Source organism: Salmo salar, chromosome ssa14 (assembly GCF_905237065.1).
Source record: "Salmo salar chromosome ssa14, Ssal_v3.1, whole genome shotgun sequence".
NCBI lineage: Eukaryota > Metazoa > Chordata > Actinopteri > Salmoniformes > Salmonidae > Salmo > Salmo salar.
The window spans coordinates 12,258,024-12,382,664 of NC_059455.1; the positions used below are offsets into that span (position 1 = coordinate 12,258,024).

At 41.7% G+C, this 124,641-nt stretch overlaps 1 protein-coding gene across 16 annotated transcripts; it reads right to left on the minus strand.

Moving 5' to 3' along the window:
- Positions 1 to 8,066: 8,066 nt before the first annotated feature.
- Positions 8,067 to 112,434, minus strand: LOC106568968 (CMP-N-acetylneuraminate-beta-1,4-galactoside alpha-2,3-sialyltransferase). 16 transcript variants are annotated; one of them, XM_045693899.1, is made up of 13 exons: positions 112,013 to 112,428; positions 111,155 to 111,319; positions 94,358 to 94,498; positions 80,842 to 80,889; positions 77,288 to 77,333; positions 75,973 to 76,065; positions 69,321 to 69,427; positions 64,696 to 64,759; positions 64,523 to 64,618; positions 64,120 to 64,306; positions 36,834 to 36,980; positions 29,680 to 29,826; positions 8,068 to 9,655 (listed from the first exon to the last, which is right to left on the minus strand). In XM_045693899.1, the coding sequence occupies exons 3-13, from the start codon at positions 94,464 to 94,466 to the stop codon at positions 9,515 to 9,517; spliced, it is 1,185 nt and encodes a 394-aa protein (XP_045549855.1). In that variant the 5' UTR covers positions 94,467 to 94,498; positions 111,155 to 111,319; positions 112,013 to 112,428; the 3' UTR covers positions 8,068 to 9,514. The 16 variants fall into 16 exon arrangements, with proteins under 16 accessions (XP_045549859.1, XP_045549855.1, XP_045549853.1 ...); XM_045693897.1 differs by lacking the exons at positions 111,155 to 111,319; positions 112,013 to 112,428 and adding an exon at positions 111,568 to 111,591; XM_045693900.1 differs by lacking the exons at positions 111,155 to 111,319; positions 112,013 to 112,428 and adding an exon at positions 111,373 to 111,521.
- Between the last annotated feature and the right edge of the window lie 12,207 nt (positions 112,435 to 124,641).

Below are 124,641 nucleotides of genomic sequence, written 5' to 3' on the forward strand. Positions count from 1 at the left end.
TATTTGGTTTGATGTTACTTAAAGGTGATTTTGTCATTTAAAAGAAAATAACATGCTCACATGCCTCTATCACTTCCATTGAAGTTTTCATTTGATTTAGTCTTATTCTTCAACTAACTTGATTTTTGGTAACATGGAGACATGAAACTATCCAAGGAGAAGATACATTTCCATAAAATGTGGATATTTGGTTCATATCATTACATTTTAAATCCACCAGAGCTTGAAACCTTAGGCCGATTGTATTGTCTATTTATAGCTGAATTCTGGGGTTAATTGAAACAATAGTTGTTGATACACATTTTGAATGGCTTTTACATATTGGAGGTTTTACAAGAAAAATGACTTTTATTCATGGTTGTTTCTATTGTTTTTAAATGAGAAATATGTACTTTTTAACAAATTTAAAAGTAATATTCAAATGCTGTTTTTATGCTTTTATGCCATTTTTATGTGTATAAATGTTGTACAAATTTAAACTAGCTGTTTGTAAAGGAAATGTAACAATAAAACTTTTCCAAAATAAAAAAATAGGCCTGGATAGCATCGTTGATGATAGCATCAAAGCTTTTATTTAACTAGGCAAGTCAGTCAGGAACAAAATCTTATTTACAATGAAAGCCTAGGTACAGTGGGGTAACTGCCTTGTTCAGGGGCAGAATGACAGATTTTTACCTTGTCAGCTCAGGGATTTGATCTAGCAACCTTGTGGTTACTGGCCCAGCACTCTAAGCGCTAGGCTACCTGCTGCCCAACAAAAACAATAACAAAGAATATCTATATACAGTACCAGTCAAAAGTTTGGACACACACTCATTCCACAGCTTTTCTTTATTTTTACTATTTTCTACATTGTAGAATAATAGTGAAGACATCAAAACTATGAAATAACACATATGGAATCATGTCGTAACCAAAAAAGTATAAAAATGTGTTTTATATTTGAGATTCTTCAAGGTAGCCACCCTTTGCCTTGATGACAGCTTTACAGACTCTTGGCATTCTCTAAACCAGATTCATGAGGATTGCTTTTCCAACATTCTTGAAGGAGTTCCCACATATGCTGGCTGATTTTCCTTCACTCTGTGGTCCAACTCATCCCAAACCATCTCAATTGGGTAAACACTGGGTGATTGTGGAGGCCAGGTCATCTGATGCAGCACCCCATCACTCTCCTTCTTTGTCAAATAGACCTTACACAGCCTGGAGGTGTGTTTTGGGTCATTGTCCTGTTGAAAAACAAATGATAGTCCCACTAAGCGCAAACCAGACGGGATGGTGTATAGCTGCAGAATGCTGTGATAGCCATGCTGGTTAAGTGTGCTTTGAATTCTAAAGAAATCACAGACAGTGTCACCAGAAAAGCACCCCCACATGGTGGGAACCATACATGCGGAGATCATCCATTCACCTACTCTGCGTCTCACAAAGACATGGCGGTTGGAACCAAAAATCTCAAATTTGGACTCATCAGACCAAAGGACAAATTTCCACCGATCCAATGTCCATTGCTTGTCTTTCTTGGCCCAAGCAAGTCTCTTCTTCTTATTGGTGTCCTTTAGTAGTGGTTTCTTTACAGCAATTCGACCATGAAGGCCTGATTTACGCAGTCTCCTCTGAACAGTTGATGTTGAGATGTGTCTGTTACTTGAATTCTCTGAAGCAATTATTTTGGCTGCAATCTGAGGTGCAGTTAACTTATCCTCTGCAGCAGAGGTTTTTGGGACTGCACTTGAAGAAACTTTCAAAGTTCTTGACATTTTACATATTGACTGACCTTCATGTCTTAAAGTAATGATGGACTGTCGATTCTCTTTGCTTATTTGAGTTGTTCTTGCCATAATATGGACTTGGTCTTTTACCAAATAGGGCTATCTTCTGTATACCACCCCTACCTCGTCATAACACAACTGATTGGTCCAAATGCATTAAGAAGGAAAGAAATTCCAGAAATTCACAAGGCACACCTGTTAATTGAATCTGGTTGAGAGAATGCCAAGAGTGTGCAAATCTGTCATCAAGGCAAAGGGTGGCTACTTTGAGGAATCGGTGCCTTTTTAAGATTACTCTGATTTCTTTCGTATGATGTACCCAATGATTAATGAAAACTTGCTATGTCCTCATTGAGGTTTTATGGACGTGTTAAATGCGTCTTATTTATACACTTTTGTAGTGTTTGTGAAATGCATATTGTTATGTTTGGTAGCACTTATTTATTTTTCCTTTGCCTCCAACCCCTTTCCATGCTTGGAACGGATGTGGGTGGGGCTAGGTCTACATAGAGGTGCTGTTTTCAGAAAATTCACAAAAGCTCTGACGAAGGCCGTGAGGCCGATACGTAAGCTTGTTAAATATCAGTGATACTATCAAGAGCAGTGTGCAGTTTCCTTTTTTCCTTCATCCTGTTTCAACTGTTGCCATGCACCTGCAAAAAAGATTGCTCAGATGTGCGAGGGCCTTTTGAACTTTGAGGAATCTAAAATCTAAAATATATTTAGATTTGTTTAACACTTTTTTGGTTACTACATGATTCCATATGTGTTATTTCATAGTTGTGATGTCTTCACTATTGTTCTACAATGTAGAAAATAGTCTACGATGTAGAAAATAGTAAAAATAAAGAAAAACCCTGGAATGAGTAGGTTTGTCCAAACTTTTGACTGGTACTGATTGTATACTGTAGCTAAGAAAGTAATACTAAGTGGATGTTTTCTAGTAATGTCACGTCCTGACCAGTAAAGGGGTTATTTGTTCTTATAGTTTGGTCAGGACATGGCAGGGGGTATTTGATTTATGTGGTTCTGGGTGTGTTTGTGTATGTGTTCATGTAGAGGGGGTATTTGGTTTATATGGTTCGGGGTGGTTGTGTATGTAGAGGGGTATTTGATTTATTAGTCCAGGGTTTGGTTATTGTTCTATGTTAGTTTATTTCTATGTTCAGTATAGTCATTTGTATTTCTATGTTTAGCTAATTGGTGTTGGGGCCTTCAGTTGGAGGCAGCTGTTTATCGTTGCCTCTGATTGAAGGTCCTATAAATAGGAATGTGTTTGTCATGGGATTTTGTGGGAGATTGTTTCTTGTTTTGCTGTATGTCTGACGAGACTGTCTAGTTCTTTTTTTTTTTTGGTTGGTATACGTTGTTTGTGTTTTTCCTTCTTCACTAATAAAAAGAAGATGAGTATACATTTTCCCACTGCGTTTTGGTCTACACCCTACGACACCCGTGACAAGTAAGCTGTTAGTAGCCCATGTGCCTCACCCTAATAATGTGGTTCCTTTCCCCCTCATAACTTAGCATACTGTTCTGACTTGGTGGTGCACATGTATCATATGTAGCCTGTTTTAGAGAAATGTAATCATTGAATATTGTAAGAGCTTTCATTGTCTGCTAATATGCCCCCTTTATTTATCCTAAGGTTCTGACTTGGTGTACAGGGAGAATACTGGAAGAATGGCCCATGTTCTGAATTCTGTTGCTGTACATTTCAAAAGTGCTGAACAAATAGTTATATTGACTACATCCGTCCTAACTCGCTCATGAATGTCTCAATCGAAATTACCGATTGCCTCTTTTCGGCTCGTCGTCCCCTTATGCCATAGTTTGTACATCTCAATTGTCAGTAGAAAACACATTTGTTTAAGCAAGTCAGCCATATCAGCTACAGTTAAAGTCAGAAGTTTACATATACACTGCTCCAAAAAATAAAGGTAACACTAAAATAACACATCCTAGATCTGAATGAATGAAATAATCTTATTAAATACTTTTTCTTTACATAGTTGAATGTGCTGACAACAATCACACAAATAAATTGGATTTCCATTGATTATCAACCCATGGAGGTCTGGATTTGGAGTCACACTCAAAATTAAAGTGGAAAACCACACTACAGGCTGATCAAACTTTGATGTAATGTCCTTAAAACAAGTCAAAATGAGGCTCAGCAGTGTGTGTGTGGCCTCCACGTGCCTGTATGACCCCCCAACAACGCCTGGGCATGCTCCTGATGAGGTGGCGGATGGTCTCCTGAGGGATCTCCTCCCAGACCTGGACTAAAGCATCCGCCAACTCCTGGACAGTCTGTGGTGCAACGTGGTGTTGGTGGAGATCCCAGGTGTGCTCAATTGGATTCAGGTCTGGGGAACGGGCGGGCCAGTCCATAGCATCAATGCCTTTCTCTTGCAGGAACTGCTGACACACTCCAGCCACATGAGGTCTAGCATTGTCTTGCATTAGGAGGAACCCAGGGCCAACCGCACCAGCATATGGTCTCACAAGGGGTCTGAGGATCTCATCTCGGTACCTAATGGCAGTCAGGCTACGTCTGGCGAGCACATGGAGGGCTGTGCGGCCCCCCAAAGAAATGCCACCCCACACCATGACTGACCCACCGCCAAACCGGTCATGCTGGAGGATGTTGCAGGCAGCAGAACGTTCTCCACGGCGTCTCCAGACTGTCACGTCTGTCACATGTGCTCAGTGTGAACCCTCTTTCATCTGTGAAGAGCACAGGGCGCCAGTGGCCAATTTGCCAATCTTGGTGTTCTCTGGCAAATGCCAAACGTCCTGCACGGTGTTGGGTTGTAAGCACAACCCCACCTGTGTACGTCGGGCCCTCATACCACCCTCATGGAGTCTGTTTCTGACCGTTTGAGCAGACACATGCACATTTGTGGCCTGCTGGAGGTCATTTTGCAGGGCTCTGGCAGTGCTCCTCCTGCTCCTCCTTGCACAAAGGCAGAGGTAGCGGTCCTGCTGCTGGGTTGTTGCCCTCCTACGGCCTCCTCCATGTCTCCTGATGTACTGGCCTGTCTCCTGGTAGCGCCTCCATGCTCTGGACACTACGCTGACAGACACAGCAAACCTTCTTGCCACAGCTCGCATTGATGTGCCATCCTGGATGAGCTGCACTACCTGAGCCACTTGTGTGGGTTGTAGACTCCGTCTCATGCTACCACTAGAGTGAAAGCACCGCCAGCATTCAAAAGTGACCAAAACATCAGCCAGGAAGCATAGGAACTGAGAAGTGGTCTGTGGTTACCACCTGCAGAACCACTCCTTTATTGGGGGTGTCTTGCTAATTGCCTATAATTTCCACCTGTTGTCTATTCCATTTGTACAAAAGTATCTATATCGACAGTAAAATGAGTCCTATATCGACATTACCTGAAAGGCCGCTCAGCAAGGAAGAAGCCACTGCTCCAAAACCGCCATAAAAAAGCCAGACTACGGTTTGCAACTGCACATGGGGACAAAGATGATACTTTTTGGAGAAATATCCTCTGGTCTGACGAAACAAAAATAGAACTGTTTGGCCATAATGACCATCATTATGTTTGGAGAAAAAAGGGAGAGGCTTGCACGCCAAAGATTACCATCCCAACCGCAAAGCACGGGGTGGCAGCATCATGTTGTGGGGGTGCTTTGCTGCAGGAGGGACTGGTGCACTTCACAAAATAGATGGCATCATGAGGAAAGAAAATTAAGTGGATATATTGAAGCAACATCTCAAGACATCAGTAAGGAAGTTAAAGTTTGGTCGCAAATGGGTCTTCCAAATGGACAATGACCCCAAGCATACTTCCAAAGTTGTGGCAAAATGGCTTAAGGACAACAAAGTCAAGGTATAGGGTGGCCATCACAAAGCCATGACCTCAATCCTATAGAACATTTGTGGGCAGAACTGAAAAAGTGTGTGTGAGCAAGGAGGCCTACAAACCTGACTCAGTTACACCAGCTCTGTCAGGAGGAATGGGACAAAATTCACCAAACGTATTGTGGGTAGCTTGTGGAAGGCTACCTGAAACGTTTGACCCAAGTTAAACAATTTAAAAGCAATGCTACCAAATACTAATTGAGTGTATGTAAACTTCTGACCCACTGGGAATTTGATGAAAGAAATAAAAGCTGAAATAAATCATTCTATTATTCTGACATTTCACATTCTTAAAATGAAGTGGTGATCCTAACTGACCTAAGACCTGAAATGTTTACTAGGATTAAATGTCAGGAATTGTGAAAGACTAAGTTTAAATGTATTTGGCTAAGGTGTATGTGAACTTCCGACTTCATGCAGTAAATGAGGCTGAATGAACTGTTTTGCTGCCAGACAAGGCTCCTCTGATAGCCAGGTGTAGCAGTGGTAAGGATTCACTCCATGGTGCTGAAAAGAAAGCCTGCTATTGGGACAGCATGATGTAGGTTCTAACAGTTTGTGGGCACAATTTGTCACTGTTATAGTGCAATTAATGTATTGTTTAGTGTTGTGTTGTGTAGTGGCTTTGCTGGGATGCATCCCAATTTTTTTGTTTTTGTTTGCCCCACCAAGATGTACATGCTAAAATCACCACTGGCAACAGTGAATCTATTTATTTTTTAAGTGAAGACAGCTCAACAATTATTCTCATGATATCACATTGGTAGTGTCAGTGACAAATGTCATAGCTAAGCAGGGCTGGGTTTGGTTAAAATCCTGGATGGGAGACCAAAAGTTAGCTGAAGCTAAATAAATTCTCCATTAGGTTTTGCCCGGCGTATTGTTTTTTTTCTGATAGTGGATATAACATTGAAGAGCTGACATTGTTTTAAAGGTACAAGTTCAATATATTTGATACAAGGTTTGTGTTTGTGGAAATTTGGTGTCCATGATGATATAATCCTGTGGTTGAAATTTCACCCTCAAAACAATAGTTTGTTGATTACTTTTTTCAAATGCAACGTATTTTCCACATAGATACCACCTCACAATACGGTGATAAATTACTGTGAAACAACGTTGATTCAACCAGTTTGTGCGGTGTAGGATGGTTCTATTGCACTTGCGATTGTCTCCAGGACTTCAATTGAGTTGAATGCACCTTTTCATTTGTTCAAACCTTCACGTGGCCCTCTCCCTGTCAGCTATTACATTATATTCGGCTATTGGATATGCAGTGTGGTGGTCCCATCAAAATCCCTTCATTGTCCCCCTCGTCCTTTCAAAGTTTTGTCTAACTCAATAGTTCACGACGTTCAACAATAGAGATTGTTTTATTGTCGCCTACACTATGTAAATTCTTGCATACAGTTATAAGAAGAGTGACTTCTGTGGTGGGCTGTACACTCTCGGTAGAAGCCACAATGTAGGCTATTTGCCCAAATGTTGCTGTTGGCATAGATTGTTGGAGCTCAGCAGGTCTAGACCCTCACCTGCTCAGAATGCACTTATTTCGCTTGTCCTCCGATCAGCCAAGTCATGTACGTGACATTCATAGGCCCCATCCTATATTGGGATCAGGGCTAGGATGAAAAAGGCATCAATTCTGCAGCCAGCATATGTGGGAACTCCTTCAAGACTGTTGGAAAAGCATTCCTCATGAATCTGGTTGATCTACTCATATTGAATCAACCAGGAAACACAATCCGGAAAGCCACTGTTTTCCAGTGTTCCTTGTACTTTTGCCTGTGGACAATAAGGAAATTGAGGCTGCCATCCTCAATGTGTCATTGGAATTTCATCACACTCAAACTGAAACTCAAATTATTTTGTAACTGCGCTGAGAAAATACACTTTTGGAATAACTTTTGTTTTGTTCATTTCATCCAATTAACATTGATTTACTTGAATTGTAAATCCTTGTTAAAATATTATAAACATACTTTCCCTCAGTACAGGGCCCTAAAACAGGTTTAATTGAATTTCAGCTAAAGCATCCATAGTCCACCAACCTGAAATGAGACAAATTGAGTTACTCAGAGGCTAAAAGCCACACCGGTTGTGCTGACCTTAAATTCACCTGAGCACCAGAAGGATAATCACACCATAACTGTAACGTGCGTCGTATAGAGGGGACCAAGGTGCGGCGTGTTGAGTGCTCATGATTATTCTTTAATGAAAACGAAACACTTTTACAAAGACACAAAACGACAGCAAACAGTTCCGTCAGGCAGCAGACAACAAAACAGAAAACAACTACCCACAAACACAATAGGGAAAAAAAAAAAATTAAATATGATCTCCAATTAGAGACAACGCGAACCAGCTGCCTCTAATTGGAGATCGTCCCAAAACTCCAACCTAGAAATAGAAAAACAAGAACTAAACATAGAAATAGAAAACATAGACAAACCACTCAAAAACACCCCCTGTCACGCCCTGACCAACTCTACCATATAAAATGACATCTTACTAGGGTCAGGACGTGACAATAACACTGGTCCACTAAGCCCTCACACCCAATCATCCCATTAGCTGATCAACAGTGGTTGCTATGACAGCAGTCTAAATGTGCATGAGCAAAAGCACAAGGTAGATTTTATCAAGAGATGGATGACTGGTGTAGATTTGATTTTCATGTTGCATAAAGACGTTTCAGTACAAAAGTCCTCCCCAGGTAATTTTGTGCAAAATGGTAATGGTTAAACTGCAGGAGTTATGGCCAATATTCAGTGCCAAAGTGAGACAGTTGAGAAATTGAGATCATAAGGGAGTGTACAGTGGGCAGTCACTAATCAGGATGTGACCAAGCCATGTAGTAGTAAGTTCCTCCTAATAAGATAACCACTGCTAACTCACTTAGAAATCATTAACAATACACAGTTATAATTGGGAAGTTCTTTGAGTTTGCAAATTCTAACCAAAACTGAGTCAAATCATGAAAGCAAAAAACAAAACAAAAACCTAAACCACTCCAGGTTTTAATTTGTAGTTTCTCCTAATTCTATTGTTCTTCAACTCCATTTTTTTCAAACTTTGAGGAGACATTGTTACCAGTGATCTGACCAATTCACCACGCCTCCTGTGGTTGCAGCAGATATGCTGTAATAAACACCATATCTGCTTGAGCCACGTTGTCTTGGGTCTGTAATCTATAGTGGACAGCAATACTGTATGGATTGCCTCATGGATGGAGAAACCCACCTTACCTTCAGTCAGTCCCCTTGCTCTAATGCCAAAGAACGAGACACAGAAAACAGGCTTAGAGTGTGAGGCTGTAGACTCATACTTATCACCATGCCTGGTTACTTAAAACCTTTAGCCATTGTTCCATGGCTGCTTTTGTTGTGTAGCTGAATATGGTTAAATGTAGGTTCGGGCTGATCCTAAATCAGTTGTTAAAAGGCATGAGGTAACCTGAGCTCTACCACCTGACCACCATGTGATTGGCACAAGGCCCCCCAAGCAACTAATACCCCTCTGAGATAAAGGAGAGCTCTGGGAACAAGAGAGAGAGAGTGAGAGAGAGTGAGAGAGATCGAGAGAGAGAAAGAGGCAAAAAGAGCGAGAGGGTAAGTGGAAGGATAGAAAATGGGGCGTAAGGAGAAAAAAAGAGGGATTAAGGATCATATTACTAACATATACAGTAGCAGACAAAAGTTTTGGACACAGTTGGATACAAAAATGTCCAAGGGACATGGGAGAGTTTGTTCGTACTGGTACCCAGGGTTGGAGCCACTTGTCAAGCCTGTGGGTGCCCAGATATACCCCACTCTCTGGGAGTGTGGTGAGTTTATTAGGAAGTAGAGAAAGAGGGTTATTCCATGATAGCTCTGTAGATGAGAGGCTCGATATAGTTCTCTCTGTAACGGGAGTTGATGACTCGCTGTCTTTTGGAGCCCTGCTTCACCTCCTTCTCCGTGAAGATCCCGTCAAAGCCCATGTCTGACGCCTTGGACTGAAGAAGTGAGAGACACAGGCCATGAGAACGTTAGTGACCGCTTAGCAATGAGTTAAGGTGGTGCCATTAAAAAGGTAGTATCACATATCATAAATAGAATTGAAGAAATACATTTACAACAATACCAGTCAAACGTTTGGACACACCTACTCATTCCAGGGGTTTTCTTTATTTTTACTATTTTCTACATTGTAGACATCACAACTATGAAATAACACGTATGGAATCATGTAGTAACCAAAAAAAGTGTTAAACAAATCAGAATAGATTATATATTTCAGATTCTTCAAAGTAGCCACCCTTTGCCTTGATGACAGCTTTGAACACTCTTGGCATTCTCTCAACCAGCTTCATGAGGTAGTCACCTGGAATGCATTTCAATTAACAGGTGTGCCTTGTTAAAAGTTCAATTCCACAAATTATTTCCTTCTTAATGCATTTGAGCCAATCAATTGTGTTGTGACATGGTAGGGGTGGTATACAGAAGATAGCCCTATTTGGTAAAAGACCAAGTCCATATTATGGCAAGAACAGCTCAAATAAGTCCATCATTACTTTAAGACATGAAGGCAACAACACGCCATCCCATCTGGTTTGCGCTTAATGCGACTATAATTTGAGATTTTTGTTTTTTGGTCTTTGTGAAACGCAGAGTATGTGAACGGATGATCTCTGTATGTGGAGTTCCCACCGTGAAGCATGGAGGAGGTGTGATGGTGCTTTGCTGGTGACACGTTCTGATTTATTTAGAATTCAAGGCACACTTAACCATCATGGCTACACAGCATTCTGCAGTGATACGCCATCCCATCTGGTTTGCGCTTAGTGGGACTATCATTTGTTTTTTAATAGGACAATGATCCAACACACCTCCAGGCTGTGTAAGGGCTATTTGACCAAGAAGGAGAGTGATGGAGTGCTGTATCAGATGACCTTGCCTCAACAATCACCTGACCTCAACTCAATTGGGATGATTTGGGATGAGTTGGACCGCAGAGTGAAGGAAAAGCAGCCAACAAGTGCTCAGCACATGTGGGAACTCCTTCAAGACTGTTAGAAAAGCATTCCAGGTGAAGCTGGTTGAGAGAATGCCAAGAGTGTGCAAAGCTGTCATCAAGGCAAAGGGTGGCTACTTTGAAGAATCTAAAATCTAAAATATATTTTGATTTGTTTAACAATATTTTGGTTACTACATGATTTCATGTGTGTTATTTCATAGTTCTGATGTCTTGACTATTATTCTACAATGTAGAAAATAGTAAAAATAAAGAAAAACCCTGGAAGGAGGTAGGTGTGTCCAAACTTTTGACTGGTACTGTATACTCAAATATCCAAAGGTGAAGTGTATTATTAATATCATATATTTGACATCCTATTTATAGGGCTAATGGTAACTACTTCTAAACTTCCAAAGATCCAATCAACCATAGAAGAATGATAGTATATATCTCTACACATTGAAATGAAGGTGTCCTTTGTTGGGCAAATCAGATGTCAATGTAGCCAACATAAACCCAACCTCACTCTGCATTTACTTTCACATACAGCTTGTGCAAGAAAAGTAGAATAGTTGTTTAGGTAGTCTACACAAATGAGTACGGAAGCTGATCAATATTTTAATGTGTTGCCATGTTAGCTTAGCTGAAAAGAACACAGCTTCTATGCCAAAGCTAAGCAGGGTACATAGAGCTAGGTATCTGGATGTTAGACTTATTCTCACTGAAGTGCATTACCTCTCTTAAACCAGTAGAAGTCACTGTTTAGGCAGAAATTGTTGGACAGTGGTTTCACATTATATTTAAACACACAAACACGTTTGTTTTACTATCCTTGTGGGGACCAATGAATTATGAATTGATTATCATTCAAAATCATATTTTCCCTAACCCTAACCCTTAACCTAACCTAACCCTGCCCCTAACCCTAAATCTAACCCGAAACCTAACCCTTAACCTCAAAACCCTAATCCTAATTGTAACCCCACACCTAAACCTAGGGTCCAGCGAAATGTCCCTAATTATCCGAATTGTCCTTGTTTACTATCCTTGTGAGGTCTCCCCCCCCAACCCTACCCCACCAAACCTCCTCTCCCCTTTCCCTCAACATCCCATGTCTCATTTTGTCTAATTAAGTTGAGTGTGGTCCAGACCCAAGGAAAGCTGGCCATTAATGCGTCACTGCATCTGGATGAACAAACGCCCTGCAGAGCGTTTCCGTGTCGCCCGCTTGTCTTGAACCCCAGACGGGCTCTGGTAATGACCTGCTGGCCCGGTAGTTCAAAGGAGCCCATGACACCATGATGAATGAAGCTGACCCGGCAAAGAAGACAGCTTATTGTATCAAAAAAGTGCTCGCAGCCACAAACACTGCAGTGCAAACCCTGCTAGTTAACATTCTTCCGAATTCAAGAGCAAATTTGTAAGAGTGAGATCTTGCGATTAAAAACAGGAGTTTTGCTACGTGTTTCATCAGTGTTTTGAACTGTGGTAACTATCGCTCCAGGTTGCATAACCAATCTCTCTCATTACTTACACACTCTCACAGACAAGGCAAGCCAGACAAACCTTCCCTGTGTAGACTTCTACATAGAACTCTATTACAGTGGATTTAGTATAGACCTTACAGAATTTCTGAATTCAAAATGAATTAAATGGATTATTTTTCTCACAGATTTACACATAATACTGCATAATGACGAAGTGAAAACATGTTTTTAGAAATGTTAGCAAATTTATTGAAAATGAACTATATGCACTATATATACAAAAGTATGTGGACACCCCTTCAAATTAGTGGATTTGGCTATCTCAGCCACACCTATTGCTGACAGGTCCAAAACAATCGCGCAATCTCCATAGACCAAAGATTGGCAGTAGAATGGCCTTACTGAAGAGCTCAGTGACTTTCAACATGGCACCGTCATAGGATGCCACCTTTCCAACAAGTCAGTTTGTCAAATTTCTGGCCTGCTAGAGCTGCCCCGGTCAACTGTAAGTGCTGTCAAAACGTCTAGGAGCAACAACGGCTCAGCCGCAAAGTGGTAGGCCACATAAGCTCACAAAACGGGTCCGCTGAGTGCTGAAGCGGGTAAAAATAATCTGTCTTCGGTTGCAACACTCACTACCGAGTTCCAAACTATTCATCGGGCGCTTCATGAAATGGGTTTCCATGGCCAAGCAGCCACACACAAGTCTCAGATCACCATGCACAATGCCAAGCGTCAGCTGGAGTGGTTCCAATTCATCCCAAAGGTGATCGATGGGGTTGAGGTCAGGGCTCTGTGCAAGCCAGGCAAGTTCTTCCACACCTATCTTGACCAAACCATTTCTGTAGGGACCTTGCTTTGTGCACGGGGGCATTGTCGCTTTGTGCACCAAGCGTCAGCTGGAGTGATGTAAAGCTTGACGCCGTTGGACTCTGGAGCAGTGGAAACGCGTTCCCTGGAGAAATGAATCACGCTTCACCATCTGGCACTCTGACAGACTGAGTTTGGCGGATGCCAGGAGAACGCTACTTGCCCCAATGCATAGTGACAACTGTAACGTTTGGTGGAGGAGGAATAATGGTCTGGGGCTGTTTTTCATGGTTCAGTCTAGGCCCCTTACTTCCAGTGAAGAGAAATCTTAACGCTACAGCATACAATGAGATTCTACACGATTCTGTGCTTCCAACTTAGTGGCAACAGTTTGGGGAAGGCCCTGTTCTGTTTCAGCATGACAATGCCCCCGTGCACAAAACGAGGTCCCTACAGAAATGGTTTGGTTGAGATCGGTGTGGAAGAACTTGACTGGCTTCCACAAAGCCCTGACCTCAACCCCATCGATCACCTTTGGGATGAATTGGAATGCCAACTGAGAGCCTGGCCTAATCGCCCAACGTCATTGCCCAACCTCACTAATGCTCTTGTGACTGAATGGAAGTCTTCTTGGTAAGCAACTGCAGTATAGATTTGGCCATGTGTTTTAGGTTATTGTCATGCTGAAAGGTGAATTCATTTCCCTGTGTCTGGTGAAAAGCAGACTGAACCAAGTTTTCCTCTAGGATTTTGCCTGTGCTTAGCTCCATTCAGTTTCTTTTTTATCCTGAAAAACTCCCCAGTCCTTAACGATTACAAGCATACCCATAGTATGACACAGCCACCACTATGCTTGAAAATATGGAGAGTGGTACTCAGTAATGTGTTCATTGGATTAGTATTGTGGAGTAACTACGATGTTGTTGATCAATCCTCCGTTTTCTCCAATCACAGCCATTAAACTCTGTAATTGTTTTAAAGTCACCATTGGCCTCATGGTGAAATCCCTGAGCGGTTTCCTTCCTATCCGGCAATTGAGGAAGGACGCCTGTATCTTTGTAGTGACTGGGTTTAATTAATAACTTCACCATGCTCAAAGGGATATTCAATGTCAGTTTTTTTTCTACCCATCTACCCGCCTTCTTTGCGAGGCATTGGAAAACCTCCCTGGTCTTTGTGGTTGAATCTGTGTTTGAAATTCACTGCTTGACTGACGGACCTCACAGATAATAGTATGAGTGGAGTACAGAGATGAGGAAGTCATTCAAAAATCATGTTACACACTATTATTGCACACAGATTGAGTCCATGCAACTTATTATGGGACTTGTTAAGGACATTTTTACTACTGAACTTACTGAACTTGGCTTGCCATAACAAAAGGGTTGAATACTCAAGATATTTCAGCTTTTAATTGTTAATTAATTTGTTAAAAAATGAAAAACATAATTCCACTTTGACATTATGGGATATTGTGTGTAGGCCAGTGACCCCCAAAAATATAAATGTAATACATTTTAAATACAGGCTGTAACACAAGAAAATGTGGGAAAAGCCAATGGGTGTGAATACTTTCTGAAGGCACTATACATTTTCAAGTGATCTAATATTTGCTTACCACTAGGGGGAGGGAGTAGAACTTTAATAACACTTGAGCTTAGCTACTTGCAGGTAATAATAAATATACAACACGTTGATGCATTTAACGTTGATATGGAACCAACTGCCTCCCAGAAGCGATACAGATGTATGTTAAGATGCAACAATGAAAGAGACGTGAAGAAGAAATGAGAGCATGTAGTGAAATACACATCCAGACCAAAGAGCACCCTCTCATTCCCATAAAGTACAAGCTTGTTTAAACAGACCATGCAGGCCACACAGAGGGAGGTTGTAGGAAAAGGGTAAAAGAGTGTCCAGTTGATCTGATCCCTAACCGGGCTGCAGACCTCCATGACCTTTGACCTGGGAAAGTGGAAACCAGTGGAAGGATCACAGGAGAATGTGAGATACCTCAGGTACCACAGATTTCATGCTCACACACACACACACACACACACACACACACACACACACACACACACACACACACACAATACTACCTGGAAGTGAAATAGCAAAGTAAATGGACAGTCCTAAATCAACTCAAGGGAGCTATTTAGTGCCTCACTTCACACATGCACGCACAAACATTGTTTGCGTATAAAAGCAGAGCCCTTATTATCGAAGGTTGGACAATATCATCTTTCTGCTCTTTTGCTGATTCCTGGTTGGCTTTCTGCAACCCGTACCAATGCTGGTGGATTGACATCTGTGGGGACTTGATTTCCCTACAGACTACAGAGTAGCTAACAGTGTGAGCCACCTTGAGTTTGAAATTCGTCTTCAAACTTATACAATTTGGCCCAGTTCCCTGACCTCCCCAATCTACACTGTGCTACTGGGATACTAGATGTCCAGTAAGTGCCTGACGAAACACTGAGACAAAAGCCGCCACTGCATCAGCCTTCCCATTAGAGGTGAGTATAAAGTCAACTAAGAAAGCAGACTAATATTGTAGGTAGCCTAGCGGTTAGAGCGTTGGGTCAGTAACTGAAAGGTCACTGGATCGAATCCCTGAGCTGACAATGTGAAAAATCGGGCGATGTGGCCTTGAGCAAGGCACTTAATCCTAATTGCTTCTGTAAGTCGCTCTGGATAAGAGTCTCTGCTAAATGACCAAAAATGTCTCCAAGCACCTGGGAGGCAATGGAAATCAGGGGAAATGGATACGCCTGTATGAGTGAGGTTGTATGCATGCTTTGAGGGGGGTACACGCTGAACATTAGCACGTGTGTGAACAATGCTTTGATATTCAGATTGCAGCCAACCCTTGGAGAGGGTCACACACTAAGACTTCCTAGCTGCCGCTGTTTCCTCAGAGTTAGAGACTACCAGGGAATTGGCACAAGAACAGGTCAAGGATAACCTATATTGTAGCCAGTCTACATTGGGCAGGTTCAGTTTACACACAGAATATGCTTTCTAGGACTGATTTGAATCAGAAAAGTTAGAAAGGCTGTATTATTAATATAACGATAGTGTTCAATCAGTTTACAGAGGAACAATCAGTTTGTGGCATAACAGATAAACATTTATGACAAAAACACTCCCAATAGGTCTGCATAAAAAAATCTGGTGACTCAACAAGTCAGGCCAGAACAGGTGGCAGGTGTGATCAAGAGAGTTTAACATGACAAAAGCAGCTGATGTGAATAGAAAGCCTTTGACATCAAACCAGCCATTTAATTGTTGGCATAGCAAACACTAAGAGAAGGGTAATGACTAATGACAGGTAAGAAATGTGGCTTTCATAGCAGCAATGTACCATAACGCGCAAGTAAACGAATAGGAATTGAATCCATTTATCAAAAATAACAGTTTTAAATGAATTAAATACCTCATGTAGTCTAAATTCATTATTTCCTACTCAAACAAATATATATTATTTTGTAGAATTCAAATGAAAAGTATGCGTTACCGACTATCCCATGCGTACTAGTCCAGTTTGAGCGCACGCCGGAGAGGTCAGACCCTTTTCCCCAGCGTGCTCCTGTTCGGCTGTGGAGCATGTCTTGGCGGTGAAAATCCACACAATGATGTCCTTTAAATGCACATCATTCTCAAGCGTCCAATTTTTCAGGTTATCTCCTCTATGCCCGAAGTGAACAAAAAAAAAAAAATTCAAAGGCTTTGGTTTCAGGACAGCGCGAAAGGCGCCTCCCTCTATGCGGCCAAGCCTTTCTCTTCTCCTCTCCACCAAATCCTTTCAGTTTCACCCTGCATAGGAACAGAATGTGTATAAATAGAATTTTAATTTCATAAAAAGTTGAATAGTACACATAAATACGCGCATTACCAAAATATGTATGCTGCACGCTGTCCCCACAAAAGGGACATTTGAAATGAAAGGCACTGCAAGTACATTTTGGCTAACTTAACAAATCTCGTGGGAACATTCCGTTAATTATTTAATGTTGGGCACATCTGTAGAAATGTCAAACAAGGCGTTATCAATTCAAACAAACGTTATTATATGAACAAACTTTATTTGCTGTTTGTGCGTGTGAGAGAGAGAGAGGGTTCATGTATGATAAGTTACAGACTCAGCGTCTTATGTATCATGCATCTATAAACCATTTTTAAACATACAAAGCAATATAACGTGTATATTAAGTTCACCCTTACCTTTAGGACTTGCTCAGTCTTGCCTCCAAACATTGATTTGAGAAATGCGTAAACAACGCGCCAGGAACGCTCATAACCTTTAGGCTATTCCTGGGTTATTCCACAATAAAATTTTAAAACATAACACTTCCAAGATACACGTTCGATTTTTGGGATAGAACTTCATGTCCTTGTTACAGAAACGTTGTCTGTAGTGTCTCATTCAGACCTTGGAACTCGATGCCGTTCTTGTCTTTGGTACCTGTTATTTTTCACACGTAATCCTCAGGTTCAAAGACTATTGATGAGACCCTGCGCGCGTCAAAATCTACTTCTCAGCAACTGAGGATAAACGCATTTGCAACATTTCAACTCCATGCTCCGTGTCATTACGTGGTGACTTTGCAACTATTACCGAAGCTCCACATTTTGTAGGCTATCCCATCGATCTTTGTTGAGTAGAGATCAGACACACTTAGGACAAAAAATGTATCCAATGTTCAGCCTTTGCCGCTCTTGTGTCTATTCTCCCGCACACGACAGAAATACAATACAATACACAAGCACTGGAGGCTATATATTCACCACGCTGCTCTGCCTTTCAAAAGCCTTGTGAAGCCAGAGAGAACTGACGCTGTGAGAGTGCAGTGATTTTTCCTGCCCCTCCACATAGCTAAAATATAGTTTTGTTCATGGACAGAGGGCGCACAGGAATTGTCATATTTCAATTGGTTTTGTGTCTGGATCTGGAGACCTGTCGGTGTCTCAGTATTGACAACAAGGTTCTTACGAAAGATAAGAACAGGAGTCTTACATATATTTTGAGGAGATGCATGTTCTTCTATAATTGGCATATCGCCCACAGACTGACTCCCAAATTGTTTATGCTCTGAGTCCCATAAACCTAAGAATTTTTACTGCATTTCTTACATTCTTCATCAACTAACAAGGGACACACACACACACACACACACACACACACACACACACACACACACACACACTCATTAATGTTTGCCAACCTCCACTCCATGTTTGCATAGTCACACAGGGCCTACCTTACAGACTGTGTCACCAAGTCTACTGTCACCCATGGTGAGAGGGATAGATTGAAGGCAGAGGCAGTGAGTGGGATTCCTTCAGAAAGGACCTGCCTGACATACTTCAGGCCAGGCTTATGGTTGCACCGTACAGCACGCACCTCAACTCCAGGGCCTCATGCCCCAACCCACCCCACCTTCCACCCCCTTACCAGGCCAGCCCAAACTCCCTCCAGCACCTGCACAATGGGGGAACTCCCTCCAGGGCAAACAGTGGGGCCTGCAGTTCACAAATCCTGAGAAAACAGAGCCTTGCTCGCCCCGCTCCCCCACACACAAGGCAGAGACAAACGCAGGGGAGGATCCGCGGTCCCTATAAATAGAACCTGGGTAACAATACACACAGCTGACTGTGGGAGGCAGGAATGTGTACAGCACCTCATGGCAGGTTCAACAACAAGTGGGACCCGTGGACTGTTCTGTGCCTATGGCAGAGAGGGACCGTCAAGCAAGGGGAAACCTGGGTAAGGGGAGATGGGGAGGATTAAGCAATACATGGTTACTACATTTCTCTGGATGACCCTCACACAGTTAGAGACAGAAATGTGAAACCATAGGCATTAAACCGCATCAATGCTGAAGAGTGATAATGAACCACAAGAACATGGAAACTAATGGATGACAGTTTCAAAGCTTTTTGAAGAGGAGCTTGACAATGTTTTCTTCGAACATGCCTTTGGCAATAGGTGCTGCCTACATATACGTTTTCTCACTTGCAACTTTACTTTACAGCCGTGACATCACTTCCATCGGCATTGCTACTTAAAGGTCCAATGCAACCTTTTTTTTTTTATAACAAATTATATCTGAGTAACAATTAAGTACCTTAGTGTGATTGTTTTCAATTAAAATGGTCAAAAGGAAACAAAATAGCTTCTTTGCGAAGAGCAATTTCTCAAGCTTGAATTTTGCTAGGACTGTCTGGGAGTGGTCTGATTGGGGAGGGGAAAACGGAAAACGAGCTATGATAGGCAGAGGGGTTTGGAACTCTCTTTCTTATTGGTCTATTAACTAATTTACTGCTTTGTGATGTCACCATTTTCGTCATAATCCCAATTTCACAGTATTATTCCAACCTGTGTGGAAATATATACTGCTCAAAAAAATAAAGGGAACACTTAAACAACACATCCTAGATCTGAATGAAAGAAATAATCCTATTAAATACTTCTTTACATAGTTGAATGTGCTGACAACAAAATCACACAAAAATAATCAATGGAAATCCAATTGATCAACCCATGGAGGTCTGGATTTGGAGTCACACTCAAAATTAAAGTGGAAAACCACACTACAGGCTGATCCAACTTTGATGTAATGTCCTTAAAACAAGTCAAAATGAGGCTCAGTAGTGTGTGTGGCCTCCACGTGCCTGTATGACCTCCCTACAACGCCTGGGCATGCTCCTGATGAGGTGGCGGATGGTCTCCTGAGGGATCTCCTCCCAGACCTGGACTAAAGCATCCGCCAACTCCTGGACAGTCTGTGGTGCACCGTGGCGTTGGTGGATGGAGCGAGACATGATGTCCCAGATGTGCTAAATTGGATTCAGGTCTGGGGAACGGGCGGGCCAGTCCATAGCATCAATGCCTTCCTCTTGCAGGAACTGCTGACACACTCCAGCCACATGAGGTCTAGCATTGTCTTGCATTAGGAGGAACCCAGGGCCAACCGCACCAGCATATGGTCTCACAAGGGGTCTGAGGATCTCATCTCGGTACCTAATGGCAGTCAGGCTACCTCTGGCGAGCACATGGAGGGCTGTGCGGCCCCCCAAAGAAATGTCACCCCACACCATGACTGACCCACCGCCAAACCAGTCATGCTGGAGGATGTTGCAGGCAGAAGAATGTTCTCCACGGCGTCTCCAGACTCTGTCACGTCTGTCACGTGCTCAGTGTGAACCTGCTTTCATCTGTGAAGAGCACAGGGCGCCAGTGGCGAATTTGCCAATCTTGGTGTTCTCTGGCAAATGCCAAACGTCCTGCACGGTGTTGGGCTGTAAGCACAACCCCCACCTGTGGACGTCGGGCCCTCATACCACCCTCATGGAGTCTGTTTCTGACCGTTTGAGCAGACACATGCACATTTGTGGCCTGCTGTTGGTCATTTTGCAGGGCTCTGGCAGTGCTTCTCCTGCTCCTCCTTACACAAAGGCGGAGGTAGCGGTCCTGCTGCTGAGTTGTTGCCCTCCTACGGCCTCCTCCACGTCTCCTGATGTACTGGCCTGTCTCCTGGTAGCGCCTCCATGCTCTGGACACTACACTGACAGACACAGCAAAAACATCAGCCAGGAAGCATAGGAACTGAGAAGTGGTCTGTGGTCCCCACCTGCAGAACCACTCCTTTATTGGGGGTGTCTTGCTAATTGCCTATAATTTCCACCTGTTGTCTATTCCATTTGCACAACAGCATGTGAAATGTATTGTCAATCAGTGTTGCTTCCTAAGTGGACAGTTTGATTTCACAGAAGTGTGATTGACTTGGAGTTACATGGTGTTGTTTAAGTGTTCCCTTTATTTTTTTGAGCAGTGTATATAAAACACAGGAACAACATGTTTTTGACTGCACTGGGCTTTTAAATAACCAAAAATGTGCTTTGAAATGCATGGTTTTATGACAAGAGCCAACAGCAGTCCCCTCTCTGTGGTACTGGGTACTAAGCCATCACTTTGACAGATGGTAATGAACTTGTACGGCATTGTGTGCGACTTCACAGCACAGCTTTGTGTATACCCAGAGTTGTGTGCGACTTTGTGTATACCCAGAGTTAAGCCCATGCACACAAAGACAACAAACTCTCAGGCACCAAGAACACACACACACACACACACACACACACACACACTAAAGCACACAGACACATGTACGCATAGACGCACACACATACACACACACTCCGAACACTACTTTGGGCATAATATGCTGCAAGTCACCTCACGTAATATGCTGTGTCACCTTGCTCCTCCCATCCCCACAAGACGGTAACCTCAATAGGTGAAATCTCTACCAGTAACTCTGAGCCCTGCGTCCTCCAGTATTCCCAAGAATAGCCAAGTCAGAGAAATGTAGTCAACTAAGGTTTTGGATAAATGACAAGTTACATGACTGCCAACCTTTTACCTGCAACTGAATTGGCTGTGGAACAATACAAACTGTAATACAAACAGACATTACTTCTTACCTCTTATGAATATGACATACTGACTCAACCTGCAATGACAAATCCGTACTTTGTACTACACTTAATCTGATAGGCTACTTCACATGCCTTTTCTATAGCCTACTTATAGTTTCAAACTCATTTCCGTGTGAGTGAGATCCGTCGAATAAACCTGGGTCACTGGAAACCTGACTAATGATTCCCAACCAAATTTACTGAGTTTGTGCAATTTTGACCAAAAACGTTTTTTCTTCTTTTGGCTCAATACTACAAAAATTTGGATTTGAAATCAAACAATGACTATGAGGTTAAAGTGTAGATGGTCAGCTTTAATTTGAGGGTATTTTCATCCATATTGGTTTAACCGTTTAGAAATGACATTTTTGTACATAGTCTCTCTCTTCCCACCCTCAAATTAAAGCTGACAGTCTGGACTTCAGTCATTGTTTGATTTGAAATCCCAAAACTTTTGGAGTATAGTGCCAAAAGAAGAAGAAAAAGTATTCACAGTCCCAATAATTACAAAGGGCACTGTATGTTGCCCTAAGAGTTGTGCAAAGTTTGTATAATCTTATTCAAAATGATTCACAGCTGTAAGGCGCTTCCACCAAGTGTAAACTCTGGGGTGTGAAGACACGCAATCAAGACCATTTTTCACTCTGTAAATGTGGAGTTGGTTGGTAAGATCGGATTTAATCCCTTTTTAGATTGAATTGAAAGGCAGCAAAATGTGAAGACTGTCCAAGAGGTGTGTCGACTTTCACTAGGCAAATGTATGTGTGCCAGATAATTTGTGTGTGTGCGCATCTTAAGAGTATCCTTACAACAGTCTGTGTCCTGGTTTGGATGGGTCACTACGGGCCACTACAGATCTGGACAAAAGTTTTGAGAATGACACAAATATTAATTTCCACAAAGTTTGCTGCTTCAGTGTCTTTAGATATTTTGTCAGATGTTACTATGGAATACTGAAGTATAATTACAAGCATTTCATAAGTGTCAAAGGCTTTTATTGTCAATTACATGAAGTTGATGCAAAGAGTCAATATTTGCAGTGTTGACCCTTCTTTTTCAAGACCTCTGCAATCTGCCCTGGCATGCTGTCAATTAACTTCTGGGCCACATCCTGACTAATGGCAGCCCATTTTTGCATATTCAATGCTTTGAGTTTGTCAGAATTTGTGGGTTTTTGTTTGTCCCACCCGCCTCTTGAGGATTGACCTGAATCAACTTTAGGAGACGGTCCTGGCGCTTGCTGGACTTTCTTGGGTGCCCTGAAGCCTTCTTCACAACAATTGAACCGCTCTCCTTGAAGTTCTTGATGATCCGATAAATGGTTGATTTAGGTGCAATCTTACTGGCAGCAATATCCTTGCCTGTGAAGCCCTTTTTGTGCAAAGCAATGATGACGGCACATATTTCCTTGCAGGTAACCATGGCTGACAGAGGAAGAACAATGATTCCAAGCACCACCCTCCTTTTGAAGCTTCCAGTCTGTTATTTGAACTCAATCAGCATGACAGAGTGATCTCCAGCCTTATCCTCGTTAACACTCACACCTGTGTTAACGAGAGAATCACTGACATGATGTCAGCTGGTCCTTTTGTGGCAGGGCTAAAATGCAGTGGAAATGTTTTTGGGGGATTCAGTTCATTTGCATGGCAAAGAGGGACTTTGCAATTAATTGCAATTCATCTGATCACTCTTCATAACATTCTGGGGTATATGCAAATTGCCAGGCAGCAGACTTTGTGAAAATTAATATTTGTGTCATTCTCAAAACTTTTGGCCACAACTGTACAATGAAACTAGATCTTCATAAGGGTTTGGCAGGTGAAGAAGAGAGAGAAAGTGTGCAAGAGGAAGTAGTGGATAGGGCTTTAAAAATTATTTCCTGTCTCTCAGCAGGTAGCAGGAATCAGGAAATCCTGCTCCAGGCTTAGACCAATGCTTTTTTAACTTAACAGTATGTTTCTTGTGGAGTCTATAATCTCTATAAAAGAATAATGGACACAGCTATAGTATGGGGGCTGCACAACAGGAAAGAACACCAGAGCCTTTGTAACCTAACTAAGGCCTGCACAGATAGTTACCTGCACACTAGACCACCCATTGACAGTCCTTTATGTTTTAACAAAAAACATACAAAACAAATAAATACACACCATCCATCAGTCACCTTACCAAGCGACCAAAGGGTCAACATATTTATTAATAAGTCGCAGATAGGACAAAGTCTATATATACACACACAGACGTTTATACAATGCCTTCAGAAAGTATCCACAACCCTTTACTCTTTCAAAATGTTGTTACAGCCTGAATTTAAAATTGATTCAATTGAGATTGTGTCCCTGATCTACACACAATAGGGCACCACAGTGGAGGTGTCATAATACCCATAAAACTTAGCGGTCAAAACAGGTTCCAATAATTTTTCCACCACTCACTTTAGGAACACTTAAAATAAGAGCTTTGTTTCGTGTAAGCTTGCCCTGGCATAACGTTTTGATAACCATGTAAATCTCTCGGACAAGGTGACTTTCATCAATATATCCGGCTCTACTTACTCTCAGATTCAAAAATGCTAATAGGCATAAAAGTAGACATCATGCAAAACTCTTGCGCGTCATTTCTAGCTGATACTTTTGCTGACAGGTATTGTGTCAATTTATTGTCCATTTAAAGAAATGTAGCCTATATATTCATTACTATACTTAGCTAGCATTAGATGGTTAATCAAGAGATTTTTTACCTTTGCCTCGATTTTGCAGTCTCAATCCAGATCATCATGGCATTTGTAGTCCTTTATGATAGCTACATTAGCAGCTAATTATTTCAATTTGGGGGGCAAATACAGGTAAATATATATTTATAAAAAGTCACTTTGTCCGAGAGAGATTTACATGGTTAATAAAATGTCACGCCAGGGTAAGCCTACACGAAACACGGCCCCTTTATTTGAAGTGTTTCCAAAATCCCCTATGGGGAAAATGAATGGTGGAGAAACGATTGGAACCATTTCCCTGTTTGACCACTAGGTTTTATTGGTATTTTGACACATACTGTGGTACTCCATATCCCATAATGTCAACGTGGAATTTTGTTTGTAGAAAATATTTGAAATTATTGCAAAACTAAAAGCCGAAATGTCTTGAATCAATAAATATTTAAGCCTTTTGTTATGGCAAGCCTAAATACGTTAAGGAATAAAAATGTGCTTAACAAATCGCATAATAAGTTGCAGACTCATTCCATGTTCAATAATAGTGGTTGACATGATTATGGAGTAACTACCCCATCTCTGTACCCCACACATACAGATAATTCTAAGGGCCCTCAATCAAGTAGTGAGTTACAAGCACAGATTCAAGGGAGGTTTTTCAATGCCTCGCAAAAAAAAAAAGCAGACGCTGAATATCCCTTTGAGCATGGGGTTAAGTTATTAATTAGGCTCTGGATGGTGCATCATTACACCCAGTCAGTTACTCCACAATACTAACCTAACTGACAGAGTGAATAGAAGGAAGCCTGGACAGAATAAAAATATTACAAAACATGCATCCTGTTTGCAATAAAGTAATACTGCAAAAAATGTAGCAAAGAAATTAACTTTTTGTCCTAAATACAAAGCATTACATTAGGGGAAAATCCAATTACCACTTTGTATTTTCAAGCATGGTGGTGGCTGCATCACGTTATGGGTATGCTTGTCATTGGCAAGGACTGTGGAGTTTTTGGGGGATAAAAATAAGAGGAATACAGCTATAAGCAAAGGGAAAATTCTAGAGGAAAACTTCGTTCAGTCTGCTTTCCAATAGACACTGGGAGACAAATTCACCTTTTAACAGGACAATACCTCAAACACAAGGCCAAATCTATACTAGAGTTGCTTACCAAGACATCATTGAATGCTTCTGTGGCCTAGTTACAGTTTTGACTTAAATCGTCTTGAAAATCTATGGCAAGACTTTAAAATGGTTGTCTAGCAATGATCAACTATACACTTGACAGAGATTGAAGAATTTGAAAAAGATGGGCAAATATTGTACAATCCAGATGTGCAAAGCTCTTAGAAACTTACCCAAAAAGCAGATGTAGAAGCAACTTTGGCTGTGATTACAAAGTATTGACTCCGGGGTGTGAATACTTATGTAAATGAGATATTTATGTATTTTATTTGAAATAAATGTGATACATTTTTTCAAAACATTTTTTCACTTTGTCATTATGGGGTATTGTGTGTAGATGGGTGGGAAAATCCATTTTGAGTTCAGGCTGTAACCGAATGTGGAATAAGTCAAGGGGAATGAATACTTTCTGAAGGCACTGTATATATAATATAAAATGAAACAGCAACACATGTGATTTGAAGTGTAACGACCTTGCCAGTGATTGATTGCTCAGGGCAAGGTGATAACTGCTATAGACCTCTCCCAATGGGTGATATGGTGAGGTTTCCTGTATGATGTCATTGTTGTCTCCAGTTTTAATAGTTATATTCTGCTTGGAAAAACTGGGTTGGGGTCAATTCTGTTTAAATTCCTGTCCAGTCCAGGAAGCACAAAACAAATAAATTATATTAATTAAAAAAGCCTCATAGAAAATGACTGACTTTCAAAAAAACAACTCAAATGTCACCCAAAAAAAGGTACAAACAAAACAAAACGTATCATGTCGGAATAAAATTCATCATATAAAGCTGATTATTACATTCGGTACATTTTTAAATATTCAAATCTTAAAATTGACATTCTTAAGTTTTGTTGATGATGTTGAGGGAAGCAGCGAGGGAGGCAGAAAATGCAACCACAGCGTGGTCTTATCTGGTCACTACTGAACCACTGCTATGCACGGAGCAACACTTAAATACTGAACAGTAACTAACATAAAAAAATGGGCGTTTTTGCTGAGAAACTTGGGACCAGTAAGCTTTCACATTGTAATACCAGTCTGGGTTTAATAATGCAAGTAAAAAGGATATTATAATACAACTCCTGTGGATAATTTACTGCATTCTAGAGTGTTGCAAGGGTCAGGCACATCAATTCCGAGCCCCAACCGATATTTGACATCAGGACAGATTTTTCTCCACTACCCGAACCAACCACATAGAATTGTTCTGAGAGCCGATCCATGACCCGCCAAAAAAAGTATATATATTTAAATTGTTTTTATGACTCCAGAGTAGGAGGGTAATAGGTGTTCCCCTTCCCTGTATTAATTTGTCTGCATGTCTATTCAAGATTTGGATAGAAGAATGCCATGAATTAAGAACGATAATAAGCCTCTCTTATAATTCACAATACAGCACGTTGACAACTCAAATCGCTTTTAAAAAGAGCCTTCCAATTAGCCTTCTTAACTAATGAAAGCCTATAGCCGACATAAAACAATACCTTTACATTCAATATTGTTTAATTGAAACAAACAATTCCCAGAATCGAATAGGCTATAAGGCTGCAGAAATTGGCTACTCAAACTTTTACCAGCCACACAAGTTTAAACTTTATATAGCCTGTGCAAGGTTAATTAATATAATAATGAACTGATAATAAACAGAATTATCGTAAACAAACACCTGCTTGCACTTTTGCTGTGTATCCATCTACCGGGTTGTTGTCTCTAAAACGGGGATTTCACTGTTTCCACGATGGTGTATATTCAACCATCATAACAGGAGAAATAAAAATAAAGGTTAAGTTAACAATTTTCGCATGTGCTACGAGTCAGGGAAAATAAACTTGGCAACATATAATCTCATGGCGGAAGGGAACATAAGCTCTGCACATGGACAAATTAAGAATGTTTCTCAGCACCACACAAATAATGGAGAGTTCCCATCTCCACTCTCTCGCTGCGTGGCTGGTAACCTAGGCCTAGGCTGTCTGCCTCACCGTAGTGTTTGTACAAAAAAATTAAGTGGTATCTTCATTTAGAACGTTTTCGACTGGAAATATAATTGTTCTGATTTTGTGAAGAGCCATAATAGAAATACTAGGATTTGAGGGACATCCACTCAACAACTTATTGAGGAAGCAAGTTATGGCGAACTGTTAGAAGGAAAAGATAGTTAGTGCTCTACAAGCCTTAAATTATAAATAAATTCAACCAAAATAAAATAATCCAGGCCTAAACTTCCTGTTAAAATCTGAAATGCTAATCTCAAAACGCACGGTGGCCTCAAAAACGCCTGCTGATATGGAAGTGAGAAGGGGGAGAGAGGTTTGAAAAAGGTTTCTCCCCGCCAGGCCTGGATGGACGCTCGCCGGAATAGACAGTACTGAGAGAACTGGGGATGGGGTGGAGGTCGCTGGAGCTTGTTAAAAAGCATAGTAAAAATCTTTGACAGTTACACTGTTAAAGTAAACACATTCAGGCAGTAGAGGGAGGTATTCTCCTCCCCCCTTTGGAACGAGGTACATTTGGCACTGCTGTAACTATCTGTCCCTCTGTCTCTCCTGCTGTCTGTCAGTCTCTACATCTGTCTGTCAGACCTTCCGTCCTCCTCTTCCATACCACTCATGCGTTCATTCGATGCTCGCTGGTTTCAAAACGGTAAACGCAGTTGTCAGATTGTCCGCTCACTGGCGTTCGATCCATGCCCGTCCCTCCTGGCTGTGTCAGACAGGAGCCTCTGGGTCAGAAGGCACATATGTGTGCATTTCCACCGAGTCATCCGCTTAAATCTCCTCTACATAAAAACTCAGGCAGTGTGCAGACCACCAGGGTTCGGGTTCTAAGGGTCCTCTCCCCCCACCACCCAGGTTCATTCCCAGAATCCTCAGTTTTGTAGTTCTTTTGTGAAAAGGCAAACCCCTTGGATGGTCAGACTCAGATCCCGTTAGTCAGGTCCGTGATGACGTTGGCCTTCACCAGCTTGCGGAGGAACTCCTTCTCCTTGGATATGTTGTGTGTCCAGGACTGTGGGGGTGCAAGGGAACACAATCAGAAACAAGAAGATTGTCAGATGAATGCAGGTCAGGTTCAACGACCCTGTTCTCATCAGCCTAAACTTGAAGGACGTTCCTTGCATTCTATTCTGTTTGCATCATCTCTCTCTGCATCAAAACATTTCACTTGACCTGGTTAAGAGCCTTGTCATAGGCACTTTAGTAAAAGCATACATTGTTTTTCTGATAAATGTGTGATAGATTATAGTGTGTGTGTGTGTGCACGCGCGCCTTTGTTTGTGTGTGTGTGTGTATGGAGCCACACCGCGTTTCCCTCACCATCGTCCAAACCCAGACACTGACGGATCTCACTCACACGGAACCAGGGCTAGGGTTTCAATGCTCTACAGGGAGCATGGCCGGGAAAACCCATTTGAGCGGTAACACCGGTGTGTGTATTCAGGCCTTGCTATCTGATTCAGGCTGAAAGTCCAGGGATGAAGAGATAGTTCAGAAAGTAGATATGGAAGCAACCTCCCTCTTGCTTTAACATCTTTGCATCCACATAACACACACACATACAAATGGTGTGTACAGCCATGCTGCACAGTGTGGTATTCTACATTCACTCCTGTACGACCCCTTTACACTAAGCTAGAGAAAGTTGAAAAACACCCCAAAGTGCACCTTGATCCATCTCGCGTCTACGGTGGGTAACGCTGTTTGAAGGAGGGGACTAGTTCACGTCAGACAGTGAGTAAGGATACTACTGCATCTCATCACCCCCTCAGAGGTGACCTCAGCACATTACCACCAGCGGAAGGACATGAGGGAGCGGTAGTCTTTTAGTGTTCCAATGACGATAGACCTACTAGATGTTTCCATTGATTGCATTGCTCAACATGGCAAATGTCAGGAGTTCACTGGGAGTTTAGAGAAAGGTTATCATTCTGAGCTCATAGTTCCTATGTCAGCTCCCCCTGTGACATCTGTAATAACAGAACACTGATGCAGTCTGTAGTGGAGGATTAAAACGCTCCGTCTTGGGGTAATTTATTTGGTCATAGTTCATAGGGAGGAGGAGGGATGCGAGAGCCAATCAAAAGACACAGATAATGGAATAATACTCTCGTCAGTCTAACAGGTCTAGTGGGGAGCCAATGTAGTCTCCGCTCTCTCATCTGCACTCTCCTGAAAACACAGGATCGGGGAAAGCAATACAGTGGATTTGTGCACTGACAATGCGTTTTCGCCCTTCCAGTTCTTTCACATTGACTTAGCGTAGACAAGGAGAGGACACGCCACTCGAAGACTGCTGAGATGCACCCATTTTCAGTTGATATGAATGCAACAAAAACACGCACCTCTTTGATGGCAGACATCTTGACCGTTTCGTAGTAGTGCAAGGGTGCGTGAGGCATGTTCATGTCATAACCGAAGCCGGCCACCGCCACCTCATCACAGTTATGCAGCGCCATTGTTATGGCGACGGTCCCCAGGGTTGGAATGTTCTGGAGAAGGAAAAGCACAGAGGTGGCCATTAGTGGTGCACGGGTCAGCTGTTTGTTCACCTGCACCCGCCTGCAATCGTTAATAATCCATCTGCAAACGCCTGAATATGTGATGAAGTGAAAATCTAAATATAGTAAATATAGTCAGAAAAGGAGGAATGATTTTGTGACAGGGGATGCAGGATTTTCTTTGCCTTATTTAGATATGTTTCTGCTTAGAATTTCTGTCATTTGTTAGTCAAATTGTCTATAATTAAATACATGCAGCTTCTCTTCTGTCAGCATACATTGACCTAGAAAACTAAATAAACCCTTGCTCATCAGAATGTCATAAATTATAGAATGAACGCTTCAATCTAGTTCACATCAGTAAAGTAATGTCATCCCTGATTCTGTCGCGGACCAAAGACATTTAGGGACCGGGGAAAAAGAAAAATGGGAAACATTTTGAGTGCCAAATTTCCAAATGACATCAGTTTGACCAGTTGTAAGGAAATACAAAAGCTGTGAAAACGACCCAACATGTTTCTGATAGGATTTCAGTTCTGCTTGGTTGCATATTTGATGTATTTGTATTTATTATGGATCCCCATAAGCTGCTGCCAAGGCAGCAGGTACTCTTCCTGGGGTCCGGCAAAATTAAGGCAGTTATACAATTTTAAAAACATTCATTACAGAATTCACAACACACTAAGTGAGTGCCCTCAGGCCCATACTCCACTACCAAATATCTACAACACAAAATCCATGTGTACATGTGTTTAGTGCCTATGTTTGTGTTGCTTCACAGTCCTCGCTGTTTAATAAGGCGTACTTTTATCTGTTTTTTAAATCTGATTCTACTGCTTGCATCAGTTACCTGATTATGTGGAATGGAGTTCCATGTAGTCATGGCTCTATGTAGTACTGTGCGCCTCCCATAGTCTGGTCTGGACTTGGGGACTGTGAAGAGACCTCCGGTGGCATGTCTTGTGGGGTATGCATGGGTGTCTGTGTGCTGTGTGTTAGTCGTGTGTGCTAGCTGTGTGCTAGTCGTTTAAAAACAGACAGCTCTGTGATTTCAACATGTCAATAGCACTTACAGTAGTGATGAAGTCAATCTCTCCTCTACTTTGAGCCAGGAGAGATTGACATGCATATTATTAATGGTTTGCTCTCTGTGTACATCCAAGGGCTAGCTGTGCTGCCCTGTTCTGAGCCAATTGTAATTTTTGTAGCACCAGACCACACGACTGAACAGTAGTCCAGGTTCGACAAATCTAGAGCCTGTAGGACCTGCCTTGTTGATAGTGCTGTTAAGAAGGTAGAGAAGCACTTTATTAAGGACAGACTTCTCCCCATCTTAGCTACTGTTGTATGTTTAGACCATGACAGTTTACAATCCAGGGTTACTCCAAGCAGTTTAGTCACCTCAACTTGCTCAATTTCCACATTATTTATTAAAAGATTTAGTTGAGGTTTAGGGTTTAGTGAATCATTTGTCCCAAATACAATGCTTTTAGTTTTTAAAATATTTAGGACTAACTTATTCCTTGCCACCCATTCTGAAACTAACTGCAGCTCTTTGTTAAACGTTGCAGTCATTTCAGTTGCTGTAGTAGTTGACGTGTAGTGTTGAGTCATCCACATACATAGAAACACTGGCTTTACTCAAATGTCGTTAGTAAAGATTGAAAAAAGTAAGGAGCCTAGACAACTGCCCTGGGGAATTCCTGATTCTACCTGGATTATGTTGGAGAGGCTTCCATTAAAGAACACCCTCTGTGTTCTGTTAGACAGGTAACTCGTCATCCACAATATAGCACTGAAGTCTAACAGCCCCCCCAATCTTTTTTCTATTATCAATTTATTTCAGTGCTGTGCTTGTTGAATGTCCTTCCCCTATAAGCGTGCTGAAAGTCTGTTGTAAATTTGTTTACTGTAAAATAGCACTGTATCTGGTCAAACATAATTTTTTCCAAACTTTACCAGGGGTTGTTAACAGGCTGATAGGTCGCTATTTGAGCCAGTAAAGGGGGTTTACTATTCTTAGGTAGCATAATTACTTTTTCTTCCCTCCAGGCCTAAGGGCACACACTTTCCAGTAGGCTTAAATTGAAGATATGGCAAATAGGAGTGGCAATATTGTCCGCTATTATCCTCAGTAATTTTCCATCCAAGTTGTCAGACCTTCGTGGCTTGTCATTGTTGATAGACAATAATGTTATTTCATCTCTTCCACACTCACTTTACGGAATTCAAAATTACAATTGTCTTTCACAATTTAGTCAGACATACTTGGATGTGTAGTGTCAGCGTTTGTTGCTGGCATGTCATGCCCAAATTTGCTAATCTTGCCAATTAAAAAATTATTAAAGTAGTTGGCAATATCAGTCGGTTTTGTAATGAATGAGCCATCTGATTCAATGAATGATGGAGCTGAGTTCACCTTTTTCCCAAAATGTAATTGAAGGCGCTCCAAAGCTTTTTACCATCATTCTTTGTCATTTATCTTTGGTTCATAGTATAGTTTCTAATTTTAATTCAGTTGTGCAGCCAGATTTATTTACCATTCCTTTTGCCTCATCCCTCTCAACCATAATTTTCAATTCCTCATCCATCCACAGGGATTTAACAGTTGATAGTCATTTTCTGAATGGGTGCATGCTTATTAGTAACTGGGATAAGCAATTTCATAAAATGTGTCAAGTGCAACATCTGTTTTCTCCTCATTACACACCACGGATTATATACAAACACATTCTTTACATCAACAACATAGGAATCACTACAAAACTTATTGTATGACATTTTATACCACTATATTAGGCCCAGCCTTTGGAACTTTGGTTTTCCTAGATATGCCTACTATATTGTGATCACTATATCCGATGGATCTGCAGCATTAGTAAAGATGTGATCAATACATGTTGATGATTTCACTCCTGTGCTGTTTAACTACCCTGGTTGGTTGACTGATAACCTGAACCACTGGTTATAGTTTGAAGCTTTTTCTTGAGTGGGCAGCTTGATGAAAGCCAGAGGTTTTAATACTATCTGGTCCTCCTTTTCTATTTCTATTTTAAAATCTCCATTTCTTATTTAATTAAACTCAGGCATTGTCCTTTTTACCTTAGTGGATCGATGCTAACTTTTCTGCCTGTTCCAAAAATCGTTTGGTGATTGGCGTGTAGGCTATTTGGCTCGTGTAAAGTTAGGCCCTAAAGCTTAAGCACTAATGACCGATCGCCTAAAAAGAAAAACCTCAATGGAGCCTATAGATATAAATTGCACAAGAATTTATACATACAGTTTAAGTCGGGTAGCCTTCGGGTAGCCTTCCACAAGCTTCCCACAATAAGTTGGATGAATTTTGGCACATTCCTCCTGACAGAGCTGGTGTAACTGAGTCAGGTTTGTAGGCCTCCTTGCTCGCACATGCTTTTTCAGTTCTGCCCACACATTTTCTATAGGATTGAGGTCAGGGCTTTGTGATGGCCACGCCAATACTTTGTTGTCCTTAAGCCATTTTGCCACAACTTTGGAAGTATACTTGGGGTTATTGTCCATTTGGAAGACCCATTTGCGACCAAACTTTTACTTCCTGACTGATGTCTTGAGATGTTGCTTCAATATCCACATAATTTCCCTCCTCATGATGCCATCTATTTTGTGAAGTGCACTAGTCCCTCCTGCAGCAAAGCACCCCCACAACATGATGCTGCCACCCCTGTGCTTCACAGTTGGGATGGTATTCTTCAGCTTGCAAGCCTCCCCCTTTTTCCTCCAAACATAATGATCGTCATTATGGCCAAACAGTTCTATTTTTGTTTCATCAGACCAGAGGACATTTCTCCAAAAAGTACCATCTTTGTCCCCATGTGCAATTGCAAACCATAGTCTGTCGGTTTTGGAGCAGTGGCTTCTTCCTTGCTGAGCGGCCTTTCAGGTTATGTCGAAATAGGACTCGTTTTACTGTGGATATAGATACTTCTGTACCCTATTCCTCCAGCATCTTCACAAGGTGCTTTGCTGTTGTTCTGGAATTGATTTGCACTTTTCGCACCAAAGTACGTCCCTTTCTAGGAGACAGAACGCGTCGCCTTCCTGAGCGGTATGACGGCTGCGTGGTCCCATGGTGTTTATACTTGCATACTATTGTTTGTACAGATGAACGTGGTAACTTCAGGCGTTAACAAATTGCTCCCAAGGATGAACCAGACTTGTGGAGGTAAAAAAAAAATTCTGAGGTTCTTTTTATTTTCCTATGATGTCAAGCATAGAGGCACCGAGTTTGAAGGTAGGCCTTGAAATACATCCACAGGTACACCTCCAATTGACTCCAATGATGTAAATTCGCATGTCAGAAACTTCTAAAGCCATGACATGTTCTGGAAATTTCCAAGCTGTTTAAAGGCACAGTCAACTTAGTGTATGTAAACTTCTGACTCACTGGAATTGTGATACAGTGAATTATAAGTGAAATAATCTGTCTGTAAACAATTGTTGGAAAAATTACTTGTGTCATGCACAAAGTAGATGTCCTAACCGACTGTCCAAAACTATAGTTTGTTAACAAGAAATTTGTGGAGTGGTTGAAAAACAAGTTTTAATGACTTCAACTGCATATACAGTGGGGGGAAAAAGTATTTGATCCCCTGCTGATTTTGTATGTTTGCCCACTTACAAAGAAATGATCAGTCTATAATTTTAATGGTAGGTTTATATGAACAGAAGAGACAGAATAACCAAAAAATTATCCAGAAAAACGCATGTCAAAAATGTTATAAAATTATTTGCATTTTAATGAGTGAAATAAATATTTGACCCCTCTGCAAAACATGACTTAGTACTTGGTGGCAAAACCCTTGTTGGCAATCACAGAGGTCAGATGTTTCTTGTAGTTGGCCACCAGGTTTGCACACATCTCAGGAGGGATTTTGTCCCACTCCTCTTTGCAGATCTTCTCCAAGTCATTAAGGATTCGAGGCTGACGTTTGGCAACTCGAACCTTCAGCTCCCTCCACAGATTTTTTATGGAATTAAGTTCTGGAGACCTTTTATATATATTTTTATTTATATTTTTTATTTTTATGTACTGTTTTTTCTTTATTCAACCCGGCCGCCACCCACACGGCCTTTATCCACACAATATTTCATGACCCTAAACCCACCCGCCCAGCGGATATAACTGTGGGGACTGTGGGTTATGAGTCGCCTAACTAGTGGTCATGTCACTTTTTTATAGTGTGTCGTATCTTATGTTGGGGTGCAATATAGGAAAAAAGCGTTATTAGAAGGTGAGATGAGAGTTTGTCGTCAACAAGCCAACACCCTTTCCACTAAGAACAGCAGGTAGTACAAGCAAGCATTGGAAATCAAATCATAACTGAAAATGCCTATATGAACCGTTGTATTCTCCATCTTCCTTTAAATCTGCAATCTTGTTCCTAGTCTGTGACTGGTCTGGCGCCACCCTCCTTTCCCACTCCCCGTTGCTCATAGGAGTTGTTAACTTGTCCTGCTCTGAACATGATCAACAATTTGCTTAAAGAGCCACCCCCCCAATGTCACAGTAGTTTGAGAGGACAGACCTCCACTTCCTCAGACCTCAAACTTCATCAGCTTGATTTGGAGCCCTAGGGCAGGTGTAGCTTAGGGTCCCCCCCTGCTGTGTGAGCCTGCAAACACACACAAGTACTAATCAGGGGCAAGAAAGGTGGGCATTTTAGGGGAATTATGTGTCAGGCTGCACCCTGCCTTGATCAGCATTGTTGTTTGGGACAGCCCCATCCCCCCCACCTACACACACACACACTGAGGGGGTACCAGGGCTCCCCACATGTTCTACACATGTTCCTGTAGACCAGGTGTTCAGGGCAGAAGGCTGTACATTTGTTGTACCCCTTCCCAACTCCCTAACCCCTTTTGCAGCCCACCTCCCTACCCCCGGCCTAACCCATCTCCCTTGCTCTCCTCTGTGGAACTTTAGCCTTTCAAGCTAGTCTGCTGTACAGTTCCTATCCTGGAGGGTGACAGCATCTGCTGGACTTTAACCTATCCCTTTGATCAGCCAGCCACGGTCCCAGTAAACCAGGTAAGTGGCCACGTTAAGACAATCAATTAATTGATTGATTAGTTACGTGCCAAGGAGGGATGAAAACCAGCAGACCTTGCGGCAGTCCAGAATCTACAGCCTCATCTGATGCCCCCCTCAAAAACAAAAATGAGAACAAAATGAATCTATGTGGAGGAGTTAAGGAGGTAATACGTCTGACGCTTCATTTTCCCTCCGTAAACAGTTCCTTTAAAAAAAAAAACATCTAGAGCAGGAGTCTGCCTGGAGCCTTGTCGCTCTTTAACTGCTCCTTTATGGCTCCGTGACAATCTATAATTATTCATTCATACTGCGGGATAATGCTACCGTACCTGTAGACTTGCAGTCATTGAGCTAACGCTAGTTAGCCTCGCAAATCAGCCAATAACTTCCTTCATACTGCACATCTGACTCTGGGTAAATAAAAGGGGTTAAAATGCCAGAATCTCACCGTATCCCCTTAACGGTTTAATTTCCTGTGATTGTATGGCAAGGTGCTGCGTTGCGGTGGTTGTCATAGGAACAGCGAATATACTGTTTGGGGCCTGAAGTGTGTCAAACACACTTTGGTTATGACCGCGCGGTCGGTCAACGGCCCCCGGCTGCCCGTGGAGCCGTTGTACCGTTTCGTCCCATGTGTGAGAGAGTGAAAGCAAGAATGCGACTGTCAGGGTGTGCCTGTGTGTATTCATGAACTTAAAAAAAAAGTGAGTAAGAGTCTATGCACTTTGTACTGCATGTGTGAATGCATGTCTGCATATGTGTTTGCGTGCAGACTGCAAACCGAGATGAATCTTAGACACCTGAATCCAGGTGACTGAAGAAATGTCATTTTCCGCAAACATAGCACCATACGTGTTTTTTCAGGACATTCTTCCCAGTTTAATATTTTCATTAAACAGGAGCGGGTTTCTGTTTGAGTGTCACTCACCCCTTTGCCCATGAGGCCGTTATTGAGCGGCAGGCCAATGAACTGGAAGGCAGCCTCCTGGATGAAGTAGGGGTTGAGGATGCGCATCTCTGTGGGCTCCCTGGGTACGTAGTGTGCCACAGACTTCCAGAAGCCCTCTGTACCCCGCTGAGAGGGGAAGAGAGATGGTGAGTTTCAGGAAAGACATTGAAAGTAAAAATGTTCATCAAATTTGTAATTTTGAGGGGTGTCAAAGGAGCACTTCTTAGTATGAGGTAGCCAGAGTTTCAAACACAAAGGGATTATCTTTTATAACATTGACATAGAACACAAAAGGTCACATCACCCAGAGAGGCCCACCTACAAACTCACTCCCTACACGGACTGAGAAAATGGCCCTGTGCCTCGGGGGTAACATGGAGGATGGCCAATCGACCATAATTACGACCACAGCAGCGCCCCCTCATCAGCTAGGAAGTGTTACAGGAAGTGAGCCAAATCACACCCTGACCTCAGCATGGGTTCCCGGGAGCACTCACACCCCTCTGGTACCTCCTACTCCAATCACCAGAGACCAGACCCGACTGGCTACACCACACCGGAGGTAGAATACTCCCAAATCTAAAGACACGTACTGGCCTGTTGTCTGACTTCATATGCTCCAGAATGCCAAAAACAGACTTTCGCGTATACTTCACTCAAGACAATGAAAGTTGGAGTTACACATGTGAATGTAAAGCCAGAATGTAAGTAAGTAATTTTTCAGAAATATCTGCCAAATCCACAAAAATATTTAATAACATTAGCTAAGTAGCTATGGCTAGCTCTTGTACTCTGAAAACATCCCTCAGGCATCATGCCTGTACTGTGATGCGACACACACACACACACACACACACACACACACACACACACACACTCTAACAGTAGCATTCTGCCACAAACAGCACTGGTTGACTGACTAGCCTGCCTGTTTGCCTGACTGACTACCTTGCACACAATTCAAAGGGGTCGGCAGATGTAAATGGGAAACCTGTTCAAATATTCAGACGCCCGCCCTGCCGCCTTGATATTGGGGAGAATAATGGAAGAGGTGGTTAGATCGCGTGCTTTCAACCAGGGGCCTCCGAGCCCTCCGCAAGCCGTGGCAGGAAAACCTAATCTCTACTGTCAACACGCTGCTTGTGTTAGGGGATCTGTTTGGCAGAGGTGTAGCAGCAGTAAGTAATTTGTTTTACTGTGGAGAGCATGGTGCCGACTCAAATAGACGGTACACGTCACACACACACACACACACACACACACACACACACACACACACACACACACACAGAGACAAGAGTGTCATGTCTGAGTCAGACAAAGAAGTATTAAGAGAGTGCTGGAGAAAGGTACATCCAATTAGCAGGTAACAGTAGTGCTTTTCAATAAACACTGATAATTTCCAATAAAGCTACCTATAGCATCAAATGAGAGATATAGCCTATTTCTACAGGTTTCTGTATGTAATGAAGTTCTATCACTCAGAACCCAAAGAACTGTCTCTGAATGGGCCCCTGGGGGACAGGAAGTGATTTCCCCTGCGCTGTGACATGGGTCGGTGAGTCAGGAGATGGGCCGTTTGAACAGATAAAACAGGAAGCTGCAGAATGATCCTGTCCTACTCGCTCACACGCCATGCTAAACCTGAGTCAACCATACATATGCACATATGGATGTGCGAGCACAAACACACACATACACTATGGGGTGAGCAGACGTGTATGGCTTGTGTAGGGCGGTGACTGTGTTGGGTTGTGGTATAGCCTAAAGGAAATGGCTGTTCCCCCTTCTCTCGTGACAGGTTTATGGTTACATTGGTCTGGATTATTAGACTAAGTAACTGTCAAGTGAAAATATCCCTTTTAAAAGTTCATATTCTGTTAACTCATACCCAAAGAACATTGTTGACTCACCCTATAGTGATATTTCCTGTCTAAGGGGAGAAAGAGAGAATGAACGTGGATCTCAAACAGGCGGTTTAACCTCTCTAGGGTAGGGGGCAGTATTTTCACATCCGGATAAAAAACGTACCCGATTTAATCTGGTTATTACTACTGCCCAGAAACTAGAATAAGCATATAATTGTTTGATTTGGATAGAAAACACCCTAAAGTTTCTAAAACTGTTTGAATGGTGTCTGTGAGTATAACATAACTCATATGGCAGGCCAAAACCTGAGAAGATTCTGTACAGGAAGTGCCCTCTCTGACCATTTCTTGGCCTTCTATACCCTCTTTATCGAATACAGAGGATCTCTGCTGTAACGTGACACTTTCTAAGGCTCCCATAGGCTCTGAGAAGGCGCCAGAACGTTGAATGATGACTTTGCAGTCCCAGGCTGAAAAACAGTAGCGCATTTGGATAGTGGTCGATCTGAGAACAATGAGACGGGTGCGCACGTGCACGTGAAGAGTCCATTTTAGATTTTGTCTTTGAACGAAAAAGACGTCTCCCGGTCGGAATATTATCGCTATTTTACGAGAAAAATCGCATAAAAATTGATTTTAAACAGCGTTTGACATGCTTCGAAGTACGGTAATGGAATATTTTGAAATTTTTTGTCATGACATGCGTTTGCGCATCACCGTTCGGATAGTGTCTTGAACGCAAGAACAAAACAGAGGATAACATAACTATGGATTATTTTTTAACCAAAACAACATTTGTGGATGAAGTAGAAGTCCTGGGAGTGCCTTCTGACGAAGAACAGCAAAGGTAATCCAATTTTTCTTATAGTAATTCTGAGTTTAGTGAACGCCAAACTTAGTGGGTGTCAAATTAGCTAGCCATGATGGCCGGGCTATCTACTCAGAATATTGCAAAATGTGCTTTCACCGAAAAGCTATTTTAAAATCTGACACCGCGATTGCATAAAGGAGTTCTGTATCTATAATTCTTAAAATAATTTATGTTTTTTGTGAACGTTTATCGTGAGTAATTTAGTAAATTCACCGGACGTCTTCGGTATGTTTGCTAGTTCTGAACGTCACATGCTAATGTAAAAAGCTGGTTTTTGATATAAATATGAACTTGATTGAACAAAACATGCATGTATTGTATAACATAATGTCCTAGGAGTGTCATCTGATGAAGATCATCAAAGGTTAGTGCTGCATTTAGCTGTGGTTTTGGTTTTTGTGACATTATATGCTAGCTTGAAAAATGGGTGTGTGATTATTTCTGGCTGGGTACTCTCCTGACATAATCTAATGTTTTGCTTTCGTTGTAAAGTTTTTGCATTTGAGGTATTTGTAATTCGCGCCACTCTATACCATTGGATATTGGTGAGGCGTTCCGCTAGTGGAACATCTGTCCCTAACAGGTTTTAACTGACTTGCCTAGTTAAATAAAAATATGAAAAATGTATAAGGAAAACTATCACTAATTAATTATACAGTGCCTTCAGAAATTATTCACACCTAGAATTTTTCGTTGTGTTACAGCCTTTATTTTAAATTGAATAAATCAAGATTTTGTGTCACTGGCCTACACACACACACTCTCAAAGTGGAAGTAAGGTTTTTACAAATAATTTAAATGAAAAGCTGAAATGTCTTGAGTCAATAAGTATTTAACCCCTTTATGGCAAGCATAAATACGTTCAGGAGTGAAAATGTGCTTAACAAGTCACATAATAAGTTTCATGGACTCTGTGCAATAGTATTTAACATGATTTTTGAATGACTGGCTCTGTGCCCCACACATACAATTATCTGTAAGGTTCGTCGAGCAGAGTATTTCAAACACATATTCAACCACAAAGACCAGGGAGGTTTTCCAATGCCTCGCAAAGGGCACCTATTGGTAGATGGTCAAATACATTAAAAAGCAGGCATTGAATATCCCTTTGAGTATGGTGAAGTTATTCATTACACTTTGGATGGTGTATCAGCTCACCCAGTCACTACAAAGATACAGGTGTCCTTCCTAACTCAGTTGCCGGAGAGGAAGGAAACCGCTCAGGGATTTCACCATGAGGCTAATGTTGACTTTAAAACAATTACGGAGTTTAAATGGCTGTGATTGGAGAAAACTGAGGATGAATCAACAACATTGTAGTTACTCCACAATACTAACTTAATTGACAAAGAAAAGGAAGCCTGTACAGAATAAAAATATTACAAAACATGCAAGGCACTAAAGTAATACTGCAAAAATGTGGCAAGGCAATTCACTTTTTGTCCTGAATACAAAATGTTATGTTTCGGGCAAATCCAATATAACACATTAGGGAGTACCACTCTCCATATGTTCAAGCATAGTGGTGGCTGCATCATGTTATATGCTTGTAGTTGGTAAGGACTGGGGAGTTTTTCAGGATAAAAAAAATGACCAAGAAAGACTTACAGCTGTAACTGCTGCCAAAGGTGATTCTAACATGCATTGACTCAGGGGTTGAATACTTATCTAATAAAGAGTGTTTTATTTTTTATATTTTTTTATACAAATGTTAGAATTTGTCTTCAACTTCGACAGAGTATTTTGCGTAGATCGTTGACAAAAAATGAAATCCATTTTAATCCCACTTTGTAACAACAAAATGTGACTCACCACCTGGATTCGGTCTTATGTAGCAACATTTTAATATTTTTTTTTTTTACATTGGATAAAAGTAGAGACTCAGAGCTACAACATGGTATACAATACACTGCATTTGAGGAAACAATGGGAAAGTAATTCTGCTTTGAAAGTTGATCAACTTAAACTCACTTTTGAGAACAGTCTTTCAATGTTTTGGTACTACTATTGGAGAGCCCTCTTTGTCTACACCCATTCAGCATAGTTCACACACTCTTAAGCCTTAGCCCCACCCATCTCTTTAAGGGTTGATCCGAGCGTTCTGTACTAACTAGCCAGCTACTTCCAGACATTTAAGAGCGAGAGAACAGCTCACTGAACATTACTCGCCCTAGCAGAGCTGGTTAGGCTGTTATGTTATCCAGAATGTTGGTGACCGCAACTGTGCTGTCAGATTGTCCGTTCGTAAATGCAGAGCGTTACGCGTTCAGAGCGCACACTGGACGCTCTGGCCAATAAGTAGGGTTGATCCAAAAGCTCTGACCTCACAGCGACAGCCAAGCACCCAAGCTAACTGGCTAACATTGGCTAGCTAATTCCAGACACAATGAGAGAACACCCCACTCTGACCATTTTACTCACCCTAGTAGAGCTGGTTAGGCTGTTTTCATGTTATCCAGAGCGTTGGTGGCTGTAACTGTGCAGCTGGCAACAACTGAATTACGATTTGTTGCCGACAGTTACTGACACTGGACATATTCAACGGGTGTTGAGCGTTCAAAAATTAATCCGTTATTCATCAGTTCTCTGGCACACTAAGACAAGTATTTTGTTTATAAATGTAGCTAGATAGCTAGCTAGGTAAACAATGAATCCTAAAGCATGACGTAACGTCAGCCAGCCAGCCAGCTAATGTTAGCTAGCTAGCTAGCTAGCCAACAGTACACTTTAACTTGAAATTAAAATACTTTGTCAAAATTAGAAACACGTAACATCTAAAAATGTAGCTAGCTAGACTATCTTACCTGTGGTCTGAAATCGGAGTAGATAGCCAGAGTGAATTTACCAGCTAGTACGTCTTATCAACAGTTGCAGTGACATTCTATTGAAATGGATACTTGCATAGTGGAGTCTTTTGTTAAGACATGTAGCTAGCTAAACAATGGACCATGAATCTGCAGGTAGCTAACCAACCAGGTAATATGGCTATAACTAGTCAAGCAAATGTGTCTGATATATGAAGAATAAGATCATACACATAACTTTAGCTAGTGACCCAGCCAGCTAATGTTAGCTAGCTAACAGTACACTTGAAATGAAACCACTTTGTCAAAATTAGAAATGTGTAATATCTGAAAATGTAACGAGCTAGACTATCTTACCCGTATACATCATGGTTGAACGCCTCTCCTGTCTGATGCCATGCATGGTTGCCCTTTGAAGATAATCCAGACTTTGTAATCCAGACTGGTGTTTTCTCCATCTCCTTAGCTATCGTACTCAAATTCCACTGATTTCAAAATTCGATCATCCAGAAAGTGGAGTACACTTTAACTTGACATTAGGTTTATGCAGTTTCACTATGCGATACATTTTTTTTTTAAAGCCACGTTCAACACGATTACCTAGACATACTGACCAGTTCCAATAGACAGACGCGTGCTATATGGCAGAACAATCCAAATTCATCTCTCGGCATGTCCAGCCCACTCATTATCCCAGTCAATCATGGCTAGCGGGAAGGTTGCTCACTTTTTCTGTGGCTAAACCAACTAGGCTCGTAATTTAACAATTTTATTCGTATTTGCAGATGGCATACAAGTTTGGTATTAAAGGTACATGAAAGTTTACATGTTCGAGAAGGCATTTCTGCCAAAAAAACGCATTTTGATAAAAACATTTTTGACGTTCAAACACTCTCCTGTGAAGTCATGACTTCCGACATACGCCTAGTTTCCTGAATTGGGTCACGTACAAAAAGTCAAGGGGTATGAATACTATCTGAATGCACTGTAGGTCATATTTGATAGAAATCTGGAATCACTGCACAGTTACTTTAAGTGCGTGCACAAGGCTGTGTGCCCTGACGCCAGCACCTGTTATAACCGGCTTTAATTGGAGAGGCAATAGTTCGCATAGCGGGGAAAGAGAATGAGAGTGTGGTCAAAATTTCTCATCCAGACATGGGCTTCAGCTCTGGCCAAACTACCTCAGTTCCACCAGCGTTGACATTGGCTTACAGGGTGACCATATTTCAATGCCTAACAGTGGCTCATCAATGAGAGAACACAGACGTCGCCTCTTGGTCATATATTAAAGGTTGAAAAGGGGGAATGACTCAATAACCAGACATGGGACCTATGGGTGGGTCCCCGGTTAACTCAATAACCAGACATGGGAGCTATGGGTGGGTCCCCGGTTAACTCAATAACCAGACATGGGAGCTATGGGTGGGTCCCCGGTTAACTCAATAACCAGACATGGGACCTATGGGTGGGTCCCCGGTTAACTCAATAACCAGACATGGGAGCTATGGGTGGGTCACCGGTCACACAGTAATGAGACTTATAACAGGCCTGCTAGCCGAACATCCAGTGTTTAATTTCATCATACCGGAAAACGAAAGCAAATATGTTGTCACCCAGGGACCGACCCACAAAACAGAAAGACATGAACATCATTGTATTACATGGCCATCTAAGATGCTACACAGAATTGAATGAGTCCATACTACATGTTGTCATCTCAGTGAGATCAATGCTCACATTCCTATTCTACAGCCACAAATGTCCTCATTGTGGTGTTTGTGCCAGGGTGTGATTTTTCCCATTCAAGCCTCTGGTTATTTCAAAATCTTCCACATTCCCCAGCTGTCTTCTCTGGTTGGCACGAGGCCAGAACTCCCACCAGCATTCCAGTTTGGGAATTTCAACTTTGCGGAGAGAAAGGGGAACCTGATTGATCATTGAGCCCGTAAGCGATACGAGAGAGTCAGGCTAACGACCGCCTGCTTTCTTCCCTCGTGGCGGGATGTGTAACTGAGCCGACACAAAACCCAGCGGGTGAGTAAGGCTTCTTGGCCGAGTCGCCCTCCTCCTGCACCAGTCAATGGATGTCACTCCTGCCGGTGACCCTCTAAACTAGCCCCGCAGTGTGCCAGCCCAATGTTAAATCACTCTATAAACGTCACACAGCAAGAGGGTAGTCATCCTCTCTCGCTCTCTATCACCTATTATTTTTATTTATTTTAGTCATTTAGCAGACACTCTTATCCAGAGCGACTTACAGTAGTGAATGCATACATTTCATTTCATGCATTTTTTTTTTTGTACTGGCCCGCCGTGGGAATCGAACCCACAACACTGGCGTTGCACACACCATGCTGGCATTGCAAACACCATGCTCTACCAACTGAGCCACAGGGAAGACACCTCACTATTTCCTTCACTTACTTTCTTGGCCTCTTCCCTCAGTCTAGCCTCTGACTCAATCTCTAAATCTTCTCTTCAACACTCAACACGGCATAAAAAAAACAAAGGCCGCTTGGTTTAACAAATCTGAGTTACATAACAAATAGATGATATGAAATTACTTTCCAAAAGGCATCTGCTCTAACTGCCTAACAGTTCAACAACAATCAAAAAACAGGTGTAAGACTAGGTAAGGTAAACACTTTTCCCATGATGAGAAACAGGCGTCTGTGGAAAACAGAATGTGTATGGATGGTAAACACCATTGACCCGGAGGAGATCATTTTATAAAATGGGAGCATTTCTGGGAAAGTATGTTGAGTAGACCTAACAAATCATATCAAAATGTCAAGTGGTGTGTTTTTTAACTGGAGACTAACTATTTCTGTTGATCACCATCAAAGGAATGGCTGGATACGGTTTGTGGCTTTCCACAAATAGTCTGATACTTGAAAAACATTCATTGGCAGTCTGGCAAATCAACCTATGTGAGTGCTCTACAACAGAGCCTCTGGTAAGTGGCTCTGTCTAGTCGTTCCCAAGTCATAAGAAAATACAGATCAACCTACACAAGAGTCAAGGGCAGGATTAAAGCAAGACAATGCCAGGCCGGGGAAGAATAGAGCTGTGTACCAAGAAGGGAGGGAAATCGATCTGAATAGGAAAAATTCTTGCAACCAACAGTCTGATGAAAGTGGTGCTCAAGGACAGTCGTATTGAAAAGACTGAATGTCACTTAACACAAAATCCAAAACCCCCAAGAAGATTTTAAATCCCTCGCTGGAAAAAGTTGCGGCGGAACATAGTCTTCCATATACTTCAGGTGTTTAGATGCTTATCTCAAAAGGTTTGTACATTCCTGACCGATGTGTAATCGCAGCGATAACACTTTCAACCTCTACGGCCCACACATCCCTCTACAACGTGGCCAAAAGTATGTGGACATGCCTTTAAACGAGATGATTCTGCTATTTCAGCCACACGTCTAGGAGTAACAACGGCTCAGCTGCGAAGTGGTTGGCCCACACAAGCTTACAGAACGGGGCCGCCGAGTGCGGAAGAGTGTAAAAATACTCGGTCGCAACACTTACCTAGACACACACACACACACAGTTTCCTGCCTGTCTAATGTGCACGTACACATAACACAATGATATAACATACTGTGCATTTCGAGTGGAGGCTGCTGAGGGGAGATCGGCTCATAATGCCCGGAACGGAGCTAATGGAATGGCAGCAAACACCTGGAAACCATGTTTGATGTATTTGATAGCACTCCACTAAAGTCATTACCACGAGCCTGTTCTCCCCAATTAAGGGGCCACCAACCTCCTGTGGTGCATTCACTCCATAGATGTACAATTGAAGTGATGAAGAGAAGCCACTCAAGTTAAGCTCTGCTCCTCAATGGGAAGGAGGCGGCCTCAGTAAAACACCCTGGAGATGTCTAGCCTCTACGGCTTCCTGTTTGCATTTCAGTTCATGTATAGCCGAGGTAGATAAACCTCTGGAACCCACGCTGTTAAAGTAAAATTAGCTATTTTTACACTGTGCATGTTCTAGTTCACAACCATTGCTTGAGGGACCGAACGAGAGGGGGAGATCATGGAGAAAAGGCTAAAGGGCGAGAGAGGGAAAGAAGGGCAAGCAAGCGAGTTGAACAGCTCACACCTGCAGGCCATACACAGATGGTCATAAGGCCCTTCTATGCAAATAAAAACAAAACAAGCTTCACCCTGCGCCCAGCCACAAGCAGCTAGGCGAGACCTTGGACCAAGCTGGAAAGGGTAAGAGCACACCAGAGAGATGGACACTGACTCCCTGTCCAAAAACAACCCCATACCCCCTCCCAGTAGGCTACTCTTTAGATGTTCTGAAGGTCTGGAAGGACCCGATACACTGTAGATGTCCTGTAAGCAATAGGCGCTGGGCTTCCAATGGGCTTAGGAACGTTTCTGCCTTTTTGCTTGCACCATTCAGGTTCCTTCCGATCTGCTATCACTGAAGGGGTAGTCGTCAGGACTTGTTTATGGACCAGGCTAGAGCAGGTCACAGGAATGTACTACTAAGTGTAACTAAAGGTCTAAATAGCAGCACCAAGCTACAAACAAACCCAATTAAGGTTGTCTGGAGGTCATTAGCGCTGTGTACATGTTTAACTCAGAGTTTACGAGGTTCACAGTGTCTCATCACAATGTCCCACGGAGGAGGAACTTGAGAAAGAAATATGAAGGGGGGGAAGAAAGTTTTTGAAGGGCTCTTGCCACGAGAAAACCAGGTTGGCCAGACAGACCAAGGTTCCAGTTACCAAAGATCCAAAACAACCCAAACTCTATGAGGTACATAGATTCTTTCTTCCTTTGTTCAGGAGAAATCTGAAGCATTTGCCAATTTGCTTTTCTTGACACGCACTACGACCTCTGCCCTCTCTGGGGGTCACGTCAGTTTCCCTTCTCCCGGTCGTGCCGGGGTTATCCGGTGTGTGAAACCCATGCCTTCGCACTCCCATGACGGCAAACAGGGAAAACAATGGTAACACTTAACAGCATTCCGAGCCAAAGGAGGACTTGCGTGAACTATGTGGCCTCAGAGCGGTTTAGAGGGTGTCTTTAGACAACCCTTGTTCCACTGGCAGAGTCTGGAGCCGTTTACTTACAGCAAATAGACTACAGCAGACCTACAGCATGGTTCTCATAGCAGTTAAATTAGTACTTTAGCAAATTATCAAAATAATATTCAGTCTTCTCAATAACCCAGTCTTCTGTCAAAACCAGGGAATTAAGAGCTAGCCTACATCTGAAGGTGTATCAAAAGTTAGCAGGCTAAATTACTGATTCTGCTTTGTTTATAATAATCTGGATTTGACTTCTTGCATATACACAGATACTGCTTGGCTAATGTTCTTAATCCTTGTTTACTGGTAGGTAAATGTTTCTGTATAGTGTTTTTTCCACATTTTCTTGTTACAAAGTGGGATTAAAATTGATTTAATTGACAAAATACTCTGACAAAATGGTAGAACTTTTTAAACATGTATTAAAAATATATATATATTTTTAATAACAATAAATCTTGATTAGATAAGTAAGTATTCAACATGTTAGAATCACCTTTGGCAGCTATTACAGATGTGAGACTTTCTGGGTAAATCAGAGCTTTGTACACCTGGATTGTACAATAGTTGCACATTATTATAAAAATAAAAAATCTTCTAGCTATGTCAAATTGGTTGTTGAGCATTGCCAGCCATTTTCAAGTCTTGCCATAGATTTTCAAGCCGATTTAAGTCAAAACTGTAACTAGGCCACTCAGGAACATTCAATGTCATCTTGGTAAGCAACTTCAGTGTATAGGTTATTGCCCCGCTGAAAGGTGAATTTGTCTCCCAGTGTCTCTAGGAAAACATGATGCAGCCATCACTATGCTTAAAAATATGAATTGGTACGCAGTGATGTGTTGGATTTTCCCCAAACATAACTCTTTGTACTGAGGACATAAAGTTCCTATCTTTGCCACATTTTTTGCAGTTTTACATTAGTAACTTATTGCAAACTGGACGCATGTTTTGGAATATGTTTATTCTGTACAGGCTTACTTCTATTCACTCTGTCAATTAAGTTAGTATGGTGGCTACAATGTTATCGCTCAATCCTCAGTGTTCTCCTATCACAGCCATTAAACTCTAAACTGTTGTAAAGTCACCATTGGCCTCTGAAATCCCTCAGCGGTTTCGCTCCTCTCTGGCAACAAAGTTAGGAAGGACGCCTGTACTGTGTTTTTGTCGTGACTGGGTGCAGTGTTGGAAAAGGTACCCAATTGTCTTACTTGTGTTACAGTACAAATATCTTAATAGAAAACTACTCAAGTAAAAGTCATACAGTAAAATTATACTTGAGTAAAAGTTTTTTAAAAAAGGTTTTAAATATACTTAAGCATCAAAAAGTACATTTTTTAATTTCTTATATTAAGCAAAACATTTTGTTTTTAAAATTTTATTTACCAATAGCCAGTTGCACACTCCAACACCAGACATCACTTACAAATGAAGCATGTGTGTTTAGTGAGTCCGCCACATCAGAGGCAGTAGGGATGACCAGGGGTGTTCTCGTGATAAGTTCTTGAATTGGACCATTTTCCTGTCCTGCTAAGCATTCAAAATTAGTACTTATGGGTGTCAGGGAAAATGTATGGAGTAAAAAGTATATTTGCTTATTTAGGAATGTAGAGTTGTAAGAGTTGTCAAAAATATAAAATAGTAAAGTACAGATACCCTAAAAAACAACTTTAGTACATTCAAGTATTCACACTGACTGGGTGTATTGATACACCATCCAAAGAGTAATTAATAACTTCACCATGCTCAAAGAGATATTCAATGTCTACTTTTTTCCCCCACCCATCTACCAATAAGTTTAGATTATATTCGGATCCCCATTAGCCAACGCCAATGGCGACAGCTAGTCTTACTGAGTTCAAACACAGCGAATTATACGTTAGACAAAATACTTTACAATTTACAAACATTTAAAAACATAAATATGCAATGTGCGTGCGTCTATCAGTTACACATACATGTCAGTACATATACAAAACTAGGTGGCCTTTGTGAGGCATTGGAAAACCTCCCTTGTCTTTGTGGTTGAATCTGTGCTTGAAATTAACTGCTCGACTGAGGGACCTTACAGATAATTGTATGTGTGGGGTACAGAGATGAGGTAGTCATTCAAAAATCATGTTTAACAATATTACTGCAAACTGAGTCCATGCAACTGAAAATGTTGACTTCAAAATTAAATTGGGCTTGCCATAAAGGGGTTTGATACTTTTTGATTAAAGATATTTCAGATTTTCATAAGGAATTAAGTAATTTAACAATTTCAAAAAACATAATTCCACAGACACTATGGGTTTTAAATGTAGGTTGTAACAACAGGCTGTAAATGTGGGAAAAGTCAAGGGGTGTGAATACTTGCTGAAGGCACTATGTATGCATGCAAACATCTATACAGATGTCTCACTGATCGTGAGAAAGACTATCTGTCCCAGTTTCAGACTACGCGCATCTCTAGCTGTACTGCACAATCTATAAAGTACGACAGGCTCTCTCTAAACCTGCTAAGAATAAGCCGAGGTAAAACTCCCTAGAATGGAAGAAACCTTTCAAGTAGCGAAACTGTCTTAGAGACCAAACTCTGCCTTTCAACTGGATCTGGGGACGGATTTCCACCCGTGGCTGTCCCCTTTACTGTGTGTTGCTGTTTTTAGAGTATAAACACTATTCATAGTTGTCCATTTTAGCCATTCCTTTAAGATCCACAGTTCATTCTGAGCACTGAAATGGTTATTGGTTGCAAACACATATTTAGCAGATGTTATTGCGAGTGTAGTGAAATGATTGTGTTCCTAGCTCCAACAGTGCAGTAATGTATAACAACACACAACAAAACACATGAATGTAAAAGTAAAAAGAATGGAATTAAGAAATATCTAAATATTAGGATGAGCCATGTCGGAGTATGAATGCATGCATGTATGACCAAAAGTATGTGGACATCCTTTCAAATGAGTGGATTTGGCTATTTCTGCCACACCCATTGCTGACAGGTGTATAAGATTGAGCACACAGCCATGCAATCTCCATAGACAAACACTTGCAGTAGAATGGCCCATACTGACGAGCTCAGTGACTTTCAACGTGGTTCCGTCATAAGATGCCACCTTTCCAACAAGTCAGTCGATTCATATTTATGCCCTGCTAGAGCTACCCCGGTAAACTTGAAGTTCTGTTATTGTGAAGAGGAAACTTCTAGGTGTAACAATGGCTCAGCCGTGAAGTGGTAGGCCACACAAGCTCACAGAACGGGACCGCCAGGTGCTGAAGCACATAAAAATTGTCTGTCCTCGGTTGCAACACTCTACAGAGTTCCAAACTGCCTCTGGAAGCAATTTCAGCACAAGAACTGTTCGTCGAGAGCTTCACGAAATGGGATTCCATGGAGTGATGAATCCCGCTTCACAGTCTGGCAGTCCGACGGGCGAATCTGGGTTTGGCGGATGTCAGGAGAACGCTACCTGCCTGAAAGCATTGGTGCCAACTGTGAAGTTTGGTGGAGGAGGAATAATGGTTCGGGCTAGGGCCCTTACTTCCAGTGAAGGGAAATCTTAACGCTATAGCATACAATGTCATTCAACGATTCTGTGCTTCTTACTTTGTGGCAAGAGTTTGGGGAAGACCCTTTCCTGTTTCAGCATGACAATGCCCCCATGCACAAAGCGAGGTCTATACAGAAATGGTTTGTCGAGATCGGAGTGGAAGAACTTAACTGGCCTGCAGAGCCCTCACCTCAACACCATCAAAAACTTTTGGGATGAATTATAACGCCGATTGTGAGCCAGGCCTAATCGCCCAACATCAGTGCCCGACCTCACTTATGCTGGTGGCTGAATGGAAGGAAGTCGTTACAGCCTTATTCTAAAATGAATTAAATAAAAGTTCCTCATCAATCTAAACACAATACCCCATAATGACAAAGTGAAAACAGGTTTTTAGATTTTTTTGCAAATGTATTATAAATAAAAAACAGAAATACCTTATTTACATAAGTGTTCTAATGAAGGGAAGGATAAAGCTGATATTATATATTTTTTTTTTAACAAGCACTGAATATCTGCTGGTTCCCTTTTTGATAATGGTGGGGCCCAGGGCCTTTAATGTAAGCTCTGTTACAGTAAACTATCATATAGGCCCTCACGTGAACCATTTTAACATTGAGCCTGTTTCTTATGCTGAGGTCTATAAAGCATTAAAGGCAATAGACACTAAAAAGTATGCAGGTCCAGAAAACCTGGATAACTACCTCAAAGATAGCAGCTGGTATTATTACTGAACCTGTGGCTCATATTTTCAACTTGAGTCTCTTGACCAATTCCATACCCAGCATTTAGAAATCAGATTATGTCCTCCCACTGCTAAAGGGTGGCGATCCCTCAGATGCTAATAACTACAATCCTATCCTAGCCAAAGTCTATGAATCCCTAGCTAAAAAACTTAGCAATTGAAAATAACATACTAAGCAGGATTTAGTCTGGCTTTAGTACGGGGCACAGCACCACAACTGCAGCTATGGCAGTGGCAAATTACATCAATGCACTTGATAAAAAGCAACATTGTGCTAATCTGTTTGTTGATTTCTCAAAGGCATTTGATTCAGTTTACCATAAATTGTTGCTCACTAGACTCGGGTAACATTGGTCTCACTGAAGGGGCAGTAAATTGATTTAGGAACTATCTTAATGACAGAACACAATGTGTATATGCTGACAATCACAAGTCTAGCTTTCTTGAGATTAATAGAGGTGTGCCCCAGGGTTCCATTTTAGCTCCTGTGTTGTTCTAAGTTTGTGTTAGTGATTTGGGAAATGGGAAGCAACCAGCAAAGTTGCATCTATATGCAGATGCTACAGTCATGTATTAATGTGATCCTTCGCTGGTTCAGGTTGTTGAAGACCTCCAGACTGCTTTTCAGTCAGTGCAGGCCTCCCTTTACGGTCTTAAACTGGTCTTAACCTCTTCGCTATAGGGGGCAGTATTTTCACGGCAGGATGAAAAACGTACCCAATTTAAACAGGTTACTACTCTGGCTCAGAAACTAGAATATACATATTATTAGTAGATTTTGATAAAAACACTCTGAAGTTTCTAAAACTGTTTGAATGGTGTCTGAGTATAACAGAACTCATATGGCAGGCAAAAACCGGAGAAAATTCCAAGCAGGAAGTGGCCTGTCAGAATGTGTAGTTCTTCTTTTGGTTCTCTATCGAAACTACAGTATCTGTGCTGTTACATAGCACTTTCTAAGGCTTCCATTGGCTCTCTAAAGCCGTTAGATAAAATACGGAACGGTTCCGTATTTCACTGAAAGAATAAACGTTTTGTTTTCAAAATGATCGTTTCCGGATTCGACAATTTTAATGACCAAAGGCTTGTATTTCTGTGTGTTATGTTATAATTAAATCTACGATTTGATAGAGCAGTCTGACTGAGCGATGGTAGGCACCAGCACGCTCGTACGCATTCATTCAAACAGCACTTTCGTGTGTTTGCCAGCAGCTCTTCGCTATTTTAAATTTAAGTCATTTAGCAGACGCTCTTATCCAGAGCGACTTACAAATTGGTGCATTCAAGTATTGTGCCGTTTATGACTTCAAGCCTATCAACTCCCAAGATTAGGCTGGTGTAACCGATGTGAAATGGCTAGCTAGTTAGCGGGGTGTGCGCTAATAGCGTTTCAAACGTCACTCGCTCTGAGACTTGGAGTAGTTTTTCCCCTTGCTCTGCATGGGTAACGCTGCTTCGAGGGTGGCTGTTGTCGACGTGTTCCTGGTTCGAGCCCAGGTAGGAGCGAGGAGAGGGACGGAAGCTATACTGTTACAATGGCAATACTAAAGTGCCTATAAGAACATGCAATAGTCAAAGGTATATGAAATACAAATCGTAGAGAGAGAAATAGTCCTATAATTCCTATAATAACTACAACCTAAAACTTCTTACCTGGGAATATTGAAGACTCACGTTAAAAGGAACCACCAGCTGTCATCTGTTCTCATGTTCTGAATAAGGAACTTAAATGTTAGTTTTTTTACATGGCACATATTACACTTTTACTTTCTCCAACACTTAGTTTTTGCATTACTTAACCTGTTGGGGGTAGGGGGCAGTATTGACACGGCCGGATAAAAAACGTACCCGATTTAATCTGGTTACTACTCCTGCCCAGTAACTAGAATATGCATATAATTATTGGCTTTGGATAGAAAACACCCTAAAGTTTCTAAAACTGTTTGAATGGTGTCTGAGTATAACAGAACTCATATGGCAGGCAAAAACCTGAGAAGATTCCTTACAGGAAGTGGCCTGTCTGACAAGTTGTTGTTCATCTTGGCTCTTTTTATTGAAGACTGAGGATCTTTGCTGTAACGTGACACTTCCTACGGCTCCCATAGGCTCTCAGAGCCCGGGAAAAAGCTTAACGATATCGAGGCAGCCTCTGGCTGAAACACATTTACGCTTTTGGCAAGTGGCCGATCAGAGGACAATGGGATTAGGCGCGTGCACGAGTCGACCCTGTGCTTTATTTTCTTTCCTTTTTTTACCTAAACGCAGATTCCCGGTCGGAATATTACCGCTTTTTTACGAGAAAAATGGCATAAAAATTGATTTTAAACAGCGGTTGACATGCTTCGAAGTACGGTAATGGAATATTTAGACATTTTTTGTCACGAAATGCGCCATGCTCGTCACCCTTCTTTACCCTTTCGGATAGTGTCTTGAACGCACAAACAAAACGCCGCTGTTTGGATATAACAATGGATTATTTGGGACCAAACCAACATTTGTTATTGAAGTAGAAGTCCTGGGAGTGCATTCTGACGAAGAACACCAAAGGTAATAACATTTTTCTTATAGTAAATCTGACTTTGGTGAGTGCTAAACTTGCTGGGTGTCTAAATAGCTAGCCCTGTGATGCCGGGCTATCTACTGAGAATATTGCAAAATGTGCTTTCACCGAAAAGCTATTTTAAAATCGGACATATCGAGTGCATAGAGGAGTTCTGTATCTATAATTCTTAAAATAATTGTTATGCTTTTTGTGAACGTTTATCGTCAGTAATTTAGTAAATTTTTAGTAAATTTACCGGAAGTTTGCGGGGGGTATGCTAGTTCTGAACGTCACATGCTAATGTAAAAAGCTGTTTTTTTTATATAAATATGAACTTGATTGAACAAAACATGCATGTATTGTATAACATAATGTCCTAGGTGTGTCATCTGATGAAGATCATCAAAGGTTAGTGCTGCATTTAGCTGTCTTCTGGGTTTTTGTGACATTATATGCTAGCTTGAAAAATGGGTGTCTGATTATTTCTGGCTGGGTACTCTGCTGACATAATCTAATGTTTTGCTTTCGTTGTAAAGCCTTTTTGAAATCGGACAGTGTGGTTAGATTAACGAGAGTCTTGTCTTTAAAATGCTGTAAAATAGTCATATGTTTGAGAAATTGAAGTAATAGCATTTCTAAGGTATTTGAATAACGCGCCACAGGATTACACTGGCTGTTACGTAGGTGGGACGATTTCGTCCCGCCGGCCCTAGAGAGGTTAAACCAAATTGAACATGTTTCATTATTTATTTGAGGCTAAATTGATTTTACTGATGTATTATATTAAGTTAAAATAAGTGTTCATTCAGTATTGTTGTAATTGTCATTATTACAAATAAATGTGGAGAAAAAAAAAGTTAAAAAAAAAAATTGTGAGGCGTCTGTTTTAGAGGTCGGCCGATTCTGATTTTTCAACGCCGATACTGATTTATTGGAGGACCAAAAAAGGCCGATTATTATTATTTTTAAAATTATATATATAATTAAAATATATATATAATAAAAAATTTATTAAAAAACCTGTTTGCTTTGTCAAGATGGGGTATTGTGTGTAGATTGATGAGGGGGGAAAACAACTTAATACATTTTAGAATAAGGCTGTAACATAACAAAATGTGGAAAAAGTCAAGGGGTCTGAATACTTTCCGAATACACTGTACATACGAAGTGGTTAAAACAGTATGTAAACATTAAAGTGACCGGTGTTGTATGACTATGCACATAGTCTAAGGTGAATGGTAGAGTAACCGGGTGGAGGGCGGCTAGTGATGACTATTTAACAGTCTGATGGCCTTGAGATAGAAACTGAAAAACAGCTTCTCTGTGCCAGCTTTCATGCACCTGTACTGACCTCACCTTCTGGATGATAGAGGAGTGAACAGGCCGTGACTCGCGTGGCTGAGGTCTTTGATGATCTTCTTGACCTTCCTGTGACACCGGGTGCTGTAGATTTCCTGGAGGGCAGGCAGTGATGAGTGATGAGTTGGGCAGACCGCACAACCCTGAGGTTGCAGACGGTGCAGTTGCCGTACCAGGTGATACAGCCTGACAGGATGTCAGCGGTGCATCGGTAAAAGTTTGTGAGGGTCTTAGGGGCCAAGCAACATTTCTTCAGCTTCCTGACGTTGAAGAGGTGCTGTTGCGCCATCTCACCACACCGTCTGTGTGGGTGGACCATTTCATATTGTCAGTAATGTGTATGGCGAGGAACTTTAAGCTTTTCACCTTCTCCACTGTGGATGTGGGCGTGCTCCCTCTGCAGTCTCCTGAAGTCCACGATCAGCTCCTCCGATTTTTTGACGTTGAAGGAGAGGTTATTTTCCTGGCACCACTCTGCCAGGGCCTCACTTCCTCCCTACCCTTACCACCTAGGGGCTAACCATCAAAAAAGTCCAGGATCCAGATGCAGGTGTTCAGTCCCAGGGTCTTTACCTTAGTGATAAGCTTGGAGGGCTCAACGGTGAGCTGTAGCCAATGAACAGCATTATCACGTAGGTGTTCCTTTTGTCCAGGTGGGAAAGGGCAATGTGGAGTGCAATAGAGATTGCGTAATCTGTGGATCTGTTGGTGCGGTATGCAAATTGGAGTGGGGCCAGGGTTTCTGGGATGATGGTGTTGATGTGAGCCATGACCAGCCTTTTCAAAGCATGGTTACAAATGTTGCCACGGGGGCGGTAGTCATTTAGACAGGTTACCTTGGTGTTCTTAGGCACAGGGACAATGGTGGTTCACATGAAACATGTAGGAATTACAGACTGGGTCAGAGAGAGATTGAAAATGTCAGTGAAGATACTTGCCAGCGCATGCTCCGAGTACACATCCTGTTAATCCGTCTGGCCATCCGGCCTTGTGAACGTTAACTTGTTTATAGCTCTTACTCACATCGGCTACGGAGAGCGTGATTATACAGTCGCCCGGAACAGCTGGTGCACTCACGCATGGTTCAGTGTTGCTTGCTTCGAAGCAAGCATAAAAAGGCATTTAGCCCTTCTGGTAGGCTCGCGTCACTTTGTAATCCATGATAGTTTGCAAGCCCTGCCACATCCGACGAGCATCAGAGCCAATGTAGTAGGATTCGATGTTAGTCCTGTATTGAGACTTTGCCTGTTTGATGGTTCCAAGGGCGTAGCGGTATATCTTATAAGCGTCCGGATTAGTGTCCTTCTCCTTGAAAGCGGCAGCTCTAGCCTTTAGCTCAGTGCGGATGTTGCCTGTAATCCATGGCTTCTGGTTGGAATATGTATGCATGTATGGTCACTGCGGGGACAACGTCATCGATACACTTATTAATGAAGCCGGTGACTGATATGTTAAACTCCTCAATGCTGTCAAATGAATGTCAAAAGATATTCCAGTCTGTGCTAGCAAAACAGTACTGTAGCTTAGCCTCCGCTTCATCGGACCACTTGCGAATAGAGCACGTCACTGGTACATCCTGTTTTGAGTTTTTGCTTGTCGGGATGAAAGAGTTAAGGTCCAATTTGCCAAATAAGGGTGGGGGAGAGCTTTGTATGAGTCTCTGGGTGTGGAGTAAATGATATCCAAAGTTTTTATCCCTCTAGATGCACAGGTGACATGCTGGTAGAAATTAGGTAAAAATGGATTTCAGTTTTCTTGCATTAAAATCACCTGCCACTAGGAGCGCCGCCTCTGGATGAGTATTTTCTTGTTTGCTTATGGCCCTATACAGATTGTTGAATGCGGTCTTAGTGCCAGTATTGGCTTGTGGTGGTAAATAGACAGCTACAAAAAAAGAATAATATGAACTCTTGGTAAATAGTATGGTCTACAGCTTATCATGGAGGTATTTTAACACTTCTTTAATATCAGAGATTCCGTACCAGCTGTTGTTAAAGAGACAAGCAACCACCCCTGATCTTACTGGACTTTGCCGTTCTGTCCCGCCGATGCATAGAAAAACCAGATAGCTTTATATTATCCATGTCCTTGTTCAGCCATGACTCCAAGAAGCATAGTCTATGTCCCGTTGATAGGATAGTCTTGAGCGAAGCTCGTCCAACTTATTCTCCAACAATTGCACATTCGCCAATAGAACAGAGGGTAGAGAGGCGATTTATTCATTCGCCGCCATAGTCTCACCAGGGTGTCCGTGCGCCCACCTATATAGCGCAGTCTTCGCCTTCTACGAGTGTCGTGGATCAACGCCACGTCCGGAATAATTAATATGTCTTCCGCCTCCAACTCAGTGAAGTAGAAGTCCTCGTCCAAATCGAGGTTAGTGTTAGCCGTTCTGATGGTCCAGAAGCTCTTTCAGTCATAGAAACGATGGTGGAAACATTATGTACAAAGAAAGTTAAGATCAGCTTTCAAAAAATACCCAAAATAGTACAATTGGTCAGGAGCCCATACAACGGCCGTCATTACACTTTTATTATGTCAATTCCAACTCCCTCTGGGCAAGAAATGTTGGTAAACTCTCCAACCTTTAAAAGACATTACATTCAGAGGTGTCAGTCACTCATCAAAACACTTCTGCCAGGAGAGAGGGGAGAAAAGGGGACGGCTATGACAGCACAGGTGAGAGTCACTTTCAGAAGCACTATTACGAAAGCGCACCTCCCACCCACATAAAAGAAGCAGTGAGAAACCGTCCCTTTCAAACCTGGTGAGAGAGGCATCCTGAAAGGGCCTTGCATTCCTTCCACCTGTGAGCGCCCACGCCACACAAAGGAGCCCCCGCCAGACCAAAGACATCAAAGCTCCCACAGAGCAACTGTTCAAAGTTACATACAAGTCTCCCTGTGGGCCAGACAAAAAAGGAGAGAGTGCACAGGGCTTGGCTATGTGTAGGGATTAGTGTAACAGGAGTCCAAAAACATGAGTTTTCTGAAGCTTGTTTTCTTTGTACAGTTACTCATGGCTTTACCGGTGTACAACCTGCCAACTGGTATTAACAAGGTGAAAATGTGAAGGGTTAAAAACATGACAGCACAAAGGGGCATGCTAGCCGCAGTCGCTAAAGACATACAAAGTGTGTTATGTTTCCACTGCAATAGTTTAGGTCCCTTATGATGCAGTTACTCCGGTAGCAATGAAGTGACGATAATATTCAATCAACAGGATTACTTGTCTTTTGATGAGGGTTCCCAAAATGACTAAACAGAAGATTACAGTTTCCAGTCAACAGTTATCTGACTGACTACCTTGTTACCAGGGTTACAGGTTGTTTACTGAGAGAATTAATCATGTTTTGAGACCGGACCGCATCTCATCATTCATCATTCATTCATGTCTTCTGATCCCTCCCGTCTCAGCCTCCAGTATTTATGCTGCAGTAGTTTATGTGTCGGGGGGCTAGGGTCAGTCTGTTACATCTGGAGTATTTCTCTTGTCTTATCCGGTGTCCTGTGTGAATTTAAATATGCTCTCTCTAATTCTCTCTTTCTCTCGGAGGACCTGAGCCCTAGGACCATGCCTCAGGACTACCTGGCATGATGACTCCTTGCTGTCCCCAGTCCACCTGGCCGTGCTGCTGCTCCAGTTTGAACTGTTCTGCCTGCGGCTATGGAACCCTGACCTGTTCACCGGACGTGCTTGTTGCACCCTCGACAACTACTATGATTATTATTATTTGACCATGCTGGTCATTTATGAACATTTTAACATCTTGACCATGTTCTGTTATAATATCCACCCTGCACAGCCAGAAGAGGACTGGCCACCCCTCATAGCCTGGTTCCTCTCTAGGTTTCTTCCTAGGTTTTTGGCCTTTCTAGGGAGTTTTTCCTAGCCACCGTGCTTCTTTCACATGCATTGCTTGCTGTTTGGGGTTTTAGGCTGGGTTTCTGTACAGCACTTTGAGATATCAGCTGATGTACGAAGGGCTATATAAATACATTTGATTTCCCCCATATCATGCGTAGAGAAATACCTATTCAGGGTAATTGAATGAACGTGAATACCTGATATTAGTTGAATGTCTGGTTGAACATCTAAATGACGTTGCTTTTAATTTACCTGCCAAAGAATAAACACGTCCAAAGAGAAACTGTTTGCCGCAACAGACGGCATGCGTTTGATGCTAATCTAGCTCTAGGAGCGAACAGAGCTTCTTGGATAATCTTTCATCAACAGGAATTCACAACAATGATGGGCCTCATTTGTCAAGCAACCAACACTTAAAAAGACACTAAGCATAATAGCGGCGCAATGACTGGAAGTCTATGGGTAACGCTAGTTAGTACTGGCTCGTTAAAACGACCTGTAACCTCATTGCCAAAATAACCCTTTAACTACTGTAATGACTCACTTTGTGCTCAGTGACCCCAAGCATACTAACTCAATTTTTCACAATTCCTGACATTCACCACTGATTTTAAGAATGTGAAATGTCAGAATAATTACTAGAGTGAATTATTTATTTCAGCTTTTATTTCTTTCCTCACATTCCCAGTGGGCATGAAGATTACATACACTCAATCAGCATTTGGTAGCATTGCCTTTAAAATGTTTAACTTGGGTCAAACGTTTCAGGTAGCCTTCCACAATAAGTTGGGTGAATTTTGGCCCATTTCTCCTGACAGAGCTGGTGTAACTGAGTCAGGTTTGTAGGCCTCCTTGATCGCACACACTTCTTCAGGTCTGCCCACAAATGTTCTATAGGATTGAGGTCAGGGCTTTGTGATGGCCACTCCAATATTTTGACTTTGTTGTCCTTAAGTCATTTTGCCACAACTTTGGAAGTATGCTTGGGGTCATTGTCCATTTGGAAGACCCATTTGTGACCAAGCTTTAACTTCCTGGCTGATGTCTTGAGATGTTGCAATAAATCCACATAATTTTCCTTTCCCATGATGCCATCTATTTTGTGAAGTGCACCAGTCGCTCCTGCAGCAAAGCACACCCACAACATGATGCTGCCACCCCTGTGCTTCACGGTTGGGATGGTATTCTTCAGCTTGCAAGCTTCCCCTTTTTTCCTTCAAACATAACGATGGTCATTATGGCCAAACAGTTCTATTTGTATTTCATCAGACTAGAGGATATTTCTCCAAAAATACGATCTTTGTCCACATGTGCAGTTGCAAACCATAGTGTGGGTTTTTTATGCCGGTTTTGGAGCAGTGGCTTCTTCCTTGCTGAGCAGCCTTTCATGTCAATGTCATGTTATGTCAATATAGGACTCGTTTTACTGTGGATATAGATACTTCTGTACCTGTTTCCTCCAGCATCTTCACAAGGTCCTTTTCTGTTGTTCTGGGATTTTTGCACCAAAGTACGTTCATCTCTAGGAGACAGAACACATCTCCTTCCTGAGCGGTATGACGGCTGTGTGGTCCCATGGTGTTTATACTTGCGTACTATTGTTTGTACAGATGAACGTGGTACCTTTAGGCCTTTGGAAATTGCTCCCAAGGATGATCCAAACTGGAGGTCCACAATTTTTTCTGAGGTCTTGGCTGATTTCTTTTGATTTTCCCATGATGTCAAGCAAAGAGGCACTGAGGTTGAAGGTAGGCAGGCCTTGGCTCAAATGATGTCAATTAGCCTGTCAGAAGCTTCTAAAGCCATGACATAATTTTCTGGAATTTTCCAAGCTGTTTAAAGGCGCTGTCAACTTAGTGTATGTAAACTTCTGACCCACTGGAATTGTGATACAGTGAATTATAAGTGAAATAATCTGTCTGTAAACAATTGTTGGAAAAATTACTTGTGGCATGCACAAAGTAGATGTCCTAACCGACTTGCCAAAACTATAGAAAGGTTAACAAGAAATTTGTGGAGTGGTTGAAAAACAAGTTTTAATGACTCCAACCTAAGTGTATGTAAACTTCCAACTTCACCTGTATATCACAATGTTGAAATATTTTTTATCTAGGGAAGTCCGTTAAGAACAAAATCTTATTTACAATGACGGCCTACCCCGGCAAAACCTGGACGACGCTGGGCCAATTGTGCACCACCCTTTGGACTCCCAATCAAGGCCGGATGTGATACAGCCTGGATTCGAACCAGGGACTGTAGTGACACCTCTTGCTCTGCAATGCAGTGTCTTAGACCACTGCACCCCTCGGGAGCCAAGTGTTGTGGTTGTCAGGAATTTCTGCAGCTTCAATAAAAGGTCAGCTGCTGAATTCACATTTGCATAGGTTAGGCTATATTTTTCCACATTTTGTTGTTACACCCTTAATTTAAAATGTACATTTAGATTTTTGGGGGTATTGGCCTACCTGTAATGTCAAAGTGGAATTAATTATTTTTTATTCAGGCAAAGCAATCAACTTTTTGTTCTGAATACAAAGTGTTATGTTTGGGGCAAATCGAATACAACACATTACTGAGTACTACTCTCCATATTTTCCAGCATAGTGGGGAGGTTTTCAGGATAAAAAAGAAACGGAATGGCGCTAAACACAAGCAAAATCCTAGAGGAAAACCTGGTTCAGTCTGCTTTCCACCAGACACTAGGAGATTAATTCACCTTTCAGCAGGACAATAACCTAAAAAATGCCAAATCTACATTGGAGTTTCTTACCAAGAAGACAGTGAATGTTCTGGAGTGGCAGAGTTTCAGTTTGGACTTGAATCTACAGCAAGACCTGAAAATGGTTGCCTAGCAATGATCAACAACCAATTTGACAGAGCTTGAATTTTGAAAATAATACATGGGTAAATGTTGCACAATCCAGGTGTGGAAAGCTCTTAGAACTCACCCAGAAAGACCCACAGCTGTAATTGCCACCAAATGTGCTTCTACAAAGTATTAACTCAGGGGTGTGAACACTTCTGTATTTAAGTTTCAATACATTTTCAAAAATGTCTAACAACCTATTTTTACTGTAATTATGGGGTAGTGTGTGTATATCAATGAGAAAAAAATGAAGGTAATCAATTTTGAATTCAGGCTGTAAAACAAAAAAGATTGGAAGAAGTCAAGGGATATGAATACTTTCTGAAGGCACTGTACATTAGTAGCAATGTAAAAGTGTTAACCAACACCTATAGTTTGTGAGTTACATTGAGCTGCATGAGGCACGTTCGACCCAAAATAGTGAGTTGGTGTGACTGAGTTAAGCGTGTGTGCGTGCATGCATCCCAACTACAGTGCCGTCATGGAAGACAGAGGACTTCTGACCAGTGATTTATTTAATGAGTGAAAGTATTCCTTTCCCTGCAGATCAAAGGCTGATCTGTGAGGAGCCAGAGATCAGATAAATGTTTTCCATGTCCGCCATTTCCACTGTCCCCGCTACTTACCAGCTGACAGTCCAGACAAATCTGCCCAATTCAAAGGCACCATCGAACAGCCACCTCTTTTACGCTTTCCCTTATTCTTATGGCCCTCTCCCTTACCCTAATTTTACCCCCTCTTTCTCACTCTCCCTCCTATTAACCCCTCTTATCTCTCCAGAGTCTTGTATTTTGACAAATGTCACCTAGTAAAAATTCCTGCTGGTCCCTGAAAGTCACACAGCTGCGCTGGATAGGAAGCGGATCCCCCAGACGCTGGATTGCCAGATTTACCAGAAGAATCCCTTCAGAAATTTAGTAGCCCCCTATAGGGAGAAACTCAACACGGCCAAAATTGAATGCCTGACCGGCAAGTTCAACAGCAGACACAATTTTTTCCTCCACCTGGAGAGACTGCAAATGTCCTTGAATTTAGCTACCCTACTCTGACTGTTGTAGAGTAACTGACGAGAGTGCTTGTGCAAGCTCTTTCAGTGATACAGGATTGTCTGCCGTTCTCCCTGGCAGAGATAAGGAAAAGCTCATTCAGACAGCCAGACCCTCGGATTAAGAGGCCAATTCGCAGGCTGTCACTCAAGCATGGCAGTCAGTGGCTCGTCAAAAGAAAGGACAAAGGTCCTTAAATGGGGAAATCGTGTTTTATTTCTCACCAGGGCAGAATGAAAAGTGGAGAGATCATTTGCTCAGATTGGTTTCTCAATAAAGCACAATTTAAACCCTGTTATTCGTAATCATGAGGAAATGGGAAAGTATTGTGAGAACCCATAACCACATCTACTAAATGACACAAGACGAGCAAATGACTGCAACAGAAGATGCACGTATATCTATGACCATAATGGCATTTCTAAAACACCCCTAGTCACGTAGTGCCGCAGAAAGCACTCAAACTATCCAAAACATCCAGTGGAATTCCGTTTATGTGTTCGCCTTAATGTTATGACAGATGGAGAAGCAATGGAAGAGACCTAGAAAGGAGGTGGGACTGGACATTTTGCAGAAGAATGCATACTCTTTCAGGGCAGCGGAAGTGCACCCAACCACTAACAAACATGACCAACTAACTTTTTCTTAGCGGTCCAAATTAATAAAAAAGGTAACAGTCAGCCTTGAGGTATGCCTCACCAGTTTCTCTTTGAAGACCATTTGTCTGAGCCACTTGAAGTCCAGCGGTTTGAAGGCGGAGAAGACGAATAGCGAGTCCTTTTCGTAGCGCTCAGGCTTCTGAATGGCCCCCTCGGGGTAGGTGATGCGCATCGTGGTCTTGGTGCCCACGTCCTTGCTGAAACCAGTCACAGGAGCCTCGTTCAACCTGCGGTTAGAGAAGAAATGCTATGGGGGCGAATACATTGTGTGTTGATATCATAACATAATCTGCGGCTGGCACCCAGGCTACCAAACTAACCCCAAGTCCATTAAAGTCTAACCAGTGTCAAGAGTTCAAGAGGAGGAACTGACATTCAGCAGAACTATCATCTTTACCCTCTTAACTGGCATCATGTTGCCCTTCCATTGGAAGTAGACTCACCTCACCACAATGTTGTAATCATCTATGCGCGAGCCCAAAGACTTGTTGGCCAGGATACCACCATTGCCCACAATAATGCATCTTTTACAACCAAGACTGGAAGAGAAGAACATCTGAGGGGTTAAAAAGTGTGTCCGCACACGAGTGCGCTACTTAATTCCCATGGCAATTACCTGTCAAGGTCTTCACCCAAGCCATAGTTCTTTGTGGCAGTTAGAATACTGTCTATGATTCTTTCTGCAAAATGAAACGGGAGAGAAAAAGACAGTTTAGATATCAACTACAGTTCAATGTTGTTTGCTAGGTCACAGACAAAATCCCTCATGAAAAGGATTAATAGCTCCTCTTTAATAACAAACTGTCGAGGACTTCAACGCCCAGAAAACAATGTAGCAAGCTAGGTGGTCCTTGGGAGAAGGTCTGGAGGAGAAAACGTTCCTAACAGTTTATTAAAATTACAGATAAGGATAAGCCACAGGCCCAGTGACAGTAAAATTTGAAAACCATCATCCCTTTCAGGACAGATGAATCCGGGTGAAACGGCACTTCAGAAAAGAAAACGCTGCCCATAAAACCCCTCAGTGAGGAATGCCGTTTTCAAACAAGCACATTCTCCCGGTTGAAGTGTGCTGTGCAAGGGCTCTCTCAGTGTGGACGTGGAGCTGGGTCTGGTGGTGTGAGATACGGGGTTGTTTAGCCATAGCGTGCATTCCTGCCATGTTCCAGAGGGTATTCTGGCGGAGTCATGACTCTGGTGTTTAAGACACATTTGTCTTCGACCCCTCCCACCCCCACACAGCCCACTAGCACCTCTTTACTCTTTCCTTCTCATATTAGTCATAGGTCTACCATAGATTGGGAGATTTATATCTAGGTTGTGTGTCCAATTTATCCAACAAGGTAATATCCAAATGAATCACTCGCTTGTATAATCACATTTCAGTTGCGTGCTGGATCCATTTGATAAACAACTGATATGAAATGTCATTAGGCTCAACCACAACCCCATGTAGGCGTCTCCTTTGCTTCTTGCAAGAGTAATGCAGAAGGCTTTATCACGTCTAACGAGCCTCGTGATTAAACAGCACAAAATGAGCAGTGGCCCATTGTTTGGACGCGGCGTCGAAGTCTGGCATCAAGCATCACCCCGGTCAGCATAAACAGAGGACCAGACCACACCCGACTCAATAGGGTGAAATCCCCACCCCCCCACAAAAAAAACTGGGACAGGTTTCTCGAAGAGGAGAGACATGGTGGCTAATTGTTATTAGCACGCAGGATAAACACTTCAGCCAAGTATGTCTAGGCGGCAGCTCAGATAAATTGCCGCTGTCTTGAAGTACACTTTTCTGGTGAGGAAAATCTTCAGCTGAAATGTGGAGGAGGGGTTGGAGATGTCACTGAACATGATCTCAATGTTCTGCTACAGCGTGCTGCTGTAGAGCAGAGTTTACACAAGGTAAAGGGAGACAAGTGAGACTGGACATGAAGAAATACATACAAATTGTCACATCCTGACCAGTAATAGGGGTTATTTGTTATTGTAGTTTGGTCAGGACGTGGCAGAGGGTATTTGTTTTATGTGGTTCGGGGTGGTGGTTTGTTTAGTAGGGTATTTGATTTATGTATTCCGGGGGTTTTTGGGCACTGTTCTATGTTCTGTCTAGTCTTTTGTATTTCTATGTTTTGTTAATTGGGGTTGGACTCTCAATTGGAGGCAGGTGTTTTCTAGTTGCCTCTGATTGAGAGTCCTATATATAGGTATGTGTTTGTTGAGTACTTTGTGGGAGATTGTTCTGTGTATAGCCTTGTGCCTTACAAGCCTGTGATTAGTCATTGTGTTTTCTTTGTGTACGTGTTTGTTTTGGTTCTCCTTCTTGTCCGTTTATAATAAAGAAGATGAGTGCACATTTCCCCGCTGCATTTTGGTCTAAATCCGACGACAACCGTTACACAAATATACCATGCTTATTGAATCATTAGGGATTTCCAAAGAGCATAACTGCACCCAGGCCAGAAATATCTAAACTTTATAATATAGCTATCTATTCTAGGTGTCTTTTAAAGAGAACATAACGGTCTGCTCAGTTCGTCTAGGCCAGTGGTTCCCAAACTTTTATAGTCCCATACCCCTTCAAACATTCTACCTCCAGCTGCGTACCCCCTCTAGCACCAGGGTCAGCGCACTCTCAAAAGTTTTTTTTTGCCATCATTGTAAGCCTGCCACACACACACACACACACACACACACACACACACACACACACACACACACACACACACACACACACACACACACACACGATACACTTATTAAACATAAGAATGAGTGAGAGTTGTCACAACCCGGCTCGTGGGAAGTGACAAAGAGATTTTACAGGACCAGGGCACAAATGATAATAATAATCAATACATTTTGCTCTTTAGTTAACCATCTTACATATAAAACCTTATTTGTTCATCAAAAATTGTGAATAACTCACCACAGGTTAATGAGAAGGGTGTGCTTGAAAAGGATGCACATACAGTGGGGGGAAAAAGTATTTGATCCCCTGCTGATTTGTACGTTTGCCCACTTACAAAGAAATGACCAGTATATAATTTTAATGGTAGGTTTATTTGAACAGTGAGAGAAAAGAATAACAACTAAAAAATCCAGAAAAACACATGTCAAAAATGCTATAAAATGATTTGCATTTTAATGAGGGAAATAAGTATTTGACCCCTCTGCAAAACATGACTTAGTGCTTGGTGGCAAAACCCTTGTTGGCAATCACAGAGGTCAGCCGTTTCTTGTAGTTGGCCACCAGGTTTGCACATATCTCAGGAGGGATTTTGTCTTTGCAGATCTTCTCCAAGTCATTAAGGTTTCGAGGCTGACATTTGGCAACTCGAACCTTCAGCTCCCTCCACAGAGTTTCTATGGGATTAAGGTCTGGAGACTGGCTAGGCCACTCCAGGACCTTAATGTGCTTCTTCTTGAGCCACTCCTTTGTTGCCTTGGCCGTGTGTTTTGGGTCAGTGTCATGCTGGAATACCCATCCACGACCAATTTTCAATGCCCTGGCTGAGGGAAGGATGTTCTCACCCAAGATTTGACGGTACATGTCTATCGTTCCTTTGATGCGGTGAAGTTGTCCTGTCCCCTTAGCAGAAAAACACCCCTAAAGCATAATGTTTCCACCTCCATGGTTGACGGTGGAGATGGTGTTCTTGGGGTCATAGGCAGCATTCCTCCTCCTCCAAACACGGCGAGTTGAGTTGATGCCAAAGAGCTCTATTTTGGTCTCATCTGACCACAACACTTTCACCCAGTTGTCCTCTGAATCGTTCAGATGTTCATTGGCAAACTTCAGACGGGCATGTATATGTATTTTTGAGCAGGGGGACCTTGCGGGCGCTGCAGGATTTCAGTCCTTCACCGCGTAGTGTGTTACCAATTGTTTTCTTGGTGACTATGGTCCCAGCTGTCTTGAGATCATTGACAAGATCCTCCCGTGTAGTTCTGGGCTGATTCCTCACCGTTCTCATGACTTATTGCCAACAAGGGTTTTGTCACCAAGTACTAAGTCATGTTTTGCAGAGGGGTCAAATACTTATTTCCCTCATTAAAATGCAAATCATTTTATAACATTTTTGACAAGCGTTTTTCTGGATTTTTGTTGTTGTTGTTGTTCTGTCTCTCACTGTTCAAATAAACCTACCATTAAAATTACAGACTGAGCATTCCTTTGTAAGTGTGCAAACGTACAAAATCAGAAGGGGATCAAATACTTTCCCCCCCACTGTAGAAGCAAAGCTATGTTGAGTCAACGGGATTCTAATATCCCATAACTCTTTGCAACAACGGGACCGGCTTTTCCAGTTAACAACGGCGCTGGCCTCAGATTTGTGACGACGTTGTCTTAACCTGTATATGTTCGACCTATGAGCAAATTAGAAAGTAAAATATGTGCTATGATTTGTTGATTCAACTCACATTACAAAAAAGTACATTCCATTGCATGAGCCACATCTGTTAACATCATTTGAATGAACATTCTACATTTCCATGGAAATTATTACACCACAATACCAGGCAGACATTGGGATTGTACCCATGAGTATGCCTATGCCAGTCAAATTGCCAGGGTTAGCGGTTCCAAGCCTGTTCTATTCACTCTATTTCTATGTGTGCTGCTCCTGCATTTTGGTCATTCAGTCAGCTGTTCGATATCATTTTATTTTCATGACGGTCTTCATCCATAACAGTTGGTTATTGTGCCAGCCCTACTGCTTCACAATCGAGGAAAGAATGAAGACTTAAGTATTTTGATGCATTTCACCTTTAGGATGGGTGTTGAAGAAAAAGCCATAGAAGTTTGTAGAAGTTCAGAGAAAGTGAAGTGTTGTCTCACTGTCTAGATGTTGCTGTAGCAAGAAACGTCCTGTAATATCCAAGCATCCCATTCTCACCCTCGAACCTTTGCCCCAACCCAGGCAAAAAGGCACAGTCAGTGGCAGTGTGTGTAACCATCAGAAATCATGACAGGAGCAGCGTGAGATCAACCCAAGTAGGCCAGGAGGGATGTTCTGCCAGCTATATATCACCAAGCGTGAAGATGCGCTAACTGGCCCGTGGTGATAAGGATGGTAGAGCTCTGGCACCCTCTTCTCTTTAGCTTACATATCCAGCCCAAATCATCATCTATACACAGTTCCAAAACCACCATGACAAGTTAAAGACATAACCATTGCCATCAATGGGATACATGGAATAATCAAATCTGTCTAACGTTAGACGCACAATTTGTCTTACCTTGTGTTTTGAATCCAAATGGAGGCAAGTAATTGCGGACTTTGGCAAGCCGCTTGAAGTTCCGGTCGAGAAACATGGGAGCTGGCTTCATGAACCTGTGAGAAGAACAGTAGAAAGAAAAACAGGAGAGATTACTGTAAAACTTCAATAAATAGCCTGGCGTTTCAATCGCTGAAGAAAAACGGCACTAATTAGAGACGGGCTCCTATTTGAGCCAAGCGTCTAATTACATAAAATGCACACAGCTTTTGCTCAATAAAATGTTTAAAAGACTACCACACTATTTATTGTGACCCGTATGACCTGTATAAACATTATAACAGCAAATCCATCGCAGATCAGACGTGCAAAGACTAGGCTGCCTACCATACACCTGATTTTGCGCTTCAGCACCATGGAAAAAAAATAATTAGGGACGGAACGGCTAGCAACAATGACAGAATAAAAAATACATGGTTAATGCACATGACCGTGGGAATATCAGAGCTGTGTCCATTGTAACCTCGTCAATAATTATTTTTAACCCAGCGTTTATTTGAAAACGTGTTTATTTGCTGAAATGTGTGCTATTAACCTGTCTGGGCTAGGGGGCAGTATTTTCACGGCCGGATGACAAACGTACCCAATTTAAACAGGTTACAACTCTGGCCCAGAAACTAGAATATGCATATTATTAGTAGATTTGGATAGAAAACACTCTGAAGTTTCTAAAACGGTTTGAATGGTGTCTGTGAGTATAACAGAACTCATATGGCAAGAAAAAAACAGAGAAAAATCCAAGCAGGAAGTGGAAAGTCTGAGAATTGTAGTTCTTCTTTTGATTCTCTATCGAAGCTACAGTGTCTGTGGGGTGACGTTGCACTTCCTAAGGCTTCCATTGGCTGTCTAAAGCCTTCAGAAAGTCATTTGAGCATTCTCCTGTCACTGGGCAGATAATAGGAGCTCAGTTTCTGAGTGGACTTCCTGGAAACAAAGGGATTAGATATGCGCGGTCACGCGAGCACGCCGTTCCTTCTTTTTCTTCTTGAATGAATATGCTATTGTCCGGTTGGAATATAATCACAATTTTAAGTTAAAAATACCATAAAGATTGATTTTAAACAGCGTTTGACATGCTTCTAAGTACGGTAATGGAACATTTCGACTTTTCGTCTCTGGTTCCGCGCTCGCGCGTTATGCCTTTGGATAAGTGAACTGTACGCATGAACAAAACGGAGGTATTTGTACATAAATATGGATTATTTCGAACAAAAACAACATTTCTTGTGGAAGTAGCAGTCCTGGGAGTGCAATCTGACGAAGATCAGCAAAGGTAAGAGAATATTTCTAATACTAATTCTGAGTTTAGGTTGCCACGAACTTGGCGGGTGTCAATAGCTCACCGTGATGGCTGAGCTATGTACTGTGCTTTCTCCGTAAAGCTATTTTAAAATCTGACACAGCGGTTGCATCCAGGAGTAGTCCATCTATAATTCTTTAAATAATTGTTATATATTTTGTCAATGTTTATGATGAGTATTTTTGTAAATTGATGTGCACATTCACCGGACGTTTTGGTGGGAATACATTTTCTGAACATCACGCGCCAATGTAAAATGCTGTTTTTGGATATAAATATGAACTTTATCGAACAAAACATACATGTATTGTGTAACATAATGTCCTAGGAGTGTCATCTGATGAAGATCGTCAAAGGTTAGTGCTTAATTTAGCTGTGTTTTGGGTTTTATTGACACATGTCCTTGCTTGGAAAATGGCTGTGTGATTATTTTTGTCTATGTACTCTCCTAACATAATCTAATGTTTTGCTTTCGCTGTAAAGCCTTTTTGAAATCGGACCATGTGGTTACATCAAGGAGAAGTGTATCTTTAAAATTGTGTAAAATAGTTGTATGTTTGAGAAAGTTGAATTATGACATTTTGTTGTTTTTGAATTTGCCGCCCTGATATTTCACTGGCTGTGTCCCGCAGGTGGTATGCTACCGTCCCACCTAGCCCATAGAAGTTAAAAAGGGCCAGGCGGCCATTTGAGACTGCATTTAATTAATGTCAAATAATATAAAACTTATAAAAAAGTTTGTCTGTCCACTCATGAGAAGTCCAGCATGACTCAAGTTAACCAAAATAGGCCTACTGTGTTGCGATGTCCTTTCATTTCTAGATGCAGAGATCAACAGCGAGCCCTTTCCTGCTCCAGATAATGTTCAGTCAGAGATTCACCATAAATCGATTGCTGTGTTCATCAAGTTGAATTGAGACTTGCCAATGAGCAACAGAGTTTACCTGATAACCCAATACACAGGTGAGTGAGTTATCAAGCAGAGTACGTGGGTCTGGGGGTACACAACCCTGATGTCTCTCTGGACACTAACTTAGAAGCTGACAGTTTCTTTCTAAAAGCGAAAGAGGAGACGCTTGTTCCACTCATCAATCTAACCGCGTTATTCCAGTTTTCCACTCCCCTGTTCACCGAACCCATCCCGTGCACACAGGGTGCAAAATGGGTTGACTCAAGGAAGAAGGGAAAAATAGAGAACAAGTCTGCTACATGTACTCTTATCGACAATGTTTCTTCCCAGGAAAAGGCCGAAACCATTCTTGACACAGTCTGGGTATACGTGTCCTGGCGATGTATTGATGTCAGTGTTAATCTGTCCCAGACGATTTGGGAAGGGACGTTTCAAGGAAATGTCTTACTGAAGTAGGCAGTGTTGATTGGTAAATGTTTGCAGAAACAGCCGGCGCACGAACAAAGTGCTCCTACGCCAACCACTATTTGATAAAGCACTCCTCTCAAATCAAAAAAGAGCCACTTCCCCTGGTCAGGCCTCAGACCTGGGCTGTACGTGCTGCTTCTGGAAGTGTGGCCGGACGATGGATGTCTGTTTTTATGACCCGCTGTCTCGTTGGGGAGAGCACCATGGTCCACGTAGAACGCTCTCGCGCCTCCAACGCTCCACTTTTACAGCTCGCACTTAAGGTACTCACAACACGGTCGCAGATTGGGGTTTAAACAAGGGTATTACTGGTCCTAGGACGGTTTATATGTCAGAAGTGATTCTTGTGGAGAAATTCTTTGTATGATTAGTAGCTCTTTTGAAAAATGTGGTTGTGGTAGAAAAGTCATCTGAGATTAGATTTAGGTGATTCTAGTCATAAAAATGTGTATGGATAAACATGACATGCTATACTATATTGTAAGCCCATTTTAAGTACTTACAGGGAAAATCTTTTTGCATCCTATGAAAACCTACACAGCATAGAGGACCAATGTGAGAGCGAGTGTCAGTGTGTGAGACTACTAGTTCGCTGTGATTACACAGTGAGGCCCCCATGGTGTTTACACTGACAGCAACAAGACATTCTCTACAACTCACACAGGCCTGGGACGCAAAACCACAACATCTGGAGGAGGAACTCAGGCTGACTTCACTAGGCTAACCCCCAGGGGGGCTGCGTCTACATCCACGGGTTGTCTTAACCAACCACTAGTTACAGCTGGCTGCCCACAGTGCACCCAGTCAAGCTGGCTACTAACACCAAAGGAATTCGATTCCGCTATCAGGTCACCAAACTTCACATCCTAATAATCGTGTCTGAACTCAATGAGCAAACACGGTTTACAAGAGGAGCCACTTGTCCTCGTCCTCCAAACTCCTTAATTGCACTTGATGCACCAAGAAAGAAAGAGTAACAGTCATGTCTGTCTCTCTCTCCACACATCACCTGACAGAAACAGACGGGCAAAGACCCTTGACAAAACAAACCGTGACTCATTAACGTGTGGCTTCAGGGGCCGAGCCGGGCATTAAATAACTGTCAAGAGTATCCTAGCCTATGGATGGACAGATAGGGGATAGTTTGCTTGTCTTAAAGAGAGAGTGCTCCCAAAACAGGAGGCCCAGGCACATTGTGCTCATTTCCTCTCACTGGGGGCCATATTTTCATAACCGCGCCGCCCAAGTTCACCGCCAACACTTGATTTAGAGCTCCAATACAAACAGTTTGGCGTGAGGGGAGGGGAAGCGTTGAAAATAAATTGGATTCCACTGGGCAGGGCCTTTTGGAAGAGGACAAACATGAAGGATGGAGATGATTAGGGAGGGACCTCAAATTCAGGGGGTTAAGGGATCTGGCCAAGTAAATAACCATCAGTTGTTTTTACTACAGACTAAATTAATTTATGCCAAAAATGTAATTTGCCAAAAAGAAAATGTTGGCTACATCTTTACATGCATTATTAACCAATTTGGCCATGAGAGACCAAAGACGGGATTCAGATCTGGCATTCAGAGCTGGGGTTGAAACTCCTCTATGAGAGTGGCCTGACATGGAAAAGTAGCCAAGAAGAGGTAGCCGTTTACAGACATACAGTGCCTTTAGAAAGCATTCACACCCCTTGACTTTTTCATCAACAACAAAATGTGTCGTACATTTAAAATGGATTAAATTGAGATTTTGTGTCACTGACACTTTGTATTCAGGACAAAAAGTTATATTTGGGGCAAATCCAATACAACACATTACTGAGTAACATACTTTCGAGCATAGTGGTGGCTGCATCGTGGTATGGGTAAGCTTGTAATCGTTAAGGACTAGAGAGATAAAAAATAAAACAGAATAGAGTTAAGCACTGGCCAAATTCTAGAGGAAAACCTGGCTCAGTCTGCTTTCCACTGGACACTGGGAGATGAATTTGCCTTTCAGCAGAACAATAACTTAAAACAAGGCCAAATATTCACTGGAGTTGCTCATCAAGACCACATTGAATGTTACTGAGTGGCTAAGTTAAAGTTTAAACTTATATCGGCTTGAAAATCTATGGGAAGACCTGAAAACAGTTGTCTAGCAATGATCAATAACCAACTTGACAGAGGAAGAATTTTCAAAAGAATAACGTGCTAATATTAAACAATCCAGTTGTGCAAACCTCTTAGAGACATACCCAGAAAGACTCACAGCTGCAATTGCTGCCAAAGGTGTATTGAATCATGGGTGTGAATGTAAAAGAAATGTGTGGTATTATGCGTAGATGGGTGAGAAAAAAGTATATTTAATCCATTTTGAATTCAGGCTGTAACAGTTTTTGAGAGAAAAAAAAAGTCAAGCGGTTTGGCATCTGTGTTTGTACATGTCATGTACGACCAATCACGTTTTGCTTTCCCCCATCACACATGACAAACCTCAAACTCTAGGACATCTAACAGATACACCCAACTTTGTCACTCTAAGCTATTAATAGTGCTAATTGAACTGTGTGGGACTGAAGTGAACGTGGTAGTAATAAATGCGGTCCCAAGCAGGTGCTCTCTGTTGTAGGGAACTTTGATCTGAAAACGTGTGGCTGATTAGAGGAAGTGGTTGGGAGACATCGTTAACACACAGCCTCCTAGTTGGGAGGGCAGTTCCCAACGTACCTCTTCCAAGTAAGCCCTTTTCCCTCAAGTCATAATAATCATAAGCCTATTTGTGTAACACGCCTCGACGGCCCCTTTTGGTTTCCGTACAAAAATCGATTATCTACACAAAAATGCCAGTCATTTCTGTTCAGAAAGTAAAACAACACACAGAATACAAGAAATTTCAGGATATCTATAATAAAGCTGTCACAGTCATTGCTGGTCTAAGCGAATATGAGCATTATGAGACACTATTTGCCATCTTTTCGCAGACTAAGCATCAACACAACCTCATCGTATGTTAAGATGGCGTCACCATCTTCCACATTTAGGAGCAGCTGAGTAAAATGCCTTGGGAAAATCTTCTGCTATGTGGAAAATGTCCCTCTATTGGCCATAGCTGATGAGCCCTCATGGAATAATGACCTATGGCTGGAGAGAAGGGTGGAGGGATGGCATCAAAGGCCCAGTGACATCACGGAGGGCCGTCAAGTGTTCCGTGGATTGTGTTTGAAGGAGGAAGTGAGTCATGCCCTCCTGGACAGGAAGTCGGTGCCCCTCTGACAATAAGCCTCTGAGGCACCGCTGGCAACCATTTCAAATGGGGGTAGGATGAGGGGTTACGCTCTCCCAACAGAGATGCTTTTGTGTTCGGAGGGCTGACGAGGAAATGGTATGAAGTTTGTGGTGAGGAAATGAATGAATGAAACATGACTGAAACCTAAAAGATTGTGTGGAAAAGTGGGGCTTTTATGTTTTACGAGTTGTTCCCCGTAGGCCATGCTGGCTGGAGTAATGACATAACGTCTCCAGGGGAGCGTCTCAAAAGTCTAGAGTGGCTGCCTTTCCTCATCTCTCCATCTTCATCTGCACTGAGCTGAAATATGGCATATGCCTACTGTGAATTTGCCTTCATCTTACATGTTTAAAAAAAATTATAATAATTGGTTTAACCTTTATTTAACTAGGCAAGTCAGTTAAGAACAAATTCTTATTTACAATGACGGCCTAGGAACAGTGGGTTAACTGCCTTGTTCAGAGGCAGAACGACAGATTTCTACCTTGTCAGCTCGGGGATTTGATCTAGCAACCTTTCGGTTACTGGCCCAACGCTACCTGCCACCCCAAGTTTTCAAGTCAGTGCAAAGTACAAAAGGGGTGGAGACAAGGAGAGGAAGCCTCTTAAGACTCTTGAGATGCACCAAATGGCTTTAATCAAACCCTGAAGAGAGAACAGAAGGAGTTTTGCTCACTTTGGATAGATGGCGGTCATCTTTGCCGCTGCGTAGCCCGGCTTGCAAACTCCTTCGCTGAGGTTGCCATACTTGTACGCCAACTCCGCTGGCCTGTAAGTGGCGCCAAGAGGGGAGGATAAAGGGGATTAGATGAGACTGAGAACAACGTGACCTGATAACAAGCACTTCTACACATAATCCAATTTAGACAAAGATCTCCCTGGAAGATTGAACTAAAAACAGTTTGATATGTCCCCTTAAGCCCGCCCTATGCTGGTCCTGTCCAATTTAAAAAGGTAAAGTAGGGACTAAGAAGATCAAGTTCAAACCAGCCCCTTGTATCTCCTCCTCACTGCAATCATACTCATTAATTACCTGCTATATGGCATGAGACAAGTTCAAATAAACAGGGGGAAAGGAGGGAGGTCCCAGCGTTATGGGAGGCCTATCTGTCACACACCAAGTCAGTGTTGATGAGATGGGGGGGTATGGCAGGGTGGAGGAGGGGCGTGGATGGACAGGCTGTAGCTGGAGAGGACTGGGGTCTCTTGCTGACATGCTATCTTTGCTAGGTCAGAGGGAGTGATCAGAATTGGTGACCACTGCTGTAGGCAGTTGTATTAGCAGCCCCAGATAAGAACCAGCATAAGCACAACTTCAGGAGAGGGGTTATAGTGTGAATGTATGGTGAAGACATACGTCCTCTGAGAGGCCGGAGTGGTGATGAGAATATGGCCTGTGAGCTAGGGGACGAGGGACTGAGGGCTCCTATGAAAGTTTACAGTGGGAGTGCAACACACACACACACACATAGCTGAGCTCTCATGCCAACAAAATACAATTACTCAAGTTTGCATATAAGCCAGAACCCACACCTCCATTTAAACCATCAAACAAACCTTGACACTCATTAGCCATATAGAGATTAATATGGCCATTACAATTCGACCCAGCACACCTGCTTGGTGTCAAATTGGCTAAAATAATCCCAATGAATGTTTATTTGAATGGACTGATGGATGTGAGATTAATAAATCACAAGTTCAATGTCACATTTGATTAATTATCCCATTGATTTCATCTATTGGGCTACGTGTCATCTAAGAATCAGAGTCTATCTAAGAATACAACTAATATTCAGGACACCATCTCCAGTTCAGTTTCTGATTTGTTTTTGTTCAAACTGAATACAGCCCATTCTTATGAGGGGAGACGTCTTGGTTATAGCTAAGCCCATTCCTAAAAGAAATAGCCTCGGACAACCAGCTACAACAATCAATCGGAGATGAGTAACCAAACCCTAATGGTTTAAAATGATAAAATTGTACTTTACCAAAAACGTCCATCCAGCTTCAGCAGAAAGCCCTGCTTATCATACACTAGAAAGAGAGAAAACTGAAATTAACATACAGGAGTTAAAATGGCTTGTGAACTAGGACTCGTCCCATACACGGGAGACAGAGAGATCATCCATCCTCATGTTGAATGTAGTTGTACATCTCTCGCCAAGTAAACAGCCTGTGCATTTTCATAAAGAAAAGAAACAAAAGCAAAACACTTGGTTGAAAGCATTAGGGTTAGAGAGAGTTTTTTTTGCGGCCGGTCAAACAAGCGGGGTTGTTAAGGAAAGCCAGCCAAAAACATCCCCGCCGAGGATCAAGTCCAAATGACCAGTTAACCTGTTAGGGCCAGGGGGCAGAATTTATACGGCCGGATAAAAAATGTACCAGATTTAATCTGGTTATTACTACTGCCCAGAAACTAGAATATGCATATAATTATTGGCTTTGGATAGAAAACACCCTAAAGTTTCTAAAACTGTTTGAATGGTGTCTGTGAGTATAACAGAACTCATATGGCAGGCAAAAACCTGAGAAGATTCTGTACAGGAAGTACCCTCTCTGACCATCCCTTGGGCTTCTTGGCTCTGTTTATTGAAAACTTAGGATCTTTGCTGTAACGTGACACTTCCTACGGCTCCCATAGGCTCTCAGAACCCGGGAAAAAGCTGAATGATGTAATTCCAGCCCCAGGCTGAAAAACATTAGCGCCTTTGGTAAGTGCTCTATCAGAGGACCATCAGACTGAGGCGCGTGCACGGGGCGACACCATGTTTTTATTTTCTCTCTTTGTACTAAAACACGATTTCCCGGTCGGAATATTATCGCTTTTTTACGAGAAAAATGGCATAAAAATTTATTTTAAACAGCGGTTGACATGCTTCGAAGTACGGTAATGGAATATTTAGACATTTTCTGTCACGAAACGCGTCGTAGGCGTCACCCTTCTTTACCCTTTCGGATAGTGTCTTGAACGGACGAACAAAACGCCGGAATTTGGATATAACTATGGATTATTTTGAACCAAACCAACATTTGTTATTGATGTAGAAGTCCTGGGAGTGCATTCTGACGAAGAACACCAAAGGTAATAACATTTTTCTTATAGTAAATCTGACTTTGGTGAGGGCTAAACTTGTTGGGTGTCTAAATAGCTAGCCCTGTGATGCCGGGCTATCTACTTAGAATATTGCAAAATGTGCTTTCACCGAAAAGCTATTTTAAAATCGGACATAGCGAGTGCATAGAGGAGTTCTGTATCTATAATTCTTAAAATAATTATGTTTTTTGTGAACGTTTATCGTGAGTAATTTAGTAAATTGACCGGAAGTTTGCGGGGGGTATGCTAGTTCTGAACGTCACATGCTAATGTAAAAAGCAGGTTTTTGATATAAATATGAACTTGATTGAACAAAACATGCATGTATTGTATAACATAATGTCCTAAGATTGTCATCTGATGAAGATCAAAGGTTAGTGCTGCATTTAGCTGTGGTTTGGGTTTATGTGACATTATATGCTAGCTTGAAAAATGGGTGTCTGATTATTTCTGGCTGGGTACTCTGCTGACATAATCTAATGTTTTGCTTTCGTTGTAAAGCCTTTTTGAAATCGGACAGTGTGGTTAGATTAACGAGAGTCTTGTCTTTAAAATGGTGTAAAATAGTCATATGTTTGAGAAATTGAAGTAATAGCATTTCTAAGGTATTTGAATAACGCGCAACGGGATTCCACTGGCTGTTACGTAGGTGGGACGAAATCGTCCCACTGGCCCTAGAGAAGATAAAAACAGCAGTTGTGTTTCACCTATAGAGGACCGTGTGGGGTCGGTCCATAGGTGTCGTTTAAAGAGTAGTTGGCGTTTAGGCTTTTTCAGTAGAGAGGGGGAAAGAAGCACAAGCCAAATGTGCCTTTAAAAAGATCTACCTGCTGTTTTTCCCCTGAGACAAGAGAAAACTGTTAACAGCTTAGTAATAGCGTGTCCTTCAACATGGAAATTAATTCCGCAAGACAGTTATTTGAATTCCACTTCAGTCCGTTTGTGTACACATGTATCCATCATTGTGACCTGGACGTGACTCGGCATGACGGCAATCTACTACGAGGCATGCTGACTTCGTTTATATGTCATTCTGTCAAACCGTTAGGCCAACAGAATGCCCCAGGTCTCTGGAACCAACTGTTACTGAAGTATTGACATTTTGCCATGTCTCTGAAATACAGCAAAGACTTACAGTACATTACTAGTGAATCTCTAAAAGCTACACCGTTCTTCAATTATCCATATCTTTACCATTACTCACAACTGAACAGCATCTTCTAATGAAGCCAGTAAATACTATAGGCTATATCTGTGATGCAATAAACATGGAAGGACAGCCATTTCAAAAACATGCCTGTTACATAAATGACACCATCAAAACAATACAATTAGCAACTGGGGAGAAAAGGGCGAAAGGGAAGCAGTTCTCACCACTCCTGTGGTTGTGCTACGCCTTCAGAGGGATGCTAGAGGAGAGAAAGAGAGAGAGAGAGGAACGGGTGGATGGGGCCATGGGTTTTAATGTAGCGGCTATGAATGTGTGTCAGTGGAAGGAAGCGCGTTGTAGCCTGAGCTGAGCGGAGAAAGCAGCGGGACCCTGCCTGTACAGCACAAACCTTGGTCACTGAAACCACCAAGCGCCAGATGCCTTCAGACTCTGTGTTGCCACCTAACCTTTACTTTATGCCCCTTTTCCATGACTGATCAAGAGGCACTATTCTGGTGATCAACAGAGGGCGATGTTGAATCACATTTAATACAAGCGACATGAATAATTGAGCTGTGCTTTATTTGCTCCATCCACATTGGGTTTGGGGATATGTGGTCAAAGTCGAGAGGAGTCTACGTGCAGCTCAGTTGTGCTCTTTTCGGATCCGGCCGGCTGAAACTCACCCACTCACCCGTGTCTGGGGTCCATCCAATGTCTAAGGTATACGTGGTTGTTGACTGGGTTCAAAAGGTTGGAGAGAGATGGTGCCACTTTTGCCTGTAAAACAAATTTCTAGCCCGCCATCCCATCTCAATAGGACGCCTTTCAAAAAAGGTTTGGGAGCATGTCCAGTAGCCCTTTCCAGAGAAAAGGGTGCTAAGTGTGGGGCCTTTGTAAAAACAGTGGGCAGCGACACAGAGCCCTGCAGGGAGTCTGGCCATGCACGATGTTGGGAGGCGACACAGTCCAATAACGATGAGCAGCAACTATCAAATGAAAAACTGTCCTACTCTGTAATACCGTCTATCAAAGACCAGATTTACTGATCGTTTCATCTTCCCCTGCTTGCCTTTCAATACCACGACATGTTCCATGTAAGCATTTTACTTTCTAATTGGGATGATGTCGACTGCAGAGAAGCTCTATTGGCACGAAACAAAAGAAGTGTGAACTTTTTAGAGAGGAGGAACCCCCCCCCCCCAGACATGGCTGCTGAGGTATAATATGCTTTTCAGGAGGCACTTGGAAGTGTATTGTTGAAGAGGGGTGAGAGGAAAGAGGGGAAAGGTTTGTACCTGAGCCTACTATTTGTCCCACGGTGAGAGCAATGTCCGCTTCCAACTCTGAAACACAAGAGGGTCAGATAGACCCAGTCGGTGGGGGTTACCATGGCAAACAGTGTCCGCAGCCAAGGAGGAAGGAGGAGGAGGAGAGGTTAGTGGCATTAGTACCCAAAGTTTTTATATATACACAACCGTTGAAACATTTGGGGTCACTTAGAAATGTCCTTGTTTTTTAATAACCTGTTGGGGATAGGGGGCAGTATTTGCACGGCCGGATAAAAAACGTACCCGATTTAATCTGGTTACTACTCCTGCCCAGTAACTACAATATGCATATAATTGTTTGATTTGGATAGAACACCCTAAAGTTTCTAAAACTGTTTGAATGGTGTCTGTGAGTATAACAGAACTCATATGGCAGTCAAAACCCTGAGACAAATCCTGACAGGAAACTGAAATCTGATGTGTGGATATCACTTCAAACATTTGCCATTGAAACACACAGGGGCTTATGAATCATTTAGCACTTCCTAAGGCATCCACTAGATGTCCCCAGTCTTTACAAAGTGGTTTGAGTCTCCTACTATCAAAACTGACTGAAAGAGAGGCTGTGGAAAGTGGTCACAGGTGGAGGGCCATTTACCATTATGACGCTACCCTCCCCTTTCGAAACGTTTTGAAAGACAATGCAAACGTCCCCATTGAATATTATTGAAGCTCTGGTTGAAAAAGGCCCTAAAGATTTATGTTATACAACGTTTGACATGTTTGAACGAACTTAAATTGAAAAAAAATTGTACATTCGTGACGACAAGTCCGACTCACCACGGTACATTTTCAGTAGCCTTCGGAGCGCGCTAACAATTGGGACATAAATGATTAACTTTTTCGAAAAAAACTACATTTGTTATGGACCTGGGATGCCTGGAAGTGCTTTCTGATAAAGATAATCAAAGCTAAGGTTTTATTTACAATAGTATTTTTGATGGTTGATCGTTCCAAGATGGCTCCAACATGTATAGCCTAGCCTATTTTGCTGGGCATACCATGTCGTTTATTGCAAAGTGTGATTTCCCAGTAAAGTTATTTTTAAATCTGGCAAAGCGGTGGCATTCAAGACATGTTAATCTATAAGTCTTTGAATGACAATATTAAATTTTAACAATGTTTTCGAATAGTAATTTTGTAAATTGTAGCGCTGATTCACCGGAAGCATTTGAGGGAAAAGATTTTCTGAATGTCACGCGCCGATGTAAAATGCTGTTTTATATATAAATATGAACTTTATCGAACAAAAAATGCATGTATTGTGTAACATGATGTCCTAGGATTGTCATCTGATGAAGATTGTCAAAGGTTAGTGCTGCATTTAGCTGTGTTTTGGGTATTTGTGATGCATCTAGTTGCTTTGAAAATGGCTGTGTGATTATTTCTGGCTGGGTTCTCTCCTAACATAATCTAATGTTTTGCTTTTGCTGTAAAGCCTTTTTGAAATCGGACAACGTGGTTCGATTCAGGAGAGGTGTATCTATAAAACGGTGTAAAATAGTCATATGTTTGAGAAATTGAAGTTATAGCATTTATGAGGTTTTGCATTTCGCGCGACGCGATTCCACTGGCTGTTGATTAGGGTGGGACTGGCCCAGACAGGTTAAAGAAAAGCACAGTTTGCTCTGTCCTGTGAAGGGAGTAGAACACAGCCTGTACGAGATCTTCAGTTTCTGGGCAATTTCTCGCATGGAATAGCCTTCATTTCTCAGAACAAGAACAGACTGACAAGTTTCAGAAGAAAGGTCTTTGTTTCTGGCCATTTTGAGCCTGTAAATCGAACCCACAAATGCTGATGCTCCAGATAATCAACTAGTGTAAAGAAGGCCTGTTTTATTGCTTCTGTAATCAGGACAACAGTTTTCAGCTGTGCTAACATAATTGCAAAAGGGTTTTCTAATGATCAATTAGCCTTTTAAAATTATAAACTTGGATTAGCTAACACAACGTGCCATTGGAACACAGGAGTGATGGTTGCTGATAATGCGTCTCTGTACGCCTATGTAGATATTCCATTAAAAATCAGCCGTTTCCAGCTACAATAGTAATTTACAACATTATCAATGTCTACACTGTATTTCTGACCAATTTGATGTTATTTTAAAAATGGACAAAAAAAAATTGCTTTTCTTTCAAAACAAAGACATTTCTAAGTGACCCCAAACTTTTGAACGGTAGTGTGTGTGTATATATATATGAAATGCACCTTCCCCGGTTATTTTAGTGTTTGTTATTGTGGTTTCTGAACGCAAAGACCACAGTAAAGAGTGAATGAGTACATTCTCTTCAGAAAGACATAAGGAGAGGATAAAACAAGGCTTTTGTTGTAGTGTTAGCAGAGAGTTGTTGATGTTCCAACGTGAGCCCCTAAGCATCCCGGTTGCGCCACTTTCCCACTGTCACCCAATGAAAGAGGGCTAGCGCCTCTACCTGTGGTGCTTTGACCTTTAGACTGGAATATTATAGTGGGCTCAGAATCAATCTCTGCAAACAAAATGGGTTAGAGGACATCAGAGGAGCCAGAATGGCACTCGTGCCATCGCCAGTGAGCTGTTGGAGCAACTGAGACCAAGAGGGCTCGACAGGAAAAGGAAGAGTAGGCCTGGGAGACAGAGCAGATAAACAAGCACATAAACAAGCACAGAGACGGATAGAAAACGAATGAACAGAGACACAGCCACACACAGCTTGGGCTCAAAGTGACCATATTGGGGTTTTTTGCCCTACAAAATATTCTCAAGACAGAGGAGACTACTCCTAAAGTCCATGTGACTTTCAGGCAGGTTGGACTGGCCCATTACAGAGGGCTTATAAATGTAACCATTGCCTATCAGGCCATGTAAAACTGTTTAACTTAATTAAATTAACTACGGACCAACCCTGACCTTTGAATCCCCCTGCCCTGTTTATGAGGGTTTGTCATCTTTAGCAGTTGGCAACAGGTCCACATTTCCTTTCCACTTCCCCTTACAGATTTGTCTTTTTAATTTATATTTCAAAGAGATAAATATGGCCAACTCTTGCATACCGAGGATCAGGTTCAAACAGAACCATCCCATGTCTTCACAAGCAACAAAATGTTCCTCTATCAAAATAAGCAGAGGACAGCTGTCGTGTTCTTTTATTCAACTGCTGATGATTAAGCACAACCAACAGACCTCTGCTGAACAATGAGACGGGAGTCATGAATTGTATTCTGTTTGATCATTAAAGCAAAGCAGTAGGCATGGCTATTCTAGGCAGGGTTTTGTTTGGTACTAGCCTAGTATTTAAGTGGAGACTGCACCAAAAACAGCCATACTAGGGATGTAACGATTCACCGGTACGCAATTCAAATGTTTAAGATGCATCGGTCCGCAGACCCCAAACCGAACCAAATTAACCATGCATCGGTCCAAAAAAAATATATATATTTATTCAAACGTTACGAATCCCCGATTCCCTTTATACAGTGCCAACAGAAAGCATTAACACCCCTTGACTTTTTCCACATTTTGTTGTGTTACAGCCTGAATTTAAAATGGATTAAATGTAGATGTTTTGTCACTGACCTAAACACAATACCCCATAATGTCAAAGTGGAATGTTTTTTTGTTGTTGTTTTTTTGTGTGCAAATTAATACAAAAAAAGAAAAGTCTGAAATGTCTTGATTCAAAAAGTATTCAACTCCTATGCCAGCCTAAATAGGTTTGAGAGTAAAACATTTGCTTAACAAGTCACATAGTAAGTTGCATGGACTCACTCTGTGCATTAATAATGATTTTTGAGTAACTACATCTCTGTAGCCCACTGGTCCCTCAGTCGAGCAGTGAATTTCAAACAGATTTAACCACAGACCAAGGAGGTTTTCCAATGCCTCTCAAAGGGCACTTATTAAAAAAAAATATACAGACATTGAATATCCCTTTGAGCATGGTGCAGCTATTAATTACACTTTGGATAGTGTATCAATCCCCCCCATCACTACAAAGATACAGGCAACCTTCCTAACTAAGTTGCCGGAGAGGAAGGAAACCGCTCAGAGATTTCACCATGAGGCCAATGCGGACTTTAGATTTTAATGGCTGAGAGGAGAAAACAGAATGGATCAACATTGTAGTTATTCCACAATTATAACCTAATTGAAATGGTAAAAAGAAGAAAGCATGTACAGTATAAAAATATTCAAAAAAACAGGCATCCTGTGTGCAACAAAGCACTAAAGTAATACTGCAAAAAAAATGGCGAAGCAATTCACTTTGTGTCCTGAACATGTTATGGGTATGTTCGTCATCATTAACCTGTCTGGGAACCTGGGACGCTTGCGTCACACCCTAGTCAACAGCCAGTGGAATCGCGTCGAGCGAAATACAAATACCTCATAAATGCTATAACTTCAATTTCTCAAACATATGACTATTTTACACCATTTTATAGATACACCTCTCCTGAATTGAACCACGTTGTCCGATTTCAAAAAGGCTTTACAGCAAAAGCAATACATTAGATTATGTTAGGAGAGTACCCTGCCAAAAAAAAAATAACACTGCCATTTTCAAAGCAACTAGCATGCATCACAAATACCCAAAACACAGCTAAATGCAGCACTAACCTTTGACAATCTTCATCAGATGACACTCCTAGGACATCATGTTACACAATACACGCATTTATTTTTTGTTACAAGCCGTGTTTCGTTAAAGCCTATTTATTTTTGTTACAAGCCGTGTTTCGTTAAAGCTTATTTATTTTTTGTTACAAGCCGTGTTTCGTTAAAGCCTATTTATTTTTGTTACAAGCCGTGTTTCGTTAAAGCCTGTGTAAAGTTCATTTGTTTCAATGTACCGGTAGGCACCTGCAGCTTATAGACATGTGCGGCTTATAGACATGTGCGGCTTATTTATGTTCAAAATGATAATTTTTTTTTAAATTCAGTAGGTGCGGCTTATATTCAGGTGCGCTCAATAGTCCGGAAATTACGGTACCTTTGGCAGCGATTACAGCATTGAGTGTTTCTGAGTAAATCTTTCCACACCTGGATTGTGAAACATTTGACCATTACTCTTTGCAAAATTCTTCAAGCCCTGTCAAATTGGTTGTTGATCATTGCTAGACAATGATTTTCAGGTCTTGCCAAAGATTTTCAAGCAGATTTAAGTCAAAACTGTAACTCTGCTACTCGGAACATTCACTGTCTTTTTCTGGTAAGTGTTACAAGCCTTGGTTTTTATATTTTGAGGTTGGCGCACTGATTGTTGTCACCTCGTTAGTTAGTATGTGTTGCACTTGTGCTGGCATGTCATCTCATTTAGTCAAAAGGTCTTTCACCTGTGATATTTAACCTCTCTAGGGTCGGCGGGACGAAATCGTCCCACCTACGTAACAGCCAGTGGAATCCTGTGGCGCGTTATTCAAATACCTTAGAAATGTTATTACTTCAATTTCTCAAACATATGACTATTTTACACCATTTTAAAGACAAGACTCTCGTTAATCTAACCACACTGTCCAATTTCAAAAAGGCTTTACAACGAAAGCAAAACATTAGATTATGTCAGCAGAGTACCCAGCCAGAAATAATCAGACACCCATTTTTCAAGCTAGCATATAATGTCACAAAAACCCAAACCACAGCTAAATGCAGCACTAACCTTTGATGATCTTCATCAGATGACACACCTTGGACATTATGTTATACAATACATGCATGTTTTGTTCAATCAAGTTCATATTTATATCAAAAACCAGCTTTTTACATTAGCATGTGACGTTCAGAACTAGCATACCCCCCGCAAACTTCTGGTGAATTTACAAAAAATTTACTAAATTACTCACGATAAACGTTCACAAAAAGCATAACAATTATTTTAAGAATTATAGATACAGAACTCCTCTATGCACTCGATATGTCCGATTTTAAAATTGCTTTTCGGTGAAAGCACATTTTGCAATATTCTAAGTAGATAGCCCGGCATCACAGGGTTAGCTATTTAGACACCCAAGTTTAGCACTCACCAAAGTCAGATTTACTATAAGAAAAATGTTATTACCTTTCCTGTTCTTCGTCAGAATGCACTCCCAGGACTTCTACTTCAATAACAAATGTTGGTTTGGTCCCAAATAATCCATAGTTATATCCAAATAGCGGCGTTTTGTTCGTGCGTTCAAGACACTATCCGAAAGGGTAAATAAGGGTTACGCGCACGACGCATTTCGTGACAAAAAAATTCTAAATATTCCATTACCGTACTTCGAAGCATGTCAACCGCTGTTTAAAATCAATTTTTATGCAATTTCTCTCGTAAAAAAGCGATAATATTCCGACCGGGAATCTGTGTTTACGTTCAAAGACGAATGAAAATAAAAACATGGGGTTGACTCGTGCACGCGCCTCCGCCCATTGTCCTCTGATAGAGCACTTGCCAAAAGCGCTAATGTGTTTCAGCCTGGGGCTGGAATTACATCATTCAGCTTTGTCCCGCCTTCTGAGAGCCTATGGGAGCTGTAGGAAGTGTCACGTTACAGCAAAGATCCTCAGTCTTCAATAAACAGAGTCAAGAAGCTCAAGGAATGGTCAGACAGGCCACTTCCTGTAAGGAATCTTCTCAGGTTTTTGCCAGCCATATGAGTTCTGTTATACTCAGACACCATTCAAACAGTTTTAGTAACTTTAGGGTGTTTTCTATCCAAAGCCAATAATTATATGCATATTCTAGTTACTGGGCAGGAGTAGTAACCAGATTAAATCGGGTACGTTTTTTATCCGGCCATGCAAATACTGCCCCCGCTATTTGGATATAACTATGGATTATTTCGAACCAAACCAATATTTGTTATTGAAGTAGAAGTCCTGGGAGTGCATTCTGACAAAGAACAGCAAAGGTAATCCAATTTTTCTTATAGTAAATCTTAGTTTGGTGAGTGACACACTTGGTGGGTGTCTAAATAGCTAGCCTGTGATGCCGGGCTATCTACTCAGAATATTGCAAAATGTGCTTTCACCGAAAAGCTATTTTAAAATCGGACATATCGAGTGCATAGAGGAGTTCTGTATCTATAATTCTTAAAATAATTGTTATGTTTTTTTGTGAACGTTTATCGTGAGTAATTTAGTAAATTCACCGGAAGTGTTCGGTGGGAATGCTAGTCACATGCTAGTCACATGCTAATGTAAAAAGCTGGTTTTTGATATAAATATGAACTTGATTGAACAAAACATGCATGTATTGTGTAACAATGTCCTAGGTGTGTCATCTGATGAAGATCATCAAAGGTTAGTGCTGCATTTAGCTGTGGTTTTGGTTTTTGTGACATTATATGCTAGCTTGAAAAATGGGTGTCTGATTATTTCTGGCTGGGTACTCTGCTGACATAATCTAATGTTTTGCTTTCGTTGTAAAGCCTTTTTAAAATCGGACAGTGTGGTTAGATAAAAGAGAGTCTTGTCTTTAAAATGGTGTAAAATAGTCATATGTTTGAAAAATTGACGTTTTCGGATTTTCGAGGAGTTTGTATTTCGCGCCACGCCCATCATTGGATATTGGAGCAGGTGTTTCGCTAGCGGAACGTCTAGATGTAAGAGATTAAAGAAAACACTTAATCAAAATAAACAAACGACAAAAACAGTCCAGTAAAGTGCACAGACTATACTAGAAACAACCACCCACAAACACAAGTGAAAACAAACAACTAAATATGGCCTCCAATTAGAGACAACAACCAGCTGCCTCTAATTGGAGGTCATTGCCAAAAACTCACATAGAAAAGCTATATATAAACATAGAAATAGGAAAAACTAGAACCTAAACCCAAAATACCCAAACACACAAAACAAACAACTATAACTATAATGACAAATAACCCCTTTTACTGGTCAGGACGTGACAAATCCAGAAATCTGGCAGTGTATATAGAAGGGAAAGATGCACATACCTATGCCATAAACTGGCATTTTAACCAAACTCTCTCTCAAATGGTACAACAAGTCCGTGTTAACCTGTTTGGGCTAGGGGGCAGTATTGAGAATTTTGGAAAAAATATGTGCCCATTTTTAACTGCCTCCTACACCAACTCAGAAGCTAGAATATGCATATTATTGTTCAGGTTTGGATAGAAAACACCCTGAAGTTTCTAAAACTGTTTGAATGGTGTCTGTGAGTATAACAGAACTCCTATGGCAGGCAAAAACCTGACAAGGTTTCATGCAGGAAGCGGCCTGTCTGACAAGGAGTCGTGCGTCTTGCATCTGTTTATTGAAAAGTAAGGATCTTAGCTGTAACGTGACAATTCCCAGGGCTCCAATAGGCTCTCAGGACGCGGGAAAATCATGAAGGTTGACGAGGCAGCCTCAGGCTGAAACAGATTATCATCTTATTCAAATGTCCCATTAGGTGACAATGGAGTGAGGCGCGTGCGCGATTAGCCCCCGTGGAGTATTTTAATTCGGCTGTTTAGTTTATTGCAGATTCCCGGTCGGAATATTATCGCTTTTCTACGAGAAAAATGTCGTAAAAATTGATTTTAAACAGCGGTTGACATGCTTCGAAGTACGGTAATGGAATATTTAGAATTTTATTGTCACGAATTGCGCCATGCGCGCGACACTTCTTTACTATTTCGGATAGTGTCTGGAACGCACGAACAAAACGCCGCTATTCGGATATAACGATGGATTATTTTGGACCAAACCAACATTTGTTATTGAAGTAGCAGTCCTGGGTGTGCATTCTGACGAAGACAACAAAAGGTAATCAAACTTTTATAATAGTAAATATGATTATGGTGAGTGCTAAACTTGCCGGGTGTCTAAATAGCGAGCCCGTGATGCCTGGGCTATGTACTTAGAATATTGCAAAATGTGCTTTCACCAAAAAGCTATTTTAACCTCTATGGGCTAGGTGGGACGCTAGCGTCCCCCCCGTGGTGCACTCCATCAACAGCAGGTGCATTTCAAGAGCGGCAAATTTGAATCCAAATAAATGTCAAAATTCAAATTTTTCAAACATACAACTATTTTACACCCTTTGAAAGATAAACATCTCCTTAATCTAACCACGTTTTACGATTTCAAAAAGGTTTTACGGCGAAAGCATAAATTTAGAGTATGTTAGGACAGTACATTTACAAGAGTTGTGTGTAATGTTTTGTCAATTCAAAGACAGGGTCACCAAAACCATAAAACCAGCTAAAATGATGCACTAACCTTTTACAATCTCCATCAGATGACACTCCTAGGACATTATGTTAGACAATGCATGCATTTTTAGTTCTATCAAGTTCATATTTATATCCAAAAACAGCGTTTTACTATGGCATTGATGTTGAGGAAATCGTTTCCCTCCAATAACCGGCAGTCAAGTCAACACCACAAATTAAATAATTAAAATTAGAAAACATTGGTAAAATATTATATTGTCATTTAAAGAATTATAGATTTACATCTCTTGAACGCAATCAACTTGCCAGATTTAAAAATAACCTTACTGGGAAATCACACTTTGCAATAATCTGAGCACTGCGCCCAGAAAAATACGCGTTGCGATACAGACTAGACGTCATGTTGGGGAGATCTAAAATCGAAAATACTATGTAAATAATCCATTACCTTTGATTCTCTTCATCAGATGTCACTTCCAGGTATCACAGGTCCATAACGAATGTAGTTTTGTTCAAAAAAGCTCATCATTTATGTCCAAAAATCTCCGTCTTGTTAGCACATGATCTAAGCCAGCCGGACTTCTCGTCATGAACGAGGGGAAAAAATATATTTACGTTCGTTCAAACATGTCAAACGTTGTATAGCATAAATCATTAGGGCCTTTTTAACCAGAACATGAATAATATTCAAGGTGGACGAATGCATACTCTTTTATAACGTATTGGAACGAGGGTACCCAACATGAACTCGCGCGCCAGGTGTCTAATGGGACATCATCGTTCCATGGCTCTTGTTCGGTCAGATCTCCCTCCAGAAGACTCAACACACTTTGTAAAGGCTGGTGACATCTAGTGGAAGCAATAGGAAGTGCCAAAATATTCCTCAGCCCCTGTGTTTTTCAATGGGATAGGTTTAAAGGTAATACAACACATCAGGTATCCACTTCCTGTCAGAAAATGTCTCAGGGTTTTGCCTGCCAAATGAGTTCTGTTATACTCACAGACACCATTCAAACAGTTTTAGAAACTTTATAGTGTTTTCTATCCATATATAATAAGTATATGCATATTCTAGTTACTGGGTAGGATTAGTAACCAGATTAAATCGGGTAAAAAAAAATTATCCAGCCGTGCAAATGCTGCCCCCTAGCCCTAACAGGTTAAAATCGGACATATCGAGTGCATAGAGGAGGTCTGTATCTATAATTCTTAAAATAATTATGCTTTTTGTGAACGTTTATCGTGAGTAATTTAGTAAAATGTTAGCGAATTCCCAGGAAGTTTGCGGGGGGTATGCTAGTTCTGAACGTCACATGCTAATGTAAAAAGCTGGTTTTTGATATAAATATGAACTTGATTGAACAAAACATGCATGTATTGTATAACATAATGTCCTAGGGTTGTCATCTGATGAAGATCATCAAAGGTGAGTGCTGCATTTAGCTGTCTTCTGGGTTTTGGTGACATTATATGCTGGCTTGAAAAATGGGTGTCTGATTATTTCTGGCTTGGTACTCTGCTGACATAATCTAATGTTTTGCTTTCGTTGTAAAGCCTTTTTGAAATCGGACAGTGTGGTTAGATTAACGAGAGTCTTGTCTTTAAATGGCTGTAAAATAGTCATATGTTTGAGAAATTGAAGTAATAGGATTTTTAAGGTTTTGAAAATCGCGCCACAGGCTGGCAGTGGCTGTTACGTAGGTGGGACGCAAGCGTCCCACCTAGCCCATTGAGGTTAACAAATACAATTCCCAATTATGAACTGAACTAATTGTAACCATATAGCCAAGTGTGCTTGCTGCCTTGTCTAGATAAAAACCTAGATGTGTAGAAAGAACGAAAGCCATGTATGAAGCCACAGGTGAATAATTTGCTGCATAGATTGTCGCCAACGCAAACCACAAATTGGTTATACGCCAAACACAGGTGTGGTATTTCACAGTTGACATCCTTGGGTGATGTACCAACAAACAAAAACTGAGCGTCCACTTTCAGTCACACCTGCGTGACAGTGCCGAGGGTGGCAGACAGAAACGATGAGGGCTGGGAGAAACGATAACATGTCAAGATGTCCTCTTCTCCAATGCTAACTAAGCCTTAATCATACATAAGTCAACGGAGGCTAATGCTCTCACTTCCTACTGCACACCGTCAAGCCGTTTCTGGTTGTCACGGTTCATTAAATTTGACGGTAGTGGAGGACCCCTTGCAGGCCTCGAGAGGCTCTGATATTAAACGGATACAGACTGACTGTCAAATTGAAGCACTCACTCAAATCCAGCCAAGGCATCTTTATGAGAGATGAATAAAATACCCCTTAGTCAGTGATGTGCAATTGGACTTGGGAGAGGGGGCTCAGTCTCCTGACACTATAACCAAGTGTAGTATATGGGCAATGTGGGCATCATTGCTCTAATCCTTGAGAGTAATGAAATCAGAGAGGGAAACCGGGGACCCTAAATATTGACGGGGTAAGGCGATGCACACAGGGGTCTGGTCACGGCAACTTCAGAAGTGTCAAACATCCTCTCGAGTTGCCACAGCGGGTATGAAAACATTCATATTAACTTGTTTGAAGATCAAGGGGTCAGGTAGGTCATGTTAAAAGCCAAAATAGCCTTCAAATCAGGGTTCAAACATGAGGACTCAGCCCTATAGCCTACCTGCTAAGTTGACCATTTCAGGGTTTGTGACACACCAGTTTAGTGTTAGGCCTACATTGTAAAACGCCAAAATAAAATGTAGCCTATTCACTGTAAGGATACATATTTACGGTGACTCAAAGACTCCCAGAGTAGAATACCTCAAAAGTGTAGAACAGGGATTATCCTGTTTGATTCTCTCTGGTGAAATAACAGATCACAAGGTCAGAGTTTGGGAGAGCACACAAAAGGGACTTGTCAACATGCTACCTGTCCTCTTGGACAAACAAAACATCAGGACCTCAACATCTGGCAGCAGCGTGCAAAAAGCGCCAACTCCCAAAAAGTATTTTTCTGGAATAAATATTTTCCACCTTGGTGTTGTGAGAAATATAATTGGAAACAGTGACTTCGGAACCCTCATAAATCATTTCTGAAAATATTTCAAATAACTAATTCATCATTTTGGAATAACTCGAATGACAAAAAACTACAAGACCCCAAAACTTGAAGTGTCAAACTGATATTCTTGTAGCCCCTCAAGCTTTCTTCAACACAACGTCTCCGGCTACATGTTTCTCAGAGGCAACCATAGTCTAAAGCACAAAATAAAAACTTTTTCCACTGAGAAGCACAAATACAGTGTTCCCTGCTGATATGAACCACACCTCCACCTGCCAGTTCAAATATTTCCACGGCATGTTAATTGTAAATCTTTTAGCCCCCTCTACTGGTTACAAAGAACAGTTTCAGGGACCCGCACTAGTGAAACATCACCCCACCATCCACGCCCTGTCAGGTTTCAGATTTTCCACCGTTACATAACCCTCTCCATCACCCTGATTCATAACCAGCCAAAATCCAAAAATGCCAGGTGGGTTTGGGCGCTGACTACAGCGGATGGTCGGTGGGCCGGAACATGATTACAAATAATTTGTCAATGGCAAATTGACCGCAAGAAACCCAAACAGATATAATATTTGCATAAAACAATCATATCAAACCTTGCTGATATTTGTCAACAGATTTACAAAATTAAAATCACTTGGAGATGATTTCCTGGTGTTCTTAGTCTTATGTCTAACAATAAAATTGTAAAAATGTTTTTTTTTGCTCAGAAATAAAAAAAATAAAACCCGCGGGCCGCCAGTTAGGAAACCCTGCTGTAGAAGTACCGTCCAGGTGGAAATGTAGTCCTCGTCAACTACAGGAAATGGATGAGAGAAATGGGCTACCTATGGAATAGTAATACATGTACAGTATATAGCTAACAGCTAGACCTGTCTTGCATGGTCTGTTGCAATCCTCTCTAGTAGCAGGAAGTCAGACAGGGAGTCTGAGCGGCTGTACATCAACTCTAATTAAGCTCTCCCAAGGGGACCGGGGGAGGCATTGACTGATGGGACTAGCGGGCAAATCGAGATATACGCTTGTGGTCCGAAACGGCAACAGGAAGTGAGGAAGACTTGACACACAAACTGACAGACGAGACCATCCGTGAACAACGGACTGACTGACAAGCACACAGGTTGACAGACAGAGACAGTAGCTTGATCGACAAGGAGACAGACACACAAAGACAGGTATATCAACAGACTGAAAAGCAAGTCAATTGAAAAAGAGGCAGACCAGCAGTCTAGCAAATAGACAGGCGAATGGATGGATGATTGGAGAAAGGTGTAGGCCGTCTAGTGTAACTCACGTGGCTTCTGGCCCCATACAGGCAGGTGTAGCTTCCCAGAGGAGTAGTAGATGAAGCCCAGGACCAGCATGGGGCACAGGACGAACAGCAGCTTGTGTGAGGGCTTCATGGTGGTTCTCAGTCATTCACATGGCACATCGCCTACAGGACAGATGCAGAGGAGGAAAAGGGAGTTGAGGATGAAGGAGTCAGTGTTGTGTGCAAATAGGCTGTCTGGCTGTGAGAAATGGCTTAGGCCAGGATTCCCCACCTGGTGTGATTTGCCCCCCCCCCCCAAGTTCTGAGCAAAATAATACACGTTTTTAGCCTTTTCATTGTTGGACATAAAAGACACCAGGATATCAGCTCCAATTGATTTTACATTTTGGAAATCTGTACAAGTATTCTCATACATAATAAAGAGACACATGATCATATACGAAAAGGTAAGCAAGGTTTGAAATGACTTCGTTTGAGTCAAACATTATATCTGTCCAGGCTTCTTGCAGTCAATTTGCAGTACAAATTGTTCCGGCTCCCCACCATCCACTCATGAAAAAAAAATGTAATGATCCCTGGTTTAGGCTATGTCAAACCTTACCCAATCTACTCTTGGGCTCTGCCCAAAGAATGTAAGAGAGGCATTGTAATCTAGAGCAATGCTTTATATTTATATGGCAATTTTTTGCTCTAGATTTCAGAAAATGGCAGTTACAGGTGTTCAAACACGCAAAAAAATCTGCCCCCCCTCGGCCATACTTAGCGGCGCCACAACCTTGTCAAAAAAATCCTCGGGAGAACCCTTCACGCTCTTTAGAGACAACCGATCTAAGACTACCCAATGCAGTGTTTATGAAATAAGGTGGATCAACAATAAGTGCTATTAGTTTCACTTTTCCACTATGCTAAGATCAGTGCTCACGGGGAGGGGGAAGATAAAGAAGTCTGTTTTAACAGGTAAAGCACACCCTGCTTGTCAGCTACTTAAGAAACTGCAATGGTTGAAAGTGGTCGACACTGTGTAGTTAAAGAAAGATTTTATGCTGAGCCAACACTCAAACTAGGCTAAATCATACAGTATAGTCTTGTGAGAGACAGACGTTTTTTAATTTCCCCAAAACATAAAAAAATGTCTCATTCTCTCCATAACTGAGGTAATATTATCCAACTGGCTTCCTCTACCATCGGTTCCCTTGTTTCCACTGAGACAAAGGAAAAGCCACTATGCCCTGAGATCTGAGCGCAGCACCGAAGAACGAAGAAATAATGGCTGGATCTGGATAATGAAACCATTCCTTTAATTTCTTCTACAATATACTGTGCCATGTCCAAATTACCCCGGCCCCTAATGTTAAAAAAATATATAATCCAACAACGCAAATTTTGTCGCACCTGCAAATTCCATTAATCTTCGTTGACTGTTACCACTCACAGAACCTGTCGAGACACATTACACAGCGTGGATTGTGGGCGTGATATATAAAACTGAGCCACATTTCAAATTCCATTTCACTATCCTTTTTTCTCTCTCGCAGAACAGCTAACGGCTTGTGCAAACAATAGTCTTCAAAAACCACTGCGGAGCGAGGCAACTGCACTGAGCTGAATTAGTGTTCAAATATGATTACATTACTTCTCTTTACAGGGACCACTAGAAAAGCGATGGAGCAGCTGAAAAAGTAACAGATGATGAGGGGTTAAAAGCAAAGGCATACTATAGGACTTGAAGATTCTACGCCTGTGACAGGACTAATCATTGAAAGATTACATTCAATAAAACGGTGTAACGTGACTGACACACACACTTTTGTGTTGTTTCTCAAAGACAAACAGTCAAGTCAAAGCAATACACTGCCCTAGGGCAGTGGTTCCCAAACTTTTTATAGTCCCGTACCACTTCAAACATTCAACCTCCAGCTGCGTACCCCCTCTAGCACCAGGGTCAGTGCACTCTCAAATGTTTTTTTGCCATCATTGTAAGCCTGCCACACACACACACACACACACACACTATACGATACCTTTATTAAACATAAGAATGAATGACCCGGCTATGGGAAGTGACAAAGAGCTCTTATAGGACCAGGGCACAAATAATAATGATCAATAATTTTGCTCTTTAGTAAACCATCTTACATACAAAACCTTATTTGTTCATCAAAAATGGAGAATAACTCACCACAGGTTAATGAGAAGGGTGTGCTTGAAAGGATGCACACAACTCTGCAATGTTGGGTTGAATTGGAGAGAGTCTTAGTCTTAAATCATTTTCCACACAGTGTCTGTGCCTGTATTTAGTTGTTTTCATGCTAGTGAGGGTCGAGAATCCACTCTCACATAGGTACGTGGTTGCAAAGGGCATCAGTGTCTTAACAGCGCGATTTGCCAAGGCAGGATACTCTGAGCGCAGCCCAATCCAGAAATCTGGCAGTGGCTTCTGATTTAAATTCCATTTCTACAGACCCGCTTGTTGCAATTTCGATGAGGCTTTCTTGTTCAGATATCGGTAAGTGGACTGGAGGCAGGGCATGAAAGGGATAATGAATCCAGTTGTTTGTGTCATCCGTTTCAGTAAAGTACCTGCGTAATTACGCACCCAACTCACTCAGGTGCTTTGCTATATCACATTTGACATTGTCCTTAAGCTTGAGTTCATTTGCACACAAAAAAAAATCATACAACGATGGAAAGACCTGTGTGTTGTCCTTGTTAATGCAGACAGAGAAGAGCTCCAACTTCTTAATCATAGCCTCAATTTTGTCCCGCACATTGAATATAGTTGCAGAGAGTCCATGTAATCCGAGATTCAGGTCATTCAGGCGAGAAAAAACATCACCCAGATATGCCAAGCGTGTGAGAAACTCATCATCATGCAAGCAGTCAGACAAGTGAAAATTATGGTCAGTAAAGAAAACTTTAAGCTCGTCTCTCAATTTAGAAAAAAACATGTCAATACTTCGCCCCTTGATGGTTGCTGCCCATATCATTGCATAGTTCAGAAAATACAGAGTTCAGGGGCCTTTCTTTAACAAAGTTGCCCATTAGTTATATTTCAGATGGTGTCAACATAATTAAATTGTCATGCACTTTGAAGTAGAATGTCCATTTAAAAAGTCACCAGAAGTGACCTCGCAGTCGTTCTACATAAAAATCTTGCCAACATCCTAAGGGAAACACTGATGTGCTGCTCTTAGAGGGGTTGGCTGACAACTAGTGGTGTAACGGACAGTGGTTGATCCGTACGGATCACCCCCCCCCCACGGTTCAGCACGCATGTGAACCGCGGATCAATTGCAAAGTTTAACCATCATAGTTTTACTGCCGCTGTTACTTTTGAAAGTAATAATTCCCTAAATCTCGATGCAGAGTTGCAGTGAAAAGATAAAGACAAGACAGATATTTTACTCTGAAGCCTGAAGGTTGATTTGATAAAAAAATTTAAAAGCAGTTGTGTGTACTGTTCACTTGAACGGGGCATGTTGAATCAATCCTGGATGCTCGCGTTGCAAAAAGCAAAGAAGACAAAAAGAGCAGTGACAGCCATGGCTAGCGGAGGAGCTGAAGAACTGGAAAAGCCTCCCGCTTCATTTAAGTCTCATGTATGGGAGTATTTTGGCTTTCCTGTCAAATATGGAAGAAGGGTGGTAGACAACACCATTACGGTGTGTAGGCATTGTGCCACAAGAAAGCCGTATGGATCATGGAAATACATCGAGCATGGCCACACAATTAAAGCGTCATCACCCTGGTGTGTCAGTGACGGGAGCCAACTCAGCCAAGAGACAACTTCTCACCGTGGCATTTAAGCAGCCTTTTGCTGCAGAATCAGACCGGGCTAAAGCCATCACCAAATCTATTGGGATGTTTATCTCTGCAGACATGAGGCCATACACTGTTGTGGAAAACAAAGGGTATAAAAATATGGTGAAAGTGCATGAGCCACGCTACGAAATCCCCTGGCGCACCCATTTCAGTATGAAGATCGTGCCAGATCATTATGAACAGGAAAAGATAAAAATTGTCGACAAATTATCCAAGGCATCCTCTGTTGCCCTCACCACAGACGGCTGGACCTCCAGGGCAACGGAAAGCTACGTGACTGCTCACTACATCACAGAGGAGTGGGAGATGCGAAGTCCGGTGCTACAGACACGCCCCCTCTATGAGAGTCACACAGGCACAAATCTGGCGCAGGTACTGCTAGCAGTAGCAGAGTGGAAGCTAGAGAGGCCCAATAGCAATATCCCAACCACCACAGATAATACCAAGAACCAAGTAAATGCAGTGATAGAGGCTGGACTGGAGCCACAGATAGCTTACTATGCACATGTGAATCTCAGTGAACCAGATGGACCGCCTCCTTGGGAGGATCAGGAAGGTGGTTTCCTTTTTCCACCGAAGCACAACAGCCGCTCATGTGCTTAAGACCAAGCAGGAAATGCTACAGCTACCGACCCACAAGCTCATACACCATGTCACAACAAGCTGGAACTCCACTTATGACATGTTGGAGTGACTTAAGCAGTAGCCAGCTGTATACTCTGCACTGGATCCTGTGGGGGAAATAAAAAATACATTTTTTTTTTTTTAAAGACATCGTCACCTTGTCTGATGATGACGTGAAAGTGGCAGAGGAGGTCCTCCAGGTGCTCAAATCCCTCAAAACAGTTACAACCCTATTGAGCACTGAAACTATCTGTGTCCATGATCCTACCTCTGAAAACAAGGATTCTACAATCCATGGCTCCAAGTGAGGAAGACAGCACCATCACTAGAGATGTCAAGGCTGCCATTAGGGAGGACATGAAACCCAGATACCCCCTCCTAATGTACAGGACTACCTCCATAGACCTTGGATCCAGTGCAGTAGATCTAAGTCCCTGTCTCACCTAGACCCTGCTCTACGCCGGAGGACGTACAGTGATCTCACCACTGAGATTGTGGCAATTGAAGATGTAAAAAAAAATAAAAAAAAATAAGAGTGATTTACTTAAATAATGAATATACTGTAGTCTAATCTTAGTCTATGCTATTGCTATTAGAATCATCCATTTTCATTTAGAATAATAATGGCTTTTATTAAATATTATTGCCACAATTATAGTTTTATGAATTATGAAAATAGTTAGTTTAATAGATTATTTTTTTCTGCAGGGTCAAGCCAGAGCCGACAGGAGCAGACTCAGAGGCATCTCCTCCACAAAATAATTGGGCCATGAAGGAGCTTTCGGGAAGACCTTTGCGAGCAAGGACACAGGCAAGACGTTTGCCAACACCATCAAAGAGGTGGTGGCATCCTTCAAGGCAGCAAGCGGCATTCCAGTGGATGGTGATCCACTGGCATGGTGGAAACGCAATGAGTGCAAATACCCTCACATTGCCATGATGGCAAGATGCTACCTGGCACTTCAATTTCTAGTGAGAGGGTGTTCTCCACGGCAGGGGACATAGTGACTGCAAAGAGGTCTACCCTTTCCCCAGACAATGTAGGCATCCTCATCTTTTTGAAAAATAATTTGAAGTTAAGCTCAGGGCTGCTTTTCTTTCTTTTATGTGGACACGGCATATTTTTTCATTCACTATTGTTCAAAGGAAGAAGGTATCATGCCTCATATTGCACTTTAACAATTGAGTATTCAATATTTTAAGATTCTATTTAAACATTGAAAGGTTCCTTGCTGTAAGTGTTCTTTAAGTAATAAATGGAAAGCAAAGCTAGATTTGTCTCCCTTTTTTTTTTGCCGATCCGATAAATGAATCGATCCATGACTCAAAACCGTGATCCGATCCGAGAGTTTTGTGATCCATTGCACCACTACTGACAACGTCGTGAAAATGACGCGTACATCAATGGGACCAGAAGCCGTGCTTTGTTATGATACTGAACAGTCAGATAGCAACAATGACAAGAATCTGCCTAGTGGGGAATCGTTTTATCTTGACACCAGGTCTTGCTTTGAGGTGTTGACTGATTTCATGTCAAATCAAAGTTTATTGGTCAAGTACAGACATTTGCAGATGTTATCGCAGGTACAGCGACATGTTTGTGTTTCTAGCTCCAACAGTGCAGTAATACCTAGCAATAAAAAAAAATATCCAGAAAAATAAACAAGTAAGGAAATTAAGAAATATCAGAACGAGCAATGTCAGAGACTGGAATATATTTTTATTTATTTCACCTTTATTTAACCAGGTAGGCAAGTTGAAAACAAGTTCTCATTTACAATTGCGACCTGGCCAAGATAAAGCAAAGCAGTTCGACAACATACAAAAACAGAGTTACACATGGAGTAAAACAACATACAATCAATGATGCAGTAGAAAAAAAAAAAAAAAAAGACTATATACAATGTGAGCAAATGATGTGAGATAAGGGAGGTAAAGGCAAAAAAAAATGCCATGGTGGCAAAGTAAATAAAGTATAGCAAGAAAAACACTGGAATGGTAGATTTGTAGTTTGAAGAAAGTTCAGAGATAAAATATAAATAATATGGTGCAAAGGAGCAAAATAAATAAAATAAATAAATACAGTAGGGGAAGAGGTAGTAGTTTGGGCTAAATTATAGATGGGCTATGTACAGGTGCAGTGATCTGTGAGCTGCTCTGACAGCTGGTGCTTAAAGCTAGTGAGGGAGATAAGTGTTTCCAGTTTCAGAGATTTTTGTAGTTCGTTCCAGTCATTGGCAGCAGAGAAATGGAAGGAGAGACGACCAAAGGAGGAGGTGGCTTTAGGGGTGACCAGAGAGATATACCTGCTGGAGCGCGTGCTACAGGTGGGTGCTGCTATGGTGACCAGTGAGCGGAGATAAGGGGGGACTTTACCTAGCAGGGTCTTGTAGATGACCTGGAGCCAATGTGTTTGGCGACGATTATGAAGCGAAGGCCAGCCAACGCGAGCGTACAGGTCGCAGTGGTGGGTAGTATATGGGGCTTTGGTGACAAAACGGATGGCACTGTGATAGACTGCATCCAGCTTGTTGAGTAGGGTATTGGAAGCTATTTTGTAAATGACGTCGCCGAAGTCGAGGATTGGTAGGATGGTCAGTTTTACGAGGGTATGTTTGGCAGCATGAGTGAAGGATGCTTTGTTGCGAAATAGGAAGCCAATTCGAGATTTCACTTTGCATTGGAGATGATTGATGTGAGTCTGGAAGGAGAGTTTACAGTCTAACCAGACACCTAGGTATTTGTAGTTGTCCACAAATTCTAAGTTAGAACCGTCCAGAGAAGTGATGCTGGACAGGCGGGCAGGTGCAGGCAGCGATCGGTTGAAGAGCATGCATTTAGTTTTACTTGTGTTTAGGAGCAGTTGGAGACCACGGAAGGAGAGTTGAATGGCATTGAAGCTCGTCTGGAGGGTTGTTAACACAGTGTCCAAAGAAGGGCCAGAAGTGTACAGAATGGTGTCGTCTGCGTAGAGGTGGATCAGAGATTCACCTGCAGCAAGAGCGACATCATTTATGTATACAGAGAAAAGAGTTGGCCCAAGAATTGAACCCTGTGGTACCCCCATAGAGACTGCCATATGATGTATACTAGGGCTGTCCCCGATAACAAAATAAATATTGGTTGACCAAAAGTTGTCTGTTCTTTTGACCAATCGATTGGTCAAAAATTTGAAATGTGTATATTTTCATATAGACAATGTTTTAATAAAATCAACGATATACAATCCATTCGGAAAGTACTCAGACCCCTTCACTTTTTCCACATTGTTACGTTACAGCCTTATTTAAAAATAGATTTTAAAACATTATCAATCTACACACAATACCCCATAATGACAAAGCGAAAACCGAAATACCAAAAAGATATGATTTGGAAAGACACACACACACACACACACGTCTATAAAAAAAGGTCTCACAGTACGAGTATTTCACTCGCATTTGCCCCCAAAAATAGATATGTGCGAACCGGAAAAATTATTTACGAGCACAGTGTGCGAGTAAAGATTACAACCTACCGTAATCTATTTTTCTCCCGCTGCTAATTGTTTAAAAACTACAAGTCCCACATTCCACAAGCGGCATGCGCCAACCACAGTAGAGTTTTCTGTGATGACGCAGTCCAGTCAGAGTGAGAGAAAGGTGAACACTGGAAAAAGATATCGGTATAGGCTATAAGTTAACGTGCAGACATCGCTAAAAATGAAGCCCATTATATTTTATTTTAAACGAAAAAGACAATCCGGCGAGGGGGATTCACAAGGTTCAACTAATGAAGCCTCTTCACAAGGTTTACCTGAGGCGGCTAACGTTGGCGAAGCTGCTGAGAACAACGTTGGCGAAGCTGCTGAGAACAACGTTGGCGAAGCTGCTGAGAACAACGTTGGCGAAGCTACGGTGACCCCCGCTGTCACTTCAACGTCCACTGTAGCCGGCGGAGGGAGAACATATAGATTCAATGCCAATTGGCTCAAAATGTTCGCATGGCTAGAGTTCGAAAACAACGTAATGTTCTGCAAATATTGTAGAGGGCAGAAACAAGCAGGCAACTCGTCCTTCGTGTCAGGAAACCCGCATCTGAAAAGAGATAGCATAGCGAAACAGCTCGCAGCGGCATATCCAGTACAGAGATCTGTACTAGAGGTCGACCGATTATGATTTTTCAACGCCGATACCGATTAGTCTGCCAACTTTTATTTTTTATTTATTTGTAATAATGACAATTACAACAATACTGAATGAACACTTATTTTAACTTAACATAATACAGCAATAAAATCAATTTAGCCTCAAATAAATGAAACATGTTCAATTTGGTTTAAATAATGCAAAAACAAAGTGTTGGAGAAGAAAGTAAAAGTGCAATATGTGCCATGTAAGAAAGCTAAAGTTTAAGTTCCTTGCTCAGAACATGAGAACATATGAAAGCTGGTGGTTCCTTTTAATATGAGTCTTCAATATTCCCAGGTAAGAAGTTTTAGGTTGTAGTTATTATAGGAATTATAGGACTATTTCTCTCTCTACGATTTGTATTTCATATACCATTGACTATTGGATGTTCTTATAGGCATTTTAGTATTGCCAGTGTAACAATATAGCTTCCGTCCCTCTCATCGCTCCTACCTGGGCTCGAACCAGGAACACCAACAACAGCCACCCTCGAAGCGGCGTTACCCATGCAGAGCAAGGGGAACAACTACTCCAAGTCTCAGAGCGAGTGACGTTTGAAACACTATTAGCGCGCACCCCGCTAACTAGCTAGCCATTTCACATCGGTTACACCAGCCTCATCTTGGGAGTTGATAGGCTTGAAGTCATAAACAGCGCAATGCTTGAAGCACAGCGAAGAGCTGCTGGCAAAACGCACAAAAGTGCTGTTTGAATGAATGCTTACGAGCCTGCTGCTGCCTACCACCGCTCAGTCAGACTGTTCTATCAAATCATAGACTTAATTATAATATAATAAACACACAGAAGGTCATTAATATGGTCGAATCCGGAAACTATCATCTCGAAAACAAAACGTTTTTCCTTTCAGTGAAATACGGAACCGTTCCGTATTTTATCTAACGGGTGGCATCACCAAGTCTAAATAGTCCTGTTACAATGCACAACCTTCAATGTTATGTCATAATTACATAACATTCTGGCAAATTAGTTCGCAACGAGCCAGGCGGCCCAAACTGTTGCATATACCCTGACTCTGCGTGCAATGAACGGAAGAGAAGTGACAATTTCACCTGGTTAATATTGCCTGCTAACCTGGATTTCTTTTAGCTAAATATGCAGGTTTAAAAATAGATACTTCTGTGTATTGATTTTAAGAAAGGCATTGATGTTTATGGTTAAGTACAGTCGTGCAACGATTGTGCTTTTTTCGCAAATGCGCTTTTGTTAAATCATCCTCCGTTTGGCGAAGTCGGCTGTCTTTGTTAGGAAGAAATAGTCTTCACAGTTCGCAACGAGCCAGGCGGCCCAAACTGCTGCATATACCCTGACTCTGTTGCAAGAGAAGTGACACATTTTCCCTAGTTAAAAGAAATTCATGTTAGCAGGCAATATTAACTAAATATGCAGGTTTAAAAATATATACTTGTGTATTGATTTAAAAAAGGCATTGAAGTTTATGGTTAGGTACACATTGGAGCAACGTGTACCTAAGCGATGATATGCAACGCAGGACAGGCTAGATAAACTAGTAATATCATCAACCATGTGTAGTTAACTAGTGATTATGTTTGATTGATTGTTTTTTATAAGATAAGTTTAATGCTAGCTAGCAACTTACCTTGGCTTCTTACTGCATTTGCGTAACAGGCAGGCTCCTCGTGGAGTGCAATGTAAAGCCGGTGGTTAGAGCATTGGACTAGTTGCAAGACTGAATCCCCGAGCTGACAAGGTCAAAATCTGTCGTTCTGCCCCTGAACAAGGCAGTTAACCCACCGTTCCTAGGCCATCATTGAAAATAAGTGTCACGATACCTACGGAAGGTGGCGCCCCTCCTCGCCCGGGCGGCGCTCGGCGGTTGTCGTCGCCGGCCTACTAGCTGCCATCGATTTATGTTTCACGTTCTGTTAGTTAGGCCTAGGTTAGTTGCGCACCTGTTTTGTGTTAGTTGTTAGTGGGGAAGGGTATTTAGGCTAGCTAGTTAGGTTTGTTGTTTGTTCGGGATTGTTCGTTGTCAGGGTGTGTTTTGTTATGAGGTTCTGCGTTTTCCCTTTTGGAGTTACGTTGTTCGTTTTGGGCTGCGTCCCTGGTTACGTTCTTTTAAGGGTGGTGCGTTTCTTTTTGCACACCTTGCACTCCATACTTTTGCATATTTTCCGTGTGGATATTTTATTAAAATGTATTCATGGAATCATTCTGTCTCCTGCGCCTGACTCCACCTCCCTGAATCCACAAGCCACCCGTTGTGACAGAATCCCGCACCAACATGCAGTCAGCAGGAACTTCAACACCAGCCCCGTCCATAGAGGAGCGGATTGACCAACACTCCACCACCGTCTGGGTACTGCCATGGACCAGGTGCTGGCACGCCTAGAGAGTTGGGACTGAAGCGCTTCCGGCCCCACTAACCAGCCGGTCCAACAGCCGGCACCTCAACCAGCATCTCCAGCACCCAGTGCCAGCGGGGTTAAACTCTCCCCTCCCAGGGAGTCTGATGGCACGGCCGCTGGGTGTAAGGGGTTCTTACTCCAGCTGGAGTTGTACCTCGCGACCGTCCGTCCTCCTCCCTCGGAGGAGGAGAGTGTCAGCGTCCTCGTCTCGTGTCTCACGGGTAGAGCCCTGGTATGGGCCAACGCCACCTGGTACAGTCCGGACTAAGCCGGAGTTCACCTATCGCTTACGGGCAGTGTTCGATCATCCCCCGGAGGGGAGAGCGGCGGGGGAGCAGCTGTTCCACCTGAGACAGGAGACAAAGAGCGCGCAGGACTTTCGAGTTCCGGACCCTGGCCGCTGGAGCGGGGTGGAATGAGAGGGCCCTTATAGATCACTACAGGTGTAGTTTGAGGGAGGACGTCCGCCGGGAGTTAGCATGTAGGGACACTACTGTCTACAACCCACCCGTTGTGACAGAATCCCGCACCAACATGCAGTCAGCAGGAACTTCAACACCAGCCCCGTCCATAGAGGAGCGGATTGACCAACACTCCACCCTCCTCCACCGTCTGGGTACTGCCATGGACCAGGTGCAGCCGGCACCTCAACCAGCATCTCCAGCACCCAGTGCCAGCAGGGTCAATAAGAATGTGTTCTTAACCTCTTACATCTAGACGTTCCGCTAGCGGAACACCTGCTCCAATATCCAATGATAGGCGTGGCGCGAATTACAAATTCCTCAAAAATACAAAAACTTCAATTTTTCAAACATATGACTATTTTACACCATTTTAAAGATAAGACTCTCCTTTATCTAACCACACTGTCCGATTTCAAAAAGGCTTTACAACGAAAGCAAAACATTAGATTATGTCAGCAGAGTACCCAGCCAGAAATAATCAGACACCCATTTTTCAAGCTAGCATATAATGTCACAAAAACCCACAAGACAGCTAAATGCAGCACTAACCTTTGATGATCTTCATCAGATGACAACCCTAGGACATTATGTTATACAATGCATGCATGTTTTGTTCAATCAAGTTCATATTTATACCAGCTTTTTACATTAGCATGTGACTAGCATGTGACTAGCATTCCCACCGAACACTGCCGGTGAATTTACTAAATTACTCACGATAAACGTTCACAAAAAGCATAACAATTATTTTAAGAATTATAGATACAGAACTCCTCTATGCACTCGATATGTCCGATTTTAAAATAGCTTTTTGGTGAAAGCACATTTTGCAATATTCTAAGTACATAGCCCAGGCATCACGGGCTAGCTATTTAGACACCCGGCAAGTTTAGCACTCACCAATATCAGATTTACTATTATAAAAGATTGATTACCTTTTGTTGTCTTCGTCAGAATGCACTCCCAGGACTGCTACTTCAATAACAAATGTTGGTTTGGTCCAAAATAATCCATCGTTATATCCGAATAGCGGCGTTTTGTTCGTGCGTCCCAGACACTATCTGAAATGGTAAATCAGGGTCGTGCGCATGGCGCAATTCGTGACAAAAAAAATCTAAATATTCCATTACCGTACTTCGAAGCATGTCAACCGCTGTTTAAAATCAATTTTTATGCCATTTTTCTCGTAAAAAAAGCGATAATATTCCGACCAGGAATCTCCTTTTAGCTAAACAGAGGAAAGTAAACAAAGCTTTCGGTCGACGCGGGCACGAGCCTGAGTCTCACAGTACTGTAACCAGCCACTACCCAAACGCGCTACTTTTTTTCAGCCAGAGCCTGCAAAGCCATGATTCAGCTTTTTACCGCCTTCTGAGACCCTATGGCAGCCGTAGGAAGTGTCACGGGACAGCTAAGATCCTCACTCTTCAATAAACAGAGACAAGAAGAACGACACCTTGTCAGACAGGCCACTTCCTGCATGAAACCTTGTCAGGTTTTTGCCTGACAAATGAGTTCTGTTATACTCACAGACACCATTCAAACAGTTTTAGAAACTTTAGGGTGTTTTCTATCCATATGTAATAAGTATATGCATATTCTAGTTACTGGGTAGGAGTGGTAACCAGATTAAATCGGGTACGTTTTTTATCCAGCCGTGAAAATACTGCCCTCTAGCCATAACAGGTTAACTGACTTGCCTAGTTAATAAAGGTGTTAAAAAAATGATTTAAAAATACAAATAACCAAAAAAATCTGCGTCCGAAAATACCGATATCCGATTGTTATGAAAACTTGAAATCAGCCCTAATTAATCGGCCATTCCGATTAATCGGTCGACCTCTAATCTGTACCTGTTGAGAAAGGAGAAACCATCAAGTACGGTGTCAGCAGCCTTGAGGAGGCAAGTGCTGCTGTCTGAGGAGGAGAAGAGGAGGCAGCTGAAAATAAAGATAAACATTGCATACTTCATTTCGAAAGAAGAACCTTTCGTCAAATTTGGCCCGCTTATCAGACTCCACCACAAAAACGGAGTTGACATTAATCCCACATACGACAATGATGTAAGATGATCATTCAAATTGCTGACATAATGAGAGAGAGCCTGTCAATGAAGCTAAAAGCCGCAAAGTATCTTGCCATTCTAATAGACACTGATATACCCAACACCGAATGCGAGATTGTCTACGTGCGCTTGTTGGAGGATGGGAAGCCAGTCAATCTCCTGGTGGGACAACAGACCCTTGAGCACTCCCATGCCATTGGTAAGTCGTTTCCCTTTATAGGCTTTATTATTGTGTAAAGTTTAATCATTATTCGTAATGGAGATAGAATTTAGTTTTTCAGAAATACTTTTGTATAATTGTTGAAATGTTATTATGACTAAAAACAACCTGAGGATTGATTATAAACATCGTTTGACATGTTTCTACGAACTTTACTGATACTTTTCGGATTTTTCATCTTTCGGTTGTGACTGCCTTTGAGCCTTTGGATTACTGAACAAAACGCGTGAACAAAACTGAGGTTTTTGGATATAAGGAGGGACTTTATCGAACAAAACAAACATTTATTGAGTAAATGGGAGTCTTGTGAGTGTAACAATACGAAGATCAAAGGTAAGTGATTAATTTTATCACTAATTCTGAATTGTGTAACTCCTCTACTTGGCTGGTAACTGTTTGTAATGATTTGTCTGCTGGGAGCTGTTCTCAGATAATCACATGGTATGCTTTCGCCGTAAAGCCTTTTTGAAATCTGACACCGTGGCTGGATTAACAAGAAGTTAATCTTTAAATCGATTTATAACACTTGTATGTTTTATGAATTTTTATAATGAGTACTTCTGTTTTTGAATTTGGCACTCTGCTATTTCACTGGATGTTGGCAAGGTGGGGCGGTCGCGTCCCACATCCCCTAGAGAGGATAACCTGTCTGGGCTAGGGGGCAGTATTTTCACAGCCGGATGAAAAACGTACCCAATTTAAACAGGTTACTACTCTGGCCCAGAAACTAGAATATGCATATTATTAGTAGATTTGGATAAAAAAACACTCTGAAGTTTCTAAAACTGTTTGAATGGTGTCTGTGAGTATAACAGAACTCATATGGCAGGCAAAAACCTGAGAAAAAGTCAACCAGGAAGTGGAGGATGTGAGAATTGCAGTTCTTCTTTCTAGTCCCTTTCGAAACTACAGTATCTGTGGGGTTACGTTGGACTTCCTAAGGCTTCCATTGGCTGTCTAAAGCCTTCAGAAAGTTGTTTCAGCCATCTCCTGTTACTGAGCAGATAATAGGAGCTCAGTTACTGAGTGGACTGCCTGTGAATAAAGGGATTGGATACACGCAGTCACATGAGCGCGCCGTTCCTTCTTTTTCTCCTTGAATGAATACGCTATTGTCCAGTTGGAATATTATCGCAATTTTACGTTAAAAATACCATAAAGATTGATTTTAAACAGCGTTTGACATGCTTCTAAGTACAGTAATTGAACATTTTGACTTTGTCTCTGGTACCGCACTCGCGCGTTATGCCTTTGGATAGTGCTCTGAACGCACAAACAAAACGGAGGTATTTATATTCATTTAAATATGGATTATTTCTAACAAAAACAACATTTGTGGAAGTAGCAGTCCTGGGAGTGCATTCTGACGAAGATCAGCAAAGGTAAGAGAATATTTCTAATACTAATTCTGAGTTTAGGTTGCCCCGAACTTGGCGGGTGTCTGTATAGCACTCTGTGATGGCTGAGCTATGTACTCAGAATATTGAAAAATGTGCTTTCGCCGTAAAGCCATTTTAAAATCTGACAAAGCGGTTGCATCCAGGAGTAGTCCATCTATAATTCTTTAAATAATTGTTTTGTATTTTGTCAACGATTATGATGAGTATTTTTGTAAATTGATGTGCACATTCACTGGACGTTTTGGTGGGAATACATTTTCTGAACATCACGCGCCAATGTAAAATGCTGTTTTTGGATATAAATATGAACTTTATCGAACAAAACATACATTTATTGTGTAACATAATGTCCTAGGAGTGTCATCTGATGACGATCGTCAGAGGTTAGTGCTTCATTTAGCTGTGTTTTGGGTTTTGACACGTCCTTGCTTGGAAAATGGCTGTGTGATTATTTTTGTCTATGTACTCTCCTAACATAATCTAATGTTTTGCTTTCGCTGTAAAGCCTTTTTGAAATCAGACAGTGGTTAAATCAAAGAGAAGTGTATCTTTAAAATGGTGTAAAATAGTTGTATGTTTGAGAAAGTTGAATTATGACATTTTGTTGTTTTTGAATTTGCCGCCCTGATATTTCACTGGCTGTGTCCCTCAGAAGTTAATGTGGATGCTTCCATGATTACAGATAATCCTCAATGAATCGTGAATGATGTGAGAAAGTTAAACACACAAATATTATACCTCCCAAGACATGCTAACCTCTCACCATTACATTAAGAGGGGAGGTATGATATTGGTGTGTCCAACTTCCCTACTTTTGTTTGTCTTAAGTAACCTTTAGTAGGTATCAGAAATACATAAATAATGTTTTATATGGCTATGAGGCCAGGCTGTTAGGGTACAGTAGCTGTTGATTCAGGGGAATACATGACAGGCACTAATTTGCAATATAGCCTATGTTGTTAGTTTGGCTTTTATAACATAAGGCTTTTTTCAGACTGGCAGAGAGAAAACAGAGACAGCAGAGAAGGTGCTGAGACAGATAAGACAGCACAACAAGGAGGCAAACAAAATGGCTAGAGCAGAGGCACAGTTATAGTGGTGAGTTGGTGTTTTTACATATTGCATTGGTTTTAAACATCAGCTTGTAAAAAATAAATTAAAAAAAAAAAAACAGGATTAGGACCATGTCTCACCAGTCACTGGTACAGAAATGGTTGACTGATTAGTACTTGGTAACGGTCTTGCTGGAAGACCCACTTGCGGCCAACTGTCCGCCTACTGGCAGAGGCAACCAGGTTTTTGGCTAAAATATCCTGGTACTAGGTAAAGTGCATGATGCTGCTGACCTTAACAAGGGCCCTAGAACCAGTGGAAGCAAAATAGCCCCATAGTACCAGGACATTTTAGCCAAAAGCCTGGTTGCTTCTGCCAGGAGGTGAACACTTGGCCGCAAGTGGATCTTCCAGCAAGACAATAACCAAGCACACATCAAAATCCACAAAGAAAAGGTTACTTGACCACAAAATCAACATTTTGCAATGGCCATCTCAGTCTCCGCCATTGAAAACCTGTGGTTTGAATTGAAGAGGACAGTCCATAAACGCAGGCTAGGTAGGATATTAAGAATCTGGAAAAATTGTGTATAGAGGAATGGTCTAAGATACCTCCCAATGTGTTCTCCAATCGCATAAAACTTTTTTTTTTTAATGTCTTTCTCCTCACAAGTGTAGGGTGCTGGAGTACGGAGCAGGCAGTGGATGTGGGCTGGAGTGGATAAAATGTCAGGGCCGAATTGTAGTCCCAGTCCGTCCGTAGTCATTACGCCGATTCTGTTACAAAAAAACGTATTAAAACGGAAGCAAACGGAACGGGAGGGACCTACCTGAATGTGTCCCACCATGGAAACTCTCGTTTTAGTTGCGAAACTGTTTGGCTAACGATTACTACATCCAAGGTTTGTTCTAGCACGTAACGTCACGTAGGAAAATAACGGTCCATTAATTCCAATTTCTATTTGCAGAAATGCAGCCGTTTCTCAATAAAAACTATGTAGGCAGCTTGTTGGACATAAAATTACCTTTCCCTAGTAGCAGTCGGGTTGGCACCCACAAAACCCACAGAAAATAAAATTAGTACGGATAGCTAACTTCTTCAGCTAACTCTTGGCTTGTTAGCTAACGTTAGGTACACAGTGAAATCAAATACACTGTAGTGAAATTGCCTTGGGTTTGTGAGGTTCCATAATGAGTTATTTAATATAGCTATTGCAATCACCACTGAAAACTGTATACACGATAGTCATTTACAAAAACATTACCCAAGGTACGTTAGCTAGCTAAACACTTAGCTAGCTAACCAAGGCGACATCACACGAGAATGATTGAAAGCCAGGCAAGATAACGGTTGTCTCAAATAACACGCTAGCTAACTAGCTAACATCCACCTATGTCGTGTAAAAACAGAACCTTCTCCCTAATACATCGAGCTGGCTACAAGAAAACAGATTCGTTTTTGGTCGTTACCTTATCCTCTCCTTTTTCAGATTTGCCCGTTGTTGAGAAAAGGCTAGACTAGTTTAAACAACGAAGAGGTCGCCACCGTATTCCCCCTCCTTTACCGACCATCATCATGTTAATTCCGAGAACTCAGTTTAGCAGAATTGAAGACCTTCAGACTTCAGAAAATCTCCCTAAAAAAAAAAAATATCACGCGCCCGCTCGCTCGCGCCCCGTTCTTTTTTCTCCAAACCATCTTGCTCAACATCATGTTCCTCACATCCCACTGTGCACACATGTCATTTCAACGTGGACTACCAGTTGCATGTCACGGAATTGGGGAGAAGGGGTAAAAAATATATATATTTAAAAAAATACCCCCCAAAAATGTATAATTCAATGGTTAATATTTTGTTGAGACGTTGATCAATGACATTACAACCTATATTCACCCACTCAAAAAGACAGCTAAAAGTTAGAATTTCCAATGTGTTTATCATTACGCTTTCAACCATCGAAGAGCACAACCAAATTCCAATGAAAAAACAATGTCGGGGGGGGGGGCATGAGAACATGTTTAAAACAATTATTCGCAAATCACCGGAAATCAATTCAAATCAACTCCATATTTGGTTTGATGTTACTTAAAGGTGATTTTGTCATTTAAAAGAAAATAACATGCTCACATGCCTCTATCACTTCCATTGAAGTTTTCATTTGATTTAGTCTTATTCTTTAACTAACTAGATTTTTGGTAACATGGAGACGTGAATCCAATATATCAATAACTAATTAAGTCAATGGCACAGATGTAACTATCCAAGGAGAAGATACATTTCCATAAAATGTGGATATTTGGTTCATATCATTACATTTTAAATCCACCAGAGCTTGAAACCTTAGGCCGATTGTATTGTCTATTTATAGCTGAATTCTGGGGTTAATTGAAACAATAGTTGTTGATACACATTTTGAATGGCTTTTACATATTGGATGTTTTACAAGAAAAATAACTTTTATTCATGGTTGTTTCTATTGTTTTTAAATGAGAAATATGTACTTTTTAACAAATTTAAAAGTAATATTCAACTGCTGTTTTTATGCTTTTATGCCATTTTTATGGCATATTATGGCACACATGTACATATATTATGGCACACATGTACATATTATGGCACGGGGTGGCAGCATCATGTTGTGGGGGTGATTTGCTGCAGGAGGGACTGGTGCACTTCACAAAATAGATGGCATCATGAGGCAAGAAAATTATGTGGATATTTTGAAGCAACATCTCAAGACATCAGTCAGGAAGTTAAAGCTTGGTCGCAAATGGGTCTTCCAAATGGAGAATGACCCCAAGCATACTTCCAAAGTTGTGGCAAAAAGGCTTAATTTATTTTATTTTTTTAAATGTTACCTTTATTTAACTAGGCAAGTCAGTTAAGAACAAATTCTTATTTTCAATGACGGCCTACGAACACTGGGTTAACTGCCTTGTTCAGGGGCAGAACGACAGATTTGTACCATGTCAGCTCGGGGATTCGAACGTGCAACCTTTCAGTTACTAGTCCAACGCTCTAACCACTAAAAGGACAACAAAGTCAAGGTATAGGGTGGCCATCACAAAGCCATGACCTCAAACCTATAGAAAATTTGTGGGCAGAACTGAAAAAGTGTGTGTGAGTAAGGAGGCCTACAAACTTGACTCAGTTACACCAGCTCTGTCAGGAGGAATGGGACAAAATTCACCAAACTTATTGTGGGAAGCTTGTGGAAGGCTACCTGAAACGTTTGACCCAAGTTAAACAATTTAAAAGCAATGCTACCAAATACTAATTGAGTGTATGTAAACTTCTGACCCGGGAATGTGATGAAATAAATCAAATCTGAAAGAAATAATTCTCTATGTTATTCTAACATTTCACATTCTTAAAATAAAGTGGTGATCCTAACTGACCTAAGACATGAAATGTTTACTAGGATTAAATGTCAGGAATTGTGAAAAACTGAGTTTAAATGTATTTGGCTAAGGTGTATGCAAACTTCCGACTTCAACTGTATGTTGAATGCAGTAAATGAGGCTGAACGAACTGTTTTGCTGCCAGAGAAGTCTCCTCTGATAGCCAGGTGTAGCAGTGGTAAGGATTCACTCCATGGTGCTGAAAAGAAAGCTCTGCTATTGGGACAGCATGATGTAGGTTCTAACAGTTTGTGGGCACAGTTTGTCACCGTTATAGTGCCATTAATGTATTGTTTAGTGTTGTGTTATGTTATGTTGTGTAGTGGCTTTGCTGGCATGCATCCCAATTTTTTGGTTTTTGTTTGCCCCACCAAGATGCACATGCTAAAATTGCCACTGGCAACAGTGAATCTATTTATTTTTTAAGTGAAGACAGCTCAAAAATTATTCTCATGATATCACGTTGGTAGTGTCAGTGACAAATGTCATAGCTAAGCAGGGCTGGGTTTGGTTAAAATCCTGGATGGGAGACCAAAAGTTAGCTGAAGCTAAATAAATTCTCCATTAGGAGGTTTTGCCCGGCGTTTCTTTTTTTTCTGATAGTGGATATAACATTGAAGAGCTGACATTGTTTTAAAGGTACAAGTTCAATATATTTGATACAAAGTTTGTCTTTGTGGAAATTTGGTGTCCATGATGATATAATCCTGTGGTTGAAATTTCACCCTCAAAACAATGATTACTTTTTTGAAATGCAACGTATTTTCCACATAGATACCACCTCACAATACTGTGATAAATTACTGTGAAACAACGTTGATTCCACCAGTTTGTGCTGTGTAGGATGGTTCTATTGCACTTGCGATTGTCTCCAGTACTTTAATTGAGTTGAATGCACCTTTTCATTTGTTCAAACCTGTAACGCCCTGGCCATAGAGAGGGGTTTTTGTTCTTTATTTTGGTTAGGCCAGGGTGTTACATTGGGTGGGCGTTCTATGTTCTGTTTCTATGTGTTTGTGTTTAGTTTATTTTGGCCGTGTGACTTCCAATCAGGCACAGCTGTAGAGGGTTGTGGCTGATTGGGAGTCACACATAAGTAGTCTACGTTTCATTTGGGGGTTGTGGGTAATTGTTTCTGTTTAGTGTGTTTCACCAGACAGGACTGTTTGGCTGTCAGTTTTCTTGTTTTGTAAATTGTATAGTGTTCGTTCTTTATTAAATGATGATGAACACTAACTCTGCTGCATTTTGGTCCACTTCCTCAGACAGCCCTTACAAAACCTTCACGTGGCCCTCTCCCTGTCAGCTATTACATTATATTCGGCTATTGGATATGCAGTGTGGTGGTCCCATCAAAATCCCTTCATTGTCCCCCTCGTCCTTTCAAAGTTTTGTCTAACTCAATAGTTCACGACGTTCAACAATAGAGATTGTTGTATTGTCGCCTACACTATGTAAATTCTTGCATACAGTTATAAGAAGAGTGACTTCTGTGGTGGGCTGTACACTCTCGGTAGAAGCCACAATGTAGGCTATTTGCCCAAATGTTGCTGTTGGCATAGATTGTTGGAGCTCAGCAGGTCTAGACCCTCACCTGCTCAGAATGCACTTATTTCGCTTGTCCTCCGAGCAGCCAAGTAATGTACGTGACATTCATAGGCCCCATCCTATATTGGGATCAGGGCTAGGATGAAAAAGGCATCAATTCTGCAGCCAGCATATGTGGGAACTCCTTCAAGACTGTTGGAAAAGCATTCCTCATGAATCTGGTTGATCTACTCATATTGAATCAACCAGGAAACACAATCCGGACAGCCACTGTTTTCCATCAGGGCCAGCCAGATTAGTGGGAGGATGAGGTATTTATACCAGAACGCACATGCACTCAAACGTCCAACATCATGTCCATATATCAGAACTGCCCTCATGGAAGTATTCTCTGGTGGCAGGCAGATATTTCCCTTTACTATGCTTTAGGGAATGTATGCTCTGGCAAAACTCATGACTCATGCCACAACTGGCCTGTAGGCTTCATGCTCCCTAACCCTACTCTTTATCACAAGATCTTGGGAGAGCATCATCAGTGGCCTTCAATGTATTATTTCACTCTCAAGGAGCCTTTAGGCTTACTTTTTAGAATGGCTTGTAATAGGGACATTGTAATATAGTCCAATTTGTAACACTCTCTATGAAATGGGTTTTTAAATGTCTTAGTGGAAATTTGATGACCATGACGACACTATCCTGTGGTTGAAATTTCACCCTCAAAATAACAGTTTTTATGGTTGCTGACTTTTTGGAGTCCAATGTATTTTCTACGTAGATTCGACGCCGCAATACATTGACAAATTAAGTTGAAACGACATTGATTCAACCAGTTTGTGCCCAATGGGTTAGCTATTACAAAGTAAAGTAAAGACATTTATGACAAAGTGGCGCTGTCCAGCACTTAAAATGTCTAATGGTTAAGCAATAACAGGACCCTGGTAACCATATTCCAGGATCTTATTGTCCAGTTCTCTTTCAAATTAAAGAAACCACTTATAAATATGTAACAGAGTTAAGAATGTAGTGTAAGCTCACTCCACAGCTAGCTTAAATTGTTGCCGATGGAGCTATCGAATTAGATATTTTCCGATAGCTCAAACGGTTGGTATGTTGTCAAGGAGGGGGGCGGTCACGTGTGTTAGCGAGCAGAAAATCAGTGGTTTGAGTTTGATATGGGGACAGGGACAGTGGAGGAAGCTATACTGTTAGCAGGACATTGATGTCTGTTTCAATGAGACGATTCTCTAAAGGTGGATATTGTGTCACACAGCCAGATGGGCATCTGAGAGTCTTGATCTATATAAAAAAAAAGTGTGAGATGAGTCTGGCATACTGCTTGATGACAGCTTGGTGATGGGGAGTATCCCTAAATCATATCCTCTATATCAGGTTTTCCCAAACTCCCAAACTCAGTCCTGGGTGCACGTTTACTTTTTTGCCCTAGCACCACACAGCGGATTCCAATAACCAAAGCTTGATGATGAGTTGGTTATTTGAATCAGCTGTGTAGTGCTATGGCAAAAAACAGGACTGTGTTTGGGAAACCCTGCTTTATCTGGCTGCATTTACACAGGCAATTCAATTACAACTAAATTATTGGCAAAGATCTGATTGGTTGAAAGACCAGCTATTGGCAAAAGATTACTCTCCCTGTGTAAACGCGGCCTCTTAATGCCACTTTCACCATGATTTTTTTTTACTCGTCCTTGGTAAACATCAAATCATCAGTCAACCTGCATGCTTCCAAACATTGGAGTAACTAGAGCATTCATACTGAAGCACACAATGTCTAATTTATTTTAATGAAGACAGGTCAGACACACCTGCATCTTCCCCAGAGCACCGGATACAACATTTGTTATTAAATAATCACCAAGGCTGCGTTTAGACAGACAGCCCAATTCTGATGTTTTTTTTCACTAATTGGTATTTTGACCAATCAGATCAGCTCTGAAAAAGATCTGATGTGATTGGTCAAAAGACCAATTAGTGGAAAAAATATTCAAATTGGGCTGCCTGTGTGAACGCCCTCAAACTCACTTAACAGCGACCCCAGTGTTGAGCTGAGCACAACTGTAGAGCCGGGTCACGGCACCACTGTAAAGGACGTCACATTGCTTGATAAGCGAGTACCGCTTACTCCTGGTTCGGCTCACACAAGGCTCAAATCCAGGACCTCCGCGTTGTCAGGACAAGTGACCGTCGTCCTGAAGCGTCTTAACTGTCAGTGCAACCCGAAATGCCAGCAATTTCAACACTTTATGGTGAGGAGTAAGTTTCACACATCCTCATGTGCTACACTTAAAGGGTGAAGAAAGAATGATGTAGTTTTGGAACTATCCCTCCAAACGCATTACTTTGCAGGGTGAATGTCACTGAACTTAGCCACAGCCAAAATTTATCCACTTCAAAAGAAAGAGTGCTCTTTTAAATCAAGTCTAATCAAGAAGATGAAACAAAAAAGACCCATTCCATATCCAATGTATTTGCTAGCGGTAAATCAACTCCTTTTTTACAGTGTTCCTTGTACTTTTGCCTGTGGACAATAAGGAAATTGAGGCTGCCATCCTCAATGTGTTATTGGAATTTCATCACACTCAAAATGAAACTCAAATTATTTTGTAACTGCGCTGAGAAAATACACTTTTGGAATAACAATTTCATCCAATTAACACTGATTTACTTGAAACGTAAATCCTTGTTAAAATATTGTAAACATACTTTCCCTCAGTACAGGGCCCTAAAACAGGTTTCATTGAATTTCAGCTAAAGCCTCCACAGTCCACCAACCTGAAATGAGAGACAAATTGAGTTACTCAGAGGCTAAAAGCCACACCGGTTGTGCTGACCTTAAATTCACCTGAGCGCCAGAAGGATAATCACACCATAACACTGGTCCACTAAGCCCTCACACCCAATCATACCATTGGCTGATCAACAGTGGTTGCTATGGCAGCAGTCTAAATGTGCATGAGCAAAAGCTCAAGGTAGATTTTATCAAGAGACTGGTGTAGATTTGATTTTCATGTTGCATAAAGACGTTTCAGTACAAAAGTCCTCCCCAGGTAATTTTGTGCAAAATGGTAATGGTTAAACTGCAGGAGTTATGGCCAATATTCAGTGCCAAAGTGAGACAGTTGAGAAATTGAGATCATAAGGGAGTGTACAGAGGCAGTCACTAATCAGGATGTGACCAAGCCATGTAGTAGTAAGTTCCTCCTAATAAGATAACCACTGCTAACTCACTTAGAAATCATTAACAATACACAGTTATAATTGGGAAGTTCTTTGAGTTTGCAAATTCTAACCAAAACCGAGTCAAATCATGAAAGCAAAAAACAAAACAAAAACCTAAACCACTCCAGGTTTTAATTTGTAGTTTCTCCTAATTCTATTGTTCTTCAACTCCATTTTTTTCAAACTTTGAGGAGACATTGTTACCAGTGATCTGACCAATTCACCACGCCTCCTGTGGTTGCAGCAGATATGCTGTAATAAACACCATATCTGCTTGAGCCACGTTGTCTTGGGTCTGTAATCTATAGTGGACAGCAATACTGTATGGATTGCCTCATGGATGGAGAAACCCACCTTACCTTCAGTCAGTCCCCTTGCTCTAATGCCAAAGAACAAGACACAGAAAACAGGCTTAGAGTGTGAGGCTGTAGACTCATACTTATCACCATGCCTGGTTACTTAAAACCTTTAGCCATTGTTCCATGGCTGCTTTTGTTGTGTAGCTGAATATGGTTAAAAGTAGGTTCGGGCTGATCCTAAATCAGTTGTTAAAAGGCATGAGGTAACCTGAGCTCTACCACCTGACCACCATGTGATTGGCACAAGGCCCCCCAAGCAACTAATACCCCTCTGAGATAAAGGAGAGCTCTGGGAACAAGAGAAAGAGAGTGAGAGTGAGAAAGATCAAGACAGAGAGAAAGAGGCAAAAAGAGAGAGAGGGTAAGTGGAAGGATAGAAAATGGGGCGTAAGGAGAAAAAAAGAGTGATTAAGGATCATATTACTAACATATACAGTAGCAGACAAAAGTTTGGACACAGTTGGATACAAAAATGTCCAAGGGACATGGGAGAGTTTGTTCGTACTGGTACCCAGGGTTGGAGCCACTTGTCAAGGCTGTGGGTGTCCAGAGATGCCCCACTCTCTGGGTGTGTGGTGAGTTTATAAGGAAGTAGAGAAAGAGGGTTATTCCATTATTCCAAGCTCTGTATATGAGAGGCTCGATATAGTCCTCTCTGTAACGGGAGTTGATGACTCGCTGTCTTTTGGAGCCCTGCTTCACCTCCTTCTCCGTGACGATCCCGTCGAAGCACATGTCTGACGCCTTGGACTGAAGGAGTGAGAGACACAGGCCATGAGAACGTTAGTGACCGCTTAGCTATGAGTTAAGGTGGTGCCATTAAAAAGGTAGTATCAACATATCATAAATAGAATTGAAGAAATACATTTACAACAATACCAGTCAAAAGTTTGGATACATCATTCCAGGGTTTTTCTTTATTTTTACTATTTTCTACATTGTAGAATAATAGTGAAGACATCACAACTATGAAATAACACATATGGAATCATGTAGTAACAAAAAAAGTGTTAAACAAATCAGAATAGATTATATTTTTGAGATTCTTCAAAGTAGCCACCCTTTGCCTTGATGACAGTTTTGAACACTCTTGGCATTCTCTCAACCAGCTTCATGAGGTATTCACCTGGAATGCATTTCAATTAACAGGTGTGCCTTGTTAAAAGTAAAATTCCACAAACTATTTCCTTCTTAATGCATTTGAGCCAATCAATTGTGTTGTGACATGGTAGGGGTGGTATACAGAAGATAGCCCTATTTGGTAAAAGACCAAGTCCATATTATGGCAAGAACAGCTCAAATAAGTCCATCATTACTTTAAGACATGAAGGTCAGTCAATATGGAACATTTCAAGAACTTTTCAAGTTTCTTCAAGTGCAGTCGCAAAAACCCTCAAGCGCTATGATGAAACTGGCTCTCATGAGGACCGCCACAGGAAAGAAAGACCCAGAGTTACCTCTTCTGCGTGAATCAGGCCTTCATGGTCAATTGCTGCAAAGAAACCACTACTAAAGGACACCGATAAGAAGAAGAGACTTGTTTTGGCCAAGAAACACGTGCAAAGGACATTAGACCGGTGGAAATCTGTCCTTTTGGTTCCAACCTCTGTGTCTTTGTGAGATGCTGAGTAGGTGAACAGATGATCTCTGCATGTGTGGTTCCCATCATGAAGCATGGAGGAGGAGGTGTGCTGGTGTGGGGATGCTTTGCTGGTGACACTGTCAGTGATTTATTTAGAATTCAAGGCACACCTAACAAGCATCGCTCCACTAGTATTCTGCAACAACACGCCATCCCATCTGGTTTGCGCTTAATGCAACTATAATTTCAGATTTTAATTTTTTGGTCCTTGTGAGATGCAGAGTATGTGAACGGATAATCTCTGCGTGTGGAGTTCCCACCGTGAAGCATGGATGAGGTGTGATGGTGCTTTGCTGGTGACACGGTCTGATTTATTTAGAATTCAAGGCACACTTAACCATCATGTCTACCACAGCTGCCCATGTAGCCAACATAAACCCAACCTCACTCTGCATTTACTTTCACATACAGCTTGTGCAAGAAAAGTAGAATAGTTGTTTAGGTAGTCTACATAAATGAGTATGGAAGCTGATCAATATTTTAATGTGTTGCCATGTTAGCTTAGCTGAAAATAACATAGCTTCTATGCCAAAGCTAAGCAGGGTACATAGAGCTAGGTATCTGGATGTTAGACTTGTTCTCACTGAAGTGCATTACCTCTCTTATACCAGTAGGAGTCACTGTTTAAGGCAGAAATCATTGGACAGTGGTTTCACATTTTATTTAAATATACAGTACCTCTGTTTAGGTTGACACAACATTGAAACAAGGTCAAATAAAATATGTCTAATCAAATCTAAAATTCAACATACAGTCGTGGCCTAAAGTTTTGAGAATGACACAAATATTAATTTTCACAAAGTCTGCTGCCTCAGTTTGTATGATGGCAATTTGTATATACTCCAGAATGTTATGAAGAGTGATCAAATGAATTGCAATTGCAAAGTCCCTCTTTGCCATGCAAATGAACTGAATCTCAACAACAACAAAAATTCCACTGCATTTCAGCCCTGCCACAAAAGGACCAGCTGACATCCTGTCAGTGATTCTCTCATTAACACAGGTGTGAGTGTTGACGAGGACAAGGCTGGAGATCACTCTGTCATGCTGATTGAGTTTGAATAACAGACTGGAAGCTTCAAAAGGAGGGTGATGCTTGGAATCATTGTTCTTCCTCTGTCAACCATGGTTACCTGCAAGGAAACACATCAACCATTAATTGGATCATCAAGAACTTCAAGGAGAGCGGTTAAATTGTTATGAAGAAGGCTTCAGGGCGCCCAAGAAAGTCCAGCAAGCACCAGGACCGTCTCCTAAAGTTGATTCAGCTGCGGGATCGGGGCAACACCAGTACAGAGTTTGCTCAGGAATGGCAGCAGGCAGGTGTGAGTGTATCTGCACGCACAGTAAGGCGAAGACTTTTGCAGGATGGCCTGGTGTCAAGAAGGGCAGCAAAGAAGCCACTTCTCTCCAGGAAAAACATCAGGGACAGACTGATATTCTGCAAAATGTACAGGGATTGGACTGCTGAGGACTGGGGTAAAGTCATTTTCTCTGATGAATCTCCTTTCCGATTGTTTGGGGCATCCGGAAAAAAGCTTGTCCGGAGAAGACATGGTGAGTGCTACCATCAGTCCTGTGTCATGCCAACAGTAAAGCATCCTGAGACCAAACACAGCCATGAATAAAGAATGATACCAACACATCGTCCGAGAGCAACTGCTCCCAACCATCCAGGAACAGTTTGGTGATGAACAATGCCTTTTCCAGCATGATGGAGCACCTTGCCATAAGGCAAAAGTGATAACTAAGTGGCTCGGGGAACAAAATATCGATATCTTGGGTCCATGGCCAGGAAACTTTAATCCCACTGAGAACTTGTGGTCAATCTTCAAGAGGTGGGTGGACAAACAAAAACCCACAAATTCTGACAAACTCCAAGCATTGATTATGCAAGAATGGGCTGCCATCAGTCAGGATGTGGCCCAGAAGTTAATTGACAGCATGCCAGGGCGGATTGCAGAGGTCTTGAAAAAGAAGGGTCAACACTGCAAATATTGACTCTGCATCAACTTCATGTAATTGTCAATAAAAGCATTTGACACTTATGAAATGCTTGTAATTATACTTCAGTATTCCATAGTAACATCTGACAAAAATACCTAAAGACACTGAGGCAGCAAACTTTGTGAAAATTAATATTTGTGTCATTCTCAAAACTTTTGGCCACGACTGTAATTTCACCCAACCATTTGAATATAGGATGAAAAACATTTCTATGTGGAATTTTCTATGCAATTTCAACATATACATAGTTCTGATGATTATGTTGAAATTAGATTGATTGACTTCTCACCCCTTTCACCTCTCGTAAGAATTCCCACATTCTCCATTGTATTGCCCCCATTACCAATCTCCCACGCTTTTAGATTACCGTAATTAAATCACATTATTCTTAGTTTCGGTCTTGGTTTGTCATTGGGTAATTCATAACCTCAGTATGGCTCTCCTATTCATTGTGAACCTATCCAACACACCCACACGCTCTGACCTCTTGTAGCCAATCACAATGGAACTACAGGAACAATCAAGCCTAATGAACCACTTGGTTTTCCCCAGAGCCTAATATTGAGAGACTTTGGCAATTGAGGTTTCAACCAAAACCATTATATATGGCTCTGATTTCTTTGTTATACTTGGCTATGAGCAAAGTTCCTTTGATTAAAAGCATTTTCTTCAGAAATACAGTGTATTGCATTTATTGTAAATCATAAAAATGAGTGCTGTCCGTGAAACAGGAAACTGGGCATTAAAGGTAATAGGGATTATGTTTTCCCTTGATCGATGGCTTCATCAATGACTGGTTTATGATAACACAGGCACATTGATACCTATCGAGTAATTCAGTGGGTTTGAGCAAAAAGAAGTAATGAAAAAAGCTAAAGAATTCACAAAAATACTAAGATCTCTAAAAATGCATATGGCCTACAGTATGAGTAGGAAGCGTACACTTAGCAAGTTGCCCTACTTAATATCCTCATTGCAACAATATTTAATGAAAAGTTTTCCAATGTAATATGACGCCTATTTTGGGATGATGCCTGTATTAAAATGTAAAATGCATTAAGTAGGCCCAAGTCATTCCAAATTTTGCTAAAGTAATACAACATAAGTCATCCAACAGCTTTGGGGGTTTTGATATAATTTGAAACGGCAATATACTTTTACTTCGAAAAGTATTTTCATCTGGACATATTGTGGTTTGCCTCTCATTTTAGAATTCTCAGACGCAGGTGATCTTATGATAACTAAATCCTTCTTAAAGTAATAACCACACACATTTCTCCATCTGGCAGAGACACATGGAAAAGGCAAACAAAGCTGCACAGTTCAAGGCTAGGCATTTCTGCCCGTCCTTCAGCAGATGTTGATATGATCCTCCACCAAGGCCGGGGGAGGGGTGAGGAGTGAGGGCCCCCGGCCCAACGGGGATGCTCATCAGCCAGTCGTCTGGCTGCAGGTGGCTCTCTGTCAGTCTCCTGGAGGAAAGCAGAGCTGAGCAGAGTCAATGAACCAGCCACCTGCCTGCCTCCCTCCCTGCCATCTGAACATAGTCCTCATAGCAGGTCTCTTCTCTGCCCTACAGAGACAGAAACCTGACAGAACTCTCTGTGGTTTTGAGGCCATTTATGGGTTTTCAGTGCTAGTTTTTCTCAACAGTGGCCTGGAGAGGGAAAGAGGGAGGGAGAGAAAGTGAGGTGAGGAATCAAGGTGTGGGTGGTAATTGGAGCTGAAGTAGCTGCATCATGCCAGGTCGAAGAGCACAATGGCCTAGTGTGGTGAGCTCAGGAAGTGTGGTGCATGGGACCATGGCATGACTACTAGGATAGAACAAGAACTGAGTAGAACACATACAATACCTGGGAAACATTCAGATGTCGACCCAGGACATAAATCAATGTAAGTTGGG

Coding starts and splice junctions, on each gene's coding strand:
- LOC106568968 (XM_045693899.1), bottom strand. CDS start 94,466: ATGAAGCCCTCACACAAGCTGCTGTTCGTCCTGTGCCCCATGCTGGTC. Junction 76,066..77,287: donor AAGCTGGATGGACGTTTTTG/GTAAAGTACAAT, acceptor CGCCACTTACAG/GCCAGCGGAGTTGGCGTACA. Junction 69,428..75,972: donor ATGACCGCCATCTATCCAAA/GTGAGCAAAACT, acceptor TTCTTTCTACTG/TTCTTCTCACAGGTTCATGA.